This window comes from Myotis daubentonii, chromosome 4, assembly GCF_963259705.1.
Source record: "Myotis daubentonii chromosome 4, mMyoDau2.1, whole genome shotgun sequence".
Classification (NCBI taxonomy): Eukaryota; Metazoa; Chordata; class Mammalia; order Chiroptera; family Vespertilionidae; genus Myotis; species Myotis daubentonii.
The window spans coordinates 28,391,841-28,513,736 of NC_081843.1; the positions used below are offsets into that span (position 1 = coordinate 28,391,841).

The window sequence follows — 121,896 nt, forward strand, 5'->3', positions numbered from 1 at the left end:
TCAGAATGTGGCCTGATTTTGGACATAGTATTCTTTTTACAGAGGAAACAAAGTAAAAATTGGGCCAGAGGCGTGCAGGATGGAGGGGGTCACTGGAGAAAAAAATGGGACGCCTGTAATACTTTAAAAAATAAAGATATAAAAAATGGGGTCGTTTGGGTGGGACCTAATCAATATGACTGGTGTCCTGATAAAAAGGGGACATTTGGCTCTGGCCAGCTTTGCTCAGTGGTTAGAGTGTAGGCCTGTGGATAGAAGGATCTCAGGTTCGATTCCTGGTCAAGGGCACGTACCTGGGTTGCAGGTTCAATCCCTGGCCTTGGTTGGAGTGCATGCGGGAGGCAACCAATTGATGTGTTTCTCTCACATCAATGTTTCCCTCTCTCTCCCCCTCCCTCCCTTCCACTCATTCTGGAAATCAGTGGAAAAAATATCCTCTGGTGAGGATTAACAACAACAAAAAAAGGGGTGAGGGGCGTTAGGACCCAGATATAGAGGGAAGACAATGTGAAGAGACACATGCAGGAGATGGCCATGGACAGCCCAGGGGAGAGACCTAAAAAAAGCTCTCGGAAGGAACCAGCTCTGTTGACACCTGTAATTGGTGAATACAATTGATTTTGGACTTCTAGCCTCCAGAACTGTGAGATAATATATTTATGTTGTTCAAGTAAAAAAAGAAAACAATGAAAATGTAAGTATTCTAGGACGGTCATTCACAGTCTGGCCCCCTATAAAATTTCCAACTTTATTAGTCTTTTGCAAAACCCTCCATTCCAGCCAAATGGGTTCCCTCATTCATTAATCAACAAATTTTTATTGAGTATCTACCATGCAAGGCCAAGGACTGGGCAGTGGGGATAAGTTATGATTGTCATACAGTGTCCCTGCTTTCAGAAAGCTTCATATTCTAGGGGGAGAGATGCTAAATGACCAGTTTCATAGTTCATTATTTAATTACAACTACAGTTAGAGTTAGAAATGAGAATGAGCTAAGAGAGTACTGGTTCTATCTAATAAGGAGAGAATATGCTAATTGCCACGCCCTCAAAGATGGCGGCTCCCATAGGCACAAGATGGCAGCGCCCAGTCCCCTCAGCCCCGCCGGGGCACCTGCCTCCAGAGTCCCCCAGTCCTCTTAATCCCCCAGCCATCTAGGGCCACCAAAGGCTCAGGTAATCAGGGCCGGCCGAGGCTTGCGCTGCTGGCAGTGGCAGCAGCAGAAGTGTGATGGGGCGTCGCCTTCCCCTGATCACCGGGTCGACTCCTGCCCCTGAGGGCTCCCAGACTGTGAGAGGGGGCAGGCCGGGTTGAGGGATGCCCCCCCTCCAGTGCATGAATTTTCATGCACTGGGCCTCTAGTATATAATAAAAAACTTGACCTAGTCTGGGAGAATGAGTAGAAGGATGAGGAGAAGTTAGTGAATGAAAGAACATTCCTGGAAGATATTTGTGTATACTGTGCCATCTGCTTGTACTGCATGCCTTTTTCAAGTATCCAAATTTTAACTCAAGATTTGGCTCATATCCCCCCTTCTCTAGAAAGCCCTTCCTGGTAATCTTCTGAAGTATTCTCTCCTCACTATAAACTAGACACAGTTGTTGGTTTTTAGCTGCCATCTATGCGTGGACTTATATTTTTGCAATCCTTACCTTGCTCTATTACATAAATCTAGAAGTCACCCTTAACTTCAAACTCCATCCAATCCATTAGCAAGTCACATCTCTTTTAGTTCCATTCAGAATTTTTTGAGAAAGCAATGATTAAAGGACTAAATAATCTTAACTTTTTTACCTTTTTAAAATTGTAAAGTAAAAGAGATATAAAAAAACCCCACATCAAACATAAATTACAGGAGCTGGATTATAAAGAGAATTTATATTATGATTCATAGCTTAATGAGTTAAAGGAGAATATCCTTATAACCGCTACTCAGGTCAAGAAATAGAACTACCCAGCAATACCACTTCTGGGTATTCAAAGAAAACCAAATTGGAGCATTATTTACCATAGCCAAGATATGGAAGCAACCTAGGTGTTCATTGATAGACTAATGGATAAATTTAAAAAATATCCTATATAATAAAAGGGTAATATGCAAATTGACCCTAACAGCAGAATGACCAGAATGACCTCTGGACCAGTCACTATGAGGTGGACTGACCACCTCTTGTTTTTTTTCCCTGGCCGGCAGGCTCCAATCGCCCGATGGTGAACGGGGACCAGGGGTGGGTGGCGGGGTATGCGGGCAGCTCCAGGCCAAGGTCCCTGCCCCGCCAGTCATGCCACACACAGAGGGTAACCTGCGGCAGGGGCGGGGCCAGTGAGCGGGCAGGAACGGCCGACCTCTTGGTCCCTTCCCCCAGCCGTCAGGCTCTGATCACTCAATGGCAAATGGGGAACCGGGGGTGGGTGGCAGCAAGGGGCGGGGCTGGCTGCAGGCAGCTGGGGAAGATGGCCCTGATCGCAGGCCAGGCCTAGGGACCGTACCTGTGCAAGAATTTCTTGTGCCAGGCCTCTATATAATAAAAGGGTAATATGCAAATTGACCCTAACAGCAGAACGACTGGGAATGACTGGTCACTATGACACACACTGACCACCAGGGGGCAGACGCTCAATGCAGGAGCTGCCCCCTGGTGGTCAGTGTGCTCCCACAGGGGGAGTTCTGCTCAGCCACAAGCCAGGCTGATGGCTGCCAGTACAGTGATGGTGGTGGGAGCCCCTCCTGCCTCCTCAGCAGTGCTAAGGATGTCCGACTGCCGCTTAGGCCTGGTCCCCGCTGGCAAGTGGACATCCCCCGAGGGCTGCCAGGCTGCCAGAGGGATGTCTGATTGCCAGCTTGGGCCTGATCCCCCAGGGAGTGGGCCTAAGCCAGCAGGTGGATATCCTCCGAGGGTTCCTAGACTGCAAGAGGCATAGGCCAGGCTGAGGGACACCCCCGAGTGCACTAATTTTTGTGCACTGGGCCTCTAGTGTGTGTGTATGTATGTGTGTGTGTGTGTGTGTGTGTGTGTGTGTATTACTCAGCAATAAAAATGAATGAAATCTTGCCATTTGGGACAATATGAATAGTCCTAGAGGGTATTATGCTAAGTGAAATAAGTCAGAGAAAGACAAATGCCATATGATTTCACTTATATGTGGAATTTGAACAACAAAACAAAACAAATGAACAAATAGAAAAGACCCATAGATAAAGAGAACCCACTGAAGGTTGCCAAAGGGGAGGAAGGAGAGTGCGTGAAAGGGAAAACAATAAATTAAGAAAGAAAAAAAATTTTTTTAGATGAAAACATGCTCCAAGGTAGAAGTATTGAGTCACAAATTTATATTTCTAACACTTTAAATAGCTGTAAGGTTTTTATTAGATCATAGTGTGGAAACTTGTCCACTAGAAATTATTATTGAGTTTTCATAACTGTATATTAATACAGAAATGTTCTCTAATTAGGTAAGATCTAGACTGATTTCATTCCTATTAAGTCCTAGTCCAAGGGTAGTTTTTAAAAATGAAAGTGTGTAGTTAGCACTTATCATGTCATTCTAATTAATTACAGTGGAACTTTGTTTCTCGAACGTCTCCCATCTCGAACAATTCGCTTCTCAACCTGACAACCCTTTCATGCTGATACCTGTATGATCAGTCATGCATCTCTCAGGTGACAAAGGAGAGAATGCGAGATTCTGAGTCAGTTTACCACTGTTAAAATCTCAGGCTATTGTGCTGTGAATATTTTTGTGGTGTTTTTTTTTTGCTTTTGTTGCTGATTTTAATTATGATTACATTTTCATTTTTTACTGTATATTTCCTTTTTGTTAAATTTTCATTTACATTTCATGTACTGTTTGTTTTTAAAGTGTTTATAGATTAAACAGTATAATAGACACGTACTGTATATAAGAAGCGTTAAAACGGGGACTCATTTGGGGGTCTGGAACAGATTAATTCAATTTACATTATTTCTAATGGGAAAAAATGATTCGGTTTTCAGAGTCCAGACTGCTAACCATTACACCATGGAACCCCCTAATGATTCGGTTTTCAAATGGCCTTCCGGAATGAATTAAGTTTGAGAAACAAGGTTCCACTGTATTGTGAAACAGTTTAGAATTTATAGCACAGTATAAGTACTGTTGCTAAAGAAAAAGAAAAAAGAAATAGAACTTTGCCAGCCACTCCAGAAACTCTCCTTTTGCCCTTTCCCAGATATAGTCACATTCCTTCCACTTAAAATATCCTCAATTGTGACTTTTATGGTAACCACTTCTTTGGGTTTCTTATGGTTTTATTAAGTTTTACCACAATAGTTCACATTTCAAGGAGATGGCTCCTAGGCCTTAGGAAAGACATTTCTGGCATGGAAAACTGGCAAGAAGTCAATTTAACTTTTTAACATATTTACATACATCTCAAAGAGACAGAAAGTATTTGTAATTTCAAGTTTTCTAAAGGAAAGCCTGGGCAGAAGGAAGGTGTGGGGAAAACTAATAGTTTTCCAGAGGTAACCAATAAATTTTGTTTGTTTAAGTACCATTATTAACTCAGGTGCTTAACCCATTATAGATGAGCTTCGCTCTATGCAGTTATCCTTAATGCAGTTCAAATTGTCCTCTGGCCAGTGCGAGCCTCTTCAAAGCTGGCTCCTGTGTCCTTTTGACTAACTGTAGAGGCTTTGAGAGCTACTTTGTGGTCTGGTATGAGAAGAGGTACAGGCCATCTTGTACCTTTCCTACCCTGAAATCATCCATTTTTTCAAAAAGCCCTGGTTTCAGGACCACATCTGCATTGCTACTGATGTATCATTGTTTCTAGGCCTTTTCAATCAACCGAGGTCATATATATATAAATTCATTCATATCTCTCTAGTTTGGCTTATGTTATATTCTTATTTCTCATTTTGGTTACCTGAAACTTATTTAGTATTTAAAAAAAATATTTTTATTGATTTCAGAGAGAAAGGGAGAGGGAGAGAGAGAGATAGACATGTAAATAATGAAAGAGAATCATTGATTGGCTGCTTCCCACATACTCCATGCTGGGGATTGAGCACGCAACCTGGGCATATGCCCTGACCAGGAATTGAACCATGACCTCCCAGATAATAGATTGACGCTCAACCACTTAGCCACACTGGCCGGGCTGTTATTTAGTATTTTTCAGTAAGAGCTCATGGGAGGAATATTCTCTGAGCTCTTGCATGTTGATAATAGTATGTGCTCTTTATACTTGAAAGTCGGTTTTGCTGGATATACAGTCCTTGGGTCACATTTTCTTACCCTTGAATACCTTACATATATTACTCTAATTTCTTCTAGCATCAAGCATCGCTGTTAACAAGTCTGGTGATATCCTCATTTTTTCTCTCTTATAAGCCACTTGCTTTTTTTGGCCTAGGACAGTGGTCGGCAAACCGCAGCTCGCGAGCCACATGCAGCTCTTTGGCCCCTTGAGTGTGGCTCTTTCACAAAATACCACGTGCGGGTGCGCACGTACAGTGCGATTGAAACTTCGTGGCCCATGTGCAGAAGTTGATTTTCAGAAAGGAGATAGACGAAACAAGTATACAAGACGAGTGTGGATGGGAGAGTTGGAAGGGGTCGACCTCAGCGAACGTACCTCAATCAGATTGAGGACGTTTTTAGCAAAGGTCAGTTTAGGAGTACCCTAATTAAGTTAATAACAATGTACCTACCTATATAATTTAAGTTTAAAAAATTTGGCTCTCAAAAGAAATTTCAATCGTTGTACTGTTGATATTTGGCTCTTTTGACTAATGAGTTTGCCAACCACTGGCCTAGGATACTCAAGGATTTCTCTTCTGATTGTCCACTAAACTTACTAGACTATGTCTTGGTGGTAATTGTTTGGGTCCAGTATTCTTGGGCACCTGCTGTGTATGTAGTTTCAAATATTTTTTTTTCTTAAATTCAGGAACATTTTTCTTGAATTTTTTACTTTATATATTTTCTTGATATATTACATATTTTATATTAAGATATATACATTGATTTAAAATATACTTTCTTGATTTTTATATTTATTCTGTTTACTTGCTTCAGAGATTTGTATATTCTGTATTGACTCTTCTTTGCTTGTCTTCCATATTTGTCATTTTTATTCAAATCATTTTGTTTTCTTTTAAGACATCTGTACCATTAATTTTTTCCCTTCCTCCTATTTCCCTGAAGACATTTTATTGTGTGTCTTCTAATGTAGTCCTTGTTTTTTTCCTTTTATTTCTAATTCTTTACTCATTCCTGCGTTTTTCTAATGTCATTTACTGTGCATCTTTCATGTTTTGAATTATTTTTAGCTGATTTTACAAATAGCAATTTGAGCTGTTTTGTGGGCATGTATGATATATCTGGCATGCTATCATTATAGAAATATTATTCTGCTCTTTTTTTCCTAATAACTTTATATAGAATTTGACCTCAATACTTTTCTAGTGTTTATTTTTATGTGAAATTAGTTTTCTCGAACTTTTAGAAGGAGTTTTGTAGTTAAGGATGGTTTCTTTAACTTCACAGAGCTCCCTCTTTTGTTGTTTTCATATAATGTTAAAAAATATGGTGGCTTAATGACTCTGGTCCCTCCCATACTATCATTTAGACCAAGAATTAGACCAAAGGCTGCCTGTTTTTATAAAGTTTTACTGGAACACAGCATTACCCGTTCATTTACATATTACTCAAAGCCTTTTTCAGACCAAATCAGCAAGTTGAGAAATTGCAACATGTACTCTATAGTCTACAAGCCAAACATATTTACTATCTAGCCCTTTAAGACCCCTGATTTAGACCTTTTTTCTTTTGTCTGTATTCTTCTCTTTGTCTCTATTTTCTATTCTGTTCAATTGTGATTTTACTTCTAACAGTGTCTTCTCAGTGGGGATTACTATTGTAGAAGTGAATCCCCACCAGTGAGTTTGGAAAGTTCACAAGGAATCATATTGTTTCAGACCTTAGCACTCCTTGCTCACATTTTTAAAATTGTAGTAAAATATACATAACCTAAAATTTATCATTTCAAGCATTTTAAAATCAACAATTCAGTGGCATTAAGAATATTCAGAATGTTGTTTAATCATCATCAGTATATATATCCAGAACTTTTATAATATCTCAAACTGGAACTTGTACTCATTAAACAATTACTCCCTGTTTTCCCCCCTTCTCCATAACCCCTACTCTACTTTCTGTCTCTATAAATTTGCCTATTCTAGGACCTCACATTAGTGGAATCACAGTATTTGTCCTTTAGTGTCTGCCTTATTTCATTAAACATGTTTTCAAGATCATCCATGCTGTAGTATTATCAGAATTCCATTTCTTTTTATGGCAGAATAATATTCCACTGCATGTATATACCACATTTTGCTGATCCATTCATCTGTTGATAAACACTTGGGTTATTTCCATGTTTGGGCTACTATAATAATGCTGCTATGAACATTGGTATACAAATATCTGTTTGAGTCTCTGCTTTCAATTATTTTGAGTATATATCTCAGTGTGGAATTACTGGATTATATGGTAATTTTATTTTTAACTTTTTGAGGAACTGCTACAGTGGCTTTTACATTTTTTCCACAATGGCTGTTCCATTTTGTGTTCTCATCAGCAGTGCACGTGGGTTCCAATTTCTCCACACCCTTGTCAACATTTAAAAAATATATATATATATTTATTGATTTCAGAGAGGAAGGGAGAAAGAGAGAGAGATAGAAGTGTCAATGATGAGAGAAAATTATTGATTGACTGCCTCCTGCACGCCCCATACTGGGGATTAAGCCTGAAACCTGGGCATGTGCCCTGACCAGAATCGAACCGGTGACCTCTTGATTCATAGGTCCATGCTCAACCATTGTGCCACACTGGCTGGGCTGTTTTTTGTTTTATTTTCATAATAGCTGTCATAATGGATGTGTGGCGGTATCTCTTTGTGGTTTTGATTTGCATCTCCCTAATGATTAATGATTAATAATGAGCATCCTTTCATGTGCCTATTGAGCATTTGTGTATCTTCTTTGGAGAAATGTCTATTCAGTTACTTTGAATTGCATTGTTTTTGTTGTTTAGTTGCAGAAAGTCAGTTCTCTTTATATTTTGTATATTAATTCCTTATCAGATATACAATTTGAAAATATTTACTCCCCTTTGTGGGTTGTGTTTTCACTCACTAGAGGGTACCCTTTGGTTATCCCCCCCAATTAATTAGCAATTTATAGGGAGATTATAAAAATAATCTTTAAGGTTATATAAATATCCTCTTCCTCATCAAATTTTCACTTACTATTTTAAGCATTTATTGATGATTCTTTCTCAAATCAACAGCTACTATTTTTGAGCACCAACCATGTTCCAGGTACTGTGTAACGTATCATTTCTATGTCACAGATTAGGAGACTGAAGCTAAAGAGGTGAAACAAGGGCACAAGGACTCAAGCTAGCAAGCGTGGAAATGGGCATAGACTCCAGGACCATCTGCTCCAAGCTCACGTGCTACAAATTGGGAAGCAAGTGTTAGCTGGAAACTTGGGACTCCAAGCATCAAGTCTATGGAGCAAGCCTGTTTCTATGTTCCTCTCTGGTGCTTCCCATACACTCCCTGACTTAGAGGGAGTAGGGCAGACGGACTTCAGGGCTGTGGGCTATGACTTGCTGGGTGTGTTCTGCAGTCGGTAGGCCCTTCCCCAAATAGAGCACTAGCCATTCAGACTGATCCCCAGTTTGCAGCCTCATGTGTTACTGTATCTGCCGTGCCCTGCAGGCATGGCTGGGTTCACAGCACCAGAAGCCCCAAGTTGTCCTTTCACAGGACAGGGGATGGCAGGTCTTGGTAACCTGGCAGGTTCTGGGTTAAACATCCCCATTCTTCCCTCTTGTGGGGCCTTAGCTGAGAGGACCAGAACATAGGCAGGGTGGGTCCTGGGGCTGGGAGCCAGAGCCCTGAGTCATAGGGAGACCAAAGAGTCAGGGCCAGGGCAAGACACGCTGAGCCAGGAAACCTGGAGGAAAGCCATGGTCTGAATGCTGGGAGGAGGGAGAAGTCACCAGATGCAGGCAACGTCACAGGAGGGGACCGAGTCAGGACTGGAGCTAGGAACAAGCTCCAGCAGGTCAGGGTCACTCAGGGCTGCTACAGGAGATCCTGACCCTGTGCCAGAGATCTCCAGTGCTAGGGGCCGGCTCTCCAGGGCTGACAGTGGCCTACGTGTGGTAGACTGGCCCCGGCTGGGGACGTATGAAGCCAGGAAGGTGCACTAGTTGCGAAGCCCTCCTGGATTAGGCTTCGTGGTAGACATCCATCTCTTCAGTTACAATAGAACATCTCTAACAGGCCCTCAGGCCTAGACCCACCTCTGCTACCTGGGGGTGCAGCTCTGCGTCCTGACAGCTGGAGTCACCCAGCTCCGTGCCTCATCTGCTGTGATTACTCAGGCAGGCCCCCACCCTCTCTTTGGATGAAAACTGCATTCTTCAAGAGCTTTACTCTCAGACTTTCCATATAGTGGCTCTTTGGTCTTTAAACTATCTGGAACTAATTTCAAATTTTCAAAAGTTGCACAAATAAAAGCAGCACAATATAAAAATGCTCATTTCCCTCCTGAACCATCTTAAAGTGAGTTAAGTACATCATGGCCCTTTCTTTACCCTTTAATACTTCACTGTATAATAACCGCTGTTTTTTCTCTTCTTTGCAACTAATAAGCAGTGTGGGGAGACCATGCAAATATCATGTTTTTTACCAAAATTGCCTCCTAGATTGAGCATCCACTGACGATTCTTGTCTATGCCAGTCTTTACCATGATGGGTGCAAAATATTGATTTGCTAACTCTAACACTCCTTCCATGCTTTGCATTCTGCCCTCAGCATTCTCCTATGAATGAGAGATCTTCTCCCATTTATGTATTGATGGACTCATGGTATGGACTCATGAATTCAAATTTTTTCCATGGTTTACAATTTATTAATTATTTTTGGCGTTCCTAATCTGTTTGGCTCAGTGGATAGAGTGTCGCCTGTGGACTGAAGGGTCCCAGGTTCAATTCCGGTCAAGGGCATGTACCTTGGTTGCGAGCACATCCCCAGTAGTGAGTGTGCAGGAGGCAGCTGATCGATGTTTCTCTCTCATCGATGTTTCTAACTTTCTATCCCTCTCCCTTCCTCTCTGTAAAAAAATCAATAAAATATATTTTAAAAAATTATTTGCAATAGTTGCAAATCACTAATTAACAACTATTAGCTTGGTAACCTGTCAGGCTAATGATGGAGGCTAATTAACAACTATTAGCAAATTGTCCCAGATTTGCTAGTGGGAACTCCTTTGACCTTTCTCCTTCTCCTTCTCCTTCTCCTTCTCCTTCTCCTTCTCCTTCTCCTTCTCCTTCTTATTCTCATTCTTATTTTGTTAATTCTTTTTTGTAAATACCCAAGGATATTTTTTCCATTGATTTTTAGAGAGAGTGGAAGGGTGGGGGAGAGACAGAGAGAGAAACATTGATGTGAGAAAGACACATCAATTGGTTGCCTCCCGCATGTGCCAGGGATTGAGCCTGCAACCAAGGTATGTGCCCTTGACCAGAATTGAACCCGGGACCCTTCAGTCCACAGGCTGACACCCTATCCTCTGAGCCAAACTGGCCAGGGCATTATTATTATTATTATTAGCATTTCCTTACTTTCTGGCATAACAAGGGACTCCAAGCATATCTTGCACCAGCCCTGGACTCCGTCATTCCGCTAAGGAGCCTGCTTCCTTTTAGTGGTGAAGGATAGAGACCAAGTTCTCTGTGAAATTATCACAAGGTCAAAATTGAGATGTTCGCTGAGCTCTTACTGGAGGCTCTGGAAAGAATTAACTTTCAAGGAAATTCACTGGCAGAATTCAGTCTCTAGAACTGAGGTCCCCATTTTGTTGTGGGCTCTCAGCTTCTAGTGTCTGCCCCCTATTCCTTGCTACATGGCCCCCTCCATCTTCAAAACAGCCACAGTGGGTGAAAGCATTCTCGCTTGGAATCTCTCCAACTTCTGTCAAAGATAAACAGAGGTGGACACTAGTTGAAGTTTTAAGGACAGAGTTTAATCAGTAACAACTATTGCAATAGAGAAAAGAGTCCAACGTGAACTGAACTCAACTTCGATTTGCACAGAGATGACTGGGTTTTTTAAGGGAGAATGAGGTGGAGTGATGTGAGGGGAGGGGGTAGGTGGGGTTCAAGTAGAGTCAGGGAAGTGAAAAATTGCAAAGGGTCAGTTAATGTAAATGCAATTAGGCCAGCTCTGTTTGCTAGCCAGCAATTATTGAAGTTAAGATTCTATCCTCCCAGAAAGACTGGGAGAAAGAGGCCCTACTCTCTGGTATTGACAGGAACAAATAGTTAATTCCTTGGCAGTCTGGAGCTTTCTTGGGCAGGCACTTTTAGGGGGCGAGGGGAATCCTACAAACGAGGCCTTGAGCAGTTAGAAGTGATGTTAGTGTTTGTTCAAGTCTTTATAGGCCAAGATTAATGCCCGGTTGATAAGAGGCTCAGAGAAGTGTGGCTAGACCCGCCTGGGTAATTTCCCTTTTGCCATATAACATAGTATAATCATGGGAGTAACACCAGGGGACTAAGGTTATAGGGGCCAACTTAAAAGTCCCAGCCCCCCCCTAGCAATTGTCCTGGCCAGCCCAGGATAAGCAGTCTGAACTGTTTGGGGCTCTGAGCAATGGCAAGGCTAACTCAAGTCTCTGGTCACCACGAATGGGAGGAGCCTTAGGGTCCCAACAGGAACTTTCTTGGCACTCATAGTGTGGGAACAGTGATGGAGGCTACATACGTCTTAGAGAAGGAAGGGTAGCAGCACCCCCTTGAGTTAACTGGAGTAAAGAACAACTGCAATAGGGCTGTTCCGTGTGGCCGAATCCTGTCTGTGCTTTTGTGCAAGAACATGCACTCCCCTCACATGCCCTTTACTGCTTGCTCTGTTTCAACCTCATTTGATTGACTTGCTTTTGGAAGCCACGTCAGTGCAAGTGGTTGATAGGAGCACAAGTTCTAGGACAGATGAGTCCAGGCTCTGCCACTTATAGGCTGTGGATCCTTAAAATTACTTAACTTCTTTGTGTCTTGAATTATTGCTTCGTTTACAAGATGTGAATAATAGTAGCTACCTCCCGTGATAGCTGGGGGAATCATATGAAAGCATGTTCATAGAGTGCTAATGCTTTCCCAGCACATAGTCAGTGTCCAACCAATGTTAGCTGTCTGAAGGTGTCACTTTGTCTTGCTCATCTCTGGCTCTGTACCCCAAGTTCTTCTTGGCTTTTTGGTGGTCCTTAGTGTTAGTCTCTGGATTCTCTCAGTGCAATGGCTCTTGGTTCCCAAGAATCCTTTCCTGGAGCTTGCCCTACTCTTACACCTGCTAAGGGTAGAAGCCTGAGAAGAATGTGCCCTGCATATCAGACATCTGCCTCAAGATACCCAAACAAGAAACAACCTTCTGCCCCTCAGGAGCCTTGCATGACACTGTCTTTCTGCCTAATTCGGTTCAAAATGCAAGTCTCAAGAAAAGGCATTTCTTCTGTTTATCTAGTATCATGTAACAAAGCACTTTAAAACTTGGTAGCTAAAATAAGCATTTTCTTTTAATCATGCTTTTGTGAGGCAGGAGAGGGCTTGGTTGAGTGGTGCATCCCCAACCCATGCTGGGGCAGCTGGGGCTGGAGGATCCACCTGCAAGATAGCTTCTTCACTCCCAGGGAGAGCACCTCTGTGTGCTGTCTCATCCTTCTGGGCCTTCAGAATGCTTGGGCTTCTCACAGAATGGCTGTCAGGCTTCTCACATGGTAGCTGGCTTCCCCCAGAGTGAGCATTCCAAGAGGCCCAGGCTGAAGCTGCAAGGCTTCTTATGGACTATGCTCAAAGTTGGAGAACATCATTTCTGCATCCTTTTTTAAAAAAATACATATATTTTTTATTGATTTCAGAGAGGAAGAGAGGGAGAAAGAGATAGAAACATCAATGATGAAAGAGAATCATTGATTGCCTGCCTCCTGCATGACCCCTACTGGGGATTGAGCCCATAACCCGGGCATGTGACCTGACTGGGAATCAAACAATGACCTCCTGGTTCATAGGTCAATGCTCAACCACTGAGCCACACCAGCCACACCAGTGTGAGTGGCTGGTAGGAGCACAAGCTCTAGGTCAGATGAGTCCAGCTCTGCCGTTTATAGGCTGTGAGACCTTGAAATTACTTAACTTCAATTATTTACAAAGCCAGATCGATTTCTAGGGGAGGGAATTAGATTCCACCATTCAATGGGAGGAGCAGCAACAATCTTTAATCAACAACAGCATCTGATGAGTGGAAGCAAAATCCCACCTGGAACCCCGCTGCAATGAGGTCTGGGAAATGTAACTTTAGGTTTTTAGTCTCTGCAGCAATAAGGAGGATGGGACACTGGAAGGAGGGTGAGGCAGTCAACCTGCTGTATGCACCATGGGCTCTCAGCATTCAGTCATGTCTTAGTGATTAGATTCTATAACCAGCTTCCCTTCATCCTGGGTGCCAGCATCCTTGGGTCCAAGTGGGAACGGGAGCAGTCATCCCCTCAATCTAGCCTGTCCTCTAGATCAAGGTTTAAAAAAATGTTTTTTACTGAAACTCATAGCAAAAACTACAGTTGACATCAGTATGTAATATATATGTAATTGAAGCACAAGTTTCATGAAACAAATCTTACCTTTACCATGTGCAGTGCTTTTAAAAATATATATTTTTATTGATTTGAGAGAGGAAGAGAGAGGGAGAGAGAGATAGAAACATCAATGATGAGAGAGTATCATTGAGTGACGGCCTTCTGTGCATGCCCCACACTAGGCATTGAATCTGCAACCAGGGCATGTGCCCTGACCGGGAATCGAACCATGACCTCCTGGTTCATAGGTTGACACTCAACCACTGAGCTATATTGGCTGGGCTTATAATTTTCTCTTCTATTGTATTCTATTTTATTGTATTCAATTTCTTTTCAACAAACATGCTGGTTGTGTCTCCACTAAATTAATTTCATGACTCACTAAGTTACCACCCATATTTGAAAAGTACTGCTGAAGACTTGTGTCTCTACATTTAAATAGGGAATCAAAGACTGAAAAGAAAAAAAGTGAGTCAATAAGAACAAATTATATAAAAGTAAAGAAATATTTTCTTAAATAAATTTACTTAATTCAACCAAAGTGTAGTAAAGTAGTATATCATTGTTTTACAATTACTCATTCCCTTCCCTATAGGCTGGTTATGCGTACCCCTGTCACTAAGTCCTCCCTTATGAGGCTTGGTGATGTGACTTCTTTGGCCTCTAGCATGTGAACAGGCATGGCCCAATCAGATCGGAGCAGAAAGCTTAAATGCAATTATATGGTTTGGCCTGATCTCTAGAAATTCTGCCCTCTGCCAGTGCTCCAAATAGGACTGGTCCTTTGGCCTGCGTCTCAGAGTGAGAAAATACACGAGCCAAAATGCAGCCTACCCTCAGCCCTCACGTAACACAAGAAACAAATATTTGTTGTTATGAGCCACTGAGATTTGGGCTTGTTTGTTACTGAACCAAAAGCTGACTAATTTAAGAAGCAACTTAATGAAACAAACAAAACCGTCAAACATTCTTTCAAACATTTAATCAGTACAGGAGTATATAAAGCAAAACATAACGTTCTCCCTGAGCAACTGCCTGCTCCTCAGGAGTCATCATCATTGATAACATTTTGGTGCATAAACTTTCAGAGATGGAAATTGTCGAAATGACTGTTTTCTAATTTTAATGTAATAAAATTAGTACATAATTTTTCATAAACACAGCTTTATTGAAACACAGGTAGGCCTATTGTGTACTTATTGTTGACGGATGCTGTCACACTAACAGGGGTTGAGTATTGCAACAGACTGTACTGCTTACTGTATTTACTATCTGGCTCAAGAGTTTGTTGACCCTTGATGGAGGTCTCTAAATGTTAACATTTGGAGGTTTTGTAATATAAAATTATGCATAGGTGATACTGTGTTCTGATTATCAGGAGGCTCTTGATGTCACTTTGCCCAATTATTTGTGATGTTTTCTCACTTGTTTTTGTGGTCTCTGCCAAATTTTATTTCCCTCTCTTTTATATGTATGGATTTTTTTCTATACTACTTCAAATAAAATATAGACATCATGACACTTTTATCTCTATAGGGTGTCCCAAAAAATGTATACACACACTTTGAATAATTATAAAGGCAGTGTTTAGTAAAATACATATCCTTTCAAAATTGAGCTATCATCTGTTAAAGTGTGTATACATTTTTGGGGGGACACCTTGTATTTCAGCATGTATTGCCTAAGAATGTGTACTCTTCTTCATAAATCACATTATGATGATCACACCCAAAGCATTTAACATTAATACAATTCATTAACTAAAGATCAAGTTTCTCCAAAATTGTTCTGAAAAGTCCCTTCATAGCCTTTCCCTCTCAATTAGTATGTAATTAAAGCTTTAAATGCATTTACTTATCATGTCTCTTCAGTTGCCTTTCATTTAACACAGTTCTTCATCTTTTAAGACTCTCATGAAAAAACATTTTTGAAGAGTCCAGAGCAGCCTTTCAGTTTGGATTTGTCTGTGTTTTGTCCTTAAGTATTAGATTCAGATTAATCATTTTTGGCAAAAGTTATACATAGGTGATATTGTACTCTGATTATCAGGAGGCTCATGATGTCACTTTGCCCAATTATTTGCGATGTTTTCTCATTTGTTTACATGGTCTCTGCCAAATTTCTCTGCTGTAAAGGTCACCCCTTTTGTAACTCATAAGTGATCTGTGGGGAAATTCTAAGGTTTTAGGTTCCACTAATGATTCTTTTCTGAATCAATTGTTGTCATGGAGGATGTAAATGAACATCCATTTTTTTTTAAATGGTCCCCAAGTGATTTTAAAGTACAGCCAGGGTTGGGAATCCCTGGACCAGCACTTCTTAATTTGTTTACACATCCTCTGGGGATCTTGTTAAAATGCAATTTGGATTCAGCAGAACTGGGGTGAAGCTGAGATTAAGCATTTCTAACAAGTTCCCAGCTGCTGCAGGTGCTGCTGGCCTGCATGGACCACACTGGATCAAGGGTCAGTCTAGACCCCAGAAAACACCTATAATTCATTCAGATACAATATCCATCTTCCCCTATAGTTTTGCCTGGTTACAAACATCAGGACACACTTCTGCACAGGAAAGGCAAATGTGCCCTGACTGGGAATCTAAATGGCAACCTTCCGGTGCACAGGACGATACCCAACCAACTGGCGGGGGCCCCAGTGAAATATTCTTATATTAGGTTTTATATAAATTTGTATATAAGTCAGCTTTTGCCGTGTAACTAACCACTCCAAATGTAGTGAGTTAAGCAATAAGCACTTACTATTTCCCTTGTTCTATGTGTCTGGGTGTTTTGTGGCTGGGTGTGGATAGTCCAGGATGGCCTCCCTCACATGTCTAGTGATTGCCACTAATTTAATCAAGCATCTTCTTGGAACATCAGGAGATATGGGGACTAGAGAAATGTGTTAAATGTCGTCATAGGGATACAACCAACCAAATCCAGTTTATGGGAAATTTATAGGAGCAAAACGTTAAGACATATGTCAACCAAAACCTACTTTTCATCCTGATTTGAACAGATCAGTATAATTTCAAACAATCAGGGAAAATTGATATGGACTAAATGGTGGCAGTCATGAATGTATTATTGTTAATGCTGTTAGGTGTAATAGCGAAATTGTGCTTATGTTGTTTTTTAATCTTAATCAGTTAGAAATACATACTAAAAATGCCTAGATTAAATAATAGATTAAAATACTTCAGGAAGAAAGGGGCATGGGGAATAGATACAGGAAATAAGAATGGCAAAATATGATAATTGTTGAGGCTGGGTGCTGGCACATAGGATGCATTCCACTCTTAGATGTTTTGTTCGTTTAAATTTTTATATTAAGAAGCTAAATAAAATTAGCTTTGACTCTGTAATTCTACTCCCAATGGTGCATTCTTAGAAAATAATCTAAAATATAGAAAAATCTTTAAGCATAACGATTCCAGCAATATTATGAGTGCCAAAATTAAGAACAATATAAGTAGGGGAACAATTTTGTAAACTATATTCCTCATGGGATTATAACGTGGCTGTTAAACACAGATGTTTATGAGGAGTTATAATCATATGACAAAGTGCTTATGTTAAAATATCAAGTGAAAAAAATAGGCCCATAGGATTTTATATAAATTTGTATATAAGTCAGCTTTTGCTGTGTAACTAACCACTTCAAATGTAGTGAGTTAAGCAATAAGCACTTACTATTTCCCTTGTTCTGTGTGTCTGGGTGTTTTGTGTCTAGGTGTAGATAGTCCAGGATGGCCTCCCTCACAAGTCTGGTGGTTGCCAGGCTAATTGGGATAAGGGGGCCTCATCGGGGATAGTCCATTTCTGTTTCCTGTGATCTCACATCTTCCAAAAGGCTAGCCCAGGCTTCTCATAGCAATTTCATGGTTCCAAAGAGCAGCAAGAGCAAGCATCAAGGTGCAAGCACTTGTTAAGCTCATGCTTGTCTCAATTTACTATGTCCCATTGGCCAAAGCAAGTCTGGCAGACCAAGCCCAGAGTCGGTAAGGGAGGGCATTAGGCAGTAGGTTGGATAGAGCAGCTATTTTCTTTCTTTAAAAAAAATTAATTAGTTAATTAATTTTTAATATATTTTTATTGATTTTAGAGAGGAACAGAGAGGGAGAGAGAGATAGAAACATCAATGATGAGAGAGAATCATTGATCGGCTGCCTCCTGCATGCCCCCCACTGAGGATTGAACCCGCAACCTGGGCATGTGCCCTTGGCCAGAATCGAACCTGGGACCCTTTAGTCCGCAGGCCGATAGTCTATCCACTGAGCCAAACCGGCTAGGGCTAGAGTAGCTATTTTCAACCTTTTTCATCTCATGGCACATGTAAGCTATTACTAAAATATGTTTTTTGCTGATCTGACCAAAATATAGCTACAATTTTGATCTATTCACACTAGATGGCTATTGTGTTGGCTGCTGTCATTTTTTTATTTGATAATCTAAGGGAAAAAAGGTCAGAACCCCTGACTAAACAGTCAGGTATTGATGTTTTAAAAATTATTGTGGCACACCAAGAATTGCTGGGATAGAGGGAAGCATGAATAAACCAGAGGTCTTTACTGCAAGAATCTAACTAAAAAATGTTTTTATTGCCGAAACTGGTTTGGCTCAGTGGATAGAGCGTCGGCCTGTGGACTGAAAGGTCCCAGGTTCGATTCCGGTCAAGGGCATGTACCTGGGTTGCGGGCATATCCCCAGTGGGAGATGTGCAGGAGGCAGCTGATCGATGTTTCTCTCTCATCGGTGTTTCTAACTCTCTATCTCTCTCCCTTCCTCTCTGTAAAAAATCAATAAAATATATTAAAAAAAAAAAACTCTCCTCAAATCACTCATTAAAAAAAAAAAAGTTTTTATTTATGGTTTTTAAAAACTACATTATTAAGATCAAAAGGAACTATCAAAATGTTTTTTAATTAATTTATTTATTTTAAATTACAGTTTACTTTCAATATTATTTTGTATTGGTTTCAGGTACACGGCATAGTGGTTAGACAATCATACACTTTACAAAGTGTTCCCCCTTAATATTTCCAGTACCCACCTGGCACCACATAGTTATTACAATATTATTGCCCATATTTCCTATGCTGTACTTTATATTCCCATGATTATGTATTTTCTAATTACCAGTTTGTACTTCTTAATCCCTTCACCGATTCCACCCACTCCCTCAACCCTCCTCCCCTCTGGCAACCATCAATCTGTTCCCTGTATCTATGAGTCTGTTTCAAGGATGCTTGTTTATTTATTTTGTCCTTTCGATTCCACATAATAAGTGAAATCAAAATGTTAATAATATGTTTGTCTTTGAGGTATTTTTCATTTTAATACTTTGCTGTGTATTCTAAACTGCGTATGGTAAGTATATATATCTTTTTATCATTGGAAAAATAAAGTTAGAAGGAAAGAGGAGAGGGAAAGAGGAAGGGAGAGAGATAGAGGACAGAGAGAGAAGGGAGGAAGGGACAGAAGAAAGGAAGAACTTCTGAAACTGACTTACAGCTGGAAGGCTGGTTGCTTTCCAGGGGCTGCATTTTCCAGAAGAGTGAAGCTGGGAAGTGCAATAAAATCTAAGTGGCCTCTTTCTCTCGTCTTCCTCAGCCCTCCTGGGTTGGTGGATGTGCAGAGGGCCACAAATAGCATCCAGTCCAGTTCTTGTCTTCAGCATCCACTTGAAGAGACTTCTGCTCAAGGCTTCTATGTGTTGGGGCTTTGGCTTCCCCGGGAGCTTTGGATGGACTATTTCAATCCAAGCTCTGAGGGTGGAGAATTGTGCTGATAAAACAATTCTTTGGTATGGAGCTGGGCGTGGCGAATGCACATCTCCTTCTATAAAGTTCTCTCCCAAAACTTATCTCCTTCACTCCCTCTGGGAGTGGCCAGTTGAAAATCAGTAATTACTTTTCAGAAAACTTATAAATTCTGCATTTTATAAGTCTAAGTTCAGGTTTCTCAGCCTCAGGGCCTCATTTTGGGCTGGATAATTCTTTGTTGTGGGGGCTGTCTTGTGCATTGTAGGATGTTTAGTAGCATTCCTGGCCTCTACTGGCTATATGGTTACACCTTTCCCTTCCCCATTGGACAACCAAATGTGTTCCCAGACATTTCCCATTGCCAAATGTTTCCTCCGGGTGATGGTTAAGAGTCACTGACCTAGCCCCCTTGCTACTCAAAGTATGGATCATGGACAGGCAGCACAAGTATCACCTGGGAACTTGTTAGAAATGTAAATTGTCAGTCCCTACTCCAGACCCACTGAATCTAAATCTGCATTTTCACGAGATGTGATTTGTACGCTCATTAAGATGAGAGGACTGCCTAGAACGCCCTGCAGAAGACAGCCTCCAATGCAGTGGTTCTCAACCTTCCTAATGCCGCGACCCTTTAATACAGTTCCTCATGTTGTGTGACCCCCAATTTCATTGTTACAAATTGAACATAATTAAAGCATAGTGATTAATCACAAAACAATATGTAATTATATATGTGTTTTCCGATGGTCTTAGGCAACCCCTGTGAAAGGGTTGTTCGACCCCGAAAGAGGTCGCGACCCACAGGTTGAGAACCGCTGCTCTAATGTATTTTGGTGACTCAGGCGAAACTGCCATTTTTAACACAAAAAGAAAAAATATCAAGGCCATGGTCTGGTCTTATTGATACCATGTTCTTTCCCACTGTCCCTTACCTCAGGGCTTGCACTAGAATCTCCATAAACTTTCTCAACCCCACATGAGTCTAGGCCTCAGACTTTCTGATTCTATGGGTCTAGAATAAGGGTCTAGGGGTCTATGAATTTTGAACTGTCTCTCCAGGTGATGTACCCCCAGTTGAGAACCCTTGATCTCACAGTACTGGGTACTTTGCTGCCTCACACCAGATCAATTATTCAAATTGTAAAATCTCCGGATAGAGTAATTGGATAAGAAGTGAGGCCTGGCCCTATTTCAGAAGCACAGGGGAAATGGGTCATATTTGGATTTTGGCGGTGGATTCTATTCTGTGGCCTCCAAACCTGCAAGAGTGTGGTCTCTGGGAGTGGCCAGTTGCTGAATCCCCTCTCTTGCCTGTAGCTGCTCTCTCTCTCATCACACTCTGCATTGCACAGACTCCACCAAGCTCAGACACAGAAAGGAAAGAAAGCTTTCCTTTCAAGAATACCCAAGCTTGCTTATTTTCCTCGGGCCTCAAACAAGAATGGCTGGAAAAAATGACAGGGCAGGGTTTCTTGGAAAGCAATCTGGCCTGCATCAGCATTAATGATTAAAATGTGTGTCCTCATGTGCCTATTCCCCAACGGACAGCACATTCCTAAGCTGTTCTAACTCAACGTTCAGAAATTCTAGAGTTCCTTTACTCAGTTCTCAAGCTTTAAATCCTTTTCCCCCTGAAGAATCAGACCCAGAAACCACTGATTAAAGGATCCTATAAGTCCTATAGAATATCTATCTACCTATCTATCATCTACCTATCTATCATCTCTCTCATTTATCATCATCATCTCTATCATCATCTAGAATAGATATAGATAGTTGTAGAGATATTTATATTACAAAGAAATATAACCTTGATCTAGAAAGTTTGAAACATAATAAAGCTTTTACAATCCTGTTAAAGTTTAGTGGCTAGGATATTCTTGAAGTTGTCAGGGTAATATAGAAAAGGCCAAGAACAGACTGCCTTGTGGAATCTTAGGAAACCTGACTGGCTCTATTATGCTCTCAGGGTCATGGAGGCAGGCCATAAGACATTTCAGGTCCAGTCCAAAGGAATGCATTTTCCTAGAATCTACAGGGGCCTCCATTGTCCTACATAAGTTGATTTTTCCCCCTTCACAAGTAACTACAAAATTAACTAGTTTCAATGTGATGAGAATTTAACTTAAAGGTAAAGATTCACCAATTTGAGCGCAGCTAATCATTCCCATTTATGTGTCAACTTTGTTAGGTTTATGAGACCTTTGTTTCTTATCACCGATCAGTATCTTCATTTGCATATATTCTATTCAATTAAATATTTATATAATGACATCAATTGCTATATTGATAATGACAATTGATGATTACTGAAGTGGGACTGTTGGCAGCTATACAGCACCCCCATGAGTTATCTTGAAATCATCCGGAGTCTGCTGAGAGTTAAAAGTTCAAATTCAGCCTTTGAAAAATGCATTGGGAAAGTGGAGGGATGGAAAAGAATATTTCATGCTAATGGAAACCAAAACAAAAGCTGGGGTAGCAATACTTATATCAGACAAAATAGACTTTTTTAAGATTTATTTTTAAATTGATTTTAGAAAGAGGAAGGGAGAGAGAGAAACATCAATGTGAGAGAGAAACATCCATTGGTTGTCTCCCGCACTCACCCCAATCCAGGATTGAACCCAAAACTTGGGTATGTGCCCTGGCTGGCAATTGGGCCCACCAATTTTTGGTGTCTGGGATGATGCCCCAACCAACTGAGCCACACTGGCCAGGGCCAGACAAAATAGACTTTAAAACAAAGATTATAATAAGAGACAAAGAAGGGCATCACATAATGATAAAGGGATTAGTCCAACAAGAGGCTATAACCCTTGTAAATATTTACACACCCAACGTAGGAGCACCTAAAATATATAAAGCAATTATTGACTGACATAAAGGAAGGTATCAACAGTGATACAGTTATAGTAGGGGACTTTAATATCCCTTTGACATCAATGAATAGATCATCCAGACAGAAAATCAGCAAGGAAAGAGTAGCCTTAAATGACACTTTAGACTAGATGGATTTAGTTGATATTTTTAGAACATTTCACTCAAAAGCAACAGAATATACATTCTTTTCAAGTACACATTAAACATTTTTCAGGACAGACCACATGTTAGGGCCCAAAACAAGTCTTAATAAATGTAGGAAGACTGAAATCATATCAAGCATCTTATCACAATGGTATGAAACTAGAAATCAATTACTAAAAAACTCACAAACACAAGATTTTATGTCTTTAAAAATCTTCCTTCTCAAAATTCAGAATATTACTCTCCTATATACTACCCCCTGCTTCATGGCATTTATAAAGAGAAGCAGAAGTGGTGGAGATTTTTGGTATTTCTCTTGAAGTACCATCTTGTGCTTGCATCTTATTTTGAGGAGCTCTTGACATAGGTAGCACTTGCCAATGAGGCCTATCTAACGGCTTTAGAATGATCATTTGGGCAATTTTAATGACAAATATGGTCATTAAATTCTAACCAAAGTTTTGAACCCAGACGTAAAAATAAGACCAGTATTTACATTGGATAAATCCTGCATTTTAAAAAGGACAAGGGAGACCACATTATGTATCCCAAGCAGATAAAATTCCTGCAGAGAAAGGGAACAAAGATTATCTGCCAGCTGCTGGCCTGTGTTAGGGAAGGCCCTGTCTAGGGCCACCAAAGGGAGTATAATCCAAACTGTGAGCCAGGTAAAGCCAGGTGTCAGGCTGGTTCACCTGAAATCTATTTGAGGATACTGGTTTTAAATCTACTCAACTGCAGACTCTTAGTTGGGAATGATAGAAATCTAACTCAAACTAGTTTAAGTCTAAACATGGATTTATTATAAAGAACAGTGGACTCTTGGAACCCATGTAGCTCTTGGATCATGGGTCTCTTGTGACTCATGAACAAGAATATGAGTTGGGCCTCAGAAATTATATGGAGTCAGAGACTCAAATACTACCAGCCTCTCTGTCTTGTCTCTGCCTCTCTAAGCTTAACCCCTTTTTTTCAGCAACGCATCTTCTTCCAATCCTCCAGTCCATATGATTTGAAACATGGTTGTAGAGAGCTCCTATATTTTATATGTTTAACAAATTCAGGTACCAAAGAGAGACTGTTACAACTCTTTTTCAGTCTCTGGTCCAAAAATCAATGAGAAGTTCTCATTGGATCAGCTTGGGGGTCTTCCCTTAAATCAATTAGCTGTGGGCAGGGGCCAAGGTCACATGATAACCTGGCAGCTTGGAGGCAGGGAGCAAGGTCCGGGAGCAGCAACTAGAAGGTGAGTAGTGCCAGCCAGTCATTCCCGTGGGTGTCCACGGAACCAACAATCCCACCTTTTTAATGCCTTCTTTTTTATTCACTAATCTATGTATGAGCCTGGAGAAATATGCTATGCTCATGGATTGGAAAACTCTTTATTATACAGATTAATTCTCCCCAAATTGATTTATAGGTTACACATAATTCTTATTAAAATCTCAACGTGTTTCATAATAGATCTTGACAAGCTGATTCTAAATTTATATGAAAGTGCAAAGGGCCACGAATAGCCAAGATACTGGTCTACACTGGAAACTCTGGTCTATGAGATGACCCACTTCTTACTCACTCAAGATGTAATTTTTAAAAAGTTAGAAAGAGCCCTGGTAAGTGTGGCTTAGTTGGTTGGGCATCTACCTGAACATCGAAATGTTGCTGGTTAGATTCTCTGTCAAGGCACATGCCTGGGTTTTGGACTTGATCCCTGGTAGGGGGCATGCAGGAGGGAGCCAATCAATGCTTTACTCTCACTTCAAAGTTTCTCTCTTCCTCTCCATTCCTCTCTCTCTAAAAATTAATTTAAAATATTAAAAAACAAATAATGTTATTTTGTGATCAGTGTTTCCTGATTAAACTTCTGTCTTGTGTATTGTACCAAATTGATTATTTTAAGATAATAGTTAATTTTCATTACATTAATTTGCTAATAATTTATCACCTATAATAATAAAAGTATAATATGCTAATTAGACCTTACATCCAGAATGAAGCTGAGGCGGTGGGGCCCGAGGCAGAGGTGGCAGAGGCCCCCTGGCAGCTGTGGCGGGGGCCGAGCCCTTTGCACAAATTTCGTGCATCGGGCCTCTAGTATAAATATAATGCATAATTACTATTGGTATTTTATTTGATGTTTTGTAATGTAATTATAAATTCTGTATTTGAAATGTGTTTATGTAGTTTGATTTTTAAAAACTGATTTCCTAATAGCTTGTAAAATACTAGTTGTATTAGTCATAGTTCAGCCTCTCTCTAAAAAATTTTATATGTTTGTATATATATATTTAAAAATAATATACTTATTAGGGATTGTCTTGTGCAATGGTGGGGGGGGGTGGCTAAACAGTCCACAAAAGGGCTGGGAGTCAGGCTCAAAGGTCACAAGCAGACTGGAGCCCCACAAGTACAGGCGGAAGCTTGTTCACAGTCCGGAAAAGGAGACCCAGGAAAGGAGACCCAGAGGGATGAGAGAACAATTGTATGGATCACTGGCAGAAGCTGTGCTATGCTACAAAATGCTGCTGCCATCCTTACACGTTCTGACTCTATAACTTATTTCCTAAGCTCATTTCTTCTACAAATTACTTCTTCTACCTCTGTGATTTTCTAAATAAATGTTCTCTTATAGTGTGAGTCTTAGCTTTGAATTCTTTCCTAGCCAGAACTCAAGTACCGAGGTTGCAGAACCCAGGTCCAGTCTGACCCCACCGCTCTAATGCCTGGTGCCATTCCTTTCCCCACCAACAGAATCAAACTAGAAAGGAAGTTCTGGGGTCTGTAGTCTAGCCAGGTTACCACATCACACACCTAGCTCACTAGTGTGAATGCCAGTTTTGGTAGATAATACCATGATATTATATGGTGGGCACTCAATATATGGTGTTGGATGAATGAATACATGCACATTTCTGTAGTGTGTAGATGTATTTTGTGTTTGTATGGCAGGGGCAGACAAAAATATTTGGATAAGGACAAATGGCCATCATGAACTACTTTAATAACTTCTAACCATCCATATAGAATTCATTCAGAGAAACATGAGAAAAAGTAACCTTTGTGCAGAATGGAAGAGAGCATATGGATACCTTCTGTAGTGGGTTGAATGGTGGTCCCCCAAACGATATGTACTAATCCCCAGAACTTGTGAATGTAACTTTATTTGGAAAAAGGGTCTTTGTGGATGTAATTAAGTTCAGAAGCTCACTATGAGGTCATCCTGGATAATCTGGGTGTCCCCAAGATCTTTATAAGTTTTCTTATAAGAGGAAGGAGGAGGCAATGTGACCACAGTGTCAGAAATTGAAGAGTGCTGCCCGTGAATTCTGTAGCCACCAAAAGCTGGTGAGAAAGAGGTGAGAAAGGATTCTCCCTAGAGTAGTGGTTCTCAACCTTCCTAATGCTGCTACCCTTTAATACAGTTCCTCATGTTGTGGTGACCCCCAATTTCATTGTTACAAATTGAACATAATTAAAGCATAGTGATTAATCACAAAAACAATATGTAATTATATATGTGTTTTTTGATGGTCTTAGGCGACCCCTGTGAAAGGGTCGTTCAGCCCCTAAAGGGGTCGCGACCCACAGGTTGAGAACCGCTGCCCTAGAGCCTGCAGAAGGAGCATAGCCCTGCTGACACCTTGATTTCAGACTCTGACCTCCAGAACTGTCAGAGAATAAATTCACGTTATTTCAAGCCACCCAGTTTGTGGTCATTTGTCATGGCAGCCATAGGAACCTAAAATACCTGTGTCAGGCATTCAAAAACTCATGGCCAATTTGCCCAGGGCTATGTGTGGCCTGTGGGCATGCACCTTCTACATTCCACCTTGACTGCCATCCCAGGGTTGTGTCCAACAACACAGGAAATATTTGCAAGGGGCAGAGCAAACAGGTTTGAGGTGTGTGGGGGAGCCTGGCTAGAAGGGCTAGGCCAGGCCCCGAGGTCTGGAACCCTTCGGATTCTCTGGAGCATTCCCCCATTCCCACCACTGCCCTTCCCTCTCTCATCATCCAGAGGCAACCAGGGAATAAGGAGAAAAGGAAAGTCCTCCTGTTTCCTGCAAACTGGTTCTTCTCCAGAGCATGATTGTGGGGAAGGGCCAGCCCTCCTGGCAGCCCTGAGGGGCCTGGTGGCACTGAAGGGTGGTGGGGTTCCTGCCACCCACAACTCAGCTCTAGCTCAGCTCCCAGCGTGGCATTCAGACAGACTTCCCTGCTCTCTGCAGCTGCTTCTTCTTCTCTGTCCAACCTGGCTCTGTGATCGCCAATGCCTCAGCCCCTAGATGCAGGCCAGCTCCATTTTCCTCGCATGACTGGCAAGCACAGCAGGGCCAGGCAGGAATCACCATCAGACAGGGAACAGGATATTTCCACAGTCTTACAAGTGATCTGCTGAAAAGACTAATTTCAGCAGATTACTTAAAAGTTACAAAGGGAAAAATGGTAACTTCACCGTGGAGAAAGCTGGTAGACACCACTCTAACTAGATGATCAAAATTATCATCTCTTGGTAATGGGTGGAACTGACCTGCGTGCCCCCTGCCGTGAGGTACTGAGAAAGGCAAACGTCACTTTGGGGACATGACTCTCTCCCAAATGCATAACCTGAGACAGCAAACTCAAGTTGAAGACCATTTTACAAATAAGTGTGCCTCAAGAATGAAAGACAAAGAGAGACTGAGGAAGTATTCCAGATTAAAGGAGACTAAAGTGATCTACACTAATAAAAGAGAAAGATGCAAATTGACTGTACCTTCAAAATGCCCACCAGCCAATCAGGAGTGAATATGCAAATTAACCCAACAAAGATGACGGGATTAATTTGCATATGCAGGCTCCGAGTGGCCAGGGGCGGGGTGGGATGCTTGTGTCACCACCATGGCTACAACCCAGGAGTTCCACACCACCCCAGTCACTCCGGGCCTCTGGGCAGCGTGGGAAGGCGGAAAGGCGGCTCCAGCCAGAGCGAAGGCAGTGCCGGCAGCCAGGGGAAGGAAGGCCTATTCTTTTTTTTTTTTTTGGAAGGCCCATTCTTGCACGAATCTTCGTGCATTGGGCCTCTAGTATGATATAATATAATATGATAACTAAATGAAAAATATAGTTTTAAAGGAAAAAATAGTACAAAGAACAATTGAGACATTGGGGATATTTGAGTATGGACTGTATCCTATCTAATAAAAGAGAAACATGGTAATTAGTGTACGACCGCTACCCTTCCCATTGGCTAATCAGGGAGATATGCAAATTAACTGCCAGCCAAGATGGTGGCCGGCAGCCAGGCAGCTGATGCGAACAGGGAGGCTTGCTTGCTTCAGTGACGGAGGGAGCCAAGCTTCCCTGCCTGCCTTGCCGGCCTCTCAGCTGCACTCTAAGCAACATTGTAACAAATATAGAAGCTAAACAAAACCCTGGGCTTCAGCCAGCAGGACCGCAACATTGTTTCAAATACAGAAGGTAAACAAAGGCCAGAAACCTGCTTTCAGCAGTGGAGGTCTCATAGCTGGAGCCAAGCCTCAGAGCTAAAGCTGGCCCAGAATTAAAAAAAAAAGGAAAAAAGGACAGGTTGGGAGCTTCAGTCACCCACTAGCCTGAAAATGGCCCTCAGCCCCTCACCCAGGCTGGCCAGGCACCCCAGTGGGGATCCCCATCCTAAAGGGTGTGTGACCAGCTGCAAACAGCCATCATCCCCTCACCCAGGCTGGCCAGGCACCCAAGCGGGACCCCTACCCTGATCCAGGACACCCTTCAGGGCAAACCAGCTGGCCCCTACCCGTGCACCAGGCTTCTATCCTATATAGTAAAAGGGTAATATGCCTCCCAGCACCGGGATCAGCGGAGCTGCGAGGCCTCCTGGCACCGGGATCAGCGTGACAGGGGGCAGCACCCAAACCCCCTGATCGCCCTGCGGCTCTGTGCATGACAGGGGACAGCGCCCCAACCCCCTGATCGGCCCTGCTCTGTGCGTGACAGGGGGTGGCGCCACAACCTCCCTATCGACCCTGCCTTGAGTGTGACAGTGGGCAGTGCCCCAACCCCCCAATCGGCCCTACCCTGAGCGTGACTAGGGGTGGCATCGCAACCTCCCGATCCACCCTGCTCTGTGCATGACAGGGGGCGGCGCCCCAACTCCCCAATCGGCCCTGCTCTGAGCCCGACCAGGGGCTGCACCTAGGAATTGGGCCTGCCCTCTGCCACCCGGGAGCAGCCCTAAGCCAGCAGGTCGTTATCTCCCAAGGGGTCCCAGACTGCGAGAGGGCACAGGCCAGGCTGAGGGACCTCCTCTCCCCTCCGAGTGCACAAATTTTTGTGCACCAGGCCTCTAGTCTATATATATAAGAGCCTAACATGCAAATTGTCCCCTCGGGAGTTCGACCAGGAGACCTGGAGTTCAATTGCTTGCTATGATGTGCGCCGACCACCAGGGGGCGGTGCAGAATGAAGGGAGGTCCTGGCCCACAGCTGGCAGCTGGGGAAGGGAGGCCCCTGCTGGCAGCTGGAAGGCCCCGATTGTCCCTGATTGCTGGCAAGGCCTAGGGAACCTACCTGTGCACGAATTTTCTGCACTGGGCCTCTAGTATTAGATAATAGTATCATATCAATGTTAAATTGCCTTCATTGTATCATCATATAAAAGAGTGTACTTGTAGCCTGCTGGTGTGGCTCAGTTGGTTAAGCATGGTCCCATGCACCAGTTTGATTCCTGGTTAGGGCACATGCCCTGAGTTGTGGGCTCCATCCCCAGTAGGGGGCGTGCAGGAGGCAGCCAATAGATGTTTCTCCCTCATTGATGTTTCTATCTTTCTTTCCCTCTCCTTTTCTCTCTCTGAAATATGTATTCATATGTAGTATCTTTGTTTTTAGGAGAAACCAATGAAATATTTAGGGGTAAAGGGACAAAAGATGCAGGGTCTGTCATTTATTCTCAAATGGTTCAATAACAATAATGATAATTCTATCTATCAGAAGATTAAGCAAATGTTAACAATTGTTGAATCAATGGTTGGACACTTGGTGACAGGTACATATATTGAAGTTAATTGTACTATTCTCACCATTTTTTCTTCTATGTTTAAAATATTTCAAAATTCAAAATTAAAAAACCCATAGGGCTTTTGCTTTCTGTGGATTACAGAGATGTAGAACAAAAGGAATTAATGATTTTTTTCCCTGATCATTCAAATTAATCCATCTGAACAAACATTCAAAAGCCTCTTATGGGTCCAGATTAGTGTTGGGTGCTGCAAGGAATGTGCAGGGAGTAAAATGCCCTTCCCCACCTAAGCAAGGAGGGCGTGCAGGGGCCTGGTGGCACTGAAGGGGCATGGGGTTTCTGCCACCCACAACTCAGCAATAGCTCAGCTCCCAGCGGGGCATTCAGACGGACTTCCCTGCTCTCTGCAGCTGCTTTCCCTGCTCTCTGTCTGCTGGGGGTGAGGGAGGAGAAACAGATGAATACACTAAGAACAAGAACACAGAGCATAGTGGGAGAAGTGCCTCAAGAAAGGTGTGAACTGGGGCACAGCACAGGCCATAAGCGTCACAGAGATGAGACCCTTCTGAGTGGACCTGGCATTTGCAGGGTGATGTGAAAGTTGGTAGGTGGAAAGCCTAGAGCCGTGGTCGGCAAACTGCGGCTCGCGAGCCACATGCGGCTCTTTGGCCCCTTGAGTGTGGCTCTTCCTAAGCCTTAGGAGTACCCTAATTAAGATAATAACAATGTACCTACCTATATAGTTTAAGTTTAAAAAGAAATTTCAATCATTGTACTGTTGATATTTGGCTCTGTTGACTAATGAGTTTGCCGACCACTGGTAGAGGAACAGAAGTGGAAACCTGGGCACTCAGAGTGTGAGCAAGTCTTATTGCCTTGAGCGCTCTTGTTAAGTACAGGTAGGGAAGGCAACACCTGTCTTCTACCCTTAGACTCAGTGTCCGGGGCCTGAGAATCAAACAACAGATTCGCAGACAAAGGTTTACTGCCCAGGCACATAGGAAGGAGCCAATAAAGGAAGTAGCTGGCTCCTACTTCAGGTTAGAGTTAAAAGTTTATATTCCTGACTTAATAGGAGAAAGGGAGGGGAAGGTTTTGGGCTTCTAGGAGTGGTAAAGTGTGGTAAATTAAATATATGTGGGCAACTAATGGAAGATAAAGGTTATTTGGTAAGGTTTTGTAGGTATAAGAAACATCCAAACCTGCAGAGAATTTTTGAGTTTATTTTAGTCAAATTGATGACAATTGCCAGGAAGCAAAATCTCAACAGATTCAGAAAATGCTCTGGAAAAATGGCATTTTTGCCACTTGTTTTATACATCAGAATCAAAGGGCAAGACGTAAGCCAGTTACATAAAATCCATTGTTGATAGATTAGGGAGGTGGGAGAAAGCAAAACTGGGGAAATCTCTGAAATTAGATAAAAAGTAAAATGGATAGACACTTCTTTTATATTGGTGGGTATAGAATAGTTAACAATTAACATACACAGCACATAGAGATGGTATTTGGAAGAACAAGATAACAATAAGGGGTTCATGGTCTCATTCTGGTGGGAGATTATGCTCCGAGGGATCTGGAAAAAAGGAATTACAGTACTCTGGCATTCCAAAAAGACAATAAACAGGCTCAATTAAGGTAAAGATTGATTTTTGTCAGGGAAGATTCTAGCCTAGGTTGACTAGCTTTTAGTTAAGAAGTTTTCATTTCAGACCATCCTTTGCGGTTACTTTAGGTCTCTGAGTTTGTCAGGCCTGCCATGCAGGCCTCCCATATGCTTGTTGGGTTCAGTATGTGGCCCCTTTTTCGTCCACAGTTTGTTATGAAGACTCAAGTCATAATAAGCAGGTCAGAGTTATCTCCAAGTTGTTCTCCTCTTCCTGGTGTATGTGGGGGGCACCTTTGTGCTGCCTGCCATTGAGTTAACTCCTGGTGAGTCTATGATTGATGTCCGCAATCTCCTGTCCTCAAAAGCCCTGCTCCGCTCCTGTAGACTCATGCCTTTGGCTCCTTCTAGGGCAGTGGTTCTCAACCTTCCTAATGCCGCGACCCTTTAATACAGTTCCTCATGTTGTGGTGACCCCCAATTTCATTGTTACAAATTGAACATAATTAAAGCATAGTGATTAATCACAAAAACAATATGTAATTATATATGTGTTTTTCGATGGTCTTAGGCGACCCCTGTGAAAGGGTCGTTCGACCCCCAAAGGGGTCGCGACCCACAGGTTGAGAACCGCTGTTCTATGGCGTCAACCCTTCTCATATTTGGTCTTCCTCTTTTCCTGCTACCTCCCATTTCCCCCCAGCATTATTGTCTTTTCCAGAGAACCCTGCCTTCTTATGATGGGCCTCAAGTAAAATAACAACAGTTTTGTCCTTTTTGCCTGCAGTGGCGTTTCAGGCTTAATTTGCTCTAAGACTCACTTGTCTTTCTGCTGGTCCAGGGTATCCATAGAGCTCCCTTCCAACACCATACTTCAAATGAATCTTTTATATTTTCTTATCAGTTCTCTTCACTGTCAAACTTTTGCATCTGTTCATAGTAAACTGGGAATATGAGGGTGGGGTGGTCTCAGCCTTGGCATCTAAGGACACATCTTTGCTAATTCTTCCGAACCTCAGCCTTCTCTGGATTTCTTGGCTGCAGTCTCCATTTGAATGGACTGAGCCAAGGTAAGCAAAATCTCCAACAATGTCAGAGTCTTCACTGTCTATGTCAGAGTTGTGTATTTCTCCTGTAGTCATGAGTGCTGTCTTCTTGGTGTTCAAATGCAGTCCCTTATGACACTTTCTTCTTTCACTTTCATCAGAAGCTGTTTCAAATCATGGCTACTTTCTGCCAGGCAGATGGTGTCATCGGCATATCTAAGTGCCTGGTGTTTCTGTCACCAATTTTCAAATGGAAACACTTCTTTTACAAAAGAGAAATCTATGCCTTGCTTCAGGCAGAAAAAAAGGACAAAGAACTCCTGTGTTTTCTGTTTCTTAATTGCCTTCAGCTCAAAAGAATCCCTATATACCACAGAGGCATATTTTGAGGCGGGGAATTCTAATCTCCTTCAGATGTACTTGGATGTCAGGCTCTACATGAAGATATACGAGTAAACCCATCAGTGCAGCAGGGACTGACTTGTTCACAGATGCATCCTTAGTGCCTAGAACAGCAAGTCCCTGGTTCAGGACATTGGGAAATCTCATGTGCTGGAGTCACACAGATCTTGCTGGGAGTAGCATAGAAGCTGCTTGCCCTGGAAAAGGGACCCGGAAGGGTGGCTAGAATCTGGTAGCCTCTGTGGTCTCTTTAACCGGGGAGGCAAATCAAGCCACTGGAGGAAATTGCCTTTTGGAATCAGGTAACACGGGGTCTGAATAAGCTCTGTCCAAGCCGTGCATGGGGTACAGGACAAGTCACAGGCTTGGCGGCTGTTTTTGGTTTACACTGATCACTAGTCAGCATCTGCGGGCAGAGAAGGGCTCCCTGGAGTACCTCCCTTCCCCATCCCTCCCTCCCTGGAGCTTTTCCCCTTGTAGGTCAGCCACTTGCCCGGGAAGGGAGGCAAACACCGGTGACAAGTCCAGCCCATACTCAAAGCACCCAGCATCACTTGTGTAACCCAAGGCTCTCATCCGGGACCTCTGACTCAGTGGTTCTAAAGCACAGCAGGGGGGCAGAATTCATCCGGGATATATATATATTTTTACGTAAAGTATAACAAACACAGAAAAGTGCACATGGGTAAATAGCGTGATGAATTCTCACAAAGTGAACAAACGAGGTCACTCCCAGGTCAGGACACAGAATATCACCAACTGGCCTCTCTGGAGTCCCTTTCACGCCACCTCCCTGTCCCCCCAGAGCTTCGGCTTCATGAAACTGACCAGAGGCCTGGTGCTTTGCAGAGCTGCACAGGTGGTTGATGCGCACAGCGAGGCTTGGAAACCACTCCCTGCAGTCATACGATCTCTTTCATCAGAGGTGGAACTAGAGGATGCTTTGCTGCCAGTCTTCCACTCAGCACCAGTAGCTGCCTGGCTGTGTTTACCCACCGAGCAGTAAGCATTTCCTGTAGCTGGGGTCTGCAGAGCATGTGAGCGCAGTTTCTGGGCTCAGGAAGCCAGTTGGTTGGTTCCAGCCTGGGCATGTGGCCCTCTCTCCCTGGCGGGAGTTGCATGAAGAGGTATTTTTGGAAGGTGCAGGAATTCCGTAGCCATTTGGAAAATGCCTGCTCATAGGCTCGGCTGGATTCTCGTTTTAAAATGCTGATGTGGCTGCGGGGCCTGACCTAGCCAGTTTTCCTGGATCTAGGGGTGGGGAGAGTGAGGAGGTATGCTCCCTTTTTCTCCCTTTTCTTTGAATTGTATCCCCATTTTATTTTTGTCTCAACTTCCTCTGTCCCACAAGCTTCAAGAGAATTGTGAGGTGTCTCCTGCAGCTCGTTGGCTCTTTGATGCTGTCTGTAGGTAAGTGTTTAACTTGTCCCAAGTAAGCCAGGGCTTTGGGGTCATTTTAAGTCAAACGAAAGTTTACCCTCAATTCCCTGTCAAGGATCTTTGGCCCTGAAGCCCTTACCTGGAGTTTGTCTCCCTCCCTTCCAGGTAGGACCCTGACCACCCTCTTATTCTCTTTCCTGTGTCCCCCTCTGCTTTGTTCTGGTGGCCTTCATTGATAACCACAGCTTTTGCTAACCATCTATCCATTCATTCTCCCATCCATTCATTCATTTAGTGCCACCCGCTATGCAGGGAACAGGGTGGGGGCTGGGGCAGCCAAACTACCTTCTGTCCTCATCATTTCAGCCCTTCCCTAAGAACTTGCTTTGTCCCCACTTTTCCACTTCCTCCCACAGTCATGTCTGTGCTCTCTGAGAGATCTCTGCTCCTGCACTTGCATTTCAAAGGTAGCCTGTCCTCTCCTTTTTCTGTGTTCAAACTCCTTGCTTCTACCCTTCATTTCTAGCTCCTTGGGTCTGGGATAGAAAATAAAAAAGTAGGACCCAGCATGGTTCTCCTCCCCACTTTTCTTTTTCTGAGGTCGTCCCTGTCCCATCCACCTCCCATCTCCGCACCAGCCTCTCTCCAGGCCAGATCTGGGAATGGAAATGCCACGAAGCGAAGCGAGATGTGCTACACAAGCACTGTTGCTAGTTTACTGTGCATCCTTCTGAAGATGGTCTATGAAAATCACAAAAGCACAATGAGCATATTATACAGGCTGTTTTTAACTTTGTTCTTTTCACTTAAGAGTATATTTTGGAGTCTATTTTAAAAAGCTTTTAAAATTGATTTTTAGAGAGCGAGGGAATGGGGGAGAGAGAGAAATATTGATGTGAAAGCAAAACATCAATTGGCTGCCCCCTACCAGGATGGAGCCTGCAACCCGGGCATCAAGTGACCAGGACGACACCCAACCACCTGAGCCACACTGTCCGGGGCTGGAGTCTTTTTTTCTTACTAGTTCTGTGTGGGAGACAGGAGACAGATTAACAAGAGAAAATAATCAAATCTAATTATGTATGTGCAGACGAGGGCTGCCATAAGAAATAGGGCCTGAGGACAAACCGGGCCGTTAAGGCTAATTTGCCATCTTGAGTTAGCTGATGGTGGTGATGGGGGTGGGGGGGAGGGTTAGGTTGGGACTTCAGAGGGGAAAAAGGCAATTCAAATGTTCGGTAAACAAATGTTTGCTGGGCCATCTTTACACAACGGCACACAGCGAGGACTTTGAGCAAAGCCCCATCCCTGTCCATCACACACCAGTTCATATTAAACTATAGTTATCGATGATGACAGCTCTTTTTCTGGAGTTATCTAAATTCTTTTAGGCAGTTCGGGGGAAGGTCAAAGGTCCTTCCTGAGTCTTGGCTTTTTAAAAATAGCCAGCTTAGCCCTAACTGGTTTGGCTCAGTGGATAGAGCGTCGGCCTGCGGACTCAAGGGTCCCAGGTTCGATTCCGGTCAAGGGCATGTACCTGGGTTGCGGGCACATCCCCAGTAGGGGGTGTGCAGGAGGCAGCTGATTGATGTTTCTCTCTCATCGATGCTCCTAACTCTCTATCCCTCTCCCTTCCTCTCTGTAAAAAAATCAATAAAATATATTTTAAAAAAATAGCCAGCTTAAAATAATCAATATCCCCCCGAAAGGCATGTTTTGTAGTGGCAAAGCTCTGCTTCCTTCAGTACATATCCTACATGAGTTGGGGGTAGATTTAGAAAGCAGAGAAAGCTTGTTTCCAAGTGCCCCTGGGCATCTGAAGATGGAGCTTCTGGCTGCTCGCCACAGACAGTGTGGCCCTGGGCCACCTGAAGCTGTCTTGCTCTGGGAGACAACCTGCCATGTGACAGACAGGGAGCTAACCTCTCTGCCAGATGTCACTGAAGGCATGTGTCCTGTTCTTGCCCTTGCCTGGAATTTGTTCTCAGAGTTTAATATGTGAGATACAAGTGCTAGCGCTCCCCTGCACCCCTAAACCTGGCTACGGCTACTCAGTTCTTTTCTGCGGTCGTGTAGGTGGTGAATAATTTTCTGAGCAGTGCGGCGGTCACCTCAGAGCTGCATTTCTGGTTTGTGGAGAGAGCCCGGCAGGGGCTGTGTTGAAGGGATTAATGGCCAGTGGTGCTGGCAGTGGCTTCAGCTTACTCAGGCCATGGTGAGCTCTTTTCTTGAAGGGTCTGGAATACAGGAGGTGGAATGGGGCAGAGCCCTTGATGTTTAAAGCTGGTTGAATGACTTTGGGTCTCTCCATGATTACCTTATAGAGTGCTACCTCCTTCCTTCCCTTTCTTTCCCTTGCTCTCTGCCTCTGACCTTGCTCATATTCTTTTGATGAGCTTGTATTCCCCAAACAGCGTGTATCAAATCATCTTCATTTGATTTAGATGTTCCAAAGAAAAATATCATGGTGATATTCTTTTCAATTTCCTCAGATCAAATTGCTTATAAGATTTTCCAATTGAAAGAGAAAAAGACAAAGTTAAATATCTTGAACCCTTGTTCTTAGAGAGGCACCAAAGGCAGGGGATTTCAGCGGTTTATCTCATCTGATTTTTTGTTAAATTACAGCTTTATTGAGATATAATTCACACACCATATAACTCACCTACTTAACATACACAATTCAGTGGCTTTAGTATATTAATACAATTGTGTAGCCATCACCCCAATCAGTTTTAGAACATTTTCATCAATCACCCCATACCCATTAACAGTCACTTCCCATTTCTCTCCAATCCCCTCAGCCTAAGGCATCCACTAATCTACTTTCTGTCTGTATGGATTTGCCTATTTTGGACATTTCACATGAATGGACTCATATAATATGTGGTCTTTTGTGACTAGCTTATTTCACTTAGCATAATATTTTCAAGATTCATCCACATGGTAGCTTGTATTAAAACTTTATTCCTTTTCATGGCTAAATAATATTTCATTGTATGGGTATAAGTTACTTTGTTTATCCATTAATCAGTTGATGGACATCTGGTTTGTTTCCATTTTATTGGTTATTATGAAGAATGCTGCTATGAACATTACTGCACAAGTCTTTGTATGGACCTCATTGGATCTTTATAGTAACTCTCTAAGGTACATATTTTATAGACCTCATTCTATAGATAACAGAACTTCCAGGATGGTAGACAGCAAGTTTGAACACAGCTGTTAGAGTCCTAAGTGCATGCTTTCTCCAATCTATGTTCATAGAGTTGAAATAATTGTTTGACAGAACCTGGTATGGATATATGCCTGTAGGAAGTGTCAACCTTAAAAATAAAAATGTTATTTTACCAGCAAAATGGGTTTGTTCAGGAATAGTAGAGGAACTGCAATTCAGGACATGCAAGCTATGGCAAACCACAGGCAAGAGAACGAAGGAGAAGACCCTTATAAAGAAAAGGAAGTTCGGAGAGAATGTTGTGAAGGAAAGTCCATGAGAAGAGCTCCAGAGTTCAGGGTGGTGATGGCTGTTCATTGGCTGGGCTGTTGCTGGGCGAGGGGAAAATCTTCCTCCCGCTGGTTGGAGTAGTAAAGTATGCTTCTTCCTTGTGAGAACCATTAGCTCCTTCCTCTGGGAGTCTGCAAGGTGCAGTGAGTGGTTAGTGCCTGCGCACTCCTTCTTCAGGGTCTCCCTACTTCGTTTTAAATGAGAGAGAGAGAGAGAGAGAGAGAGAGAGAGAGAGAGAGAGAGAGAGAGAGAGAGAGAAGAGACATTTGATGATGTTCCACTTATTTATGCATTTATTGGTTGATTCTTGTATGCGCCCTGAATGGGGATGGAGCCCACAACCTTGGCATATGGTGGTGACAATGCTCTAACCAACTGAGCTATGGCCAAGGCTCCTTTTATTCATTTTCACAGAAGGAATCATAAACGTGAACAGTTAATTTTCCGTTGTGATAGTTCAGCCCTTTCCCCGACCTCTCCCTTCCCTCTCTGCCCTTTTCTCCTTTCCTAGCTTTCAGTTCTTCCTTCCAGGGATCAGTTCCGCTCCCCTGTAACGGGGGCAGAATTTGCTCCCTCATGTACCCTTTCGTGTGGCACGGAATGTAGTTGGAATCTGTTTGCATGTGTGAGTTACGTCCTATGAGATGAAAGCTCCTCTGCTAGTAGCGGGCACATGGTCGGTCTGTGAAGCAGTGGGCAGAGAGGGGGGCTTCCCGAAAAAGCTCCTTTCCCAGCTCCGTCCCGGGGTTCCACGGATGAAGGCCACCCACGTAAAGGGCCGGAGCTGCGCGCGGACAACCACCTCCGCCCGGCTCCCGGGCAGCCAGGCCACGCACACCGTTGCTCCAGCAACAACCCGCCGGAGCAGGTGGCGCCCCGGGAGTCCCCGCGAGGAGCGCGCACTCGCGGAGACGCGGGGCACCCGCCCGACCACCACGTCAGACCCACCCCCGCCCCTCAGCGCCAGCGGGACTCGGCGCAACCCGCAGCTCCGCCTCCTCGGTGGGGAGCCCGGGAAGCCCACGAATCAGAGAGACGGACACATCGCCCAGGCAGCCAATCCCCGCGGGCGTGTGATCCCGCGCCCGCCCCGGGGCTCGGCGGCCAGCCCGGAGGCAGCGACTGCGGGAGTCGCTGTTGAGGCGGCCGCGGGCGCGGGTCGCGTCTCGCTGCTCTGAGGGGCCGGGCCGGGCTGGCCGCTGCTGGCGCCTGGCCGTGAGGGCGGGCTCCCGGGCGGGCGGAATGGCCCCCGCCTAGGGCGGCGGGAGACGCGGCTGAGCCCAGGATGCTGGGGAGGCGGCGCGGCGGCTCCTCACTCATCCCAGGTAAGGGGGACGCCGCGGCCCGCTCCCCGCCCGCCGCCGCCCACCTGGCGCGCAATCCCGGCCGCCTCCGGCCGGGCATCCCTCGGCCCCACGTCGCCTCTGCCCGTCCCTCTCCCGGTTTGCCCCGGGGCAGTTGTCCAGTCCCACCCCCCCAGCGCGGCGCCCCACGCCGTGGCCGGGCCGCCCCTGCATGCACCCGCTTCCCCCAGGGGCAGGGTTTCCGGGTCTCGGTTCTGGGTCGCCCGCTGGCCCCCGCCGGGGTGGGCCTCCAGCTTCTCCCCTTCCTCTTCGCCGGGCTGACACCGCCTCCCCGCCCCGCTTCCCCGCATTCCTTCGTGCGCCTTCGAGGATGAAACCCCTTCTCTCCCCGTCATCCCGTCGGCATCGGACTTGTGCCCTGACCTCCACCCGGGCTTCGCTCCTGCAGGCTCCCCTGTCCTGTCCTCAGACCGCGTACTCTCTACATCTCACCCCCCCCCCCCCCCAGGTGTCCTGGGTCTTGCCATTTGCTCCCCGATGCCTTCCTTTCCACGCTCCCCTCTTCTGCCCTCACTCTCCATCTACCACCTTAGCCGGCACTTCTTCCTTTACACTTAAACCTTCAGTCGCGTTAATACTCTCCGGTATGTCAGGTCTGTAGTTTTGACATCTCAGTTCGTCTTTAAGCGTGCTGCAACCATAGCATGGAAAGCGCCTTGCCCGGAGCCTGGCACACAGTAGGTCTGGCGCATGGGGGATGCTCACGCGTTAGTCTTTTAGACCCTTTCCAGGCCTTTGCGCTTGCTCTCCAGATGGTGGTAGCAAGAGGTCCAGTATCCATAGAGATAACCCACTACCTGAAGGGTGGTGTGGGTGATGGCAGGATGAATTCGTGAACTCCAAGTGTGATCTTTATGTTGTCTATTGTTTTATATTTTATATTTATTGTTTTAGACTATTTTGCATTAATTGGTGGTGTCAGCAATTCTTAGTGAGCTTTGCAATATAATTCCCCTCCTCCCCGCCCCCACCTATTTTTAGGAGGAAGGAGCCCCTACCTCCGAGCTGAAATTAGCGTTGTGTGTAAGAAGTGTTTAGTGTGTCTATCTCTCTGCTAGTCCAGTCCTGCGGTGAATTTTCATGCTTTAAGAATTTGGAGGAATCAGGTTTAGATTTCTTGGAGTCAATTGCTGAAGGGATCAGCACTGCTTAGGAGTGCCCTGGCCAGTGTGGCTCAGTTGATTGGAGCTAGTCCTGTGTGGGGTTTGATTCCTGGGCATACGATATACCCATGTTGTCTGTTCTGTCCCGGTGGTGAGAGTGCATATGGGAGGCAACCGATGGCACATCCATGTTTCTCTCTCCCTCCTTCCCTTCCGCCCTCTCTCTCTCTCTCAAGTCAATTTTTTTAAAAAAATGCTTAGGAGTGACGGTTCTGACAAGTTCTCTAAAAGTAAAAGTAATTAACATGCTCATTCCCCACCACCACCACTCAACTGCCCCCCCCCCCCTCAACTGCCCCCGAACACACTTTCTGGCTATCAGAGGAAAGAGCTGCAGTCCATTTTTCAAAGAGTAATATAAATTTGACTTTTTAAAATTGTAAGAGCAATGTTACTGGCCTCAAGCCATTCTTGCCACATTTGCTGTGATGGTCTCCAAGTTTGGATGAATCAAACACTTGGCTTTTTTCCTGCTCCAGGGATCTCCAGAGCAGGCTGGAGACAATCATGTAAGCGAGCTGCTGGTGCTGATCTAAACTGGATTCCAACTTTACTCTCACTGCCTGGGTATGCTTTGACTTGCCCTTTAGGTTCCTCTTATGCACTAAAAGCCTAAATGGCTGTCTATAGATTTTTACCATTCTCCTCTAACCATTTGTCCTACTCTTGAGTTCCTTTCATTACTTATTTTGCCTCCAACCTCACAGAAGAAATTGGTGGCCTTGAGCCCTGAACTCTTAAGGATCTCATTTTTTTTTTTAAAAAAAAAAAAATATATATATATATATTTTATTGATTTTTTTTTTACAGAGAGGAAGGGAGAGGGATAGAGAGTTAGAAACATCGATGAGAGAGAAACATCGATCAGCTGCCTCCTGCACACCTCCTACTGGGGATGTGCCCGCAACCAAGGTACATGCCCTTGACCGGAATTGAACCTGGGACCCTTGAGTCCGCAGGTGGACACTCGATCCACTGAGCCAAACCAGTTAGGGCAAGGATCTCATTTTTTTCTGTGTGCCTGTACCTATCTGATTCCTGATCTTTTCTTTTATCAGAGGAAGTCCTCCTAAGAATAGCATCTCTGACCTCCCGCTTTATTCTCCTTTTTCTCTCAGCCCACATCCAAAACAAAAACAAAAACCTTCCCTTGATGCTTCCCTCTTTTTTTCTCAGGTTAACGTGGTGTTCTTTAGAATTTCATTTTTCGTTCTTTTCTCTGTTCTCTCTAATTTCCTTGTGTGTTACACTTTTTCTTATGGCTACAAATAGCACCAGTATATTTATGGTTTTCAAAGATGTATATCCAGTCCCCATTTTTCTTGGACTTCATGTGTTTCTTTTTAAAGACCTTAAAATAGGAGTGTCTGTTGGATAAAAATATACTGGATACTTGGTACTTTAAACTTGGTTATCTTTTCCTTCCCCTTCCCTCTACTCCTAGTCCCCTCAAACACATACACAGACACTCCTATTTTTAGGACTTTACCCTAAGGAGCTTAGAACCCTCTTCTTTCCAGACATTAAGTCTGTTGTAGATCCTATTGCTCCACCTGTAAGCCTTTTCTTTCCCTCCTCATTGCCAGGAGATTGGTTGAGGCCTGTGCTATGTTTCTTCTAAATAGAGTCAGTGTCAGCCATTTTCAACCCAGGCACTAATTTAAAGCCACCTTGGGAGCTCTTAAAGTGTAAGGATGGGGGGATCAAAGTATCTCTAGAGATTCTGATTCACTTGGTGTGGTGTGGGGCCAGACCTTGTCATTTAAAAACGCTTCCCATGTGATGGTAGATAATATGCAGCTGATGCTGAGAACTGGGCTGAAAGCTCAAAGAGGGAGTGATAGAACCCCAAGGAATTACAGTATTTAACTCATCCTTTAAAATTCAGGATGAATGTCATTTTTGTTGGCATGATTACTTACTTATTTCCGTGGTACTTTGTACGTGTACCATATTAAAGTACATGTACCTATGATCACATTTTCTCTAACTTATTTCTCATGGGTCCATTTTTTCTCAAGACTAGGAATTTCTTGAGGTCTGGGACCATGCCTAAAAATGAACTACTGTTTCCTCTACATTATGCACAACACTTCTGATACTGAATATGTGGGTTTTCCCCTTACATTAAGCATTTCTCCAACTCTCTAGACACCAACTAGGTGTTCTATAATTTAACTCAATTATGACACTAACTATCTGGAGTTAGTTGCAGACTGCACAGACCAGGAGGAACTCAGTCACCTCGCTTCAGATGCCAGTAGCAAGTTTCAGGTTGTGACCTGTACTTTAATTTATACCAACTGGCTGTAAATTGGGGCTTTCCGCAACCTCCTCCTCTGGTTGATAATTTGCTAGAATGGCTCACAGAAATAAAAAAAAGGTCTTTAGCCCTAGCTGGTTTGGCTCGGTGGATAGATCAGCCTGTGGACTGAAGGGTCCCAGGTTCGATTCCGGTCAAGGGCACATGCCCAGGTTGCAGGCTCGATCCCCAGTGGGGGGCGTGCAGGAGGCAGCCAATCAATGATTCTCTCTCATCATTGATGTTTCCATCTCTCTCTCCCTCTTCCTTCCTCTCTGAAATCAATAAAAATATATTTTAAAAAGGGAGGGAAAAAAGGTCTTGTCATTACTTTTTATTATAAAGGCTGTAACTTAGTAACAGGCACATGGAAGAGATGTGTAGGGCAAGATATGTGGGAAGGGGTATGGAGTTTCCATGCCTTCTCTGGCCATGTCACCCTCCCAGTATCTTGTGTTCACCAGTCCAGAACCTCTCCAAAACTCTTCAGTTAGGGTTTTTTATGGAGGATTTATCACACAGACCTAAATGATTAAATAGTTGACCATAGGTAATTAACTTAATCTACAGACCCTTTCTCCTTGGAAGTTAGGGGATGGTTCCTTTGGCAACCTTTCAACCTCCAAGATATGGTTGAAAGCGACTTATTGTGTATAACAAGAAATTCCAAGGATTATAGAGCTCTGTGCTAGGAACCAGGGATGAAGACCTAATATATTATATTTTATTCTATAATAATTATTATATCACAGTATCACACTGCCTTATTTATCTTTTCATCACTGCCTTACCTAGTACTGGATATATTTTAGAAACTTGATGAAAATTGGTTGAATGAATTATTTTGGTAAATAATGTAAAACATCATGAACTCACAGTTTTGCTAGCTGACCAGCTGTTTCTTGGCTGCTGACAGGTCATTCATACTTGCACTGTCATTCTTACCTCTTGAGTGTTTAATCCATTTACACTTAATGTAATTATCAGTCCATTCAGATTTATATTTTGCTATTTGTTTTCTGTATGTCTTGCCATTTTGCTATTTGTTTTCTATATGACTTGTCTTTTTAGTTTCTCTATTCCTTCATTACTGCCTACTTCTTTATTAAATAGTAGAGGCCGGGATCCTTCAGCCTGTGGGATCAGGCTGAAACTGTCTCTCTGACATCCCCCGAGGGACCCCACCAGTGCACGATCGGGCCTGGGGAGGAGTGTGGGAGGTTGGCCAACCCAGAAGGGACTGTGGGAGGGCTCCAGGGAGTGTCTGTCCCATCTCACTCAGTCCTGATCGACCCGATCCTAGCAGCAAGCTCACCTACTGGTCAGAGTGTCTTCCCACTGGTGGTCAGTGCACGTCATAGCAACTGGTCAACTGGTCGACTGCACCCTGGTGGTCAGTGGTTGAGTTGCCTTAGCATATCATTAGCATATTATGCTTTGATTGGTCGACTGGACGACCGGACACTTAACATATTAGACTTTTATTATATAGGATTCTCCAGTGTATACTTTAATTAGCTTATTATTTCTTTTACAACTTTTCTTTATTTTCCTGGTGATTACAATTAATATTTTAAAACAATTTACTTTGGATTAATACCAGTTGGCTGGTCACTTAGGCTTCTATATATATAGATGAGTCACTTTTCTCTTGGTGCCTTCAAGATCCTGTCTTTGGCTTTTGTCAGTTTGATTATAATGTGTCTATGTGCACATCTCTTTGAGTATATCCTATTTGGTGTTTCATCTAGTTCCTTGGGTGTTTAATGTATTTCATTGAATTTAGGATGTTTTCAGCCATTTATTTATATACATTTGATTTCCCCCATCTTTTTGTCTTTGGGACTTTATGCATATTTTGGTATGCTTGATGATATCTCACAGGTCTGAGGCTCAGTTCATTTTTCTTCATTTTTTTTCTTTCTGTTCTTCAGACTAGAAAATTGATCTGTTAAGCTACCTGATCTTTCTGCTAGCTTAAATCTACTGTCGAACCCCTATAGTGAATTTTTTGTTTCAATTATTGTACTTTTCAACTCTAGAATGTCTCTTTGGTTCTTTTAAAACAAAGTATTTCTATTGACATTCTCTATTAGTGAGAACTAATTCTCATAATTTTCTTTAATTATTTAGATATGGTCTTCTTTGTTTTCTTGAACATATTTACAATAGCTGATTTGATTTAAAGTTTTTGTCTAGTAAGTCCAACATCTGGGCTTCCTCAGGGATAGTTTCTATTGACTTCACCTTTCCACCTTTGTATAGACAATACTTTCTTATTTCTTTATGTATGTCATAGTTTTTTGTTGTTGTTGTTGTTGAAAATTGACACTTTATTTTTAAAATATATTTTTACTGATTTCAGAGAGGAAGGGAGAGGGAGAGAGAGACAGAAACATCAACAATGAGAAAGAATTATTGATCGGCTGCCTCCAGCATGCCTCACACTGGGGATGGAGCCCACAACCCGGCCATGTATCCTGACCGGAAATTGAACTGTGATATCCTGGTTCATAGGTCAATGCCCAACCACTAAGCCATGCCAGCTGGGGCTGAAAATTGACACTTTAGATAATATAATGTGGCTACCCTGGAAATTAAACCCTTCTCCCCCAAAGTTTGTTGTATTCTTTGTCCTGTATAATCACTGAAGTCTCTGCTTGGTTAGCCTAGTGGTCATCTACTGATTGGACAGATTTCCTTAAATGTCTTGAAACTATTAGTCTCCCAGCCTTGGCGCGCGCGCACACGTGTGTGTGTGTGTGTGTGTGTGTGTGTGTGTGTGTGTGTGTGTGTATTTTGACTCCCATCATGCAGTTTACACTATGCCTTAGCCTGCACTTCCTGCTTGTGCAGAACATCAAGGTCAGTTAGAGGTGAGAGCCTTCCCAAGTCTTTCCTGGGCATGTGCATGTTTTCTAGGTTCCCAAGAATATATTGGAGCTTTTCTAAGCCCTATATGTACAACTCATTCCTCAGTTTTTTAAGTGTTTGATCAATGTCTTGTTTGCCTCAACTGTTATTATCACTGCAGACAGCTAATTAAACAATTATCTCAGCTTCTGGTCAAGATGGCAGAGTAGGTAAACACTGTGCTCGCCTCCTCCCATAACCACATCAGAATTACAACTAAATTATAGACAACCACTATTGAGAACCACCTGAAGACTAACTCAACAGAACTCTTATAACTAAGGATATAAAGAAGCTAAGTCAAGCCTGGTTTGAGGGGTGGAGATGTGAAATAGGCTGGCCCCATACCCACATGTGGCAGTTAGGAATTGGGAAGGATATCTTGGCTTTGGAGGTACCCCTGAGGAGCTGGGGTATAATCTCCACACCTGGATCCCCAGTCCAGAGCACAAGTGCTGGGAACAGGAGTCCCCACAGCATCTGGCTGTGAAAATCAGCAAGGATTCCATCTGGCTGAGATGGAGGGCTGCTGGAGTCCCAGGTGTTCCTCTTTTTAAAAAAAAAAATATATTTTTATTGATCTCAGAGAGAATCATTGATCAGCTGCCTCCTGCACGACCCCTATTGGGGATCGAGCCCACAATCCAGGCATGTGCCCTTGACCAGAATCAAACCCAGGACCCTTCAGTCCACAGGCCGACGTTCTATCCCCTGAGCCAAACCAGCTAGGGCCCAGGTGTTCCTCTTAAAGGGCCCTCACATGGACTTAGTTGGTGATAGACACATTCACTTTGAGTTCTAGCACTGGGCAGCAGCTCAGAAAGTACCAGGGACATAGGGGGAGGAACTGCATTGTCTGACTTCAGGACAAGGGCCGTAGGGGCAGCTCTCTCAGCTATTTTGTTACTTTGTGGAACGCTCCCCTCACAGAGCAGGCAGGTGCAGGTGGGCTCCAAATCTGAGTGTCCATCAAACTCCTCACACTCTTAATTCCCTGAGAACCTGTCCCACCCAACTTATGCATAGGCTGAATCTCCTTCAGTGACTGTTACAAGTGGTGGCCTCAGCCCATGTCTTGGACTTGCCTACTATCTCTCAAAGGTTCACAAACCCCAAGCAGCACCTGGACTCAGCATGCACTATACCTCTTGCTTAGTGACTCCCAGTCTGGCACTAGTGGCAGCTGGCCATGTTTGGCAGCATAGCCTTTCACAGGTACCTCCAAGCCCAGCACAGGCAGCTACCAATTGCAAATCACTTTGTAGCTCCTACCAGGTGGCCTCAGGCCAGCCATAAGCTACAGCTTATCTGGGTGTGCATCAGAGCCTCTTGCAAGAGGCCCCAGAATCAACAAACTTGGTGGCCAGCTTCAGACTACACAAGAGCACTACCCAATTAACTCCACAAACAACATGCCTGAAGGGTGGATTCTGCAGGCACCAGAGCCCTGCAGCAGTGAATCCCACTTTAGGGGATCAGCCCTCCACAAAAGAGCTCATCCATTGCAGTAATGGCTAGTCCTCATAACCGGTCAGCCTGAGGATCAATTCCACACACTGGTATGCCAATAGCAGTCAAGGCTCAACCACAACAGGAAGGCACATGTAACTCACACAAGGGACATGCCTGGAACACCCGGCTCAGGTGACCAGAGAGCTGTGCCATTGGGCTCCTCAGGACACCTAGTACCTAAAGCCACCCTCCTAACACTGGGAGACTTATCAGATCTATCTAATATGTAGAAACAAACCCAGGCAGCCAAAATAGGAAGACAAAGAAACATGTCCCGCATGTAATGACAGGTGGGAAAAAAATCTAGAAAAAGAACTAAACAAAATGGAGGCAAGCAGTCTACCAGATGCAGAGTTCAAAACACTGGTTAAAGTGAACTTAGGGGAAGAATAGATGAACTCAGTGAGAATTTCAACTAAGAGGTATAACATAAAAAGGACATAGAGATTATTAAAAAACTAGAGGCTCAATGCATGAAGATTCGTGCAAGAATAGGCCTTCCTTCCCCTGGCTGCCAGCACCACCTTCACTCCGGCCTGGAGCTGCCTTTCCGCCTTCGCTCCAGCCCAGAGCCACCTTCTGCCTTCACGTGCTGCCCAGAGTCCCAGAGCAGCCGGGGCGGGGAAGAACACCTGCGTCATCACCATGGCAATGACGCAAGCGTTCCAGCCCAGCCATTGCCATCTTTGTCACATCAATAGCATATTCCCTCCTTATTGGCTGTGGGTGCCGCCATCTTTATTGCGAAGCGACGGTCAATTTGCATATCCCATCTTTATTAGATAGGATAGAAGTGAAGAATACAATAACTGAAATGAGGACTATATGAGATGAAAAGAACAGTAAAGCAGATGAAGCAGAGGATCAAAATCAGGATTTAGAAGAAAAGGTACCAGAAAACATTCAATTAGAACAGCAAAAAGAAGAAATCCAAAAAATGAGGATAGTATAAGAGTCCTCTGTGTCAATTTCAAGCATACCAACATTCACAGCATAGGGACACCAGAAGGAGAAGAGAGAGAGCAAGGGATTAAAAAACCTATTTGAAGAATAACTAAACATTTCTCTATCCCAGCAAAGGAAATAGACATACTAGTACAGGAAGCCCAAAGAGTTCCAAATAAGATGAATCCAAAGAGGCCCACACCAAGACACATCATAATTAAAATGCCAAAAGTTAAAGACAAAGACAGAATCTTAAAAGCAGCAAGAGAAAAGCAGTTAGCTGCATACCAGTGAGCCTGATAAGACTGTCAGCTGATTGGGGGGAAAATATTCAAAATGATGAAAAGCAAGGAAACTACAACCAAGATTACTCTACCAAGCAAGGCTATCATTTAGAATTGAAGGAGAGATAAAGAGCTTCCCAGACAATCAAAAAACTAAAGACATTCACCACCACCAAACCAGTATTCCAAGAAACGTTAAGGGATTTCTTGAAGAAGAAAAAACAAGATACAAAATATGCATAATAAAGTGACAATAACTACATACCTATCAATAATCACTTTAACTGTAAAAGCATTAAATGCTCCAATTAAAAGACATGGTGTGGCTGAATGAATAAAAAATCAAGATCCACACATATGAAATCAAACTAAAAAGTTTTTGCACAGCAAAGAAAATAATCTACAAAATGAAAAGATAACCTAATGAGTAGGAGAAAATATTTGGCAATGATACATCCAATAAGGAATTAATATTCAAAATATGTAAGGGACTCATACAGGTAACACCAAAAAAGACAAACATTCCATTTTAAAAATGGGCAGAAGACCTAAATAGACATTTTTCCAAAGAGGACATACAGATGGCCAATAGACATATGAAAAAATTCTCAGTGTCACTAATCATCAGAGAAATGGAACCACAATGAGATATCACCTCATACCTGTCACAATAGCTATTATCAATACATCAACAAACAACAAGTGTTGGTTGAGGAGAAAAGGGAACCCTCCTGCACTGTGAATGGGATTGCAAATTGGTACAGCTATTACGGAAAACAGTATAGAGGTTCCTCAAAAAGTTAAAAATAGAAGTACCTTATCACTCAGTTCCACTTCCTGGTATTTATTTGAAGAAATCCAAAACCCTTATTAAGAAGTATATATGCATTCCTATGTTCACTGCAGCATTATTTACAATAGCCAAGATATGGAAGCAACCTAAGTGTTCATCAATAGATGATTGGATAAAGAAGATATGATACTTATGCACAATAGACTCTTACTTGGCCATAAAAGAATGAAATCTTAACCATTTGCAACAAAAAGGATGAACCTTGTTGGGTACTGAAAAAAGTCAAACAGAAAAACAAATACCATATGATTTCACTTATATATGGAATCTAAAAAACCCAAAGTGAACAAACAAAAGAGAAACTCATAGATACAGGGTACAAACGGATGGTTGCCAGGTGGGAGGGGCTTGGGGAGACGTGTGAAAAAGATGAAGGGATTAAGAAGTACAAATTGGCAGTTACAAATGGTCTTGGGGATGTAAAGTACAGCACATGGAATGTAATCGATAATATTGTAATAACGATGGTGTACTAGACTTGTTGGGGGATCATTTTGTAAGTTATATAAATGTGTAACCACTATGTTATACATCTGATACTAAAGTAATATTCAATGTCAATTGCAATGGAAAAATCTTAAAAATAAACAAAAAAGTTCAATTAAAATTTGTCTCAGACACTAGTATGGTGATTACCAGAGGGAAAGGGGAGTAGGAAAGGTAGAAGAGGGTAAAGGGGGATAAATGGTGATGGAAGGAAACTTGACTTGGGGTGGTGAACACACAATACAAAATACAGGTGATGAATGATAGAATTATGCCCCCAAAAACTATATAATTTTATTAACCAATGTCATCCCAAGAAATTCAATAAAAATAAAATAAATATACATATATTTGGGGTACAGAAATACAAATAAACACAACTTACAAAGAAAAGGAAATAATAAAAATAAATTGTCTCAATATTTTAAACAAATGCCCTGGTCATAGAAATGTCACATTGAGGGTGCTCTGATTCAGGTCCAATAAAGATAAGCTCTGAGAATGTAGCTTTTCCAGATAGGGTAAGTAGTGACAGTTCTTTGGAGATGTGGGTTTGGAGGAGCTCCTCACCTGTTCTTAAATGGTTTCTGGGCTGCTGCTGTTCACAGCTATCATGCTTATAGGTTATTGGTTTCCAAGTCTTCCACAGAGCTGGGTAAAGGGAATTGGGAGAATTAAAATGCCATAAATCTTGTTCTGCTTACTGAAAGTCAGCTGTTTTTCTTGGATAAATGTTTCTTGGATTGTTGCAAGCCTTTGGTTAATTTTCAGATTTCTGAAAAAGTTGAGTTTGCATTTTGCCAGTCTTCTTATTACTTTTACGGAGGATCAGACTTGTGGAGTGCCTTACTTTCCCAGGCTGGATATGCTTCCTCCGGGCTTTTATTTATGTAGTTTGAGGGGTTCGTGCATTAAATTTTAGCAGATTGTTTTAATTACTGAGAACTCTGAGGTTATACAATTATGTTTTTATGTTTTATGTGCTATTATTTTCCCACACTCTGGCTATGTTTATTGCTTAATATTTTCTGAATACATGCTATTTTCAACCTTGAGGCTTCCTGTTATCTTATTTTCTCTGCTCAAGGCTCTATTTATTTCCCTCACTCTCACAATGGGAGTCCTGCGTATCTTTTAAAATTCATTCTGATATAATTTTCTTTCTCTGTAGCCCATGGATGTAATCCTGCATGCCATTTTTCATACCTTTTGTATTACCATCGTATTATTTCATCACATAGTTTCTTGTCTTCTACCCCAGCTAAGTTGCTAGTTCTTTGAAGGCATATGATGAATCATACCCATTTATATGCTCAATACACATTTGTTAATTGAAGTGTAGGAGTAAGGTTCACTGAGAGAATGTTTAACATTTTACTAGTAGGTATTGTGACTGGGTTTGCTTTTTATTCATCCATTATTGAATTGGAGGAAATTGTATACTCTGGAAAAATTAAATAACAATACATGGTTGTCCACACACTACATTATATAATCCTTAGAAAGATACAGGAAGATAAAAATCTCCAATACAGATTGTTACAATAGTGGTTTCTGATCAAAGATTTGATGTCCAGCTTTTTATTTTTTATTTTAAAAAATCTTTATTGTTGAGAGTATTGCAGATGTCATCCTCATATCCCCCCAATGCCCCTCTCTACCTGGTTCCTGCCCCGCCCTAGGCCTTCACCACCCTATTGTCTGTGTCCATAGGTAATGCATATCTATATTATAAAAGGCCTGTGTCCCTATCGCCATAATGACCAAAGGCCGGCGTAGGTGGGCAGGGTCGTGCTATTTCAACTTGCTGGGCTTCTAGTATGCATATAAGATCTTTGTTTCATCTCTTCCCACCCATCCCCCTTCCCTCTGAGAGTCGTCAGTCTGTTCCATGTTTCCATGCCTCTGATTCTATTCATCAGTTTATTTTGTTCATTAGGTTTCTTGTTTGTTTACTTTGATTTTCAGATTCATTTGTTGATAGATATGTATTTATTGCCATTTGATTGTTCATATTTTTTACCTTTTTTTTCTTCTTCTTCTTCCTCTTCTTAAAGAATACTCTTCAACATTTCATGTAATACTGGTTTGGTGGTGATGAACTCCTTTAGCTTTTTCTTGTCTGTGAAGCTCTTTATCTGACCTTCAATTGTAAATGATAGCTTTGCTGAGTAGAGTAATCTTGGTTGTAGGTCCTTGCTATTCATCACTTTGAATATTTTTTGCCACTCCCTTCTAGTCTGCAAAGTTTCTGTTGAGAAATCAGCTGACAGTCATATGGGTTCTCTTTTGTAGGTAACTAACTGCTTTTAAGATTCTCTCTTTGTCTTTAGCCCTTGGTATTTTAATTTTGATGTATCTTGGTCTAGGCCTCTTTAGTTCTTGTTTGGGACTCTCTGGGCTTCCAGAACTTGTAAATCTATTTCTTTCACCAATTAGGTGAAGTTTTCTGTCATTATTTCTTTAAGTAGGTTTTCAATATCTTGCTCTCTCTCTTCTTCTGGCACCCCCATAATGTGAATGTTGTTATGCTTGAAGTTGTCCCAGAGGCTCTTTACACTATTGTCATATTTTTGGATTCTTTTTTCTTTTTCCTCTTCTGATTGGGTATTTTTTGCTTCTTCATTTTCCAAGTCATTGATTTGATTCTCAGAATCCTCTACTCTACTGTTGAATCCCTGTAAATTTTTCTTTATTTCAGTTAGTATAGGCTTAACTTCTGACTGGTCCTTTTTCATGTCTTCGACGTTCTCACTAAGATTCTTGAAAGTCTTACTAAGTCCTTTAAAGCTCTCTTTGAGTCCCTTGAAGCTCTCATTAAGATCCTTGAGTGACCTTATAACCATGGGTTTGAACTTTTTATCCAGTAGTTTGCTTGCTCCCATTTCTTTCATTTGTGACATGTTTTCTTTGTCTCCGCATTTTGGCTGCTTCCCTGTGTTTGTTTCTATGTATTAGGTAGAGCTGCTATGTCTCCTGGAATTGGTAGAGTGGTCTTGTGTAGTAGGTGTCCTGTAGGGCCCAGTGGCTTAGCCTCCCCACTTACCTGAGCTGGGCACTCTAGGTGCATCCCTGTGTGGGCTGTGTGCACAGTCTTATTGTAGTTGAGCCCTGATTGCTGTTGACATCACTGGAAGGGATTGACTTCTAAGTCAATTGGCTGTGAGGACCAGCTATGACTACAGTGGGAGAGTTGCTATGCAGAAGACACCCCTATGGAGCAGGACTTGTTTCAGTGGGGCTTTATTGCTCACTGAGTCTCCCCTTGAGTGTGTGACTTGTGGAAATGTAGAGTTGTAATCTGGTATGTAATATGGTCTGAAGCTGTCCACTGGGTGCACTGGCTCTGGGGACTCCTGGGAGGTGTAAAGTCAGCCACTGCCTGAGGCTACCCAGCAGGAGCTACAGAGAGATCTGCAGATGGCTGCTACTTGTATTGAGCTTGGAAGTGCTCTGGCAAGGCCCAACTGTGAAGCAAGGCAGGCTGGTGCTAGTGCTGGGTCTTGGGCCCTTTACTGATAGGTTTGGGTCATGCTGATGCTAGCTGCTGCTTGTTTGAGAAATTTTAGCAAAGTCTGAAGCCTGAGCCAGGACAGGCTGTTCATGTGGAAAAGCCACTGCCAACAGCTTGGGTGGGGCTGCAAATTGAATGGGGCAGGGTCTCAGGGAATCACTAGGGTGGAGCAAACAATGTGAGCCATGCTGGTGTAAACTCAGATATGGCTACTAGTCAGCTCTGCCACGGGGAAGGTCACAGCATAGAAACAATGACCCCTGCGAGCACCTTGTCTGGGAGAAAGCCACCCCAAGTTCCTGCCCCAATGCCAGACAGTCCCAGTCCTTCCCGTACGTCCCTGGATCCCCCAAAGCCACTGCCCAGTGCTGGAGCTCAGAGGAAGCGGGACATGTAAGAACTTCCTGGGCTCCAGCAGCCACCGTGTTACTCAGCCACAATCCCTGTTGGTTTTTTACAGCCCAAAGTTATGGGTACTTCTCTTCCAAGCTCTTGAACTCTGGGCTAAGGGTCTGGTGTGGGGTTGGGAGCCCTTTGTTCTCACAGGAGGCCTCTGCATCCAGGATATCCCTCCCAATTAAAAACACGCCACATGTAGTTGTTGGATAGCCTGTTCTGTGCCTTCACCCCTCCTACCAGTCTCAATGTACTTTCTTCTTCTTATTTCTCTAGTTGTAAGACTTCCATTCAGTGAGATTTCAGGCAGTTTTGAATAATGGTTGTTCTGTATTTTAGTTGTAATTTTGATGTGATTGTGGGAGGCAGCGAGTACCGGCGTTCACCTACACTGCCATCTTGGTTCCCTCTCCTCTTGATGTCCAGCTTTTGAAAGAGATCACAGAATTTCAGCTCTGAGTAACTGTGTGAGAGGCATAATTTCTCATAAAGTGGGAACTTACTTAGATGTGAGAGTGTCTATGATAAAGTAAAATTAGACTGATAAAGAACATGCTAATTTCTAGCTTCTGTATATATCTATTATCTCTTGGGACCAGATATAGTTCTCCATTCTTTTTTGTTGTTGTTATTAATCCTCATCCAAGGATATTTTTTCCATTGATTTTTTTTTTAAGAGAGTGGAAGGGAGGGAGAGAGGCGAAGAGAGAAACATTGATGTGAGAGAGACACATTGATTAGTTGCCTCTCGCTTGTGCCCTGACCAGCGTTGGGATCGAACATGCAACCAGTACATGCCCTTAACTGGGTATTGAACCCATGACCCTTCAGTGTGCCGGCTGATGCTCTAACCACTGAGAACACCAGCCAAGGCTAGTTCTATATTCTTAATCTCATCTACATGACAGCTTCCGGGACTTGGAGAAAGTATGCAAATATGCATGCTGCTCATTTATGCAACCAAAGCACAATGTATACATAGATTTAGAATTTTTTCCTATCTGTCTAATTAGACCTGAGATGATCATAATAGGATAATTCATATATTTTTGGCTCCACTTGGTCCCAGCGATGGGCATTGTCACTGGCGCACATCACTACCTATAGTTGGTTTATGAAGCAATCGACACCAGAGACTGGGCGTCCTGTGTGGAGCTGGTGTCTTTCAAGCATCCTCATGTTACCAATCCATGGCTTCAGTTGGCCTCACCAAAGGAGAAAACGAAAACTGGGCTGTGCCTGGCATGTATGCAATAACGCTTGACCTTTAAGTATTTGCCAGTAATGCAGATCAGCAGTTGGAAAAGAGAAGAAAAAGCAAAGTCAGGGAAATGTTGGTAAAAGCAGCTGAATTGTTGATGAGCTGTTTTCCTGTCTGTGCCAGTGACACTTGTGCTGGTATAGAGGAAGTGGGGGATGCTATTTCTGGTGAATCAGTTATTCAAGTTTTACTTTAAGATCAACAAACTTGCCCTGGCTGGCAGGCTGAGTGGGTAGAGCAATGACCTGTGCACTGCAGGGTTGTGGGTTCAATTCCTGTCAAGGGCACATACCTGGGTTGCAGGTTGGATCCTGCCCCCGGTCGGAGTGCATGTGGGAGACAACCAGTTGATCTGTCTCTCTCAATTGTTGTTTCTCTCTCCTTCTCCCCACTCTCTAAAAACAATGGGAAAATATCCTCACTCCTAGGGTGAGGATTTAATAATAATAATAAATCAACAAACTCCATTTGTGTAAACCGCTCATCTGAGCTATGGACAGCTCAGACCTGAAAGATGATTATAACACAGTGCAGAGGGTGACATACAGGTACTATGTTGGATGAAAGGCCATGTTCCATGGTGGCTTTAAGCAAACCAAGGAGTACCTATCCTGTGCCTTTGAGCACTGTCACCATTTAAATCAGAAGAACAAAAGGATGATTCTGATATATTTATTTCCAGTAAAAATGCTATTGGGTCATATGCCAACCATTGAGCATTTGAAAAAGTATCATCTCATGAACTTTGTTGAAGTAACTGAAGCTGTAAGTGAAGGCAATCTCCTACTGAATGAGGCTCTGATGAGGCATGAGCCCTTCCTCCACCCCCCCCCCCCCCCCCGTGGTATCTTCCTTAACCTTGAAAAGCTGAAGGTAATCACCAGTAGGAATCTTTTTAAGGAAGTGTACTTGTTAAACACACCAGTTATTTCTGGATGCTTTTCTAGTTGCTTGGAAATTCAGTGGAAAACATGGACATCGATGAAGCCCAGTGTATTCTGGCCAACCTGATGTACGTGGGTCACATTGAAGGCTATATATCGCATCAGCATCAGAAGCTAGTTGTTAGCCAGCAAACCCATTTCCTCCACTGTCTACAATGTGTTGAATATATGAACATTCCTGAGAAGGAGTGTGTTCCTGTACGTTTTTATCATGCAGATGCAATCAGTCATTTGCTGTGATACTATTCTCTGCAGCTGGAATCTCTTCAGGGCTTTTTTTGTCCCCAGGGATGTTGAGACTGAGTTTGCAAGCACACATGGATATCTTAAAATCTCTGTCCTCACTCATAACTAATGTGAGCATCTTGGACACCTGGAATTCCTTTTTCAGACATTGTACACCCCTCCTTTGGCTCTGGAACTTCTGTAAAGGGGCTGTCTCCAAGGAAGCTATAGTTTACTTCTTACAAATGTTGTTTATAAATGCATCTTTGTAACTTTTTATATAAATCTTTTTATAAGATGTCATTCTGAATTAAAAACAAAACAAAAGTTAGGTATATTTTTAAATTCATATGTAATGAAAGCCTTATAACAATGTCAGATTCACTTTAATTTGCACCATACTTGTTGCATACATGACTTTTGGTTCATGCCAGACCCCCTGTCTGGGAAATACCATGGAGTAGTCATCACAATTTTAGAGTCAGTTTTAGGTTCCTACTTGGTCAACAATTTGCCAAATATTGATACCTAAGTAAGCTACTTATCCTTTCTGAACTTCAGTTTCCTCATATGTAAAATGATTCTAGGACAGAATCAGTGCGACGAGAGCAAGGGATTACAAAAAAATTCTGATTCATTTGTCAACAAGAGTGAAATGACAGAGGCAGATGAAATAGACTGATCAATAAAGAGTGGATTAGAAGAGCAAGGTCAGAGGGAGAAAAACAGGAAGTGAACTTTGTACTTTAGTATTTCTAAATATAGTCCACTCATATTTTAACACTGGAAGCAGGAGGAAAGACCATTATTCCAACAATAGGAAAGTGTTAGTTGTCTGAGGTTTTAGCAAGAAACTTTTACTGGGGTCACTTAATGCATATTTATTGAGTGCTCAAAATGCATGTAGCATTTTATGTTATATGCTATGTGGAAAGCTGAAATGAATAAGATGTAGTCAATACCTCCCCAAAACTCACAACTAATTATACTCATAGAACCTAGTTACATTAACTTACTGGTAATCAAGAATCCATTAACTCATTCAAGAGCCCCTACTTTCAAGGATTTCACAATCTGTGGTGAAAGCAAATTAACCCTATAATGTAAGAAGAAATATGACATGGGAAGTATAGGGCACTAGAAAAGATATCTATGTCATACACGGCAGAGCGCTTCAGGAAAGCTTCCTAGAAGAGACCGCATTAACGCTGAATGTTGACGGATGAGTGGGAATTAATGAGTAAGAGATGCTACAGGTTGTTCAAGATGAAGGCAGCATGTGTGAGAATGTGTGTCTGCGTGGTGTTGGTGATGGGGAATGATGAAAGAAGAGTCTGGGGCAGGCAAAGGCTGGATCATGAAGGACCTTATATGTTATGGGGAGGATTCGTTTCTGAAAGAAGTAAATAGTCATTGCAGGGGTTTAAGCAGGGGAGTGCCTTAAGTATATTTACATTTTAGAAAGATCACTGCTGAAGCAGGATAGTGCATGAACTTATTGAAGGAAGTCAGAGAGTACCAGTTAGGAGGCTGGGAGTTATTCTTATGAGAAAGGATGAGGGTGAGGATTAAAGCCATGCCAGCAGGGGAAGAAGAAGGAGAATAGATTCAATTAAAGGAGGACAGGACTTCATCAATTACTTATGGAGAAGTTAAGGGAGAAGTACATAAAGGCTCTCAGGTATTTAGCTTGGACGTCTTGGAGAAAGTGGTTCATTTGCCAGGAAATAGAAGAGGAAGAAAGATTTTCCCATTTGTTCTTTGGATTTGACATGCCAATGGGACATCCAGATAGAGTTATCCCTTGGCTATTGGTCAGGTCTAAGGTTTGGGACAGAAGTCTAGTTGTTGATAGACTTGAGAGACATCAGAATATAACTAAGAGTGACTATAGATGAAGCAGGGTGAGTGTGAATGAGGGAACCTTAAACTCAGTATTCATTTGTCACTCTTTTGTGATGTTTGCTTTTGAAACCTATTAATTTTGTATACATAGTTAAAGCTGCTCTTTTTTTCCTGGGCTTTCTACTATTAGTATCATAACAGTAGAAATATTTTTGTTAATACCTTAATATCTGTATGGCTCTTTTTGCAAAGTCTAGTCAAAACTATTTTTCCTACCTGCTATAAATTTTGTAGATTCAATTTTATTTATTTTAAAAAAATGTTTGCCTTTTTTCCATCATCATTTATGCCCTCTATGCCCTCGTCGACCTCTACCTACCCCCACTTTAGACTGATTTTAAAAATCCTATTGGGATAAGGATTGGGTTTGCAATTTTTTTCATGGCCTCCAGGTTACTTCATTTTTGTTTATTGGTAGTTCCTTGTTTCATTTGACATTTTTCTGTTAAACATTTGCTTTGTTTCAGATGACTCTATAGGTATTTTAAGGAGATTTAGGAGAGAAAATTTCACTAGGTGCTTATTCATCTGTAAATCCCTTGCTTTATATTTTATCTGATATTCATGTACTGACTGCATGGCTGATGAATGGGTTAATCGGTGCTTTAAAGGAGTTTATAGTCTAGTGGGGTAAACTAACCACAATACAGTGCATGAGTGTGCAAACCAATGTGTTTTTACCTAATGTTTGAGGTTACAGAAGAGGGAACAATTGATTTCTGGGGTGAGAGAGATGGAAAAAGAGCACTGAGGAGGCATGTATAACAGGGAGGAAGGGTCATGACACAGGAGGCAGCAGCATGAGCCAAGGCCAGGTGTGGAGGTGCCTGGTGTGGATGGGGAGTGGCCCTGCAGGGGCAGGCTGCTGGGGAGGAGTGCTGAGAGGTGAAGTTGGAGGATGAGCAGGAGCCAGTGTGTGAAGGGTGCCGCAGGCCCCTGTTCTTTCAGTCTTTTCGCATGTTACCCCCTTGAATGTCACAGCAGCTCTGTGAAAGGAAGGGGAACGTGCAGGTGTTTCTTTACCATTTGCACGTTTGCTCTTCTTTTCATAATTTCTACTCTAATTACATGTGAAAAAGAGTTTATCATTATTCCTATTTTATGGACAAGGGAACTAATGCTCAGTGATTTATCTAGGTCAGCGATTTTCAATCTTTTCATCTTGTGGCACACCAAAATTTCTAAAATTCTGTGGCACACCAAAAAATAGATTTTTTGTCAATCTGAAAAAAAAATAGGTATAATTTTGATTCACTCACACTGGATGGCTATTGTTGTGTTGGCTGTTGTCATTTTTTTATTTGACAATCTAAGGCAGTGGTTCTCAACCTTCTGGCCCTTTAAATACAGTTCCTCATATTGTGACCCCAACCGTAAAATTATTTTCGTTTCTACTTCATAACTGTAATGTTGCTACTGTTATGAATCGTAATGTAAATATCTGATATGCAGGATGGTCTTAGGCGACCCCTGTGAAAGGGTCGTTCGACCCCCAAAGGGGTCGCGACCCACAGGTTGAGAACCACTGATCTAAGGGAAAAGAGGTCACTTCCCCTGACTAAATAGTCAGGTATTGCATGTTTTAAAAATTCTTGTGGCACACATGTTGAAAACCGCTGAACTAGATCCATATGGCTAAGAAAAAACTGATTTTGTACTAGAGCCTAAGTCTTCTGACTAATATACTAGACTTCTTTTACATTAATTCAACGCCATCCTCTTTTCTCCTTTTTCTATTCCAGTTACTTTTAATTCTGAAAGTTAGGAGGTTGGTAGTAAATTGCATAATTGAATTACTGAATGAGAGGATATAATTTGAGCAAATTTGCTATCTTTGTGTTTTCTCTCATGGGTGGTTTCGATAGACAATAAACATTAGTGAAGAATCTAGAAGAAAAATGGTTAGTCTATAGTGGTCCTCTGATTTGCAGGTCTGAGAAGGTTAGAACTTGGTAACTGTTTATTTTGTTTTATTTCAATTTAGCTCTTCATAATGAAAATTTTCTAACATATCTAAAAATAGAAAATTACATTGAACCCGTAAGTACTTATCATTCAGCTTCAACATTTATTAACTCATAGCCATCTAATTTCATATATAACCCTCTCCCCATACACACATCTGCCCTCAGATATTTCTGAGACAATTTCACTAACTTGAACTGTTAATAAAGTTATGCTCAAGTTTAACTTGTGCTCTTATCTCTGTTTGTGTCCTAGGCCTTAGGTCTAGTTCTTAGTATTTGACCAGCTCTTTTCCTTCCTGACCATGGTGCTTATTGAAAACAAAACCCTACTATACTGCTTCTTTAAGAAGATGTGTCCCAGAAGATTCCCAGAGATCATCAGCTGTGTATAACATGGTCTTCTTACTATTTGCCATTTATTGTCAGTGGTTCTAGTGCTGGTCTCCAATGTGTAGCTAGAAAAACGTGTTCTCATGTTTGTGCTCTGACCATGAGCTGACATAAGGATTGATCTTGCAACATGGGTTTATTTGTTGATTGGCAAAGTTATTCAGATTAACTCCTGGAAACATTAATTGGAAAGTTCAAGAGCTAGAAGGGAATAGAGAAACCAGCTATACAGGGTGAGGTAAAAGTAGGTTTACAGTTGTGAGTACATGAAACACAGAGTTTATTCTTGTAGTATTACTTATTAATTATTGTATTATTTTCCATACAAATAACTGTAAACCTACTTTTGCCATATCCTGTAGATTGAACTTTAGACAGCAGGCAAAATGGCATTGGCTGTTGCTATTTGCAACATTAGTTGGCATCATAAATAGGCATGGGAAGCAAGGAGCTAATGATTAACAAAAAAAATTTTTTAAGAGATCATTGCATTCCTATAATTTGTCTTTTGCTGGAACATTTACCCAGCATCTCGTTGAACTTAGCACATGGCCACTTCCATGCATGTGCTTGGACTTGTTTGTATGCACTGAGTGTTGGACATGGTCTTGCTGACTACCAGATTCTGTACCTCTACTTTTGTTGAGTGATGCTGTTTTTCTATTAAAAAAGTTTATAAAATTTGCAAAGATGTAAGTATAGAAGTATAATGTCAGCACTCTCTCATTCCGTAGAGCAGTATTTCTGGGAGTCTTCCATTTAGCTTGCTGGGAAAGGGCAGTGCTATTAATAGTGATTTCTCAGATATGTTTGTTAATAGTGTTTCAATGCTTTTTCTTCCCCCTGGAGATAAAAATGAGACTAAACTTATAGTATTCCTTTCTGGCTCAGCCTCAGCTCTTTAAATGTCCCAGTTGAGAAAATATTTATACTGCTTGTCTGAAAATACAGTGAAATGTAGTTTAAAGTAATGGAAAGAGGCCCCTGTGTGTGTGTTGTGTGTGCTCATATATATGCAATGCGTGTGCATAGTGATTGAATATTTAAGGGTAATGGTTAGACCAGCTTTTCCTGTGCAGTACTTCTTAAATTATAGGGCTAATTTTTTCAAGATTTTGAGAATTAGTATCAAGGTATGAGTAGAGTCAGTCCACAAGCTACACAGCATCTCTCTTCTAGAGAAATGTACTTCCCAGTTTGGTTAGTTTACTGATGCTCTTTGAAGGCTCAGTGGACCTGGTGTTCTGTTAAGCATGCTGTGCCAGCAAAGCTATCTTTCAAATGAACCCCTGGACATGTGCTGTGGTAGGACATTGACAAGATCTGTGAGCCTCAGGAACTTAAAATATTTTTGGAGTAACGAAAATATTGAATCTAATAAAAGAGAAACATGCAAATTGACCACATCTCTGCTACACCCAAGCCATGCCCACCAGCCAGTCAGAGCGACTATATGCAAATTAACCCAACCAAGATGGCCACCGGCAGCCACAGAGCTGGAGCAAGCAGGAGGCTTGGTTGCCCTGGCGATGGAGGAAGCCAAGCTTCCTGCCTGCCCTGGTCAGCTGTGGCCTCTGCTCCAGGCAGCAAAGTTTCAATTATAGAAGATAAATAAATCCCAGATAGCTGCTTCCAGCCAGCCTCCACTTGGAGCTTGGGTGGCTGGGGGCCGTGGCCAGCCTGCAAACAGCCATCAGCCCCTCACCCAGGCTGGCCACACCCTCATGGGGTGAGGGTCCCTGCTTGGGGGCTTGGCCAGCCTGCAGCCATCAGCCCCTCACCCAGGCTGGCCAGGCACCCCAGCGGGGACGACCACCCTGAAGAGGCTGTGGCCAGCCTGAAAACAGCCATCAGCCCCTTACCCAGGCTGGCCACACCCTCATGGGGTGAGGGTCCCTGCTTGGGGGCTTGGCCAGCCTGCAGCCATCAGCCCCTCACCCAGGCTGGCCAGGCACCTCAGCGGGGACGACCACCCTGAAGAGGCTGTGGCCAGCCTGAAAACAGCCATCAGCCCCTTACCCAGGTTGGCCACACCCTCATGGGGTGAGGGTCCCCGCTGGGGGGCTTGGCCAGCCTGCAAACGGCCATCAGCCACTCACCCAGGCTGGCCACACCCTCATGGGGTGAGGGTCCCTGCTTGGGGGCTTGGCCAGCCTGCAGCCATCAGCCCCTCACCCAGGCTGGCCAGGCACTCCAGCGGGGACCCCCACCCTGATCCGAGACACCCTTCAGGGCAAACCAGCCAGCCCCCACCCATGCACCAGGCCTCTATCCTATATAATAAAAGGGTCATATGCAAATTGACCCTAACAGCAGGACTCTTTAATGACTGGCCACTATGACACACACTGACCACCAGGGGGCAGACGCTCAATGCAGGAGCGGCCCCCTGGTGGTCAGTGCGCTCCCACAGGGGGAGCTCTGCTTAGCCACAAGCCAGGCTGACGGCTGCCAGTACAGCGGTGGTGGTGGGAGCCTCTCCTGCCTCCTCAGCAGTGCTAAGGATGTCCAACTGCAGCTTAGGCCTGCTCCCCGCTGGCAAGTGGACATCCCCCGAGGGTTCCTGGGCTGCCAGAGGGATGTCTGACTGCCAGCTTAGGCCCAATCCCCCGGGGAGCAGGCCTAAGCCAGCAGGTGGTCATCCTCCGAGGGGTTCCAGACTGTGAAAGGGCACAGGCCGGACTGAAGGACCTCCCCTCCCCCAAGTGCACAAATTTTTGTGCACCGGGCCTCTAGCACATAATAAAAAGAAAAGTGACCTTTGAAGAACAGATAAGATTTAGGGTGGTTTTGAGAACCTCAGTTTGTATATCTATAAAATGAGAACATTGGACCAAATGATTTAGAAGTCCCATTAGCACTGATGATCTATAATTCTGTGATTCTCCAAGTTTAGAAACATCCAAAGAGAAAACACTAGGCTTCATAAGCTTAGTGCAAAGTAATGTGAATGTTTCTGGGGAAGCAAAAAGTCCTTCTTTTTCTTTTTAATATTCCTTACAAGGCCTTTGACCACTATCATACTTACTTTCAAACATCCTCAAGAGCTATAGAAATATGCTCCCTGCTCATGTGTGTTGGGGGAGACAGTGTTTAAAATACAACTGATATTAAAACTTGAAAAAAATCCCAAAATTGTGTTGATACAACTATCTAGTATGCTTGGAAATATAGTAAGGTGTTCTTTCCCCCTAGATTATCCTTTAGTAAAGAGGGAGTTGCCTTCATTGAATCCTTATGAAATCTTTAGTGTTAAGAGATACCTCTCAATTACTTTACTTTGCACAACACTGTCTTGGAATGATGATATATTAGCCTGACCTCAGTGCTACTTTTGATGCCTAATAAAGACTTCTTGACAGATAAAGAAACTCAAGAAAAAGAGACAGAAATTTAATACAGATTTAGTGTCGGATATCTTAAAATAAGCTCAAGACCACCTTGAAAAACAGTACCAGGTTTTGAGCAAAGAAATGGTACTTTCTGACTTACATTTTTAAAAGATCCCTCTGGATGTTGAATTTGAGAATAGATTTTAGGAGGGCAGGAATAGAAGTAAGGATTCATTTAGTAATCCTTGTGAGAAATGCTGGCGTAGTGAGTGGAAGTGTTGAGAAGTAATTTTGAAAGTAGAGCCAATAGATTTTTTTTTTTTTTGGTCAGATTTGAATGTTGGGTGTGAGAAAGAGATGAAATAAATATATATTAAACTAGAGCAGAAGTTATCAACCTGTGGGTTGCGACCCCTTTGGGGGTCGAATGACCCTTTCACAGGGGTCACCTAAGACCATCGAAAAACACATATATAATTACATAGTTTTTGTGATTAATCACTATGCTTTAATTATGTTCAATTTATAACAATGAAAATACATCCTGCATATCAGATATTTACATTACGATTCATAACAGTAGCAAAATTATAGTTATGAAGTTGCAATGAAAGTAATTTTATGGTTGGTGGTCACCACAACATGAGGAACTGTATTAAAGGGTCACGGCATTAGGAAGGTTGAGAACGACTGAACTAGAGGCCCGGTGTACGAAATTCATGCACAGGTAAGGTTCCTAGGCCTGGCCAGCAATTAAGGCCAATTGGGGCCTTCCAACTGCTAGCCGGGGCCTTCCTTCATTCCGCGTCGCCCCCTGGTGGTCAGCGCACATCATAGCGAGCGAGCAGTCTCCCAGTCAAACTCACATGAGGACAATTTGTGTATTAGGCTTTTATGCATATAGATGCTTTGTAATCAAGTACATCCCATACCTGTTCACCTAGCAACTCCTCTTCTAAAAATTTAGTTTAAGAAAATAATCATGTGTGCAAAGGTGTTTATATATACACAGATATTTCTCATAGTGTTATTTATAGTCATAAAAATTTAAAAACAACTAAATAACAATAGAGAATTGGCCAAATAAACATTGGTAGGTCCTATCAGTAAAGTATTATGCATTAAACTGATTTACAAGTATGTTTCTGGACAAGGAAATACATTGATAGTATATTTCCAGTTTTTGTATTTTATGTATTTTACTGGGAATTTGGGGGTATTTTAATAGGAAGTTGTTATCAGATATTATTGGTTGCTGTTATAGTTGACTGGTGAATATTTTGTATATATGGTATATAATATCTTAAGTGTGCCTTCTATATCATGGATACAGTTTTCTGCATAGATATTTTGGTGCTATGTTGCTACCAATTATCTTAATGGTTTTTTCTTTACAGTCTTTTCTTATTAAGCTGATGTTTTCATCTCAACCTATTATCACTTTGTGGTTCTTTGTTGCAGCTTTATAATAAAGTACAGTGCCTGGTACAATAATATGTGTTTAAATATGTGAGTAAAGGAATGAATACATAAGTAAACAGAAACCAGATCTTGGCTGGTGTATCCTACTGAGACTATCAAAATATTTTTCTAGGAATGTATTCTTTAAAAACACACACAGCCGTATTGAGGTACAACTTAAATACCATAAAACTTACCCATCATTCAGGTTCAGTCCAGTGATTTTTAGTAGATTTTAGAGAGTTTGGCAGCTATCACAGCAGTCCAGGTTTAGAACATTTCCATCACTTCAGAGTCCCCTCATGCCTATTTGTCATTGAATTCCTGCTTCCACGCCCTGCTTTCTGTCTCTGAAAATCTACCTTGTATGGGCATCCTATCTAATAAAGAAGAAATATGCTAATTGACCCTCACACCATCACAAAGATGGCACCCACAGCCAATAAGGAGGGAATATTCTGATTTACTGCTCCACCCTCAAAGATGGCAGCACCCACAGCCACTGAGCGGCACCCAGTCCCCTCAGCCCACAGCCACCCAGGGCCAGCCCAAGGTGCAGGCAAGCCTCAGATGTAAGCTGCCCAGCCACCCAGGGCCGGCCCGAGAGATGACCAAACGACTGAACAGGCAGGCTGCGTGGGGCAACCAGGCCAGCAGGGCGGTTAGTGAGGGATGACCAAACGACTGAACAGCAGGCTGTGTGGGGTGACCAGGCCGGCAGGGGGGTGAGGGATGACCAAACAACTGAACAAGCAGGCTGTGTGGGGCAACCAGGCCAGCAGGGGGGCCGTGAGGGGTGACCAGGCCGGCATGGGGGGCAATTGGGGGCAACCAGTCCAGCAGGGGGGCAGTTGGGGGTGACCAGGCTGGCAGGGGGGTTAGTGAGGGACGACCAAACGACTGAACAGCAGCCTGCGTGGGGCAACCGAGTTGGCAGGGGGGGCAGTTGGGGGAAACCAGGCCAGCAGGGGGGGTTGTTGGGGGTGACCAGGCCGGTGAGGGGGGAGTGGAAGTTGGGGGTAGTCAGGCTGGCAGGGGAGATGCAGTTGGGGGTAGTCAGGCTGGCAGGGGGGACAGTTGGGGGCGATTAGGCTGGTAGGGAGGGCAGCGAGGAGTGACTATGCCAGTGGGAGGGAAGTTGGGGGCAACCCGGCTGGCGAGGGGGGGGCAGTTAGGGGCCACCAGGCCAGCAGAGGGGGATAGTTGGGGGTGACCAGGCCAGCGGGGGGGACAGTTAAGGGTGACCAGGCCAGCAGTGGGGGGCTGTTAGGGGCAACCAGGCCGGCGGGGGGTGGGGAGCAGTTAGGGGCGATCAGGCCAGCACGCAGAGGCAGTGTGTGGTGATCAGGTTGGGGGGGTGGGGTGGGCTGGGCAGTTAGGGGCGACCAGGCAGGCAGGCAGGTGAGCGATTAGGAGCCAGCAGTCCAGGATTTGAGAGGGATGTCTGACTGCTGGTCTAGACCGGCAGTCGGACATCCCCCAAGGGGTCCCGGATTGGAGAGGTGCAGGCTGGGCTGAGGGGACTCCCCTGTGCACGAATTTCATGCACTGGGCCTCTAGTTTTATATAAATGTAAACTGACGTAGCTGCTCAGATACACACACACAGTTGTTTTGAATTTTTTAAACATGGCTTTCTACGGGTTACCTACCCCCTTGCCTGTGTAGTTTAGAGGATAGTGATTATGCTCAAATATCTTGAGCCAGTAAGACTTGTTCTCCGGCAGAGGATCTGTGTATGGGTAGATGAGCACATTCAAAGTTCAGACCATTTTCAAATCTGCCCTGACATTCACTTTCCACTCAATCCCTTCAGGTCTCCTTTCTGCCGATGTGCAGCCTCAGGTTTGGCCACAAGCTTGCAACCATGACTCCCATCTTAGCCTACTAGAGCTGTTCACCTGCCACCTGGCTCACCTGCCACCTGGAACATCACTTACACTGGCAGCACAGCACTCCAGATTGTGATTTCCCTTTGATCAAAAGCTGTCTCTGTATAGTCTGATTGCTATCTGCTTTGTAGCATGTCTTCTTGTTCCAGTTAAACTAGCAGTTCCATAGCATGTATATTTTATGTAGTATGTATGTTTTACACACATGCTCTACTTCCGTATGTCCACATCTTTGGTCATCCTCAGCTTAGAATGCTGTGTGTGTCCCTATCTTATCTGTCCTTCTAAAGGCTAGATCTCTCTCTCTCTCTCTCTCTCTCTCTCTCTCTCTCTCTCTCTCTTTCTCTCTCTCTCTCTTTCTCACACACACACACACACACGTGCGTGCACACACACATATTTCTTCGCACCCGATACACCAGCCCTCCTGCTACTTGTTACCCACTTATGCCGTATTCTGCCATGCCGTTGTGCTTTTGCACACAAGTTCCTATTGCTTGGAGTAGCTGTAACTCTTATTTTCTATAAGTCTGTTGTAGCTTCCTCAGGTAGACTTAATTTGTTGCTTTTAATTCTACTTCCATTGTCCACTGTGCTTATTTCTACTAAGGCCCTGATCGCATTTTATTGTCATTGTTTGCATATCTGTCTGTTCACAAGACTTTGTTTCCTGAGAGCATGGGTCACCTTACTGCTATGCTTTTCAAAGTTTATCCTCAGCCAAGCTCAAGTGTCTGTCCTGTAGTACCTAAATAAATAATTTGTGGGGTGAATAAACTGAATGTGTGTTAAAGATTTAGAAGTTGTATATTTTTCTATAATTTCTCTTCATAGTAGAATGTGGAGATAATGACTTTTTGGGGATGAATCAAAATAAATACCAGACATGAGCCTTGGGTTAGACTCCAGATATACTTGGGCATACTAAATATTCACTTGATTCACTGATGGAAATAGTTTTATTAGATTTTCCATTTTGTGCATAGTTTTAGAATTGTTATATTAAGTAGCTTTTTCTGATTGGGAATTTTGATTTATTTTTGCTCACACTTTTGTATATTTGTGTTCTAAGACTATTATAAAGGATCTAAGACAGCTTTGGCTTCTTTCTAGCTAAAACGTTATAATTGTAACTGATGACTAATTTATAAACAATCTTAATAATATAACTGTTTCCTTTTCCTATTAGATGTTGATCATCTTTCTGAAAAAGAATCTCCATGGCCTGAACATTTTCTGGAAATAATTTTGAGCAAAATATCTGTTTAATAAAAAGATAACCACATCAAGATGGTTGGAAAACTGAAGCAGAACTTACTATTGGCATGTCTGGTGATTAGTTCTGTGACTGTGTTTTACTTGGGCCAACACGCCATGGAATGCCATCACCGAATAGAGGAACGTAGTCAGCCTCTTAAATTGGAAAGCACAAAAACGACTGTGCGAACTGGCCTGGACATCAAAGCCAACAAAACCTTTGCCTATCACAAAGATATGCCTTTGATTTTTATTGGAGGTGTGCCTCGGAGTGGAACCACACTCATGAGGGCCATGTTAGATGCACATCCTGATATTCGCTGTGGAGAGGAAACCAGGGTCATTCCCCGAATCCTGGCCCTGAAGCAGATGTGGTCACGGTCAAGTAAAGAGAAAATACGCTTGGATGAGGCTGGTGTCACCGATGAAGTGCTGGATTCTGCCATGCAAGCCTTCTTACTAGAAATCATTGTTAAGCACGGGGAGCCAGCTCCTTATTTATGTAATAAAGATCCTTTTGCCCTGAAGTCCTTAACTTACCTTGCTAGATTATTTCCCAATGCCAAATTTCTCCTGATGGTCCGAGATGGCCGGGCGTCAGTACATTCAATGATTTCTCGAAAAGTTACTATAGCTGGGTTTGACCTGAACAGCTATAGGGACTGTTTGACCAAGTGGAATCGTGCCATAGAAACCATGTATAACCAGTGTATGGAGGTTGGCTATAAAAAATGCATGTTAGTTCACTATGAACAACTGGTCTTACATCCTGAACGGTGGATGCGAACACTCTTAAAGTTCCTCCATGTTCCGTGGAACCACTCAGTATTACACCATGAAGAGATGATTGGGAAAGCTGGGGGAGTATCTCTGTCAAAGTGAGTAGATGTTATGTTTTTATTTTGACCCTATATTCAGCTAATAGAGATGTATTTGTGTATGTATATATACTAGAGGCTCAGTGCACATAATTCGTGCATGGGTAGGGTCCCTAGGCCTGGCCGGCAATCAGGGTCGATCAGGTTCCCCACCTTCTGGCCTCCCCTCCTTTTCCTTCCCTCGCTCCCTCAGTGCCCTGCCGCCACTGGTTGCCCACCATGTTCCGCACCACACCCTGGTGGTCAGTGCACATCACAGCGAGCGATCGAACTCCCGGTCTCCCAGTTGAACTCCTGAGGGGACAATTTGCTTATTAGGCTTGTAAAAACAAACAAACAGTGTACTTCCCTTGTGTAACCTGCTTGTCCTGATAGAGGAATATCTTTTTTTTTTTAATAAGTATTTTATTGATTTTTTACAGAGAGGAAGGGAGAGGTATAGAGAGTTAGAAATATCAATGAGAGAGAAACATCGATCAGCTGCCTCCTGCACACCCCCTACTGGGGATGTGCCCGCAACCAAGGTACATGTCCTTGCCCGGAATCGAACCCGGGACCCTTCAGTCCACAGGCCAACGCTCTATTCACTGAGCCAAACCGGTCAGGGCCAGAGGAATATCTTGATTTGTTTCCAGTGTTTATAGAACTTGTATAGTCAATATTGATTCTTCATGTAGATAATTTGAAAGGAACAGCTGCCTTTCTGCACCTAGCTTCTAGTTATTGATTACAAATTATTAGGTATCGTCACACTAGTGGCTATAGTTTATGTTTATTGATTCAGATAAATTACAGCTCTAGCTACTGTTATCACAGTTTATTGTCCCCTCTCGCCCCCCCAGATATAGACTATAACTAATTTCTAATCACCTGTAGTCTTAGGTAAGCCTTTCACTTTGTGTGCTTGTATGTTGACCCAGAGATTCTGATGCTAGTTCCTTCTGTTAATATAAAATAAGCCTATTAGACTACCAGTCTTTCCAAGTAGGGATTAAAGAAATATGCTCAAGTTATATGTGTTGGAAATCAGGAAAATATAATTTTGCATATATGTTTACTATGTTTTAAGTCAAACGTGAAGACTAAAGAAATTTATAGACATTTTGAATGAATGGATTTCAGTAGGGAAAGAGACGTTAGCATCAGGTTTTGTATGGAATGAACACCCAGTGAGGTCCTATGCTTTGTCAAGAGTCACATATGGCAGAACCACGAGTAGAACTTCCAATGCTTATTCCCAAGACTCTTGCCACCATAAGAGTTTGTAAAAATTAAGGTATAACAGATAATAAATATGTAAATATTCAGTGTACAATTTTATGAATGTTTACATCTGTATACACTTGTATAATCAACATCCATATCAACATATAGAAAATTACTAGCATCTAGCAGTGATATGAGGTTGTATGTGAAGTTCAAAAACAATTATTCTTGCTTGGTTTTGAACTTCATATAAATGCAATCGTAACTATTATTTTGTGCCTGGCTTCTTTTATTTAACATGAGATTCACCCATAATATAGTAAACTAGAGGTCCAGTGCACAAAATTTGTGCACAGGTAGGGTCCCTAGTGGATGCTGGCTGCTGGCTGGGGCCTTCCTTTGTTCTGTGCCTCCCCCTGATGGTCGGCACACATCATAGCGAGCGATCGAACTCCCAGTTGGTCGAACTCCCAAGGGGACACTTTGTATATTAGGCTTTTATATATATACTTGTAGCCCTGTGCACAAATCCATGTACCAGTAGCTCTCTGTGGGGCCTGGCCACTCTGCGCCCGCTGCCCAGAGGCCCTCCGCAGCCGGGGTGGAACGCTTGCCTCGTCGCTGTGGTTACGAAGCAAGCATTCCATCAGGCTGCTCACGCTGCCCGCTCTTAGTGGCTGCCACCCCAGGACTGGGGGACTCCGGCAGGGCTGAGAGGCCTGGGCGCCGCCATCTTTGTGATGGAGTGATGGTTAATTTGCATATCGCCCTTTTATTAGATAGGATAGATCAGTGGTTCTCAACCTTCCTAATGCCGTGACCCTTTAATACAGTTCCTCATGTTGTGGTGACCCCCAACCATAAAATTATTTTTGTTGCTACTTCATAACTGTAATTTTGCTACTGTTATATCTGATATGCAGGATGTATTTTCATTGTTACAAGTTGAACATAATTAAAGCATAGTGATTAATCACAAAAACAATATGTAATTATATATGTGTTTTCCGATGGTCTTAGGCGACCCCTGTGAAGGTGTCGTTCGACCCCCAAAGGGGTCGTAACCCACAGGTTGAGAACTGCTGGGATAGATAGTAGTAGTTCATTCTTCCAAATTAATAGAGAGTAGAAAAAGAAAAAAAAACACCATAAGACATTTTAAAATGTGTTTTTGCCTTTATCTTTCAAAAAATATTTGTATAGCCAGTTTGGCTCAGTGGGTAGAATTTTGGCCTGTGGACTGAAGGGTACTGGGTTCAATTCCAGTCAAGGGCACATGCCCAGGTTATGGGCTTGGAGCCAAGTAGGGGGCATGCAGGAGGCAGCTGATTGATGATTTTCTCTCATCATTCCTCCCTGAAATCAATGAAAATATATTTTTTTAAAGAAAATGTTTGTCTAGAAAGGCAGGGGGAGTACAGTATAAGGGAAATACTTTATGCAGTAGATGTATTGCACTAGAATTCTCCCAGTGATTGAATATGGAAGAGGATCTTGCTGATTAGTGAGTGGTATCTACTGCTGAGATCTGCTTCTCAAATATTTTGAGTAAGAAATAGAAGTAAGTGTTAGGGCCATCCACCACCATGTTCAACTTTCAGTAAGCTACTTACATTGCTCTCTTTTCATGAATTGTGGAATTTTTGTGGAATTTCAGCCATTTCCATCTGGCAATACTCAAGTTTCTAGAATGTACAGTTGTTTCTACTATTAAACTCATTAAGGTACTATAAAATTACCTGGAACAAATAAAAATCAGTAACAATAACAAAAAAGCCCACCAAGGTATACTCACGGATGAGAGAAAGGATTAGCCAACAAATTTACTAGGTCAAAGAACAAAGCTAGAAAAACAAAACAATTCTATATAATATAAGGGTAATATGCAAATAGACCAAACGGGGAACAACCAGTCGCTATGACGTGCACTGACTACCAGGGGGCAGACGTTCAACACAGGAGCTGCCCCCTGGTGGTCAGTGCGTTCCCACAGGGTGAGTGCCGCTCAGCCAGAAGCCGGGCTGATGGCTGGCGAGCGCAGCAGCCCGCCTCCCTGGCAGCGCTAAGGATGTTCAAGGATGTCCAACTGTGGCTTAGGCCCGCTCCTGGGCCTAAGGGGTCAGTCGGACATCCCCTGAGGGCTCCCGGACTGTGAAATGGAGCAGTCCGGGCTAAGGGACGCCCCACCCCCCCAAGTGCACAAATTTTTGTGCACCGGGCCTCTAGTTTCTTAATGAAGAAAGAAAAATACTTTAAAAAATAAATTTAGTATAACCTAAGCGTACAGTGTTTATAAAGTATACTGTAATGTCCTAGGCCTTCACATTCACTCATGACCCATTCACTGATTGACCCAGAGTAACTTCCAGTCCTGCAAGCTCCATTCATGGTAAGTGCCCTGTATAGTTGTACCATTTTTGAAAATGTTTTATAGCATAGTTTACTGTTCCTTTTCTATGTTTAGACATGTTTAGATGCATAAATACTCACCATTGTGTCACAGATACAGTATTTAGCACAGTAACATGCTGTATAAGTTTGTAGCCTAGGAGCAATATGATATACCATAATCCTAGGTATGTGGTAGTCTAGATCATCTAGGTTTATGGAAGTACACTCTATAATATTTGCACAATGACAAAATTTCCTAACAACTTATTCCTGTCATTAAGTGACACATGACTGTAAAACACAACACTAAGTACTATGGGAATCCAAGAAGACGTACCTAATTCAGTCTGGTTTATTCAGGAAGGCTTTCCTGAAAGATATGGTCTCAAACTGAGAAATAAAGTAGCATTTATCAACCTTGGCACTGTTGACATTTGGGGCAGTAATTCTTGTTGTGGGGGCCGTCTTGTACATTATGGGATGTTTAGCACATCCCTGGCCTAACTCAACAGATGCTAGTAACAGCTCCCACTCCCAAGCATGACAACCAAAAATGTTTCTAGACATTGCCAAATGCCCTCAGGGGGTCGGGGGGATACTCTCCCTCCCCACTTCTGTTGAGAACCATTGACCTAAAGGAAGAATAGTTTAACAGATAAAAGAGAACATTTCAGTTTTGATCAACAGGATATTGTGCTCCTGGGTTACCCATGGTTGGAGTGCAGTAGTTCTTTCTTGAATGTCCAGAATGTCTTTCTCTTCTTCATCTAATGAGCCATCAAGAAATATTACTCCTGGGAGCAGCCTGCGTCTTGGTCTAGTCCTACAACTGTGCAAAGAGGAGAGGTGAGATGGAGGACTTCTTGTGGTATGACTCCTGGCCCGACCTAGGGAACAACACGTGACCTGGGAACCCTGTCCTCCCACTATGTGGTGGAAGTCACCTAAGCTCAGTCCCACCTGGGCTCCTAATGTGGCATTTGTTTCTCATAGCTTAATCTATTTTTTAAACATTAAATAAAGTAAAACCTGGCAGTAATCATTTGGAAGTTACAATATGGACAAATTTACAAAGATGAGAAACATCGTGGTATTTATGAGGATCTATAGGCAGTTTGGTGTTGCTAGAGAGTTTATTTTTCAGTCAGAAAGTAGTGGGAAATAAGACCTGAGAGAGTTGGTGGGGACCAGGCTTTGAAAGACCTTATATTTTATGCTAAAGACCTTGAATTTTATCCTGTACACTGGTTGCTTCATACTTCTCTTATCAGTGGGACACTTTTTTCAAATGAAATTTCATAAGAAATCTTGGTATTAAAAATGCTTAGACTTGCGGTGGCTCTGGTTGAGGCAACTTAATTTTGCTTGGATCTAACAAAACTGAAGTGAAACTCATGGAATTATAAAACTTCTGTTTCGTTTTCAAAAGAAAAAACTGATTATAATATCCTCTTAAAATTTATAGAAATAATAAAACTGTTCAGATGTTGGGATTATAATAGTTTTTAAAAGACATGTAGTTTTAATAGGCATATGTTTGACCTTTTAGTGTGTAAAATGTTAACCTACAAACCAAAGTGAAAGGTAACAAGGCTTGCAATCTAGGGACACAGATCAAGGCAGAAACCCAAATTGTGTCCCAATTTCAGGGTTAAGGCAATGAGTTTCTATGAGAAAAAGGAAGGGAAATAGTTACACAAATGGAAGAAAGAAATTTCCTTTGGTGCTGTCAATTAAGAGTAATTCTAGGAATTACTCTTCATGAATCTCAGTTCTACCCTCTAGCTCTTAAGTGATCCTTTTTTTGTCATGAAAGTGTCACCGACCCCTGTGGGTCACAGACCACAAATCGTGGTTATTCTACCTAGTGTAGCTCACACCAATAGGACAAGACTGCATTCTGTAAAACAGGTCAGAAGCACTAATCTTTGGCCAAGGAATGGAGAAGGATGAGCTCACGCTATAAAAATCCCTTCTGCCCTATTCTGAGGAATTAGGAAAGTCTTAAAGGGTGTGTGTGTGTGTGTGTGTGTGTGTGTGTGTGTGTGTGTGTGTGTGTGGCGGGGGGGGGGGTGGTGATAGGGGAGGCAGGCAGGTTTAGGGGTGGAATGTGTGGTTTCCAAGGGAGCATGCACTGTTCTCAGACATGCTTAGAACATGCCTAGCCATACATTGCCTGTCTTATTTTAATTTTAAATCTCTACTCTTGGGCATGTTTTTTAGTATGCTAATGAAGAAAAGTTTTTCAAAAGGATGCTTGGGAGGGGGTTTCAGATGCCATTTTGGATCTTTCTGTTGCAAACCAGTTTCTTAGTTATGGTCCTTGATTCCTTCCAGCAGGTTTAGCTATCCCTGGAATTTCTACCTGTTTTTGACAAGTTCAGCCTGGTTTTGTCACGGGTTATTTTGGAGAGAATACAAGGAAGCCAGTAGAAGTTTAAAGATGAACTAATGATGTGGTGGCACAACCCAGTGACAAGTGCATCTACATTTTATACTATTTCTGTCTCTTTCAGTCCAAGATGACAGTGTTGCCGATGATAAACTTTTCTCAAAAACTGTGTGGGTTCTCTAAATCTCATTGGGATTCATTGGAATGGATAATAGTTTATACCCACAAATCTCTTTGAAATAAACTCTTTCTTACTTTGGGCTTCTGCTGAGATGGCCAAAGGATAATGTGCTTAAATTTCCTAGAGGCCTTTTGGTGCAATTGAGAAGACCTGGGAGGCATACCCTTAATTTGTTTAAAGGATTCTTTGTATGACTGATTTATTGGGAGCCATTTTAGAAGCAGTCTACCACAAAGATTAACTTTTTTTTTTTTTTTTTTTTTTTTTTTTGCTGAGCAACGTTTAATCTTTCTGCAAGTTGTTTTTTTTTTTAATTAAATCTTTATTGTTCAGATTATTACATTTGTTCCTCTTTTTTTCCCCCCCATAACTCCCCTCCTCCCAGTTCCCGCCCCACCCTCCGCCCTCACTCCCCACCCACTGTCCTCATCCATAGGTGCACGATTTTTGTCCAGTCTCTTCCCACATCTCCCACACCCCTTTCCCCCCCAAGAATAGTCAGTCCATTCCCTTTCTATGTCCCTGATTCTATTATAATCAACAGTTCATTCTGTTCATCAGATTATTTATTCACTTGATTCTTAGATTCACTTGTTGATAGATGCATATTTGTTGTTCATAATTTGTATCTTTACCTTTTTCTTCCTCTTCCTCTTCTTAAAGGATACCTTTCAGCATTTCATATAATCCTGGTTTGGTGGTGATGAACTCCTTTAGCTTTTCCTTATCTGTGAAGCTCTTTATCTGACCTTCAATTCTGAATGATAGCTTTGCTGGATAAAGTAATCTTGGTTGTAGGTTCTTGGTATTCATCACTTTGAATATTTCTTGCCACTCCCTTCTGGCCTGCAAAGTTTCTGTTGAGAAATCAGCTGACAGTCGTATGGGTATTCCCTTGTAGGTAACTGAGTTTCTTTCTCTTGCTGTTTTTAAGATTCTCTCTTTATCTTTTGCTCTTGGCATTTTAATGATGATGTGTCTTGGTGTGGTCCTCTTTGGATTCCTTTTGTTTGGGGTTCTCCTCGCTTCTTGGACCTGTAAGTCCATTTCTTTCACCAGGTGGGGGAAGTTTTCTGTCATTATTTCTTCAAATAGGTTTTCAATATCTTGCTCTCTCTCATCTTCTGGCACCCCTATAATTCTGATGTTGGTACGCTTGAAGCTGTCCCAGAGGCTCCTTACACTATCCTCGCATTTTTGGATTCTTTTTTCATTTTGCTTTTCCGGTTGGATGTTTTTTGCTTCCTCGCATTTCAAATCATTGACTTGATTCTTGCGCTCCTCTGGTCTGCTGTCGGGCGTCTGTATAATATTCGTTATTTCAGTCCGTGTGTGCTTAATTTCTAGTTGGTTCCCCAATATAAGATCGAGGGTCTTATTAGTTTTCGTGTAGATCTCATTAAGTTTATCGGCAGCTTCTAAACAGTTCTTGAGAGACCTTAAAAGTGTGGTTCTGAACTCTGTTTCTTCCATTGACAATTTTGTCCTGTTTCTTTGTCTCCGCATTTTGTTATGCTTCCTTGGTGCACCCCCTAGTGGTCTTTGTTCGCAGTCTTATAGTTAAATCTTGATTGTTGTAGCTAATTCCAGGGAGGGTTTGACCTCCAGGCCAAGTGGCTATGAGAATCAGCTGTGTCAGCAGTGAGAGAACTTCTGTCCTCTAGGGAGGTGCTAATCTAGCCTTTGCCTGAGGCTATCCGGCAAATGCCTCTGTGCAGGGCTTGGGCGGGGCGGGTCGCACAGGATCAACAGGGTGGGCTGGAGAGAGCAGTTATGGCGGCTCTCAGTCCTGTCCCAAGGGGCTCTGCCTCTCTGAGTCCCAGCACCCGCTGCAAAGCTCGGAGAGAAAGCTGCACTCGCTCTGACCGAAGCCAGACAGTCCCGCTTCTCCCGTTTGAGTCTGGGTCCCTAAAGACTCGCCCGGATCTGGTGCTCAGAGTCTGCGACTCCCTCCGGATTGAAAACAACAACCGCGCCCTCCGCCGCCAGCCCGCTCCGCGCACTCCGCACCTCAGAATTTGACTTCAGCACTGCGCCTCCTCTGAGTGTCCGTGTGCGTTTCTCTTTCCTCCTAGTTGTAGGACTTCCACTCAGCCAGCGTTCCTGTGGTTCTGGGTGATGTCCCTTCCGTTTTTTGGTTTCACTTTTGAAGTAGTTGCTCAAAGCAGCAAACTCCGGCGTTAACCTATGCCGCCATCTTGGTTCTCTCTCAAAGATTAACTTTTATATAATTGAAGTAGTCATATGATTTTTTTCTCCCTTAGGCTACTAATACAGTAAGTTACATTAATAGATTATCTCAGCCCTAACCGGTTTGGCTCAGTGGATAGAGCGTCAGCCTGTGGACTGAAGGGTCCCAGGTTTGATTCCCGTCAAGGGCATGTACCTTGGTTGTGGGCACATCCCCAGGAGGGGGTGTGCAAGAGGCAGCTGATCGATGTTTCTCTCTCATCGATGTTTCTAACTCTCTATTCCTTTCCCTTCCTCTCTGTAAAAAAATCAATAAAATATATTTAAAAAATAGATTATCTCAGGGTCCACAAAATTATAGTAATAACAAGAGTATGGTACTTGCATAAAACAGACACACAGACCATGGGACAGAATAGAGAGCCCATAAATATCTTTATGCATATACAGTCAACTAATCTTTGATAGTAAGAATATACAATGGAGAAAGGATAGTCTCTTGAATAAATGGTGCTGGGAAACCTGGATATCCATATACAAAAGAATGAAATTGAACCCTAATCTTACACTACACACAAAAACCTGAAGTGAATTAAACTTAACCATAAGACCTGAAACCATAAAACTCATAGAAGAATACATAGGGGAAAACTTCCTGACATTGGTCTTGGCAATGATTTTTATATATGACACCAAAAGCACAGGCAGTAAAAACAAAAATAACCATAGTGGACTACATAAGACTAAAAGCTTGTTCATAGGCCTTGCTGGTGTGGCTCAGTGGTTGAGTGTCAACCTTTGAACCAGAAGTTCATGGTTCGATTCCCATTCAGGGTACATGACCCTGTTTCGGGCTTGATCCCCAGTAGGGTTCATGCAGGAAGCAGCCGATCAATAATTCTCGATCAATAAAGATAGATGCTTCTGTCTTTCCCTCTTCCTTCCTCTCTGAAATCAATAAAAATATATTTAAAAGCTTGTGCATAGCATAGGAAATAATCAACAAAATGAAAAGGCATCCTACAAAGTGGGAAAAATCATTTGCAAACCATGTGTGTAATAAGTGGTTAATACCCAGGCTATATAAGGAACTCATATAATTATAGAGCGAAAAACCCAAGTAACCCAGTTAAAGTGGCAATGGATTTGAATAGACATTTTTCCAAAGAAAACTTATAAATGCCCAACAGGTATATGAAAATGTGCTCAACATCACTAATCAGGGGAATGCAAATCAGAAGACAGTGAGATAAAATCTCATACCAGTTAAGATAAAAAAGACCAGAAGTAAAAGTGTTGAGAATGTGGAGAAAAGGGAACCTTTGTACACTGCTGATGGGAATGTAAATTGGTATAGCCATTATCTAAAATAGTATGGAATTTTTCCTCAAAAAATTAAAAATAGAGTTATCATATAATTCAGCAATCCCATTCTGGGTATATATTTAAAGGAAATTAAATCAGTCTTTCAAAGAGATCTGTTCTCCCATATCCATTGAAGCTTTATTCACAATAGCCAAAGTGTGGAAACAACCTAAGCATTGTTAACAGATGAATGGGATACGGAAGATGTGGTATATATGAATAATGGATATTATTCAGCCTTAAAAAGGAGGAAATCCTGTCATTTGTGAAAACAATGTGTGAACCTGGAATACATTGCTAAGTGAAGGAAGCTAGACAAAGACAAATAAAATTATTTCATGATCCCACGTGTATATGGAATCTTAAAAAGTCAAATAAACAGTAGTAGAAAGTAGAATGGTGCTTACGAGGGCCAGGGAGTTGGGGGATTTGATGTCTCAATGGTATCATAGATTATGTACAACTTTTCTTCACCCCTGTTCCTCAGATTGAATAATAAATGAAATTTTCTACCCTTTGACCAACATCTCCCCAGTAGATGGTAGTCAAAGGGCAGAAAGCTTTCATTATGTAAAATGGGTAAGTTCTTGAGATCTAATGTACAACATGGTGATTGTAGTTAATAATACTTCATATTTGCTAAAGAGTAGATCTTCAGTGTTCTCACCACATACCAAAAAAAGGGGGATGTAAATGTTTGTTAGCCTTACTGTAGTTATCATTTCACAATGTTCTGTATATTTAAACACATTGTATACCTTAAATATATACATTTTTTAAAAATTAAAAATAAAGCAAAATATGAGAACAATGTCCTACCAATAGAGAATATCAATATCAAGATAGAACTATAATAACAAACTAGATGGAAATTCTGGAGTTGAAAAGTACAACAACTGAAATGAAAAATTCATTAAGTCCAAGAGGAGATTTGAACTGGAAGAAGAAAGAAAGAAAACAAATATAGATAGGTCAATTGCTATTATCCAATCTGAGGAACAGGGTGGAAAAGGCATACAGAACTTCTGAGATGTGTGGGACTTCATCAAGTGTACTAATCTATAATAATAAAAGAGTAATATGCTAATTAGACCAGACGTCCTTCCTGACGAAGAAGGGGCTGCGAGGGAAGCCCGGGTCCTGGGTGCCTGCTGGCGGCCAGAGGGAAGCCGGTGCTGGCAGCTCGGGGGAAGGAAGGCCTACTCTTGCATGAATTTTGTGAATGGGAATCTAGTATACACATAATGGGAATTCTACAAGGAGAGGAGGAGATATTGAATGGGACAGAAATTTGAAGAAATAATGGTTAAGCCCTAGCCAGTTTCGCTTAGTGGATAGAGCGTTGGGCTGCGGACCAAAGGGGTTCCCGGTCAAGGGCACATACCTCAATTGCAGGCTCCTCCCCAGCCCGGGCCCTGGTCTGGGCTCATGTAGGACGCGACCAATTGATGTGTTTCTCTCACATCAATGTTTTTCTCTCTTTCCCTCTCTCTTCACTCTCCCTAAAAATCAATGGGAAAATATCCTCAGCAGGGGGATTAACAACAACAAAGAAAAGAAGAAAGAAAGGAAGGAAGGGAGGGAGGGAGGGAGGGAGGAAGGAAGGAAGGAAGGAAGGAAGGAAGGAAGGAAGGAAGGAGAGAGAGAGAGAGAGAGAGAGAGAGAGAGAGAGAGAGAGAGAGAGAGAAGAAAGAAAGAGGAGGGGAGGGGAGAGAGAGAAAGAAAGAAAGAAGAAAAGAAAGAAAGAGAAAGAAGAAAGAAAGAGGAGGGGAGGGGAGGGGAGGGGGGGAGAAAGGGGGGAGGGGCAGGAAAGAAGGGAGGAAGGAAGAAAACCCACCCTTTAAAAAAAAAGAAATTAAAACCCTAGTTTTAATGAAAAACATGTTGACATATTTCAGAAGTTCAGTGAACTTCAAGTATGATAAAACCAAAGAAATCCACATCTAGACACATCATGATCAAACTAGAAAGATGACGAAGCTTTAAAGCAGTAAGAGAAAAGCAGTAAGTGACATTCAAGGGACCTTCAGTAAGAGTAACAGCTGCCTTTTCATTGGAAACCATGGATTCTGGAAGGCCGCAGGATGACATATTCACAGTGCTAATAGGGAAAAAAACTCAACAAAGGATTCTATATCTGCCAAAACTATCCTTCAGAAATAAAAGAAAATGAGATGATCCTCATAAAAATGGAGAGAATTCAACAGCAACCTCCAACAGATGCTAACAGGAGTCCTTCAGGCTGAAGTGGAAGAACACTAGATTCTAATCCATATAAAAAATGTTTTTAATGGGCAAAGTCAATGATATAGGTTGACTCAGGACTGGCTTAGTTGGTCCCTAGAAAAAGGAGGGCTTCCAAAGATCACTTGCTTTAAGAAGGTAATGATAGAACCACACTTCTCTCTTCTCTACTTTTGAGAGGAGGCTTGCCCCTTTCCTTCATTCAGTATATAATTTTTGAATAGATTAATGGGTGGGATCTTTTCACCATTCTAATTCTGAGTAAGTAAGTAAGTAAATAAATAAATAAATAAAAGAGTAGGCTTGCCTGGCCAGCTTGGCTCAGTGGTCGAGCATCAACCTATAAACCAGGAGCTCATGGTTCGATTCCTGGTCAAGGCACATGCCTGGTTTATAGGCTCAATCCCCAGTAGGGGACATGCAGGAGGCAGCCAATCAATGATTCTCATAATTGATGTTTCAATCTCTCTCTCCCTCTCCCTTCCTCTCTGAAATCAATAAAAATATTTTTTAAAAAAACACACTATAGTGAGATACCCCTACATTTCCACCAAAATGGTGAATATTGAATGGATGGACAAAGAGTGTTGGCAGGGTATAAGCAAGTGGCACTCTTAATGTTGGTGGGAGTGTAAACTAGTATAGCTACTTGGGGAAACTACTTGTTATAGCTACATGGCAAAAACATATGACTATCTTATGACCAATCCAATATACTCCTGGGTATGTATATATGCAGCAGAAAGAAGTTATACACACGATGAAATTATACCAAAAGCCTTACACAAAAAATATTTATAGCAGTACCATTTATAATAGCCAAAACCTGGAAACAAATCCAAATGCTCACCAACATGGGAATGGATAATGTAGTATATTCATATGATGAGATACTACTCAGCAATAAAAAAGGGACAAACTACTGATACAATATGGTTGAATCTCACAAATATTATCCTTTGCATAAAAATCCAGACACAAATGAGTATATAATCTAGTTTCCATTTATATGAAGTTCAAAAGTAGGTAAAACCGAACTAGTAGTAGTTAGAATAGTGGTTATCTTTGGGGTACTGACTGGGATGCAACACAAAGGAGCCACTTTGGAGGCTGGACATGTTCTCTGTCTTCTGGGTGGTGGTTACATGGGTGTAGACATAAAACTTTGAGTTAAACACTTAAAAAAAAGTTGCTGCTCTTGAAGGTCTTCTGTACTTCATATTATGAAAGATAGGTTAAGATCTCAAAGAAATATACACTGAGTAGCCAGATTATTATGACTGGCCAGATTATTATGACCACTGCATCAGTACAGTGAAGTGAATTAGTTATGCAAATAATAATAATAATAAAACCTTGAGAGTATTTGCTTAGGAAGTTTTCAGTATTCACAGTATTTTTGGAAGTGTCAATGAAGTACTGATGGGGTGGTCATAATAATCTGTCCGGTCATAATAATCTGGCCACTCAGTGTATATCTTTACTAGAGGCCCAGTGCACTAATTCATGCACGGGTGGGGTCCCTCAGCCTGGCTGGTGATCGGAGCCAATTGGGGTCATGGGAGTTTGGCTGGCCACGGGAGGTTGGCTATGGGAGCATACTGACCACCGGGGGGCAGCTCCTGAGTTGAATGTCAACCGGTTGTTAAGTCATTCGGTCGCTTAGGCTTTTATATATATAGATTGCTCTATCAATGTTGTTTAAATCAGAGATAAATAATTCTATGCAGTCATTCTGGAAGGAAATTCAGCCAAGTTTCATTATTTGTAACTGCTAAAAGCCTTCAGATATAACATGTTAAAATGATTTACCTTTGAGAAAAAACATAATTAGGTCTGATGATGAATCTGCTGATTAAACTATTTGATTTTAGGTAATATTTAAATATTTTGTCACAAATGTTATTTTTGAAGTCCATAATGGACTAAGGGCAATTATTAGCAACATTAAAGCAGCTTGGCTCTGTTATTTCCCACTGGAGGATCAAGGCAGAATGAGCAAGTGAGAGAACTTTTGAAAAATAGAAGTGCCAGTGTTTTTACAACTACTTGTAGGCCATAAAAAACAAATGAAATCTGTTCCTCACAAAGAATGCAAGGGCTGGTCAAACGCCAAGATGTTGCTACACAGAGAAAATAAAACAAGAAGAGACAAAACCACAACAGAGCTGCTTTCATCCCAGAATGTCCAAGGAACTGAAGAATAAGGACTGGGACATGACCAGGGCACAGAGGAGAGGAAGGTTAATCAGGGAGGAGAGGGATTTTTTTCTTGACTTTGTACTAGCTTTAATCTAAAGCTAGAAATGCTGGTTTTTATCTGAAGAATTAGAAACAGATTTCTCCAGTTTCTTCACTTATTCAACAAGTATTTATTGAGCTTCTGCTATGTGCTTGGCACCATTGTAGGCACTCGTGATACAGCAGTGAACAAAAGAGACAAAAATTCCTGCCTTCGTGGAACAAATATTAAAGATGGGAGTGGAGCAGGAATGTGCATACACATTATACATGCTGCAGTGAGTCTACATTAAGTAGCTACTTTTCTTGTTTAGCCATACTTTAGCCTTCACTGCCCATACCTTCTGGAACCTCCAGTTTAATGCTGCTAATGAAGCTCCATTACCCTTTCTAATGAGACCCTTCTCAGTCCTTATATAATAAATTCTCCTTGCATGTGAATCAAGATTGATCTGTCTTGATAAGTGGTAAAGAACAGAATAAGAAATAGGCCCAAATAAAAAAAAATTTAGGACAATGGTATGGAATGTTACACAAAGGAGTACTAGGATTCTTTTTTAAATTTTTAAAAACTTAATTGATTACAGAGAGAAACATCAATTTGTTGTTCCACTTAGTTATGCATTCATTGATTGGTTCTTGTATGTGCCCTGACTGGGGATTGAACCCACAACCTTGATGTATTAGGACAATGTTCTAATCAACTGAGCTACCCAGCCAGGGCCAAGAATAGTAGGATCCTAAAGTCAATGCAGTTAAAAGCTGAAATTAATAAAATAGGTAAAAATAGTAGAAAGGATAAATAAAAACCAAAATTGATGATTTAAGATGATCAATAAAAAGGTAATACATATCACATATATAATAGTGTTAGTCACAGATAGAAATTAAAATAATTCTATGATAATACTGCATGAAAGTACATTTGTAATAAATTGAAAGCCTAGAGACAATCGCTGATTTTTCAAGGTAGGTGGCAAACTTAAATAGGTTTATTAGCATCAAAGAGATTGAAAAGGTAATTAAGAGGGTCCATTTAAAAAATCATAGATGATTAACAGTTGAATTGTTTTTAACCTTTAGAGAACAGCTGAGTCCAATGCTATTTAAACTATTTTAGGTCATAGAAAAAGATGGAAAATTCCCCAGTTCATCTTATGAAACCGTGACTTAATGATAGAACCCTGTAGAAATTAACAGAAAAGAAAACCTCAGATCAATTTTCTTATGCATATAGATGCTAAAGTCATAAATAAAATATTAGTAAACAATTCACCAGTATATCAAAGATTAATACACTATTATGACCCAGAAAAATCTTTTAATATAATTCACTTCATTAGTAAATTAAAGAGAACCATATGAGCATGTCACTTAAATGCTGAAAAGGCTCTTGGTAAAATTCAGTTGTCATTCATAAATAAAAACTGTTAAGTAAACTATTTGTTTACTAAACATGTTTTTACTGAGCACCCATTATATGCCAGGTAATGTTCTAAATATTGGGGCGAAAGCAGTTAACAAAGACAAAACAAAATAAACCCTGTCTTCACTGACCTTACATTAGTATTTGGGAGTCATCCATAAAAAAATAAGTTAAATGTCTCATTTATCAGATGGTAATAAGTACTGTAGAGAGAAATAAAGCAGAAAATAGGCAATTGCCAAGAGCGGAGGCATAGGGATAGTAGGGAAGTCCTGTCCTCATTGATAAGGTAGACATTTCTAGCAGAGACCTATGGGAGAGCAAGAGCAGGTGAACAAAACAAAAATTCCCGCCCTCATGGAGCCTACAATCTAGTGGGAAAAGGCAAAAAACAAAAGTCACACTAAACAAGAAAAGCCTATAGTATATTAGGAGGTTTTAAGTGCTATGGAAAGAAAGAAAAATCAGGAGAGTAAAGGGAATCAAGACCCAGGGGATTTTGAGGGACAGGCTGTAATATTAAGTAGAGTGGTCAGGATATTCCTCATGGAGAAGCTGAGATCTGTGGAAGGTCTTGAAGAAGGTGAGAGTATTAGCGACATGGACATGGGAGTTTGTGGAATTCAGATTATGTTGTGTAGCACCTTGAAGACCATTGTAAGGACAATTTAGGAATAGTTTAATGATTTTTAATAAGTCAAACACCCTTGTAACTATTAGCTATGTCAAGAAACCAAACTTTGCCAATCTAGAAGCCTTTCCATGTATGCTCTCTCAGACTTTATCACCTATCCACTATTCTGGCACTGTCAGGATCACTTCCTTATATTTCTTTATAGTTTTATCACCCAGTTGTGTATACCTATATACTATAGTCTTACCTATTAAAAATAATTTGATGTCTTGAATTTCTTTTAATCAGTTTCTTTCTTTATCATGTTCTTTTTGTTGTTGTTAATCCTCACCTGAGGACATTTTCCCATTGATTTTTAGAGAGAGTGGAAGGGAGGGGGAGAGACACGGAGAGAAACATCAATGTGAGAGAGATACATCGAGTGATTGCCTCCCACACTCACCCCGACCGGGGCCAGGAGTAGGGCATGCAACAGAGGTACATGGTCTTGACCAGAACTGAACCCATGACCACCCTTCAGTCACAGGCCGACGCTCTATCCACTGAGCCAAACCAGCCAGGGGTATCAGATTCTTTAGTTTTAGAAGAGTCTGGGTCATTTAGCCTGTAAAGTTATTTACAGTCTTAATTTAGCTGATTGTAAAATTTTTGCAATCTAACTGCTGACTGTCCAACGTATTCTTTTGAATTCTGTACTTCATGCATATTGGCATCTGAATCCAGAGGATTAATCAGACTCAAGATTCGACTTCGCAAGGCTGTGATTTTAGCAGCCATGATCCTCGGTGCCTAGATTCATCAATGTGTTGGATCCTACAACATTTTGATATTCTAATCTGATTTCCTTTCTATGTATTAGTTAGAAAACTTTTATAAAGTGATACTCCCTGTATCTACTATTTGATACCCAGATTTACTGGATAGGAAAAACGAATGATAAATACTTGATTCTTATTCTTTATTTGGTAGTTTTCAAAATAATGAGTTGGTTTCTTATCATATCTTCCCAAGAGACATGATAAGACTTGTGTTTTTAAAGGCTCTATCTGGCTCACATACTGAGAGTAGACCACAAAGATATCAAGGATATCTATTTAGAAAAATATTGTAGAAATCAAGGCAAGAGATAATATTGGCTTGGACCAGGGGAATGGCAGTGGAGTTCATGAGAAGTGATGCTATTTGGATATATTTTGAGGTATAGTTGATAAGATTTTTGATGGATTGGATGTGGAGTATGAGAAAAAGAGAGTAGTCAAAAGACAATTTCAGTTTTATTTTGTTTAATCCTGCACATGAAGAATGAAGTTGCTTTCAACTGGGATGGGAAGGGCTACGAAAATAGTAGATTTGGGGGGAAGATCAGGAGTTCAGTTTGGACTATGTTGAGCTTCAGATATAGTTATTGGACTTCTGAGTGACTCTAAGAAAATAAAAATCACACTTAGTCATGTCACTGTCATTGTTAGCATTTTTGTATAATTCTATGCATATACATATAAAACATTCATATATAACCTATTTTTACAAAATTGAATTTCTGTTGTGTGTACATTTTTAGATCTTTTTTCACAAGACATAAAAGGAGCATTTTCTAGAAGTGAAATAATCTTTGAAAACATGTGTTAATGGTATTTCATCTTTAGTTTTACTATAATAACTCTAGCCGTATAGATTATGTCCTCTTTTACACATGCCTTTGTGCATGTCCATTCTAGTCCTGATGCTTTAGTGCAGAAGATTTGGTTTCCTGTAGTTACTGTGTATTACGATTCACACCTGTGGTTTGGCGGCCGGCCTAGCTGTAAGTGTTCAGTGAAGACTCGTGAAAGATCCATGCTTTTAAAATGAGTGTCTTGGAGGATTATATTCATGTCAGTCATTCAAGACCTTGGCATTGCCCCCATTCTCCGAGGAGGAGTGTCTTCTGCTATGAATGCTGCAGTGGGAAGGAAGCCTGGGCACTTAAATGGGGGAGAACCTACAGATTCCCAGGTGTCTTGCCTGCAGTGCTGTGCCTGGGTTGTAGATTTTGAAATATACCAGTCTGTCATGTTTTAAGGTCCCAGGGAGACTCGAAGATACTGGAATGGTAACTAGTTTATACCCTAGTACATTTCAGACCTAACTGTTGGTTAATTTCTGGAAGGACCAAAAGAGTAACAGAGATTTGATGAGCTCCATCCAGCCTGTAGGTTGTTGTCTGAAAAAGAAAATCAGGCTCTCTGGACCAGGCTCATTTCTTTCTAATCACTGGACCCTTTTGAACACAGAGTGGCAAACTCTTTCTGTAAAGGGTCAGATATTTTTGGCTTTACAGGCCACATGATTTCTGTCGTAACTGTTCAGCTCTGATATAGTAGAACAAAAGCAGCCGTAGAGAGTGCAGAAACAATTGGGTGTGGCTGTGTTCCTGTAAATCTTAATTTATAAATCAGGCAGCAGACCAGATTTGATCCATAGTTTCCCAATCTCTGCATTTGAACAATCTTTTTGAAACTGTGTCTCTACCTTCTAGTGGTCATTATCCCCAGACTCTGAGGTTCAGTTTTCTTAGATCACAAAGTGAGATCACACAGGCCCAACTCCAGGTCTGTATTATCCTGCTACACCTTGCTTCCTCTTAGAAAAAGCCAAACTAAATAACTAGAACCCATGGGAAGAGAGGAAAGGTGAGCCCAAAGAGTTGATTTGGAACTCAGCTCTTAAGAGTAGAAAGTTTGGTCCAGCCGTGTGGCTCAGTGGTTAAGTGTCAACCCATGAACCAAGAGGTCTACAGTTCTTTTTTGTTTTAATATATATTTTATTGATTTTTTACAGAGAGGAAGGGAGAGGGATAGAGAGTTAGAAACATCGACGACATCGATCAATTGCCTCCTGCACACCCCCTACTGGGGATGTGCCCGCAACCAAGGTACATGCCCCTGACTGGAATCAAACCTGGGACCCTTCAGTCCGTAGGCCAACGCTTTATCCACTGAGCCAAACCAGTCAGGGCAAGAGGTCTACAGTTCTATTCCCAGTCAGGGCACAAGCCTGGGGTTGTGGGCTTGATCCCCACTAGGGGCATGCGGGAGGCAGCCGATGGAAGAGAGATGTTTCTGTCTCTCTATTGCTCTCCCTCTCTCTCTAAAATCAATAAAAACATATTTTTTAAAAAGAGTGGGAAAGTTCCTGTGGTTCACCAACAGACAATGACCTCCTGGAGGATTGCTTTTTATTTTCTATTTCATTTTATTTTACTTATCCATCCTTATAGACCAACAGATACCTTTCTTGAACCTGATAAGTGCAAAGTAAACACTTTCCCCCCTCACACTCCTCACCAAGTAGCCTCAGTACATCCTTTACTCTCCTCATGTGCCATTCTCTAAACTCACAGGTTCCCTCATGTATGCAAATGTTGATTGGGTTCTTCTGTGAGGAAGGACATCTCCTGAGACCCTTCCCCCTTCACTAGATCCTACATGCCCTTAAGATACAGTCTTAGATCAGGGTTGACACCTTTTTTCTGTACAAGGCTAAATAGTAAATCTTTTAGGTTTTGGGAACCATAAGGTCCTTCTCTCAACTACTCAACTCTGTCATTGCGGACAAGAGCAGCCATAGATAGTATGTAAACAAATGAGCATGACTGTGTTCCAATAAAACTTTATGACATTGAAATTTGATATTATGTGATTCATGTGTTATGAAATATTATTCTTTTTATTAAAAAAAAAACTACTTAAAAATGTAAAGGCCATTCTTAGCTCAAAGGCCAGACAGGCAGTGGGACTAGATTTGGCCTGCAACCCATACAATGCTAACTGTTGCATTAACGACTTAGTAATTTACCCTGACTCATGTGTCCTCACCCAAGAGAAGAATTAGCCTACTTCTGTTTCCTACATTCCAATGATATGGTTTCTAACCTTTGTCATTACATTTATCATGCTGTATATTAATCATGTTTCTCTGTTATCTCTCGTACTGGATTCTGATCTTCTTGAGAGGAGGGCTGTGGCCTAGTCAGTCATCTTTGCATCTTTAGTATCTAACACTTGATGTGACACATAGTGGGTATTCAAAAAATGATTAATTTGGCCCTAGCTAGTTTGGCTCAGTGGATAGAGCGTTGGCCTGCGGACTGAAGGGTCCCAGGTTCGATTCCGGCCAAGGGCACATGCCTGGGTTGTGGGCTTGATCCCCAGTAGGGGATGTGCAGGAGGCAGCCGATCAATGATTCTCTCTCATCATTGATGTTTCTATCTCTCTCTCTCTCTCCCTCTCTGAAATCAATAAAAAAAAAATTTTTTTAATGATTAATTTGATTTTTATGCTCAATAAATATAAAATGCCATTACTACTGTCTTAGTGAGAAGCACCTGATTGATAATGCAATGGGATTCCAAGTTCTTCCCCTAAGGAGTCCATAGGAACTACATTTGCTGCTAGTGGATCTTGTGACTCTGGTTATATAACTAAGCTTTCCAAATTCTTTTATTTTAGAGTTCTATCTCTTTCAGACAAGAGATGGTTGGACTTTAGTTTAAATCATTTCTTCAATCCTAATGGTAAATAGTGGCTTTCACTTTACTTATGAGCCAGTGCTATAATCTGGATGAAAAAATAATAATAATTATTTATTACTGAGCACATGCTACATTCCAATCTCTGATTTTTCTTTACACCTTTGATAACTTTCTGACTACTATCAATTTACCTCTTTTTTTTTGCTCCCTACACCTGAAACAAACAAAGCAACATTATGTTTTTCCTCCATGTTCTCTATTATAATGAATGATAACACCATCCATTTAGTCCTTAAAGTCAAATCTGAGTTCATTTAGACTCCTTTCCCTACTTCCCCCATATCTAATTGGCCAGTAAGTCTTATAAATATCTCTTTTAAAAATCTATAGAGATTTTCTTTCTGTTTCATTTGCTCTAGTTGAAACTTTAATAATTTCTCAACTCATCCAATATATACTTGAACATCTGTATTGTTTTTCCTGATCCTGATTGTCCCATCTTTCAATGGACTCTTCCCACTGAATATTCTACCATATCACTCTTAATAATTAAACCCTTCTATCATCCCCCAACATTGTCAATATAAAGCCAGCTTCCCAGTCATGGCATACAAGACCTTATGTGTGGCTCTATTGCCTAACACACATATGTTTCAGAATTGAGAAAGTTCTGGATTTTAGAAAGATCATATCCTATATAATAAAAGCTTAATATGCTACGTGTCCGGTCGGCCATTCAACCAATCAAAGTATAATATGCTAATGATATGCTAAGGCTGCTCAACCTCTCACTATGATGTGCACTGACCAAAAGGGGCAGACAGCTGACTGGTTGACCAGTTGCTATGATGTGCACTGACCACCAGGGGGGCAGACGCTCAACGCAGGAGCTGCCCTAGTGGTCAGTGTGCTCCCACAGGGGGAGTGCCGGTCAGCCAGAAGCCAGGCTCACGCTGGCAAGTGCAGCGGCGGTGACGGGAGCCTCTCCGCCTCCACAGCAGTGCTAAGAATGTCCGGGGAATGGGCCTAAGCCGTCAGTTGGACATCCCCTGAGGGCTCTTTGACTGTGAGAGGGCGCAGGCCAGACTGAGGGACCCCAACCCCCCGGAATGCATGAATTTTGTGCACTGGGCCTCTTGTGACATAACACACTATATAACACTGGAGGCCCGATGCACAAAATTCGTGCAAGGGGCTTGGCCCTCGCAGCTGCAGTGGCTTGCCTCAGCCTTCGCAACCCTGGCTTCTTCTGGAAGGTTGTCTGGAAGGTTGTCTGGAAGGTCGTTTGGCTGTCTGGTCTAATTAGCATATTACACTTTTATTATTATAGATACTAGAGGCCCGGTGCACAAAAATTCGTGCACTTGGAGGGGGTGCCTCAGCCCAGCCTGTGCCTTCTCGCAGTCAGGGAGCCCTTGGGGGTGTCCACCTGCCAGCTCGAACCTGCTCCCCAGGGTATCAGTTCTAAGCTGGCAATCAGACATCTCTCTGGCAGCCCAGGAGCCCTTGGGGGATATTCGACTGCAGCTTAGGCTCGCTCCCCACAGACAGCCTTAGCGCTGCTGTGGAGGTGGGAGGGGCTCCTGCCACCGCTGTTGTGCTCACAGCCATCAGCCTGGCTTGTGGCTGAGCGGAGCTCCCCCTGTGGGAGTGCACTGACCATCAGGGGGCAGCTCCTGCATTGAGCGTCTGCCACCTGGTGGTCAGTGCACATCATAGCGACCAGTCATTCCACCGTTAGGGTCAATTTGCATGTTACCCTTTTATTATATAGGATTTTGTTGGTTCTGGCTCAACACTCTGTAATCAAACACATTAATATTTCATCAAAGAGTGTGAGTGTTTATATCAAGTAGAGTAAAGAGTGTGAGTGTTTATATCAAGTAGAGTAAAGCCTATATATAGATTCTGATAAGTTCAAGTCCTGTTTCACTACTAAATGAATTACAGGAATATGTTTAGTTCTTAGAGCTTTTTGGGTTTCAAAAATTAGGACAAGAGACTGTGGCCCTGTAGATATCCAGTGGTCTGCCGGAGCTGGCTTGCCCCAGCTGCAGAAAGCTCATTTTGTGCATCTATTCTGAACTCTGCAGTTGGTGACTTCATGTTGGTAGGTTGAAATCAGCCATTTGGTGGGAGTTTTTCCACTATAGTCATCAGTAAATGCAACAAATCCTGGCCTTTTCTTCCATGGAGAGCAGGCTGTTAAACAGTACCAGCATAGCATGATATATACGGACTATATGTATAGTTCATCTGTATGATCCTGCCATTATGGCAAACCAACTTGCTCACTCTACTCAGGGCAAAAGGCCAAGGTTTTCAGGGAGGCATATAATGTAAAAATTAAGTTAATCAATAATATGGCAATAGAGAAACTGGGGACTTTGGAGTCAGATAGATATGGATTCCAATTCTAACTTCATTATTTCTAGACTCTGTGATTCTGGGTAACTCACTTAACTGTCTCTGGGTCCCAGTTTACACATTTGAAAACTGAGGACTGATAATATCTTTCTCTTAAGGTTTTTTTAAGGTTTAAATGAGATATCATATGCAAAGTACCTGACATAGAATGATCAGAAAATGTTTTTCTTTGTTTATTATAAAACTTTTTTTATGCTGGAGATGTTTATTTCTGCAGACATGGCTCTCATTCTCTAATATTCCTAATACATCCACAGTAAATATCATGCAGTTTGTACCTGAATATTCTCTAGTTATTTCATCTTGTATCAGTTGATCTCCTTATAAAGGTATGATCCTTGACTTCTCTTGATCATGTTTGTACAAACTAAATTTGTAAGTTTTTTATTTCATGAAAAGTTTTTTTGTTATTTATTTAACAAATATTTTTTGAATACCTATTTTATGTTCATGTGCTAGTGCTGGTGATAGATTAATAAGACATAGAATTTCCTTATATTCTGGTGGACTGTTAGGTAGTTGGGCTGAAAGCCAACTATTTAAATGCAGGGAAATTATGAGGCTTTTGTAGTAATCCAGGCCTGAGCCTGACCAGAAATCAAAGCAGCAACCCTTTGGTGCATGGGACTATGCCCAACCAACTGAGCAAAACTGGCTAGGGCCAGGATGTTCTCCATGCAGGTAAAGAAAGTCAAGCAAATGCCCTGGCTCAGTTGATTGGAGAGTTGTCTTGTACACCAAAAGGTGACGGGTTGGATTACTGGTCAGGCCACATCGGGGAGGCAACTGATTGATGTTTCTCTCTCTCTCTCTCTCTCTCTCTCTCTCTCTCTCTCTCTCTCTCTCTCTCTCTCTCTCTCTCTCTTTCACCTCCCTCCACTTCCTCTCTCAAAAAAAGGGGGAAAAAAGGAGAGAAAAGAAAGTCAAGCAAGGATCATTAGAGGTGAACCCATCCAGGAGAAATGTGTAGAGTGAAGAGAGCTGTGGGTTAAGTGGAGTCTGGGATAAATTTTTAAGAGAGGAAAAAAGAATTGGTTATTGAGGCAGGAAAAAAACCTGGAGCTAGTGGCCTCACAGAATCCCAGGGTGTGCCGCCTGAGGGGGAGCGGTGAAGGATGTAGAAAAGACAGACAAAGAGAATAAGCTGAGTCTAGGTGGATCTTCCTGTGCCTGGCTGAGGCCACAGAGAGAGATCCAGAGGCAAGCTGAGCCTTTATTTTATAGCCAGAGGTGAAAAAGGTAGTGGTCACCATAGTTACAACGTTCTTGTGAGTTTCACTTGTTTTGGCAGCACTTGCTGCATCTCCCACAGCCCATTAGCTTCCCATATAAAATCTAGGGAGCATCATAAGGTCAAGCCTAATTATGCTAAGAGAGCTGTGCCCTCTAAGCTGGGACTTGTTTGTGGCTTTGCCAACAGGTCAGTCTGAGGCTTAACCCTATAGCCACGCCCTACACCAGGGAAGAATAATTTCATTTTCTCTTGTCTTTTTAGGCGGGAGCCCCTTTGAGGGATTCCTCATCAGATAGTGATTATCTGCAGTGAAAGGCCACATACTTAAAGAAAGAGGGTTGTTGCCTTTGTTTGAATACCATGTTTGAATGACTTATGATATGTAACTCTCTTAAGCACTTTTGTTTTAGTCATTTGGCCAAAATCTGCTAATTCAGAACCAATTTGTATCTAGATGTCATTTTATATTATATTTTTCCTTAGATTATGAGTTGTTTAGTAAAACATTGGGAATATAGTCCATACAAGCTTAAAGTAGGTTTCTAGGTTAAGAGGTAGAACACATTTATTTTGTAATATTAAAAGTCAGAAATAGCACCTCTTTTTCTTCCTTGGAAAGTAGAGTTCTTCAGGAAGTCAACAGAAAAATAGAACACATGAATATTATGTATTCTTAGTGGATCATGGTTCTCTCCACTGTTTTATTATGAAAATTTTCAAATGTACAAAGAATGGAAAGAATTACACCCACTATTCTTACACAATTAAGATTTTACATTTATACAATTAAGATTTTGCTATATTTGCTTTATCACATGTCTGTCCATCCAGTCATTCATCAGTACTGTCTTTTTTCTTTTTGGTGCATTTTGAGTAAGTCGACTAGCTGTTTTTCTAAGCAGTTGTATTTTTTTCTGAACATTGTAATTAAAATGTCAGCACATTTTGTGCAGATGGTATCAGCTCATCCTTTTTCCTATTTCTAGAAATCTGAGGTTGCCAATAATTACTGTCAAATTTAGCATATTAAACAATTTCTGGTAAATACTGTTAAGCCTGGTCAGTGCCCGCATTATAATGAAGACACTTAACATTTTTAAAGTTATCAAAAATAATTTTCAGTGGTCTTTGAACACTGTGTATTTTTGTATTTTAAATAAATATTTATTCATATTCTATTGTTTCCAGAGTGGAGAGATCAACAGACCAAGTCATCAAGCCAGTCAATGTAGCAGCTCTATCAAAATGGGTTGGGAAAATACCTCCAGACGTTTTACAAGACATGGCAGTGATTGCACCCATGCTTGCCAAACTTGGATATGACCCATATGCCAATCCACCCAACTATGGAAAACCTGATCCCAAAATCCTTGAAAACACTAGAAGGGTAAGTGAGATTTTTAAAGTGAATTGAGAAAACTGGATATAGAATTTGAATCCTGAAAAGTTTTTTTTTCTTGCTTTTTGTGATTAGAAAATTATTTTAAAGTAGAAAAATTCTATTTGTAGAATGCTATATTATCATATGTCTTCCACTGCATTTTTTAAAAATATATTTTATTGATTTTTTACAGAGAGGAAGGGAGAGAGATAGAGAGTTAGAAACATCGATGAGAGAGAAACATCGATCAGCCGCCTCCTGCACATCTCCTACTGGGGATGTGCCTGCAACCCAGGTACATGCCCTTGACCGGAATCGAACCTGGGACCTTTCAGTCCGCAGGCCGAAGCTCTATCCACTGAGCCAAACCGGTTTCGGCTTCTACTGCATTTTTAAGGAAAACTGTGGCTCTTCCCAGGAACTATGGGGACAATTTTTAAATATATTTTGCACAATTTCTAGGATGGTGCTTACTGTTGGGGAGATTTATACTCATAGCTGATTTACCACAAATTTGCATAAATACCAGAATTACTAGCCACCTAGCAACCTCACTTAATTCTAGTTTCTTTTTTCTTTGAATCTAATGACTACTTTACTTTTAAACCTTTGTTTAGATGAGGCATGATTTCTTGATACTTAAAAACTAAACCTAGGCTATATTAGAAGAATTATTAAACATGCAATAAATTGCCTTCTGATTGAGAAAAAGTTGCTGTTAAAGTATATTATAAATTTTCCTATTAAAAACGTATGTTCACATCTTTATGAAATATTGTTTCAGAAAAGCTGAAAACTCAAGAGCTAATCTGAATATATATACCTTACCAGTTGAGTCTACTTCAAATCAGACCTTAATGTATTCTTTTTTAAAATTGTGGTAAAATATGCATAATGAAAGGATTCTCAGACCAAATTCCATCTTGTGTGTACAGGCTTCTCCACACCACCAAGCAGTTCTCTGACGCCAGTAGTGTGTCCAAGAATGCAACTAAATTCTGGCACCATTTACCCAGAGACAGATCAGATTCCACAGGGGAAGGGCTCATTCCCATATGACCACCCTCCACTTTAGATACCAATTGCAGCCCCAGTTGTACTGAACAGCTACAAATCAGAGGTTCCCATGACCCTCCTTGGATTTAATTAATTTGGTAGAATGACTCACAAAACTCAAGAAAACCCGTTTACTCACTTAAATTATGGATTTATTACTAAGGACATTAAAGGATAGGAATTGATAGTGAGACAAAGAGTTATATGGTGGGGGGTCCCGAATAAAGGAGCTTCTAGCCTCATGGGGCTGATAACAGCACATGGTAGCATTTTGGTTCCTGTAGGTGGAAGCTCTCCAAAAAGGGTCTAAGAGCTGTCCTTTTGGTTTTTTACGAAGGCGTCATTATATAGTCATGATTGACTAAGTCTTTGACCACTGTGCATTGGTTCAGCCTCAAGCCCTTCTCCCCTCCCTGAAAATTGGGGTGGGACTGAATGTTCTAAACCTCAAACCACATGGTTTGTTTCCAGTGACAACCAGCCCCTACCCTGGGGTTGTTTCCAAAAGTCACCTCATTAACAAGAGACACCATTGTTGCTCTCATCACGTAAGATATTACAAGGAGTTGGAGAGCTGTGAGCCAAGAATTGTGGATGAAGACCAGATATATCTGAGAAATATATTTTGGTCATCTGAATGACCAAATATATTGTTACAGAATTTACCAGGCGACCAAAAAATATGCAGGAGTACTGGAGACACAGGAAAAACCCATTTATTTTCAGATGTTTCACATGTACCAGTACAGTGACTCAGGGGAGAATGTTTCTCTCCAAATCCTGAGCAAGCCAGTATGGAGGAAGCTTTCCCTTTATACCCTTCGGTTTCTTTGTCCCCCAAATATGGGATGGGACTTCTGGACCTTTCGCAGGCTTTGCAAAAAGCCCTAGGTGTTGGGATAGGGGCCATGAGACCACACCTAAAGACCTGGCCTGGTGCCAGCGTTGATAACCCACTCCCGGGATTGTTCATGGTTTATGGCCTCTGTAAAATGGGAATAATACTTAGGTAAACAGGTCTTGCAAGACCAAATTGTGGAGAAAGGGGCAGTGACTTAATCTTAATCATAGGCTATAAAGAAAGTACATTAGATGACTGGCACAGATTCAGATTGCTAGCCCCCCAAAAATGTCTTATTTTCCCCATCAATATATATTGTAAACCAAAATGTTGCACATAACATAAAATTTACCACTTAACATTATAAATGTACTAGAGGCCCGGTGCACAAAAGTTTGTGCACTCGGGGGGGAAGGGGAGGGGGGTCCCTCAGCCCTGCCTGTGCCCTCTCGCAGTCTTGGACCCCTCGGGAGATAACGACCTGCTGCTGGCTTAGGCCTGCTCCCGGGGGGCAGAGGGCAGGCCCAATCCCTAGGTGCAGCCCCTGGTCAGGCTCTCAGCAGGGCTGATTGGGGAGTTGGGGCGCCGTCCCTGTCATGCACAGAGCAGGGCGGATCGGGAGGTTGCGATGCCACCCTCAGTCACACTCAGGGTAGGGCTGATTGGGGGTTGAGGCACCGCCCCCTGTCACACTCAAGGCAGGGTCGATGGGCAGGTTGCAGCGCCACCCCCTGTCACGCACAGAGCAGGGCCAATTGGGGTTGGGGCGCTGCCCCCTGTCACACACAGAGCAGGGCCAATCAGGGGGTTGGGTAGCTACCCCCTGTCACACACAGAGCAGGGCGGATCAGGGGGTTGGGGCGCCGCAGCCTGTCACATACAGAGCCGCAGGGCAATCAGGGGGTTGGGGTGTTCCCCCCTATCAGGCACAGAGCAGGGCTGATCAGGGGGGTTGGGGCGCCTTCCTCTGTCACGAACAGAGCAGGGCGGATAGGGAGGTTGTGGCCCCACCCCCTGTCACACACAGAGCCGCAGGGCGATCGGGGGTTTGGGTGCTGCCCCTTGTCACGTTGATCCCAGTGCTGGGAGGCATATTACCCTTTTACTGTATAGAGGCCTGGTGCACAGGTGGGGGCTGGCTGGTTTGCCCTGAAGGGTGTCCTGGATCAGGGTGGAGGTCCCCACTGGGGTGCCTGGCCAGCCTGAATGAGGGGATGATGGCTTTTTGCAGCTGGTCACACACCCTTCAGGGTGGGGGTCCCCACTGGGGTGCCTGGCCAGTCTGGGTGAGGGGCTGAGGGCTGTTTTCAGGCTGGGGGTGACTGAAGCTCCCAACCTCTCCTTTTTTCCTTTTTTTTTTTTTTATTCTGGGCCAGCTTTAGCTCTGAGGCTCAGCTCCAGCTATGAGGCCTCCGCTGCTGAAAGCAGGTTTCTGGCCTTTGTTTACCTTCTGTATTTGAAACAATGTGGTCCTGCTGGCTGAAGCCCGGGGTTTTGTTTAGCTTCTATATTTGTTACAATGTTGCTTAGAGTGCAACTGAGAGACCGGCAAGGCAGGCGGGAAGCTTGGCTTCCTCCGTCACTGAAGCAAGCAAGCCTCCCTGTTTGCGTCAGCTGTCTGGCTGCCGGCCGTCATCTTGGCTGGCAGCTAATTTGCATATCTCCCTGATTAGCCAATGGGAAGGGTAGCGGTTGTACGCTAATTACCATGTTTCTCTTTTATTAGATAGGATAGTTCAGTGGCATTAATACATTTGCATTGTTTTTTGTTGTTGTTTTTTTTTGTTTGTTTTTTAATCTTCCCTTCCCACCACCCCCATCCCTTTGCTATTTTGCAAGAACTAGTCCTATTAGGAGCCTGGTGGCTTTGCAGCCTGGCATATGTGTTTACAGGGTTCAAATGAGTTTTTCTTTCTCCTCCCCCTCCCCCTCCCCCTCCCCCTCCCCCTCCCCCTCCCCCTCCTCCTCCTCCTTTTCCTCTCCTTCTCCTTTTCCTCTCCTTTTCCTTTTCTTTCTTTCTTCCTTTCTTCCTTTCTTTCCCTTCTTTCCCTTCTTTCCCTTCTTTCCCTCCCTTCTTTCCCTCCCCTCCCCTCCCCTCCCCTCCCCTCCCCTCCCTTCCCCTCCCCTTCCCTTCTTTCTCTTTCTCTTTCTCTTTTGTTTCACCAGGGTCCCAAAACATGGGTAGTCCTTAAATCTGGGGCCAGGGATGAAAGAGTGTGAGCTTGGGAGAAGGCGGTTTTCTTTCTGCTTTCTACGAAATCAGTTAATGCAAACCTCAGGTGTGGCAGGGCAGAGAGGTTGGAACCCACTAGAAATGGCCCTGGAGAGAGACCAACTGCCAATTTGGGCCTGGAGATAGGAATGACAGAGCCCCTCTGGACAACAAGGCTCAGAATTGATGCCCCATTGTCCTCTCCTGGCTTCTCAGAGATGGAGCCAGCTGGGCCTTGGGCCCTCTTCCTATTCCCCTGGGAGACCTCCCAGCCTCTTCTAGCCACTTACCCCCCACGTTGGGGCGTTACTTTTGTGGGAAGTTTGCACTACGCCCCAAGCCCCAGTGCAAAAAGGTTTTGGACAGTCTGGCAATTCAATGGAAGCTGCAGTTTGGAAGCCAGAATTGGTTGGGATCTCAAAGATGTTCATCCAACCCTGTTCATTTGCCACCTAGATATAGCGAGCTCAGTAAAGCCCAGGGGTTTGTTTTGCCAAAGGTCACCCAGCAAGCCGCTGGTGGGGCACGGATCACGGCAGCCCCCACAGTGGGGGCGGCATCAGGGGCTTTTTTTCTCGCTGCTCTGGGAACTCCCAGCCCGGAAAGACTGTTGGACCAGGTAGGCCTCTGCCCCTGTGACTGACAAGCTGGTGTCACGGGCGTCGCTGAAAAATCAGGCCTGATCCAGGGAGCTGTCCACAGCCTCTGGGAAATGGGATCTGGGAGGCCTCCCAGGGCCTGGTGGTGACTCTGAAAAGCATCCATTTGCATTGTTGTGCAACTATCCCCACCATCCATCTCCAGAACTGTTTTCATCTTTCCAAACTGAAACTACATACTCATTACCTATTCTCCCTCCCTCCAGCCCCTGGCAGTCACAGTTCTACTTTCAGTCTCTAGATGTATTTGAAACTATAATTTAAACAAGAAAACCATGTTAGCATAAGTTCACTGATAAATTATTTAATTTCAAGATTAAACTTTCTTGCCTTTTTCTGGCATTATTTTGTTTATGTCAATGATCTCCCCTCCCCACAACCTTATAATATATTCTCTTTATTCTCTCTTTCTTTTGATACCTTTAATATATATATATATATATATATATATATATATATATATATATATATATATATATATATATAATTTCAGAGAAGAAGGGAGAGGGAGAGATAGAAACAATGATGAAAGAAAAAATAAAGAAACATCAATGTTGAGAGAGAATCATTGATCAGCTGCCACTGATCATTGCACGCCCCCTACTGGGGATTGAGCTGGCCACCTGGGCATGTGCCCTGACCAGGCCTCAGACCATGACCTCTTGGTTTATAAGTCAATGCTCAACCACTGAGCAATACAGCCGGCCACAAGTTTATATCTTATGAGGTTAATTTCCAATGTGGATTTTTTTCTCTTAAGTATTATTTTCATTTTCCTTTTTCAGTTCATCAGTGGCTATGTAGGAAGAGCTATCTTCTTGTAACCCATCATATATAAAGACAAATTTTTTATTTGTAAAATAATCTTTGTTCTTTTTATACTTTTCATATATATGATCATTTTACTATAAAAATATAACCTCAGTATATAAATCTTATAAAAGAGAATAAAATTCACTTATGATGTTACTGTTACTGGACGGCCCCCTGAGTCAGGGGGTGAGGGCTGTCCCCTCCTCAGTTCTAGTCAGTCTCATAAGAAAGATTTCAGATGAGTGACAGACCGCAATGTTGTAGCAAAGCAAGCAAATTTAATAAAGGAGCAAGGCAAACACATTTTAAAAATACACTTATCAAAAGCACAAGTGGGCAACCCAGCTGGTCTGAGTGCCCTGGTGGAGGTTTAAGGGTTTTATACTTTTCTGTCTGTAGGTTTCAAGGTTCCTCTGACAGATATCTTGGGCAACAGACTAGATTTCAAGGTCCCCCTTTTACTTTTTTGTGACTTTTCCCAGAATTTCTAAGAACATCTAGTAGTTTTACCAAGACTGCTGCCTTCTTTATTCAGTGGGTGAGATAAATTCCCCTTTTTCTTCCCTCCCGTCCTCCTGCCCTAACATCCCCCAAGTGATATTTGTTCTTGAGTTTAGTTGGCACAAATGGTATTAATTCAGTCTTTGTTCTCTGTTTTCTCTGACCAGGTTGACTTAAGCTCTGTATTCTCTGGTTAGGGAGGAGAGGCATTAACCATTTGCTCTCAAGTGTTTTTGGTTGGGGAAGATAGGATCTTGCACTTTACAAGCTGTCTGCAAGTTGCCCAAACTGTTTGGCCTTGTTTAATTTTCTTGTCTCAGTTTCTCTGTTCATTTGCTCAGGAATATTCCTATCTTATTATTATCCTGCTATATTACCAATGATATGATACACATACCATTCTTATTGTTTTGATGGATTCCCTTCCTTCTCTACATGTTGGTAAACAGATAAGATTACATATTTTATAGTCTTACCTTTGCATACACATGATTTTGTATCCAAGCCTTTCCTCTTAATATTTATTAGTATTTTCCCATTGTGCACATGCTTTTTAAATATAAATTTTCATGGTTATGTAATATATCATTACATGAGCCACCTTAAGTCCTTTCTGAAACATAGTAAATAAATGAATGAGCAAATAAAATGTTTCTCTAGTGTATGTTCTAGAATTCGTTTTACCATTTTTCTTTCGTTGCTTACAATTTCTTTTTGACAAATCATGCTACAATGAACATCTTTACACATAGTACATTTTAGTTTTTTTGTGTATTTTTTTAGGTTAGACTAATGAGAGTAGACCAGATCAAAGTACTTGATATTTTTAAGGTGTTTGATATATGTTGATAATTTTTTTAAAAACTTTTAAACTAATAGCATAATATACATAATTTTATTTTAGATTTTTTCTAATTTTAATAGGTTTCATTTATTAATGTAATTGAACATTTTCTAATTTAACCTATATGTACATATCTTTTTATGAACCATCTCTTAAGTTTTTAAAAAAGTTTTATATGCTTTAAAGTTTTGTGAACTACATTTTGCTAAAGATGAGTTACATATCAATCTAGTATCCCTCATCATAGTGCTTAATAATCTCTTAGTAATTGGTAATTCATAGCTTTTTCCTTTATACAATACTGAAATGGTTTTTATAAACCAATGTGCATGTGTAAATGATATTTAGAGGTTTCCCAGGCAGTAGCATTATAGTTTTCCTACATTCAAGTTGGCTGGCTAGATTATTCTTGGCTTGCTTGAGTGGTAGTTTGGGAAGAATGCTATGACTTGAATCCATGTGACTAGAGAATTTGTTTCAGACACATTTGTGGCTTTTGAAAGGGCTTCAGAATGCACACTGAAAAGAAAAACCTTCCCATGCCCTCCCATCTCTAACGTGACAAATGATTTTGAGGGAAAAAAGATAAAGTGTGAACTATAATTGCATTTTTGGGCACTTTGTGGTAATGCATACAAGCTGACATTCTTGTTTCGTGGGTTTGCATTTCATACCCCTTCTTGCAATCCCAATCCTGTGTGCTTTCAAAACTTTTTTTTGCCTGTAAAAACACAGATATTTAAATATACAGCATTGATGATCATGAAGTTTTATAAAGTAATGCTTAAAAAGTGATCTTTGATTGTCAGCTATGACATGAGGTAGGCTCCAAAGAAAGAAGGTAGCTGACGAGATTGTTCCCTTGATAGGGTGGAAAGTGGGAATAAATTCCTTTTATTTTGTATGGGAATATAGAATCCAAAGCCCTAGGCCTATATGTGCTGGTTTTTGTACAAGTCTGGAAGTACTGGTGTCTAAGACAGCATATTTTGGGGACATATTGCCCAGCTTTGAGTAAAAATCATGTGCTTCAGGGGTGCTGTGACTCAGATGGTAAATTGGAAATGAAATGCTAACACATTCCATGTTCTTTCCTGTCACAGTCTCTAATTGTAGCACATTTTGGTAAATAGTGCCCTTTAGGTTGCATCTTTAGTCTTCTCCCTCCTCCTTAGGTTTTTAATATTTTTAGGTTTACAGGCCTATTTGAGAATCCAATAAAACTTGTGGATCTCTACCTCAGAAATATAGACACATATGTACACAAAATTTCAGTGGATTCATCGGTGCCCCTGAAGCCCATCAGATAAAGGACTTCTGTTTTATAGTCTCCTCAGTCAAGCTGATCCACTCAGTTTGATTGCAGCCTATTTGCTGATGATCATAAATCTGTATTTCTCAGTGGGTCTCTTTCCTGAGCCCCGGGCTCATAATTTCCAACTACCTTCTGTATATCTCCACCTGGCTGTTTGTGGGAACCTCAAACAATGTCCAAAATTGAACTTATGGTCCAAACTTGTTCCCTGACAGCAGAAGCTAAGTGTAGGAAAGTAGAGTAGGGGTGGGAAAAGGCTGTGCTCGTCTGTATTTACATAATCTCTGAACCAATGAGCAGATATGAGGAGCAGAGTCCTCAAAACATACGGGGCAACACTGACATAATTTCAATTTCAGATAAACCATCTAGACACATCAATAAGGAAAAACAGGACTTGAACACTATAAACTACTGAGACCTAACAGACTTCTACAGAATACTCCACCCCATAACAGCACATTCTTCTCAAGAGCATATGGAACATTTTCCAGCATGGACCATATGTTAGGCCACAAAATAATGTTCAGTACATTTTAAATTATTTAAATCATACAAAATATCTTCTCCAACCACAACAGGATGAAGTTAGAAATTAATAACAGAAGGAAAACTGGATAATTTTCAATATGTGAAAATTAAACAATACACTCTTAACCAAAGAAGAAATCATTAGGGAAATTAGAAAATACTTTGAGAGGAATGAAAACAAAAACACAACATAGCAAAATATATAGGATGCAAAAAAAGCTGCATAAAAGGTAAATTTATCTCTATAAAAAATGAAAGATCTAAAATGTAACACCTTGAAGAACTGGGAAAAGAACAGAAAACTATACACAAAGAGAGCAGAAGAAAGGAAATGATAAAGATTAGAGCAGGAATTAATGAAATAGATAATAGAAAAAATAGAATCAGCAAAACTAAAATAGGTTATTTAGGATGATGAGCAAATCTGACAAATCATTTGCTAGATTACCTTTTATTTTTATTATTTTTTTAATTCTCACCCAAGGAGTGAAGATATTTTTCCCACTGATTTTTAGAGAGAGTTGAGGGAGGGAGAGGAAGAGAGAGAGAGAGAGAGAGAGAGAGAGAGAGAGAGAGAGAGAGAGAGAGAGAGAGAGACATTGACTTGAAAGAGACACATCCATTGGTGGCCTCTGGCTCATGCCCCAGGATTGAACCTGCAATCGAGGTACTTGCCTTTGACCTGGCATCAAATCCATGACCCTTTGGTCCGAGGGCTGAGGGCCAACACTCCAACCACTGAGCCAAACTGGCCAGGGCTAGATTACCTTTTAAATGCCTGTGATGATGATTCCTGTTTCACTTATATTGGTTATTTTAATGTACTGTTTGTTTTTATCAGTTTTGCCTGAGGTTTATAAAGTTTTTTATATTTTTAAAATCATCTTTTGGCTTTGTTGATTTTATCTATTTTATCTGTTTTCTACCTTATTTCTTCTTTTTTATGGCTTTGGGTTTAATATTGCTACTCTTAATCTTAACTTCCAGAGATGGATGCTTAGATCATTGGTTACCACCCTTATTTTGTTCTTAAATATCCACTTAAGGTATAAAATTCCCTTTCACCAAGGCTGTATTAACATCTTAGGTGTTTTTATATGTAATGTTTTTTGGTTTTTAGTTAAAAATATTTGGTAATTTCCATTCTTCTTTTTTTTTTTTTTTTTTTTTTTTTGCTCCCATGGACTATTTAGAAGTTTATTCCTTCATTTTCAAACATTTAGGAATGTTCTGGTTATCTTCTTGTAATTAATTTCTACCTTAATACCACCGTACCAGAGAATCTATTGCTAGTTTTTTTTTTTAGGTTTTTGAAATTTGTTAACACTTGCTAATAAATTGTTAAACACTTGCTAAATTTATTAACTTTGGCCCAACAAATTGTTAATTTCAAAGTCTTTTTCATTTACTTTAAAGGAATATTTATTTTGCAGTTTTTTGCTTACAGTTGCTATATAATGACATTAGGTCAAGGTGGTTAACTGTGTTATAATAATCTTCAATAACCTTACCAATCTACACTAATAAAAAAGAAAAATGGTAATTGGCGTACGACGATACCCTTTTCATTGGCTAATCAGGGCTATATGCAAATTAACTGCCAACTAAGATTGGCAGTTAACTGCCAACTAAGATTGGCAGTTAACTGCCAACTAAGATTGGCAGTTAACTGCCAACAAGATGGCAGTTAATTTGCATATGTAGGCACAATGCAGGGAGGCGAAAGGGAAAGCAGGAAGAAGCCCCCTGCCACTGACAGTGATCAGAAACCCAGGGGGGAGCTAAGAGCTGGGGGGCAGGGCAAAGGCGGCCCTGGGGCCGCCTTTGCCCTGCCCCCCAGCCATGATCGGAGAATCAGGTGCCTTTTCCGCCCTGGCCAGTGATAGCAGGAAGTAGGGGTGGAGCCAGCGATGGGAGCTGGGCATGGTCGAAGCTGGCAGTCCCAGGAGCTAGGGGTCCCTTGCCTGGGCCTAAAGCGGAGCCCACGATCGCGGGGCCGCTGCAGCTGTGGGTCCCCGCTGCCTGGGCCGAACGCCTCAGCCAGAGGCACCCTGCAGGGGCAGGGGCGGAGCCAGCGTGATCGCGGCGCCCCCCGCTGCCACTGCAGGTCCCCGCTGCCCAGGCCAGATGCCTAGGCCAGAGGCATCAGGCCTGGGCTGGGGGCAGAACCAGTGATGGGGGGAAATGAGGGTCCCCTGCCCAGGCCTGACGCCTCTGTCAGAGGCATCAGGCCTGGGCAAGGGGCCAATCCTGCGATTGGAGGGTGATGGGGGTCAACGCCTGAGGGTTCCCAGTATGTGAGAGGGGGCAGGCTGGGCTGAGGGACACTCCCCCCCCCGCCCCACACCCAGTGCATGAATTTTGTGCACCAGGCCCCTAGTTTTTAATATATATATATATATATATATATATTATTGATTTCAGAGAAGAAGGGAGAGGGAGAGAGAGAAAAATATCAATGATGAGAGAGAATTATCGATTGGCTGCCTCCTGCATGCCCACACCCCCCCGGCCCCCCATGAGGATCAAGCCCGCAACCCAGGCATGTGCTCAGTCTGGGAATTGAACTGGCAACCTCTTTTTTTTTTTTTTTTTAATATATTTCTTTATTGATTTCAGAGAGGAAGGGAGAAGGAGAGGGAGAGAGAAACATCAATGATGAGAGAGAATCATTGATCAGCTGCCTCCTGCACATCCCTTACTGGGGATCAAGCCTGCAACCCAGACATGTGCCCTTGGCCGGAATCGAACCTGGGACCCTTCAGTCCGCAGGCTGATGCTCTATCCACTGAGCCAAGCTGGCCAGGGCTGAACTGGCAACCTCTTGATTCCTGGGTCGACATTTAACCGCTAAGCCACACTGGCTGAGCCAAAATGGTTTTTTTTAAGCAAAGCAATAAAAGGTTCCTTTGAAAACACAGAAATAAATGGATATGTTAATGGTGCATGTTCATTTTCTCTGTCCTGGTACCAGGCTGGCATTTGGCTTGGACTGGAATGGATTCCTCATAATTTGGATTGAGAGATGACTCCTTTACATATTCATTGAGACCTGTAATTCTGGACACAGGGCCTGCACATCAAAAAATGTCTTCATTGCCCTGGGCGGTTTGGCCCAGTAGTTAGAGCATGGGTCTACAGACCAAAAAGTTGCAGGTTCGACTCCCAGTCAAGGGCACATACCTTGGTTTCAAGTTCCCCAGCCTTCATAGGTGTGTATGCGGGAGGCAATCAATCCATGTGTCTCTCTCACATCAATGTTTCTCTCTCCCCGCCCCCCCCCCCCATACATACACACAGACCTCCCTCCCTACCACTGTCTCTAGAAATCAATGGAAAAAATATTCTCGGATGACAATTAAAAAATAAAAATTTAAAAAAGGCTTCATTGTTGAGTGAGTGACTTAATTAAATTATTTGAATAATTCATCTTATCTGTTTGCATGTCATAATTATAACTCTTTATTACAGATAATCTCAAACTTTTATAACACAATGTACAATTTTAAGTGTAATGTTATTGCTATAGTAAGGAAAGATAGTTGCCATTAACTAGAACTCAATGACCAGTGACCTCATAATCAATTAACTATTTCTTAGTAGAATTTCTGTTTAATAGTAATAGGCACGACATTACTATTCCCCAAGAGCATTTTCTACTGTTTTATACTTTTTCCAAATTGGGTTGAAAAAGATACAGATTTCAGAATTCTTAAAATTTTTTAAGCATGCATTTCAATTTATAGTACTTTTGAGCAGAAACTTGATGGCATATATTAAGATTTATTATGGAGCCTCTAGCAGTCTCTTGGAAATAATTATTTTATAGAAAAAAAGAAAAGAGTGAGTAAGATGAAAAATAGTAACTCTTCACTGATGGAGACCATTATGGAAGGATCCCACCCATTTATTTCTTTTTTCAGCCAATTGTCTATTCTTCCTGTGTCCAAGATACAAGAATGATGAATCCTCCGACCCTCCCCTTAAGAAGTTTGGTGAACATAGAGTGCAGTTAACTGTTTCTAGTTCACAGCTTCTACATGTTCCCAATTCAACTCACATTCCAGTCCATCTTATCCAACTTCACCCAAAAGTCAACACACTGAAATATTTCTTTTTTAAGAAAACATTGCCGAAACCGGTTTGGCTCAGTGGATAGAGCATCGGCCTGCGGACTCAAGGGTCCCAGGTTCGATTCCAGTCAAGGGCATGTACCTGGGTTGCGGGCACATCCCCAGTAGGAGATGTGCAGGAGGCGGCTGATCGATGTTTCTCTCTCATCGATGTTTCTAACTCTCTATTCCTCTCCCTTCCTCTCTATAAAAATATCAATAAAATATATTAAAAAAAAAGAAAACATTGTTTCAGTACACTACCATGCTTTTGAGTTGATTAATATTTTTCTTCTTAATATAGGAAATGTAACATTCGCCCAGTTGTTTCTGGACAGCACAAGACTATTGAACTCTCCAAGAACCCGGGTGGAGATTTGCAAAGCTGCCAAAATATTTTTAGACAAATGTGAATATGTAAACATACATGTTATCAGCTATTTCATATTTGTGCTTTAGAGATAATGAGTCTCCAGTGGGCCACAAGAGCCAAGTGGGATTGAAGATGTAAATTTCAAAACCTAGATTCCTTGCTGTATTATCATATCATGTGCTTTCTCTGCATGTGAAACTATCAGGTCATAATTTCTTAAGGGGGAATGATTAATACTTTATTAAAAATAATGAATTACATTACAAAATAAACTGCAGCAGGCCAAGCATGGGTCAGTGGTGAAAGTTTGTCATGAACTAAGAATTATGATTAATCCATTTTTGTGCAGTTGAGTACAATTGGAAAGAAGAAGGAGGGAGGGAGGGGGGAATATATTATAGAGTTTATAGTGAGTTTACAGAAAGAAGAAGGAGGAATAAGTTAGATTTGAGTTTACAGTGGAATTTGAATTTACAACCAGGCATTGTGAGACTAATCTTTGGAATGAATCCTTAATACATAGTATAATCATTAGTACATGTTTCTGGAGATTGTTTAAAATTCTCTTATTTTGAAAGAATGTTTTGAGTTAAATTAAGGATTGGCACTTACACCCTGCAGGCCAAATCTGGCCTGCCACTTGTTTTTGTAAATAAAGTTGTATTAGAATATACTCTGCTTATTTATTTACATTTTGTTAATGTCTGTTTTTGTACTACAGAGCTGAGTAGTTGGAAAAGTGGCTGTAGGACCCACAAAGCCTAAAATATTTACTCACTGGTCTTTTATAGAGTTAGGCTGCCAACCCCTGAGTTTAATCCTAAATTTCAGCCCATTCACAGATTATATAGTTCTTATAATATACTCCAGTGAGCTTTGTAAGATTAATATATTTGTGGTGTTGAAAATGTTTTTTGTCTCCCTAATTTTCCCCATCTTTTTCATATTTATAGAAAAATCTGAAGAACATCTGTATACCTTTAACATGATTCATTAGTTGTTAAAATTTTGCCATGTTTGCTTCATCTCTTCATCTATCTCTCTGTATGAACATGCATGCACAGATGTTTTGTTGCTGCTGCTGCTGTCGAATCTTTTGAAGGTTGTAAAATCAGCTTCGTCAGCTTTTTGATTGTGTATAAGGCTATACAACTTTCATTTCTGTAGCACTTTGTTCATCCCTATGTTTCTGTTTGTAAACTGTAAAAATTCTAAGTATAATGCATTAGTCATCCATTGCTTACACGTGGCAGGCTGAGTAATGCCCCTTAAAGATTTCCATGTCCTAATCTCTGGAATCTGTGAATTTGTTACATTAAATGGCAGAGGGGACTTTACAGATGTGAATAATAAATTTAAAATGAAATGACCCAGTATTATCTGGGTGGGCCCAATGTACTCACAAGGATCTTCATAGGAGGGAGGCTCATGCCTGGGTTGCAGGTTTGGTCCCCCGTTGGGGTGTGAGCAGGAGGCAACCTTTTGATGTTTCTCTCTCCTTCTCCCTTCCTCTCTTTCTCTAAAATTAATAAATATAAATATAAACATAAATATAGGGGTAAATAAAGATATACCATGATAGCACTAATAAAAAATTGCTAAGTGAAAAAAGCCAATCTGAAAAGGCTGCATACTGTACGATTCCAACTGTATGACATTATAAAAAAGGGAAAACTATGGAGACAGTAAAAAAGTTGAGACCAGGGGAGATGAACAGGTGGTGGTACACAGGAGAGATTTATGCCAGTGGAACTATTCTGTATTCTACTGTCATGGTGAGTACACAGAAAGTACAGCACAAATAGCGAACCCTAGTGCAAACTAAAGACTTTTATTAACTGCAGCATATTAATACTGATTCATTAACTGTAGCATATGTACTACAGTAATGCAATTAATAATACGGGAAACTGTAGAAGAGAGAGAGGAAGTATGGGGACTCTGTACTTTCTGCTCAATTTTTCCGTAAACCTAAAACTGCTCTAAAAATATTCTATTAATGTAAAACTGTATGGGGCAATTATTAACCCCAGCTAAAATACACACAAGTTGTGTAAAAGAAGTAAATGTGTGATATTTTTACTTTCACTTTATATAAATATTTATATTGTAATAATAATGAAAATGTACAGAATGTGGTTTTAACAAAAAGGTGTTGTGTACTTTCTTTTAATGCTCACCCAAAAATATGCTTACTGATTTTAGAGGGGGGGGGGGAGAAACATTGGTGTGAGAGAGAAACATCAATCAGTTGCCTCCCATACGCACCCCAACCAGGGATACAACTGGGATCTGGGTATGTGCCCTGACTGGGAATCGAACCCACATTTCAGTGTACAGGACAATGCTCCAACCAACAGAGCCACACCGGTCAGGGCTGTTGTGTAATTTTTGAGAAGCTAGAGGAAAGGAAGTGATTCAGACCTGATATCTTCATCCTATATAATAAAAAGCTAATATGCAAATTGTCCCCTCTACCAGGAGTTTTACCAGGCGGCAGGGCTGGCTAGCCAACCTCCCGTGGCCCCTCCCCCCAGATGGCCTGGCCCGTTCAGCCCCAATTGGGGCGGGCCGGACCCCACCCATGCACGAATTCGTGCATCAGGCCTCTAGTCTATTATAATAGGAAGTCTGTGTAACAGAAGTGAACATCCATGCTCCAGTCTGAAGATGTTTCCCCCATGTATCCCCAAGCCCATTTCACCATGTCTTCTGCATCATCAGATTTTGCTCTCCAGTAGGATCTTTCCCATCAATTAACAAATATGCCCTTAGTGGGGTTTTTTTAGCTTAATATGCACACATGCACACACAGACTTCCGTTTCTTTGCTGCCCTTTACATCAAAACTCAGCCTGGCCAGCTTGGCTCAGTGGTTGAGTGTTGACCTATGAACCAGGAAATCATGGTTCGATTCCTGATCAGGGTACATGCCCAAGCTATGGGCTCAATCCCAGTATGGGGTTTTCAGGAGGCAACCAATCAATGATTCTCTCTTATCACTGATGTTTCTATCCCTCTCTCCCTCTCCTTTCCTCTCTGAAATCAATAAAAATGAGTAAGACTTGAGGGAAAAATTCTTAGTGTTCTCCTTTAAAAAAAAACCCGCTCAAGTTTTCTTTACTCCCTGTCTCCAATTCCTTCTCCTTTATTCTGTCATACATTCAGAATTACCAGGCTACTTAATTTACATTGTCAAGGTCACACTAACCTTCATGTTATTAAATCCAGTGGTCATTTTTTTTTACCGCCCAGTATCTTTTGATACAATTGATTACTCCCTCCTTTTTTTATGAGTTTATTTTTTATTGATTTCAGAAAGAAAAGGAGAGGGAGAGAGAGATATAGAAACATTAATGATTAGAAGGAATCATTGATTGGCTGCCTCCTGCACAGCCCCTACTGGGGATCGAGCCCGCAACCCCAGGCATGTGCCCCTTGACCGGAATCGAACCTGGAACCCTTCAGTCCACAGGCCAGTGCTCTATCCACTGAGCCAAACCAGCTAGGGCAATTACTCCCTCCTTGATATGTTTCTTTCACTTGGCTTCTAGGACACAACTTAAAATATATTTTTTTCCTATGTCATTGATAGCTTCTTAGTCGTCTTTGTTGGTTCTTTTTCTCCTTGACTTTTAAATGTTAGAATGTCCCAGTATGTCAGTCTTAAGTCCTCTGCTCTTCTCTATCCACCCTTAGCCCCCTGGGTTACCTCATCAGGTATTGAGGCTTCACCTAGCATCTCTAAGTTAATGATTCTCAAATTTATATATCCCAGCTCAGACCTCTTTCATGAACTCCAGAATTGCATATCCAACTGACTACTTGATATTTTCATTCATTGGCTAATAGACATCTCAAACTTAACATATCCAAAACTGAACTAACGATCTTCCAAAAATCTACTAAACACAGAATCTTTCCTAACTGAGTTGATGGCAGCTGCATATTTCCAATTGGTAGTTGCTTGGGCCAAAAACCTTGGAGTCATCCTTGACTCGGCTCTGTCACATACCATATCCAGTCTGTTAGGAAGTCTACATGTAATTAGAAAAACAAATCCACAAACCTACCACTCCTCACCACCTCCACTGCCAGCCTCCTTGCCATCCTTTCTCGTCTGGATTATGGCCTTAGCCTCCATACTTCAGTCTAAGGTAAACAGATCAACGGAAGTCTGAAAATGGTGCTTCATAGCTTCCCATTTCCCTGCACTGGACAAATTACTTAACTTCTCTGTGCCTTTCTCTCTAAAAAGATAATACCTCCCTCCAGAGATTGTGGAGTTCCACAAGATAGTACATATGAAGCCCTTACTTAACACTAACCTGGTGCAGAGAAAGTAGTAAAGTTTAGCTGCTGTTGTTTTCATTTTTATTTCCAGTGCACCCTCCAAATCAAACGCCTACTTTTGTCTTCCTGTCACTTCTTCAGTGCTTGAGGTGGGTGGGGTGGGAGTGGGGTGGGGGGGCTCTGTAGAGAGGTATGGATTCTGAGTACCTAACTCATCGCTGTCAGACAAAACCCTCAGTCCTTAGTGCCAGGGAGTAGTATGTCCAGAACACTGTTTCTTGTCGCCAAAGGAAATTCTATTCCTAACTTTGCTGTTTTTGTAAGCAATGCAGGACTTGGTTTCTTGACTAAATAGGAATTGCTTTGTCAGTAGAAAGCGTTCTTTTTGTCAGTACCAAAACTTAACTGTCTTAATTATATATCTATACTAGAGGCCCGATGCACAAAATTAGTGCAAGGGGCTCAGCCCTCGCAGCCCCAGCTTCGTCCAGAAGGTCGTTCGACTGTCCGGTCTAATTAGCATATTACACTCTTATTATTATAGATAATATAGCTTAATTATAGCTGTATAATAATGTCTTAATATCTGGTAGAATAAGCCCCTCCCATTTTCTTCTTCTTTTTATGATTACCTTGAGTAGTTTTGGTCTTACGCATTTCCATTTAACTTCTATAATCAGCTTCAAATTACCCCTTCCCCAGTCCCAGAAAATAGTATGTCTCTCTATTTATCTGGTCTTGTCTTATACATCTTTTATTAGATTTATTCTCAGGTATTTGGTGTGGGGTTTTTAAATATTAGTGTAAATGGTATTATTTTTAAAAATTATTTCCTAATCACTGGCATTAGAAACATAATTTTACATATAGAAAAGAGTACATTTTTAGTTATAAGATTGCCCTGGTCGGGTGGTTTAGCTGGTTGGAGCATCGTCCCATGCACCAAAAGGGTCACAGTTTCATTGCCCAGTTAGAGCACATACCTGGGTTGTGGGTTCAATCCCCGGTCAGGGCATGTATGGAAGGCAACTGATTGATGCTTCTCTCTCACATTGATGTCTCTCTCTCCCTTCCTCTCTCTCTAAAAATCAATAAGCATTATCCTTAGGTGAGGATTAAAATCAATCAATCAATAACATCGTAATGCTGTGTGACTAGTTTGGGATTTAAAAAATAATAAGTATCATAAGATTTTATGAGCTTAAAAGTATTTGTCATTTTAAGAATCATCTAATATTTAAATTATTATGGGAATCTTGGGTACATTAAGAAAGGTTGGATTGGAGAGAACCAAGATGGCGGCATAGGTTAACGCTGGAGTTTGCTGCTTTGAACAACTACTTCAAAAGTGAAACTAAAACACGGAACGGACATCACCCAGAACCACAGGAACGCTGGCTGAGTGGAAGTCCTACAACTAGGAGGAAAGAGAAACGCATACCGACACTCAGAGGAGACGCAGTGCTGAAGTCAAATTCTGAGGTGCGGAGTGCGCGGAGCAGGCTGGCGGCGGAGGGCGCGGTTGTTGTTTTCAATCGGGAGGGAGTCGCAGACTCTGAGCTCCAGATACAGGCGAGTCTTTAGGGACCCAGGCTCAAACGGGAGAAGCGGACTGTCTGGCTTTGGTCAGAGCGAGTGTAGCTTTCTCTCCGAGCCTTGCAGCGGGTGCTGGGACTCAGAGAGGCAGAGCCCCTGGGGACAGGACTGAGAGCCGCCATAACTGCTCTCTCCGGCCCACCCTGTTGATCCTGTGCGACCCGCCCCGCCCAAGCCCTGCACACAGGCATTTGCCGGATAGCCTCAGGCAAAGGCTAGATTAGCACCTCCCTAGAGGACAGAAGTTCTCTCACTGCTGACACAGCTGATTCTCATAGCCACTTGGCCTGGAGGTCAAACCCTCCCTGGAATTAGCTACAACAATCAAGATTTATCTATAAGACTGCGAACAAAGACCACTAGGGGGTGCACCAAAGAAGCATAACAAAATGCGGAGACAAAGAAACAGGACAAAATTGTCAATGGAAGAAATAGAGTTCAGAACCACACTTTTAAGGTCTCTCAAGAACTGTTTAGAAGCTGCCGATAGACTTAATGAGATCTACACGAAAACTAATAAGACCCTCGATCTTATATTGGGGAACCAACTAGAAATTAAGCACACACGGTCTGAAATAACGAATATTAAACAGACGCCCGACAGCAGACCAGAGGAGCGCAAGAATCAAGTCAATGATTTGAATTGCGAGGAAGCAAAAAACATCCAACGGGAAAAGCAAAATGAAAAAAGAATCCAAAAATGCGAGGATAGTGTAAGGAGCCTCTGGGACAGCTTCAAGCGTACCAACATCAGAATTATAGGGGTGCCAGAAGATGAGAGAGAGCAAGATATTGAAAACCTATTTGAAGAAATAATGACAGAAAACTTCCCCCACCTGGTGAAAGAAATGGACTTACAGGTCCAAGAAGCATGGAGAACCCCAAACAAAAGGAATCCAAAGAGGACCACACCAAGACACATCATAATTAAAATGCCAAGAGCAAAAGATAAAGAGAGAATCTTAAAAGCAGCAAGAGAAAGTAACTCAGTTACCTACAAGGGAATACCCATACGACTGTCAGCTGATTTCTCAACAGAAACTTTGCAGGCCAGAAGGGAGTGGCAAGAAATATTCAAAGTGATGAATACCAAGAACCTACAACCAAGATTACTTTATCCAGCAAAGCTATCATTCAGAATTGAAGGTCAGATAAAGAGCTTCACAGATAAGGAAAAGCTAAAGGAGTTCATCACCACCAAACCAGGATTATATGAAATGCTGAAAGGTATCCTTTAAGAAGAGGAAGAGGAAGAAAAAGGTAAAGATACAAATTATGAACAACAAATATGCATCTATCAACAAGTGAATCTAAGAATCAAGTGAATAAATAATCTGATGAACAGAATGAACTGTTGATTATAATAGAATCAGGGACATAGAAAGGGAATGGACTGACTATTCTTGGGGGGGAAAGGGGTGTGGGAGATGTGGGAAGAGACTGGACAAAAATCGTGCACCTATGGATGAGGACAGTGGGTGGGGAGTGAGGGCGGAGGGTGGGGCGGGAACTGAGAGGAGGGGAGTTATGGGGGGGAAAAAAAGGAACAAATGTAATAATCTGAACAATAAAGATTTAATTAAAAAAAAAATAATAAATGAATTCAGCAATGTAGCAGGATACAAAAAAAAAAAAAAAAGAAAGGTTGGATTAAATCCAGGGTTTTAAGGTTGGAGAGTTCAAAAGGAAATCAAGTGGAGCCTATTCTAGATTGTGGGAATTCTGTGTTGGTTGCTTGAGAGAGAAGCGCTAGGGCTTGTTTCTCTTTCAGCTAAAATGATTAGAACTTGGGAGGTTGGGATGTTGTTTTTTCTTCTTCCAATACTCTGAGCCCTCTCCCAGACAGCCCACTTTTGGAAGCACTGGGGTAAATGTGGAGCAGGTGGGATCAGAGTGAATGCGTTTCACTCACTCCTTCAACCCTGGCTGCTCTTGAACTGGCAGGCTTTCCTCCAATTTTAAAACTCACCAAGACTGAAGCAGTAAGCCCACCCACCATCAGGTGCTGCAAGCACTTGGAAGTGATGATGACAGTAGTTGTTTGCTTTCTTTTTCCAGGTCTATAAAGGAGAATTTCAGCTACCTGAATTTCTTAAAGAAAAACCTCAGGTACTGTATCTGTTTTCCCTCTTGATGTATATAGATGGGCTCTTGCGTTGAAGTGATCTTTTTAAAGATAGTATGTGCTTGTAGTAGAAAGATTGGCCTCTGGTAATTGTTGGTTTTAACAATAATTTAATGCAGTCTTAATTTCAGAGAGCTCACTATCCTCCAAAACTAGGGAAATACTTTATTAGTAACTAAAATCCGATTGCTTGAGGTCTTCCAGCCCACACAGTGTTCCACATATAAGGGGCCTGCCTTGTGTATCTGCTCCAGGCCCATTATGAAAACAGTCACAGAGATGTGAAGTACAGCATAAGGAATTTAGTCAATATTTTTATTAACTGTATAGGGTGTCAGATGGGTACTTAGACTTATTGGGGTGATCACTTTGTAAATTATATAAATGCCTAATCACTATGCTGTACACCTGACCCTAATGTAATATTGTGTATCAACTATAATTGAAACATTTAAACATTTTTAAATCTTCTCAAGGATCTCCTGATCTATCCAAAAAACTCTGATAGACTTTTGCACACAAGGGGTTGCAAGCCCTGAGCCTTGGCAGGGCATGAATTCCAGAAACCCAGGTGAATTCATGAACAAGCTGTCACTCATTCACAGGCTATCGCATTTGGAGCCAGAGAATAATCCAAGATTCAGAGTCTTGAAGGAATGTCAAATTTTAAGGCTCTTTTGCATAATAAGTCTAATGGAGTCAAGAAAGGGTATTTAAGACTAAAACTAAAGGGACACCCCTGCTTCACAGCGTACACAAAAATCATTTCTAGGTGGGTTATAGACCTAAATGTGAAAGGCAAAATAATAAAGTTTTTAGGAGACAAGAGAGGAGAATATTATGAGGGGAGGATTTTAAAAAACTGTGGTACTGTGGTACATCTACACGATGGAATACTACACTGCTGTAAAAAAAGAAGGAAATCTTACCATTTGCAACAGCATGGATGGAACTGGAGAGCATTATGCTAAGCGAAATAAGCCAGTCAGAGAAAGATAAATATCACATGATCTCAGTCATTGGTGGAATATAATAATGAGCAATGTAAACTGCTGAACAAAAACAGATCCAGAGACAGAGAAGCATCGATCAGACTGTCAAACCTCAGAGGGAAGGTAGGGGAGGGTGGGGGTAAAGGGGAGAGATCAACCAAAGGACTTGTATGCATGCATATAAGCCTAACCAATGGACACAGACACCAGGGGGGTGAGGGCATGAGTGGGGGGGGGGCAATGGGGGAATAAGGACACATATGTAATACCTTAATCAATAAAGAAAAAAAAAGAGGGAAGGATTTCTTAAACAAGTCATTGAAAATACTAATTATTAATTTTTAAATGGCTAAGTTGGACTACATTAAAATTGAGACTGTTTATTTATCAGAAAGCGTCATAGAGGGAGTAAAAAAAGTAGGAGAAAATATTTGAAACAATTGACTTACCTGTGGAATATAGATAATTTCTACAAATCAATTAAACAAATACTTTTAAAGGTATATCCAGCACTTCAATCCCCTTACTCTGGTAGTTTCATTTACTGCATCACACACATACTTAGAAAAGGGCCTGTAAAAGACTTTGCTTAACTTCTGATAAATGGTAACACTGGAGCCCACTGAACCCTCACCTTTGAACTTAGCTAGAATGGCTCACAGAACTCAGGGAGGCTTTATACTTGTGATTACACTTTTATATTTACAAAGGATACAATCAGGACCAGCCACATGAAGAGACACAGGACAGAGTCGGGGAGGGTCTCAAACACAGTTTCTGCGCCTTGGAATCAGGGTACTTCCTCCCACACATCTGAGTGTTCGCCGACCAGGAAGCTCCACTGAACTCTGGCATATTGGGTTCTAATCGCATAGGCATGATTGATTGGATCATTGGCCATGTGATTGAGCTCAAACCCCAGGCAACGTCCCCTATCCAGAGCTTGGGCTGGCTGAAAGCCCCAGCCCTCTAAATACAGGGTTGCTGTTTCTGGTGAGCAGCCCCCATTCTGAGTCATCTCATCTCTTAGGGTAAACTCAGGTGTGATCCAAGGGGCTCGTAAATACACTTCTGTTTGGCAGGAATTTCAAGGAGTTAGTCTCCCCATCAGGAAGCAGGGACAAAGGCCAGTGAAATTATTTATTACACAGCAGTAGCAGACTGAGTTCAGTAGAAAGTCTAATCAGAGCCTGCAAGCTACACCTGGTATTTTGACCGGAGCTGTCATTACTCATGCCGACCAACTCTGAGGACTTTAACACAGGTTTTGCTTTTTTTGACAGACTGAGCAGGGGGAGTAGCAGAGCCAGGAGCCCCTTACATCCTAAGGTGAGGTTTGGGGGACATGGCTGGTCTTTGGGTTTCCCTGCTTAGGCTCTTGTAGGAGGGCAGGGTGGCCAGGGTGGAGAGCACAGCTCTGGAGTCGGTTGGCCTGGGCTGGAATCTTGGCTCTTTGTGACACTGAGCAAATTACTCAACCTCTCTGTTTCTTAGTTCCTCATCTGTGAAATGAGGACAATATTAAGAGAGTGGTAGTAAGAATTCACCATAATGATGTCTGCAAAAAGCCCGATACATAGTAAGCAAAATAACAGTGTTGTTATTTTCAACATGATAAATAATAAGATATTTTAGCTGAAAGAAACCTGGAGAACATCATCCTCAATCATCTGTTTGCTGGTAAGGCAACTGACCCAAGAGAGAGTAGGTGATTTGTCAAGGTCACATCCCAGGTCGGAGAACCCAGGGCTGAAGAGCCCAGCGCTTCTCTCTCCACCCTGCTTTCTCTGTGTGCTGACATGCACATACTTTTGTACTAATATTTGGGAGGGCTAGTTGGTTTGTCAAGTCTGCCCTTGCTGATTTTAATGTATTACGAGTCTCATGTTTGTAACTTGCATTGTCTCACAGTAGCCAAGAACTGCAGTTTGGGCTAGGCCAGCCAGGCCTTATACGCCCCCTTTATATATGAGTAATCACCAGGGGCGTGTCCAGGGTCACCAGCCACTTAGTGGCAAAGCTGGATTCTGGACCCGGACCCCCTGATGGAGCCACTCAGAGCTTATCCCCCTCTCCCACACTTGCTGAAGATCCTATTTTGCTCTGAATGATGTGGTGATGCCTTAGATCAGCGGTTCTCAACCTGTCGGTCACGACCCCTTTGGCGGTCAAACGACCCTTTCACAGGGGTCGCCTAAGACCATCCTTCATATCAAATATTTACGTTACGATTCATAACAGTAGCAACATTACAGTTATGAAGTAGCAATGAAAATAATTTTTTAAAAAAATATATTTTATTGAGAGGAAGGGAGAGGGATAGAAAGTTAGAAACATCGATCAGCTGCCTCCTGCACACCTCCTACTGGGGATGTGCCCGCAACCATGGTACATGCCCTTGACTGGAATCAAACCTGGGACCTTTCAGTCTGCAGGCTGACGCTCTATCCACTTAGCCAAACCGGTTAGGGCGCAATGAAAATAATTTTATGGTTGGGTCACAACATGAGAAACTGTATTTAAAGGGCCAGAAGGTTGAGAACCACTGCCTTAGATCATTTGGAACTTGAAAAGCTTTTTGAAAATTTGATTTTTGCTTGCTGTTTTATTTTTATTTTATATAATAGCCATGTATTGAGTGCATACTCCATACCAAGCATAAAATGCTAAGCATTTTATATATAGTATATAAATGATATATATTATATGGTATCCTGTATAATTAAAGCCTAATATGCTAAGTGTCCGACCGTTTGTTCCACCATTCAACCAGTCGCTATGATGCACACTGACCACCAGGGGGCAGACGCTCTGACAGGTAGGTTAGCTTGCTGCTGGGGTCTGGCCGATCAAGACTGGGCAAGACAGGCTGGACACGCCCTGGACAAATCCATGCACCGGGCCTCTAGTATAATATATAATATGTGAAACAAGATCTATGATAAATATATGTATGTATTTGAATGAGTTCATTCAAGTGTCAAGGCACTCTGGCAAGTAGGTAGTATTATTCCTGTTGTACTGGTGAGAAAATTGAGTTTGAATAATTTGAATAGGAGATTTGTATGACTTGCGGTGTGTTCGTGGATTATAGATAGTATAAGCACATGAATACTGCTATGCCATGTCAAAATCATGGATGGCAATGAGCCAGTAACATGAATAGGTTTTAGGATGTATGTTTGTCCTTTTGCTACGGAGCAAATACTAAATGTTAGACTTATACTCTATGGGTATGCATATCCAACAGCTGTTATCAGGCCTTGGATAATTTTGTTTATCCAAAATACTTTCAAAAGTTATAAATCCCCTCCCCTCCCCAACACACACACACACACACACACACACACACACCACATATGGCTTTATTTATTGATGGCTGTTTTACAAGACACATCCAGACAAACTTCTCTAGTAACAAAGTACAGACATGATCCCTGAAAGTATAGTGTTTGTTTTACAAGACATAATGCCATGTCAAGTTGACGCCTAGCATTTCATTCTTGTTTGCCAATCGAGGCCTGTAAGTGCCCACATGCATTGAGGGAAGGACTCCGGAGAAGCTAGGAAGACAACAGAGCATCTCAGGACAGATACCAGTCTGTCTTCTTGTCTTTCGGATCCTTTGTCATTTGAATGACAGTTGCTGTGTTATCTAAACCTTCCTTAGCATCCACTTTCTCAAAAGAAGAGTCAGCATGTTGGACCTCTGGACATTTGACGGCCCTACCAGTGCCCCCGCAGTAGCTTCAGTTGCTATGCCAGTTGCAGTCATTTAGAAATAGGCAGGAGCAGCCCTTGTTTTGCCTGCCATCTGCCTGTTTTGCACATTGGAGCTCCTGGCAGGCATCTCCATGCATCCCAGATGGAGGGAGAGCGTGCCTCTCCCATGGCCCTGAGGTTAACTGTTCTCGGAATTGTTGATCCTCCTGCCCATCTTCCTGGCTCATGTCAGGCCCACAACTGGGAAGAAGGAACTGAGACTCAACACCTGTAACCGAATTCCTTTTGTTTCCCCTAGGGAAGACTGATGCCTTTTCATCTAGAACTGGCTGTCACCTGCTGAGATCCAGGGAGTGTGCGTACCATGGCCCGCATCTCCTGTTCATTTGTCAGACTCCTCCCACTGAGAGGGTGGGGTGAAGAACACATTTGGGCCTTCCTGAGTGATCTGTGCCCTGAGCACAGCGCTCTTGATTCTATTGCATGCACAACCCAGCGGATTAGGAGCCCCGAAGGGACGTGCGCTTTCTGTTAAAACTGCTCTGGTCCTTATCTTTTCTTACCAGATTCCAAACTTTGTTTTAAAGGGGAGGGTTTAAAATTGGCATTCTGTAAGTAAAATTGGTCAGTTTCTCTTGGTTTTGTAGAATACTCGTACCTGTTTATTGATGTGGATAATACTAAATATCTTAATTATTTAAATTGTATTGTTTCTGAGAAGTTGAGGGATTCCTGTATACATTTACAATGTAATGACTTTTGTATTTTATTTTTCAAAATAAAAGCTTTAAGTGTGAAGCATCCTGGCAGTTTACATATTTTCATTACAAGATCTTTGATTCAGTTTAAAGTGAATACTTCTGCCAGGCCAATTCATTGTTCAGCACCTTCAAAATATCTCTTGAATCCATCCCTTTCCCTTCAACTCCACTGCCCCACCCTCATCTATCACCATCTATCACCTAGGCTATTGCAGTGTACAGCCTCCTAACCAACACCCTATCCCTCCTCTTGCCCCCTCAAATTCTGTTCAGCACAAGGCAGAGTTTTAAAATGCATATCTGGCCCTACGTGGTTTGGCTCAATGGATAGAGCCTTGGCCTGCAGCCCAAAGGGACCCGGGTTCGATTCCAGTCAGGGGCGCCTACCTTGGTTGCAGGCTGCTACTTGGCCCAGGCCCCTGGTTGGGGCGCATGCAGGAGGTAACCAATCGATATGTTTCTCTCACATTGATGTTTCTCTCTGTCTTTCCCTCTCTCTTCCACTCTCCGTAAAAATCAGTGGGAAAATATCCTCTGGTGAAGATTAACAAAAATAAAATGAAGTAAAATAAAATGCACATCTGGGCATGACCCTCCCACTTACATTCCATTTAGAATAGAATCCAGACTCCTGCCGAGATCCAGCTGCTGCCCTC

The 121,896-nt window shown here is 42.1% G+C and overlaps 1 protein-coding gene and 1 pseudogene across 1 annotated transcript; both read left to right on the forward strand.

Moving 5' to 3' along the window:
* The first annotated feature begins 38,528 nt into the window (after nt 1-38,528).
* Nucleotides 38,529-121,280, forward strand: TPST1 (tyrosylprotein sulfotransferase 1). The gene is made up of 6 exons (XM_059693365.1): nt 38,529-38,750; nt 67,723-68,668; nt 94,302-94,500; nt 115,698-115,748; nt 118,040-118,085; nt 120,778-121,280. The coding sequence occupies exons 2-5, from the start codon at nt 67,824-67,826 to the stop codon at nt 118,055-118,057; spliced, it is 1,113 nt and encodes a 370-aa protein (XP_059549348.1). The 5' UTR covers nt 38,529-38,750; nt 67,723-67,823; the 3' UTR covers nt 118,058-118,085; nt 120,778-121,280.
* Nucleotides 54,229-55,526, forward strand: LOC132232356 (PCI domain-containing protein 2-like; annotated as a pseudogene).
* Nucleotides 121,281-121,896: the final 616 nt, after the last annotated feature.

Bases quoted from the DNA above. Each gene is read 5' to 3' on its own strand.
- TPST1 (XM_059693365.1), top strand. From the start codon at position 67,824: ATGGTTGGAAAACTGAAGCAGAACTTACTATTGGCATGTCTGGTGATT. The intron at 68,669-94,301 runs GTGAGTAGATGT...TATTGTTTCCAG, and splicing joins GGGGGAGTATCTCTGTCAAA to AGTGGAGAGATCAACAGACC. The intron at 94,501-115,697 runs GTAAGTGAGATT...TTCTTTTTCCAG, and splicing joins TCCTTGAAAACACTAGAAGG to GTCTATAAAGGAGAATTTCA.